The sequence below is a fragment of the Lepisma saccharinum genome, chromosome 5 (assembly GCF_977018435.1).
Source record: "Lepisma saccharinum chromosome 5, izLepSacc3.1, whole genome shotgun sequence".
In the NCBI taxonomy this organism is placed as follows: Eukaryota; Metazoa; Arthropoda; class Insecta; order Zygentoma; family Lepismatidae; genus Lepisma; species Lepisma saccharinum.
Window position 1 is genome coordinate 96,814,122 of NC_139233.1, and position 144,179 is coordinate 96,958,300.

The window sequence follows — 144,179 nt, forward strand, 5'->3', positions numbered from 1 at the left end:
ACACAATCAGTTCCGTGAGAGCGGTTGATGAGTACAGACGTCCTGTTGCAACGCTCTTCGTTTTGACTTTTTCTTTTTACGAAACGTATACAATACTTTTTGAAACTTGTTTTTAAGCAACATTCGACAATTATTTCAAATTTAAAGATGTTTCGAGAGGTTTTTCGTAGTGATTTCGATCAGATTGAATTTTGACTTGATCGGCCGTTACGTGTTGTCCCCGAAAAATTCTCTATGAATGACATACTTAAAAATTCCACTGTTGCTAACTTGACTTTGTATTGTCTTGTGATTTGTTTGATTCCTTTGAAAGCAAGTAGAGGATTAAAAAAATACGGCATCCACCAATCTAAATCGTAAAAATTATAAAACCAAATGCAACACTTGTAGAAGCTAATCTCAAGAAACTCTTTATCACTACATAGGAGGCATTGCGAAACAGGTTCAAGAATAAATCGCTTGTTACCTTCTAAACCCTGTTCTCAATGCGGAAAGATAATTAGCATTCGTAATCTAAATAGGCATCTGATAATTTGCAAACTATCGACCGGACAAGTAGCAAAACTTCTACTAAATAGGAAAATTGATAATCCAGGAACTGAAGCTTCTATTTCAAAACATATTAAGTTACCCAATAAGCATAAACCAATTAGGACGGCATTTAACGGCCAAAGGATTTCTCTTTCACATCGGAACCAGGCTGTGACATTCTTAGTTTTGTCAGTGAAATAAAAACATCTACAATAAATATTCAGAAAAAATGAACTACAGAAAATTATATTAAAATATTTGTTGATATACTTTTTGAATACGAGAAACCCGATGGCACAACGAATATTTTTTATCACAGAAGGAAAAAACAGGTTCTTCATTTGACAGACATAGATAATTTGGACGACTTCTATTTTAATTTTTCCAACGAACTGGTTAAGCAACACGACGATTTCGAGGCTAAGGGAGCAGGCTGGTCATTATGCAGAAGTCCTCACACATTAATAATTTATGTCAGCCAATTCTCAACTCTTCGTGCATCCAGCAATGTGCCTCTTCCAGTAGATATCCAGCGTGAGAAGGATGTGTTGAATTTTCAGAACACAGAAGACAAGTGCTTTCTTTGGTTTGTCTTTTCTGATCTGCAACCGGTTCATTGGTTAAATAATTCAGAGCAGGTTTATCATTACAAGTAGTATGAGGCTGACTTTGATTATGCTATGGCGGGTATAGAGTATCCAGTTAATCTTAAAGATATATCAAAATTAGAGTCGCGTGCACGAAACGGGGAAGGCAATCGCTTTGTCATAAACTTGTATTCCTATACATCAGATACACATGTCGTACATCCCGTCAGAATAAGCAATATTTATGACGACAATGCTTGTGCTATAAATCTTCTTCTCATTTCCAACGAAGATGTTCATCCCAACTGTCTTATTATTTCACTCTTTCGATTGGTCAGAAGTCAAACAACCAAGCATACAACCCACATCGAAGTTTGTCCAAGGTGCTTAACCACGTAGGATGATCAAAAACAACTCAACCACCGAAAATACACTGGTCGACATATTGCGTCAGAGAAACTTGTCGAACACAAAATCTATTGCGGCGACAACAGACCAGCTCGCATGTTGATGCCTAAATCGAAAAAGGTCGATGAATTCAAAATTCTCGGCCATAATCATTGCAGATTTCGAGACTTTTCTCAAACCGCTCTCGTATTTCGAGTCGGATCCTGAAAATTCCTCCACCACGCAGTATCAGCTTCTTGAACCAAATAGTTTTGGTTACGTTGTCGTGTGCCAGGATAGAATAGATGAATCATGCATATACAGCGTGCCAGATGCCATGGAACAGTTCCTTGAAAAAATGGACAAGGAGGTTACGGAAATTGGCAGCTTCTTGCAAATATCGAAACCAATTCTTCCGTTATCTACTAATGGAGTTCAAAATTACAATAACACTTATGTCTGTCCAGTGTGTGATCAACACTTCAGAGATGAGAACTGGAAATCATTTCACCATTCACATACAGACGGCCGCTTGATAAGTGGAATATGGAATACCTGTAATATTACGATTCAAAGGTTTTCGTTTGTCCCCATATTCTTTCATAATGGATCAAATTACGACTTCCATAATTTAATTAAGAATCTTGGATATGATACACAAATGATAGATGTACTTACTGAAAATGAAGAATATTACATCTCTATAAGTAAGAATGTTACGATTCCAGGAACAAAAAAGGTCATGGAAATAAGGTTTCTAGATTCATGCAGATATCTCTCTGCCAGCTTGGACGCTTAGCAAGTAAACTTTCAGACGATCAAGTGAAAATAACGAGAGCTAGTTTAACCAACATAGATATATAACTTATTAGACGTAAAGGCATTTATTTATCCATATGCATATATTACTGATAAATCTAAATTTAATGACAACACTTTCCCACCTGAAAGATAATTCTACAGTAGACTCAGAGAGGCAGGCATCATAAACGAAGAATACGAGCACGTGAAATGAATGTGGAATGAATTGAGATGGAATACTCTCGGGGATTATCACGAAACATACTTGAAAATAGACGTTACAATACTTGCAGATGCTTTTCAGGCATTCAGGAAAACGGCAGTGAATATTTATAAATTAGAACCTGTACACTTCTATAGCCTCCTTGGTTTAGCTTGGTCAGCCATGTTACTCCAGACCAAGTTAAAACTGGAACTTATTTTCGACGTGAACATCTTGATTTTTATAGAGAGGGGGATACGAAGTGGAATGTTGCAATGTTCGCAAAGGAATGCAAAGTCAAATAACATGCACATTACCATTAATGAACATAAACAAAATGAACCATCCAATTACATATTTTACATTGATGTAAATAATCTCTATGGACCTGCTATGATACAGAAACTTCCTTATGGAGGATTCGAATGGAAAGATCCCACCTCAATTGATATTGATAATTTCGACGATGATGAATTTGGTTTCTTCGCAGAGGTGCTCATTGAATTTCCAGACAATTGCATGGCACTTTTTCTGATTTACCTCCCTCTCTCGAACTGAAATGTTCATCTGATTCTAATCAACGTAAGCTTTTATTAACTCTGGAGAGAAAAGAGAGATACGATCTTCATTACAAAAGTCTATAGTATTTCAGTGCGAATGGAGTATAGGTAGTAAATTTGAGAAAATACTCAAGTTTAAACATTCTGAGTCGTTAAGACCATATATCGAAACGAGCACTCATCATAGAACACACGCCACGACAAAGATTTTTTTAAACTGATGAATAATGCAGTATATGGCAAGGCAATGGAGAATGTTAGAAGAGGCTGACAATAGATTGAAATCACGAAAAACTTACAATGAGAATCTTGCACTTTTTAATCTTGAAAAAAAAATCGAAAATTCAAAAAACCTATTTACGTGCGAGCGACATTTTTGGACTTAACGAAACTTCACATGATTGAATTTCATTATAATGTTATGAAACCCTTCTACAATGATAATATCATTCGTTTATATACAGACACCGACAGTTTTATTTATTCCATACAAACACCTGACATCTACGAAGACCTGAAACATCTTGACGTTTGATTATTTTGATACTTCTTTATACCCCTAAAGGAACAGATTTGGAATTCATTCCCTGCCCTGCGTTCAAAAATGTATGCGATGAGCACAGAGAATAGCGTCACGAAGAAAGCTAAGATGTGGTCAAAAATACAGTAAAAAGCAAGCTTTTATTTCCATATTATGTTGAATGCCTATACTCAAAGTCGACATTACTACGATTAGAAAAAAAATCATTCAAAGAATTGGCCATATCCTCTCCACAAACAAAGTTATAAAAGTTGGACTAGATCCTCGATATGACAAGAGATGCATCCTTTTTTGCAGTATTCACACATTGGCTTGGGGTCATTATTGTTTGAAAGGTGGCAATAAATGTCTCGAATGTCCATAATCAAACAAAAACAAAAAATAATCAATTACATCATACAGAATAAAACTCTTGACAGTCTCAATTTCCTACATTCAAAAATAAATAAATAATCATTCCTATAAACCTGTTTGGTTTCAGAAAGTAAATCATCATGGAAGAGCCTATTCAAACTGCACCACCAATTTCCGACCTCTTGCTTAAACTCAACGGTCTCTTAATTATTCACTTGAGCAGCATTTGGACAAAATACGATGACGAAGTTGGCAAAACCTTTTTTTTACGGTTTCAACAACTACCTCAATATTTACAAGATTCCGATCAGCGGGAAACTACAGATAACCGCCAATACGGAGAATGCTGGCGAAATTAAAATTTCGTCAGAGAGTAACATTTAACAAATCAAGCATGATAGAATGGAATCCGCTACCACGTACTACGTTTCCACCAAAGATTATCTGTACGTCGAACTTCTGGGAGAATACGACAAACTCATTTTTCTCTTCATAGAATTGAGAATAACGTATCCGATAATAAATAATAACCACAGAAATGAAAATGCCTAACGATATTTTTGGACACACGAAGAGCGTGGATCATGTTAGCGATATTCTTATGCTGGATGTCAGGGTTAAAAAGTTAAGAAGCGTTCTGATAGCTCTGCAAAATACTCTCAACACCAGTCTACAGTCGAAAATAGCAACGATTTATGAAATGAAATCGTTGTTAAAAATTATGTTGACGCATGTTGTCGGTTGACAACGTGCAAGATATACAGTTGAGCGTTGGTTCGCTTCACAACGACTTAGTCAAATAACAGCAGCTTCAAACGAAAAATAAAGAGAAAAAAATGAAACTTGAACTTGAAGAACAAACTTCTAACATAGAAAAAAATGTTCAACTTCAAAACTTGATAGGCGATATTAAAAACGATTTTGACGCTGAACAGTTGCATAACGCCATCTCCAGCTTACGTGAGGAACTTTCCACGATCGAAAGTGAAAAATTTATGTTGGATTCTATTAAAGAGAAGCTTCAATCAGGAGAAATTCAAAACACTAATGAAGAAATTAAGAGTAAATTGCAGATTTTGGAAGACACCAATCCAAATTTACATTCCTCTGACGAATTGCAAGTTATCGGTAAGAGACTAGCAAATATTTATCTTCAGTTAGAGGCGTACCAAGATTTTAAACACATTCAAACTAGGATTGCTACGCTCCAAGGGCCTTTGGAGTTGATTAATGACGAAATTATAAATATCCATACTCTCATAGAGAGCTTCCGAAACCAGATTATCAGTATTCAAGACACGTTAGCTACGGTTCAGCAGAAGATAGATTACTTAGAAAATTTGAACGGTGGATATAATCTTAACCATTTTCATCATGTTTAGGTACAACATACAGCATGATTTCGAAACCTTGCAGACGAGTGTTCCATCGAATGAAGATTAACAGAATTTGATAAGAGCGGTGTCAACATTGTCCAAATCTAGTGATGTGGTAAGTATCAACATTTTTCTGTCTACACTGGAAAACACAGTAGGTGGTCTTCCTACTTTGCAAGAACTTCACGCCGTTAAAAGAAATATTGCACGCATATTGAAACAGATAAAAAACAGAAGTGACAAATACGAACAGATTCGGGATGAAATTTCTTCGCTTCGTGTGATGGTGCCTACATTACAAACATAGCAGAGTGTAATCGATCTCCATACACAGTTTACCGAGATGAGCAACATAATAAACGATCTTTCTGTGAAAAGTTCCAAATTGAATCTATTAGAAAATCTTATGCAAATTGTCGTCATTTTCACAGAAAAGGTTTTGTGTTATCGAAACCAATGCTGCCTCATAGGAATCGACGATAGTCGCTTTCGGATCTAAGTTACACGAACTGAAAAAAAAAACCTACAAACAATTGAATGTTGAAATAAAAATGAAACAATCATTTTCGTCTATAACGGATTATATCAGGAGATAGTTCTATTACTCCGGCTGTTCTGTCATTGAGAGCACCAGTCCTGTCTAAATACTTAACCGAAATATCTTGGCTTGTGAACAACTCTGTTTCCAACACAATAGGTTATGTGATTTCCGAGTTATTCCTTAACAGGCCTGTGCCTAATGAAATTCTGGACCACTTCAACATGCCTTTCAACGAATCAGGTTCCCAAATATCAAATTGGTATAAGAAACTATTTAATGAAAGGACTAGGAAAAGCACCCAATGTAAAAAAAGAAGAAATAAGATGAAAAAAATGCGGGAGGAACAATGCAACCATTCGCGGAACATTACGAAAGAGCAACGTATATTTTCGCCTCCAGTCAGGCTAAGGCTTACTCATTTAGGATATGATTACAAATCAAAAAGTGCCAGCATTGGTGACTTTGATCGCATTGTCATGCCGGAATTATTCATAAACGCAGTTGCATACCGCGTTGAACGTGTGGAGGGGTGCCTTCGGTTCTTAGGGAAGTAGCCGAGCAGACGTCACGCCCTGGAAGCAAGGGAATTCGTTGAATGCGTTTCAGAATAATCAACGAGACCTTCTTTGGAACTTAAACGCGAAGGTGAGGACATGTGGATATCCGTCAAGCTGGATATCTTGAAACTGCAGCCAGACATTCAGAAATAATCAACAACATGGAAAACTCCCGTAGGAATTGCCTTTTGCTACATAATATTCTTGAGACGGCCAACGAGGACACAGACGAGAATATCCTCCAAACAATTCTCAAAACTATCTACCAGCAGAACATAACCCCATACCACATTGAGCTTTCTTATTGCATTGCCCCTTCTAGAAGAGAAGAGAGTTGAAAGAAATTAAAATTGGGACGTGAGCATTCATATTTCTCCAATGCAGCTACAGGACTAGACACGTCATCTGGAAATACGAACAGGCACTGAAGAGGATGAGATTCCAATTCACTGTAGCCTGGCAACAAGTGTTGCAGAAGGCTAAGGAAATGTACGGGCCCAGGGACCCTTGGACCCAGCATAGTCATAAGAAGCCAATATTCGTAAGATCTCCGTGACCACGTTGGAGGAACTGGATAACATGAAGTAAACGGGAGAGGAAAAGAGAACATATGGGGAAAGGAAGCAACTAGTCAGTATTTTATTTTCTATAGACAGGGTATTTCGTATCATTACGTAAGTAGTGTAGTTGGTGCTATAACCAGGACGAGAAAGTATGAACCCCCCTCAGGCAGATTTGGCTACACTTAAAACTTGCTCAACATTCCCATATGAGCTTTTTGCTCAAGTGTGGTACTCCGTCTAATCCAAGATTTTTGTAAAAATGCTCTCGGGAATTTCTTGAGAAAGTATGACCCCCTCAGATTGATTTGTCTACACTTACAAAAAGCATTTTTGTAAGATTGTTGTTTATAAGAGTAGTGTAATCAACCCGTTTCAACACCACCAATTGGGGTTCATATTTTCTCTCCATGTTCCCCATCTTATTTATTGCGCTGATGATGTTTCACAGCGAAGAAAACAGCACCAAAACCTCAAAAACTTATTTTGATGTATTGATTGATTTGTTGTATTGATGATATTACTGGGATGAGAAATGATGAACCACACTCAGGCAGATTTGCCTACACTTAAAACTTGCTCAACATGCCCATATGAGTTTTTTGCTCAAGTGTGGTACTCTGTCTAATCCAAGATTTTTGTAAAAAAAAATTCTTTTGGGAAGTTCCCGTGAAATGATAAGCCCCTCTCAGATTAATTTGGCTACACTTACAAAATCTACTTCTGTTAGATTGTTGTCCATAAGCTTGTTAAAAATATGCCTTTTTTGATATTTTTTTACCCACACCTAAAACTAAGCCAAATGTATTAACACACACACACACACCCACCCACATACACACCCACACACACCCCTCACACACACACACACACACACACACACAGCACACTGCTGAACCCAACTGATATTTTTATTAAGTATAGTGTTTTGATTTGAACCCCAAGAAATTTTATATAAACACCAAAGCCAAAAATATTAACACACATACACACACACACACACACACTAAGTATACAAAACACACTGCTGAACCCAACTGATATTTTTTATTAAGCATAGAATTTTGATTTGAATCCCAAGAAATATATATAATAAACCAATAATAAAAATGCCAAATCAAAAATATTGTAATCAATTCAATAAGAATATATCCAGCCCCAATTGGGCTAAGCATCAAAAGAATTGTAATCCAGACAAATGCAGAACTCCCTCAAAAATATGCCCTAAATGCCATAGAAAATATAGTCTGGAATATTTCACATATAAACATATGGCTACTTGTTCTGCACAGTTATCAACATTGCCCCCACAACCATCTACATCTGGTCTGAAAAGGAAGCATGAAACACCTGTTAATGCTGGACCAGTAAAGCAGCCACGCTATGCACCACCTATCCATAGCAGTTTTAATGGCCAACTTAGGGATCACCGGTTTGTATCAGAGCCAAAATTTGGTATTAAGAATTTTTTGAACAGTATAAATCCTGATGTGCAGGCAATTCTAAATGCAAAAAATGGCTCTTATAAGCTGTCCCTCAAATTGTTTACACAATATAAGAAACCAAATGGCAAAAAATTTACACAGCCCCACATAACAGAAACTATACCTATATATTCAAATGCAAATTTAGACAAAATAATAAGCAGTTTGATAGATCAATTGAATATTAAACACTCTGAATTTGCTGGAAAAGAGTCAGGATGGAGCCTATGCGGATCTCCACACAAGCTTTATGTTAATATTTCTGAATTCAGCCCATTACAAGGATCTACATATTTGCCATTACCTGCCAATATTAAAAACAAACAAGCCGTGGTTAATATAAAAAATAATGATGAGAAATGCTTTTTGTGGTGTATTTTAGCTGCTTTGTATCCTGTTTCAAGGCATCCTGAGCGAATAAGTTATTATAAACAATATGAACACAATTTTGATGAAGCAATGGAGGGTTTAGAATATCCAATGTATGTTCAGAATATTCATAAATTTGAAAAAAAGGCCCGGGATATCAATGGTAAACAATTATCTATTTATGTTTTTATTTGTTCTACTGGCCGTGGCAATTGCTTGATAGCACCTCTCAGAATCAGTACATTTGTTGATGATTCTGCTGTTCCGATTGATCTGCTCTTAATTGAAGGGGATGATACACACCATTATACTCTGATACAAAATCTTGAAGCTTTAGTCAGAACACAACTAGACAAATTTAATAGAACATTTAAGTTGTGCCGAAGATGTTTAACTGTATTTGATGGTAGAAAAATGGTGAATGGGGTTCGGGAAGTGAATACAAAAATTGCTAAAAACAAATTAATTGAGCATCTGAAATACTGTGGCAACCATAAACCTGTTCATATGGTGATGCCTAATCCAAGTGAAAATACCAAATTCAAAAAATTTGATGCCTTGTTGGAACACCCAGCATATATATTCTGTGATTTTGAATCAAATCTCAAACCCCTTGCATTCTGCAGCTCAGATCCTGATGAACCTTCATTTACACCATACCAGTTACATGAACCTTCTAGTTTTTATTATGTGATTGTACAGGATGGTGTTGTTAGTAAAGAAGATTTATACATGGGAGCAGATGCCATCAAAGAATTTGCAGATAGAATAGAAAATGAGTGCCATGACATAGCATCTAATGTCTTATTAAAATCAAAACCCATGTTGCCTTTAACAGAGAAACAGATTGAAGATTTCAACAATTCAGAAAAATGCCCGGTATGTGATTCTGAATTTTCAGATACAAATATCAAGGTGAAACACCATTCTCATACAGATGGTAAATTCTTAATGGCCCTGTGTAATAGCTGTAATATTAATATCCAGAGACCAAAATTTGTCCCTATATTTTGCCATTGTGCATCCAATTATGATTTTCATCATTTGACCAGCTACGAGGGGTTTGACAAGCAGAATTTAAATATTTTAGCTGAAAATAATGAGAAATATATTGCCATTAGCAAAATAATTAAAGTTAATGGTGTTCCTATTCACTTAAGATTTCTTGATTCATACAGAATTCTGTCTGCTAGCCTGGCTACACTGGCCACTCAATTATCTGATGATCAATTCAAAATCACATGTGCTTTGTTTCCAAATCAGGAGCTGAAATTAATTAGGCGGAAGGGTGTATGTCCATATGATTATGTTACAGATTTTTCTAAATTTGATGAGTGTTGTCTGCCACCACAAGAAGAGTTTTACAGCAAAATCAGAGCATCTGGAATCACAGATGAAAATTATCACCATGCCCAGTTGATGTGGAACAATTTAAAATGCCAGACATTTGGTGATTATCACAAGGCTTATTTAAAACTTGATGTCACTCTCTTAGCTGATATACTTCAGGCATTTAGAAAATCTTCCATGCAAAATTATAAACTGGATCCAATGTATTTTTACAGTGCTCCGGGCCTAGCATGGTCTGAAATGTTTTTAAACACTAAAATGCAATTGGATCTGATCCAGGATCAAGGTATGTATCTGTTTATGGAACAATGTATAAGAGGCGGCATGGTGCAATGTTCTCAGAGATATGCCAGAGCAAATAACAAATATATTCCTGATTATGATCCAGCACTGCCATCAAATTATATACTGTATGTAGATGCCAACAGCCTGTATGCTTATGCTATGATGGATAAATTGCCATATGCAGGGCTTGAGTGGGTTGAAGATTTCAATATTGAAGATCTTCAGGATTTGATGACAGTTACTACGGCCTGTTCTTAGAAGTTGATCTGACAATTCCTGATGATTTACACAACACATTTTCTGATCTGCCCCCAATTCCTGAGGTTGAGTGCTCATCTGGCTCTAAACAGAAGAAATTGATGATGACTCTAGAGCCGAAACAGGATTATGTCATATATTACAAAAACCTCCAGTTCCTGATGCATCATGGTGTTCAAGTGATCAAAGTTGGAAAAGTTTGAGGTTCAGGCACTCAAGATGGTTGAAACCATATATTTATACAAACACAGAGCTTTGAACATCTGCAATGTGCCAATTTGATAAGACCTTGTTTAAATTGATGGTCAATTCTGTGTATGGCAAAACATTAGAAAATGTCAGAAAACATATTGATGTTAAAATAATTACTGACCCCAGCCGAAGCAAAAAATTGATTGCAAAGCCCAACTTCAATTACAGATGAATTTATGATGAAAATATGGCACTTTTCAACATGAGAAAATCAAAGATTAAGTTTGATAAGCCTATTTATGTAGGGGCTGTGATATTGGAATTGGCCAAATTACACATGTTAAAATAGTATTATAATGTGTTGAAGCCTTTTTATAAGGATCGTGTAAAACTGATGTACATGGACACAGATAGTTTTGTTCTTGATATTCAAACAGAAGATGTTTATCAAGATATAGCACAGCCTGAATTGCTTGAATATTTTGATACCAGTGAACATACAAAGATTCAACCCCACAAAAAAAGGTGCCTGGCAAGTTAAAAGATGAGACACTTGGTGATGTTATTGTGGCATTTGCTGGGTTAAGGGCCAAGATGTACAGTTTTGAAACATGTAGTGGCGCTGTTGCCAAAAAGGCCAAGGGCATTGGCAGAGTGACTGTAGACAAAGAGCTTGAATTTGAAGATTACAAAAATTGCCTCAAATGATGCAGCACAATCAGAACATCAGAAAATAGAATTCAGAGTGTGGATCACTTGTTGACTACAAATATTGTAAGAAAAGTGGCTCTGGACCCACATGATGATAAGAGATGCATTTTATCATGTGGCATACATACTCTACCATGGGGTCATTGTGATTTGAAAAGTGGTAATCAATGCCCAATTACAGAGCATGATTTGAAATAAATAAACATGCCTATGAACTTATTTGGGTTCAAAAAACAGGCTATTATGGACCTGACAACACCACAACCCTCTTCTGATATAATATCTAAACTAAATGCTTTGTTAATTATTCATCTGAACAGCATACTTACAGATGTTGATGATGAAACAGGTAAAACATTGCACATATTTAACAATAATAATAAATCATTACCAATTACCGTAAGTTGGTCAATTGCAATTTATTACAACCCCTGAGGGTAATGTCAAGATTTCAGTAGGGAGAAATATTTATAGAATTAAGCACTCAAACATGATTTCTGGCACTGTATATACTGTTTCTGCTGGTGACTGCTTATACATTGAGGTCCCGGGATCCTATGACAAGCGTATACCTTTTTTTATAGAATTAAGCATTAGATATTCAATAATAAATAACCACTAAAACAAAAATGCCTAATGATATATTTGGCCATACAAGACATGAAGATCACAGTGATGAGATTCTGATGCTTGATGTCAGAGTCAAGAAATTAAGAAGTGATTTACAAGCTTTACAAACCACACTCAATGCCAGTCTTCAACTAGAAATTACAAATTTACAATCACAATGCATGGACCCTCTTCTTAAAATTGATTCTGAACTCAAATTGCTGCTTCAGAAATATACTGACTTGGCTACATTGGATAATTTTCAAAGTTTAGAAGAGGCTGTAGCAGCTCTTCAAGCCAAATTTAAGACCCAGGCCACCAACTCTGAGCAATTGAAACAACAATTGGAAGAGCAGATAAATAATGTCCAGACACAGCTCCAAACAATCGTCAAAAGCATAAAATCACAAGAAGATTTTGATCTAGTGATTTCCACTCTAAAAGAACAGATTCAATCACTCCAAATACCTAATCTGGACCCCTTGAACAATGCCATAGCCGAGGTTAAAGAAAAAATTGACACACTTGAAAATTTTATGAACAACTTGCCATCTTCTGATGCTTTGAGTGCAATAACTCGGAGTGTTGCCAATTTTAAGCTGCAACTTGAAACATATGAAGATTTTGGAAAAATTCAAATTACCATAACCCATCTTGAGGGTACAATAGCAGCAGTGCAAAGTGATTTGACAAATGTACAAGAATCTCTATAATCCCGCCTGCCTGGTATTGTAGACACTTGAATCTTTGCAAAATACTGTAACAAATCTGCCTACATCACAGGAACTTAAAAATATTAAGAGAGCAGTGATTCGCATATTGAAATCAGAAGATATCAAGAATATCTAGACAGAGATCAAACAACTTACTCAGACAGTGGCCACTCTACCAACTAATCAACATATTAATAAACTGCATGCCCTGTTTGAGGATATCAGAAGACAGGTCCATGATCTTACTGCTCAAAATTCAAAATTGGCAGTTATTGAAAATTTGCAACAAATTGTAGCTAATATCAAGCAACAGCTATGGACCATGGAATCCAATCAAGCAAATGCTCTGTCTGTTTTTGCCACCCAGCTTCAAGAGATTGTGCAACAATACAAGAAACTTGTTGTGGACATATAAATCAAGCCAGGCCATGATGATGTTGTTAGGACCATCAATGAGCACCTTGAATCTGTAACAAGCAGATTGCTTACAGCATAAAAAGAAATAACAGGCATAATCGAGAATCCTAAACATACAGTAATTCTTGAATTGTACAGCATCCCCAACAAAGAATATGATTCACCATTTACACCAGGTGGCAAAATATATATGCTGTCCCCTGCACAATTTTATTACCAGTTTTTTGTTGGGGGCACACTGAGACCAATCAAGATCAAATATTGGCTACAACCACAGGCACACCACTACCCCACCTTATCAATAACAAATGCTGACAACAAACCAAAAATCACCAGTGTAGAGTTAGAGGATTTTACAGATCACAATACATTAGAAACATCTTATGCTGAAGATGATGGCTCTCTGGAATTTCATATACAAATAGGAGACAAATTATATTTAGAAAATCCTGTAGTATCAGCTGCTGAACACCCCATAGTTGCAATATTCTTGTTTTCATATTATGTCTAGACAAATTATTGTTGATGAATTACACAGACAAGCCAGACATAATTATAAGAGACTGCCAGTAGTCACAAAAGGCATAGATGATTTATGGCAGAGCGACTTGATTAAGATTGCAAGTGGACAGCTGAAAAACTTAGACAAAATCAACAAGGGCTACAAGTATCTACTCACTGTAATAGACACATTTTCAAAATTTGCCTGGGCTGTGCCACTCAAATCCAAGACTGGAAAATGTGTTACAGAAGCCTTCAGGACAATCATCAATCAGAGTGGAAGATCACCGCGCTATTTGCAAACAGATAATGGCAAAGAATTTTATAATTCTGTGTTCCAACAATTTATTAAAAGCCAGGCAATACAACATTATTCGAGTTACAGTGATCTCAAGGCCTCAATTGTAGAGAGATTCAACAAAACCCTAAAACTTCTTATGTATAAACAATTTACACTTCAAGGTAATTATAAATGGCTTAATATTCTTCCAGAACTTCTACATAAATATAACAACTCGGTCCATTCCACAATCAACATGAAACCCTCTGAAGTAACTTCATCTGATGAGCAAAAATTGATCAGGACTGTTTATTATCCTAGATACCAGCCAACAACAAGAAAAGCCAAATACAAGGTGGGTGATCAAGTAAGAATCAGCAAATATAAGCACTTATTCAAAAGAGGCTTTACAAGAAACTGGAGCACTGAATTATTTACAGTGGTTCAAATTAAACCTGGGACCCTTAACACATATATAATAAAAGACCACCGAGAAGAAATTCTCAAAGGCCGGTTCTATGAAGAAGAACTCAACAAAACTAAACAGCCTGACACATATCTCATAGAAAAAATCATCCGCAGAAAAGGCAACAAGTTATTTGTCAAATGGCTAGGACTTCCAGAACACAGCTGGGTCGATGCAGACAAAGTGATAATATGAGCACCTGGGATGTTATAAAAAGGCTGCCAGAACCTGAACAGCAGATTAAGAGAAATGGCAAGTTGCTGCCTGATAATATTAGATGTCTTATTGTTGGGCCATCAGCTTGTGGTAAAACTACACTAATGATTGATAATTTTTTATTGGCACCCAACTGGTTAGACTGGAAAAACAGGCACTTGTATGTTTTCTCTAAGAGCTTGGAACAATTAAAATATCAGCAGCTGATGAAGCTATATGATGGACTGGATATTGCCACTTTTGAATCAGATGTTAAGCCACTCCATGAATGTCTTGATAATTCTGTTGTTGTGTTTGATGACATTATACTGGATAATCAAAACAAGGTTAGAAATTTCTTTACACCGGGCCGACACAAAAACATTGATTGCTTCTACCTGGCACAGACTTTTTCTAAAATACCGAAGCAGCTGATCCGAGACAACAGTAATTTTATATGTGTGTTTCATCAAGATCATACCAACCTCAAACACATACATGATGAATATGTAGGTGGGGACTTGAGCTACAATGATTTTTCCAAGTTTTGCAGTAGGTGCTGGAACCAGGACAGTTATGGGTTTGTCACAATTGATATGACAAGAAAACCCAATAGTGGCAAATACAGAATAAAATCAACAATTTTGTAGACATTGAAACATATATAAATAGCCATGAAAAGGCCAATCATTGATGATCTTAAATTAAGAGATTATCTTGTAAAAAGATTTAAGGGATGGAAATCACAGAACCGAGGAATTTATGAACAACACAAACAAACAGAACAGCCTATTATTGATGCTATTAGTGAATTAGGTAAAAATATCAAAACTGTTACAGAGCAAAATCAAAATTTGATCACAGAGCTTGTACCTGTAGCTGCAAAGAACATATTAGATTATCCAATCAGCCCACTTTCTAGTATTCATACACCTAGTCCTGTTGCTCCTCGAAGAATTGAAGCTACTCAGGATCCTATTGAATTGGGTCTTTTTGCTCAAAAATATTTAAGCACACCTAAAGACAACAAAGATGAGGTCTTCGGTTTATATGCTGACACAGAGCGTGATGGTATCTTCATACATAGAACTGGCAATTTCAGAGTAACATTTATGGGAGATGATCTCATTGTATATTCAGAATCTCATCTTGGAGAAAAGGGTGGTTTTGTTAAATATCCCGGCACACCTGGATAGTGGGAACTGATGACTAGGAAAAGGCCTGGCAGCTATACAGATCAAGATTATGAGCACTACAAAGAAATATTAATAATATCAGATGCCCTCTACCAGAACAATGATCCCACACAAAAAAGAGTCAAGTCTAGCAGTGGAGCAAAATACAACAATTTAATCAAGCCCATATGGTCACAAATTAAGACAGGCAGTGGAATCAAACAATACAACACCCTGCCTAAAGAATTTGTGTGGGTTGATGATGTCAGAAAACTTGTAGATAGGTTGCTGGTGATAGCTGGGGAGGAAAATGCTGGCAACCACAATTTTTGCAATGAAAAGGTTGGAATTATGGACATGATAAGCACAAAATTGTCTAATTTTATAGTGAATGACACTAAGGGGATTGGATATCTTAAAAAAATTATTAATTCTCTACCACCTAAATTTTGGAATATTTCTGAGGGTCGGGGGTTGGTTAATGACATTATAAACAAGCTGTCATTTGAACTACACATTCCAGGCTATCAGTATTGTGGTCCCGGTACAAAATTGGACCATAGATTAAACAGAGGGGACCCTGGTGTTAATCCCCTAGATGCTGCTTGTACAGACCATGACATAGCATACAACACACATTCTGATCTTGACAAGAGACATGTTGCAGACAAGAAATTAGAAGAGGCTGCATTTGGTAGATTTGTAAGCAAAGATGCTTCTTTGAGTGAGAGAATAGCAGCATTGGGGACCACCATAGCTATGAACACCAAACAAAAGCTGGGGTGGGGGCTGTGAATATATATATATAATAAACCTAGAATGAAGGCCAAGGGTGTTATGTATCAAACACCTTATGCAGGTCTTAAATCTCTTAAAACTATTGATAGTCTTTTAACAAAAAAGCAGCGCAAGAAAAAAAATTCTTGTATTGCCAAGGGCCATGGTATGAAATTGTTGCTTAGTACCCCCCAATTAAAAAAATTACAACAATCTAGAAAAAAATCACATGTGGGGGGTTTCATATTTACTATCCCGGCCATCTTAGCAGCACTTGGGGCTGTGGGGAGCTTGGCTGGGGGATCAGCTGCCATAGCAAAAACAGTAATAGATGCCAAAAAGAATAGGGCAGAATTAGATGAATTGAAGCGCCATAACCTGGCCATGGAGAAACAAGGCAAAGGTGTTAAGAGAGCCATGTATAAGTTTAAAAAAAACAAGAGCCGCTTACAAACCAAGATATTGAAGCTTTAATCAAGCCACTGGGCATCAAAAATTTTAGAGGTGTGTACATGTCTGATTCTTTACCAGAACAACCACTCAACAAAGAGTGTGGCATTGTTAATTTGGATAAGTACAAAAATCAGGGCACTCACTGGATTTGTTATCTTAAATATTTAAACAATGAGGCATTTGTGTTTGATTCATTTGGAGGTGTTCCAACTGAAAATTTAATAAAATATCTAAAATCAGCTAATCTTTATTACAATAATGCCCGTGTTCAAAACTTCAAAGATGTTAATTGTGGACATTTGTGTTTATCTGTTCTTACATATATGTATCAAATAAATAAACCATCAATTGAAAATTTCCAAAAGGCCCTGTGGTATTTAAAACATCATGGGGGTATTCCATCTCACCAGCCAAAATTCAATATTGAAACTTAGATTACATGAGGATATAGTATATCCCAAAACAATAGCTCTCAGAGCATTTTATGGCATGTACTTGATCCCTAATATTACACACCACAACAACAAAATTGCAGTTCGTGATCAAAAAATTGTCATCACTCCAGGGCAGTATAATCTGTCCACTCTTAATGCTCGATTACCCAGAGGTATAGTATTAACTCAAAATTCTGTCACTCACAGAGTAGAGATTGTATCTGCTACAGAAACTGTGGATCTGGGTACTATAGGAGAGTTGTTAGGCTTTGAGAACAACACAAAACTTGAACCAGCCATCAAACACACTGCTATTAATATACATAAATTCTTAGCCATAGAGACTCTGAATATTCACTGTAATGTGGCTGAGGGTATGATCACCAAATCAAATGGCATAGGCACTCACAAACAAACTGGCATCATTGCAACATTTAAACCTAATTCTGAATTTATGGAGCCCATCATCTACACTCCATCCCCAACATTATATTTTCCTGTGTGCCATAATAGAATAGATTACACTGAATTGATGGTCACTAATGAAAAAGAAGAATTAGTTGATTTTGCTGGAGCCACAACAACTGCAATCATAGAGATTAATATTTAAATAAAAATACATACAAAAAAATGGAAAATATTGAGAGTTATGAGCTATAATCATTCCCCCCAAACAGGAGGACCTTTGCAAATTTAAATCAACCCAACACAGAGATTGAGGTTGATCTTGATGTAGGGGATGGCTTTATACACCCCCACAGAGCAGATCTATACATCAAATTTGATGTTGTAAAGCTCGATGGTACAGATTATCCGGCAAATTCAAATATAAGATTGGTGGACAATTTTGTGCCACATCTGTTCTCTGAAATTGAGATCAGAAAACATGGTGTTGTTATAAACAGAGTAGATTATCCCGGCATTACCTCCACAGCTTTGGCCACACTAAAATTATCCAAAACCGAGGCTTCTTACTACAAAATAGGTGGATTTGAGGCTGGTGATAAAATTATATCTAAGAGCCACACAGTGCTGTTTTCTATGCGCCTGTTGCCATTATTCTTATCAGATTACAAAGATATTATGTGGAAGGGTGGTTTAAGAATCACATTTAGAAGAGCTGCCAATGATAATAATGCTTTGATGAGGTACATCACATTAAACTCTACAGGGGAAGCATAGAGATGTTGTACGACTTAAGAGAAATGCGATATTCAAGCACACGAGAGAAACAGGACATGGCATAGAGTGGGATTAGGCTAAGCAGATAGGAAGGGGGGAGAGAATACTTGTGAGAAAATGGAAGGAGACAAAGGAAATAGAGAATCAAGGTGAAGAAGACACAATTAACTTGAATGGGGAACTGAAGATAATTAAGAAATAAAGAAGGTTTTAGAACGAGTAGAAAGGAAAATGGAGAAGAGGAGAGAAGAAGGAAGAAGAATGAAGGTACAAGATCGTGAGATAAAGAGTTAAATCACATTCTAGATGTATGAAAATATGTTTAGCCTTTAGGTGAAAGTACAGTTGACAATGCAAAGCCACATGCTAGAATGTTCCAGAACAACTTTCCAATAGTCTGGAGGGGAGTAATGTTTGTGTATATATATAGTCCTGTTTTGTACATTTGTACTTGGTGATGACTCTGAAGAAGACCTTGCTAGAAGGTTGAAACCTAACGTTTAGTTTATGCTTTATAACGAAAAAATTATGCCTTGGTCAGCATATTGAGTTTTTCATATCATGAAAACAAGGCTTAATGGTGTTATAACTGTAGATGTAGTCATAAATGTAAAATGTTTTCTCTATTATTTCTTTGCTCTTTCCAAATGGGTGAAATTGATAATATGGTAGATATAAATCTGGCATCAACCCTTAACTGGTGTATTTGGAGAACTTGAAGACCTGCCCTCTTCTTCTACAGTGGTTAATGACCTCTCTCTTAACCCCTTCAGAGAGAAACCGTACATTCACTTTCAAACTCTTTCTCCGCCGACAATGTTCCGGCAACACCAATGTCAATATTTTGCAGTCAGTTACAAAATATCTCTATTTCTCCAACAAGTGACAAGCATTTTCGCTCGTCAGTGTCATAACTGGTAAGCAAATATACCTTTACTCAGGAAACTGAGCGTTATTTACATGAGCATTCTCGCTCATCTAGCAGAAAACCAAAACACTATCCAGATACACAAACACATGAATGCTCGTTTCACATTGAAAACGTGACTGCAAGGGAGCATCTCGAATGAGAAGGTGCATTTTCCACGTTTTAGTCTTTTGAGGACAGACAGGATTGAATAGAGACATTTCTTCCAAAATCTCTTGAGAGTTGCCTGGCGCCTACGACCTATCATCATAATGCCTAGTTAGGGACAACACAATGTCTCAACAGAGACCAAATTTCGCAGCATTATATCGACCACTTTGCTCTCGTCCTTAACCTCTTCATCACCAAACCCAATTTCCCAGGTGAGCTCCCCGTACAGAGCCAATTTTAAGCAAAAATCAGAGTTTCATTTAGATGACTGTAGAACGGAGGCTGATTGCCCTAGACAGACGAACGATATATCGTTATACGCGGAATGAACTATAGAATCGGACTATGTATAATGTATACACATTTAGTGTATATATGGATCTTCTGGGGGTAGACGAACCGGAAATTCCAAAATCTCTGATAAAGTGCCCCTCGACAACAATGTACAGAAAATTGTCAAAATACACATGGAAATGATCGAAGGCATATCTGTAACAAGAAAGTAGTTGCACTCTTATCATACGAGCAATAGAACACGACTTGTACCCCCAAAACGACATGACTAAGGGATACTGATTCAGTTTTCAAAGGAAGCCACCATTTTCCCACCATTTCCCCCTTTTTATGGAAGATGAAGACGTGCAAGAGTCTTTACGGTGCAGAATATATGTTAACTATCACATATATAAAAAAAATCGCAATTCCAGCAAATAATAGCAACATCATAACGTAAAAGCTACAAACATGTCAAAATATCTCAATCGATATATTTGGTACCCGATGTGTTACATGTAAATATCTCGATCGACATATTTGGTAAAGAAGAGGTTAATACCGAAATATTCGTGTAGAAATGTCTGCCTAACTTTAACGAAGTGTCGAGCTGTGAGCAGTCAAACCTTGTTTGACAGTTGACTTGGAGGACGAAAAGTATCTCGCTCTAATTAATTTTTACTGCTCACAGCTCGACACTTCGTTAAAGTTAGGCAGACAGTTCGTTAAATTTCGTTAAAGTTATGCGTTCTGTGACTGTCTAAACTTCACTGAGGCGAAGAGATATTTTCGGTCACGGTTGTAGTTCAAATTTTAATATCAGTCACATTGACAAGGAAATGTCCAAACTGTAGACTGGCTTTCAGAAATTATGTCGTCTGCTAGAGTATGTTATATGCTAAACCACTGATTCTAGCCCTGACCAGGACCTGACCGGTTGCGCACTACCTTGAGAACAGAGGGTCCTTGCTCAGGAAGAGGGCGAGAGTAACGTTGGGGATTTTAAAGTTTAAAATGCCTGAAGTTCCGTGATTAGCTACATCTCTAAATTTCAACCATCAAGCCTAACTTGAATTGATGGTGACGTAAGCCGGATATGGACTGGGTAGATACCAAAGTTTATTGCGGGAACACACTGGCTTCTTTCTCTCGAAGTAGATGTGGTGATATAATATATATGCAGCGCTCCATGGGAAAGAATGCTTCTTCGTTTGCGACGGCTGTCCTTTTCTCAGAGAGTAGAAAAATGAAATCTTGGGGGATGTGCGTAGAAAGACCGATAGTAATGGTAAATGGTAATTGGTACATCGGTCGTACATCCCCCTGTTCCTGAACAAAATTTGCTGAATGGTACTGAAGCAAATTTTTGAGCTTGCTGCTGTGATATCTCACGCAGGACTTCTGATGTTTCTTTCCTCATGATGTTGGCTTAGGTCAGAATGTAACCCTAGAACCTAACATTGGTTATGGTTTGTTACGGGATTTTATTCCGGTAACAACACAGCCATTTTAGAACCCCAGCCACAAGTCTGAAATTGCTATGTGATAGGTTGGATTTAAGTGAAAAGTTAAAAAATGTAAGGTTTATGATGTATAGCCAAATTGCATAACCTCTTCTTTGGAGCTACATAGGTTACATTCATAGTTCCCAAGACAATTCTACACGAATATTTCGGTATTAACCTCTTCTTTACCAAATATGTCGATCGAGATATTTACCTGTAACACATCGGGTACCAAATATATCGATTGAGATATTTTGACATGTTTGTAGTTTTTACGTTATGATGTTGCTATTATTTGCTGGAATTGCGATTTTTTTATATATATGATAGTTAACATGTATTCTGCAACGTAAAGACTCTTGCACGTCTTCATCTTCCATAAAAAGGGGGAAATGGTGGGAAAATGGTGGCTTCCTTTGAAAACTGAATCAGTATCCCATAGTCATGTCGTTTTGGGGGTACAAGTCGTGTTCTATTGCTCGTATGATAAGAGTGCAACTACTTTCTTGTTAGAGATATGCCTTCGATCATTTCCAAGTGTATTTTGACAATTTTCTGTACATTGTTGTCCAGGGGCACTTTTTCAGAGATTTTGGAATTTTCCGGTTCGTCTACCACCAGCCGCATCCATATACACACTAAATGTTTAAACATTATACATAATCGGATTCTATGGTTCATTCCGCGTATAACGATATATCGTTCGTGTGTCTAGGGCAATTAGCCTCCGTTCTACAGTCATCTAAATGAAACACTGATTTTTGCTTAAAATTGGCTCTGTACTGGGAGCTCACCTGGGAAATTGGGTTTGGTGATGAAGAGGTTAAGGACGAGAGCAAAGTGGTCGATATAATGCTGCGAAATTTGGTCTCTGTTGAGACATTGTGTTGTCCCTAACTAGGCATTATGATGATAGGTCGTAGGCGCCAGGCAACTCTCAAGGGATTTTGGAAGAAATATCTCTATTCAATCCTGTCTGTCCTCAAAAGACTAAAACTTGGAAAATGCACCTTCTCACTCGAGATGCTCCCTTGCAGTCACCTTTTCAATGTGAAACGAGCATTCATGTGTTTGTGTATGTGGATAGTGTTTTGGTTTTCTGCTAGATGAGCGAGAATGCTCATGTAAATAACGCTCAGTTTCCTGAGTAAAGGTATATTTGCTTACCAGTTATGACACTGACGAGCGAATATACTTGTTACTTGTTGGGGAAATACAGATATTTAGTAATTGACTGCAAAATATTGACATTGGTGTTGCCGGAACATTGTCGGCGGAGAAAGAGTTCGAAAGTGAATGTACGGTTTCTCTCTGAATGGGTTAAGAGAGAGGTCATTAACCACTGTAGAAGACGAGGGCAGGTTTTCAAGTTCTCCAAATACACCAGTTAAAGGTTGATGCCAGATTTATATCTACCATATTATCAATTTCACCCATTTGGAAAGAGCAAAGAAATAATAGAGAAAACAATTTACATTTATGACTACATCTACAGTTATAACACCATTAAGCCTTGTTTTCATGATATGAAAAACTCAATATGCTGACCAAGGCATAATTTTTTCGTTATAAAGCATAAACTAAACGTTAGGTTTCAACCTTCTAGCAAGGTCTTCTTCAGAGTCATCACCAAGTACAAATGTAACAAGGTACAAAACAGGACGACATATATACACAAACATTACTGCCCTCCAGACTATTGGAAAGTTGTTCTGGAACATTCTAGCATGTGGCTTTCCCTTGTCAACTGTACTTTCACCTAAAGGCTAAACATATTTTATTACATCTAGAATGTGATTGGACTCTTTATCTCACGATCTGGTACCTTCATTCTTCTTCCTTCTTCTCTCCTCTTTCTAAAACCTTCTTTATTCCTTAATTATCTTCAGTTCCCCATTCCAGTTAATTGTGTCTTCTTCACCTTGATTCTCTATTTCCTTTGTCTCCTTCCATTTTCTCACAAGTATTCTCTTCCCACTTCCTATCTGCTTAGCCTAATCCCACTCTATGTCATGTCCTGTTTCTCTCGTGTGCTTGAATATCGCATTTCTCTTAAATCGTACAACATCTCTATGTTGTTTCAACCTGTCTTTTAGCCTCTTCTTTGTTTCTCCTATGTACACACTCTGACAGTCTCTACATTTCACTTCGTATATAACATTCTACTCTTCCTCTTCCTCTTCTCTTTTTACCTCTTTCTTGTTTGCATTCTTCGCTATTATTAAGAAGATTCTGCCTTCCTTCCTGTACGTATGTATGCCTGCTTTCTTAAGCACTTTGCATATCTTTTCTGTGGTCTTCCCATACTCCTTATTCCAAACCTCCTCTCTTTTTCTTTCTCTTCCAATTCTCCCCTGCCACTTTTCTTCCTTCTTATGTTTATGTCCAGTCTATCCTCCTTCTCATAGCCATTTTTTCCATAGGCTATTTATTTTGCCTTTTTTTGTCATTCTTTCGTGCATTTCTTTTATAAAGAATATGGAGGACAGAATCAAGAAAATATGCACGATATGTTCTGTTTTGTACCTTGTTACATATGCATGTGGTGCGGAGTCTGAAGAAGACCTTGCTAGAAGGTTCAAACGTTACGTTTAGTTTATGTTTTATAATAAAATAAATATCTGCCTTGGTCAGCATATTGAGTTTTTGCATCTACAAACATACCTATTTGGATGTTTGATATCGACTTACGAATCTAGCATAAAAGTTGTATTTAGAACCTCCTGGACACCGAAACAAGAATTATATATGATTACTTAAACACTTGCAGACGCAACGCACACAGACACAAGCACAGCAATTAACAAACTAACATGAATATGAATAACTAACATAGCGCCATCACAAACATTAGTACATAAAAATAGCAAAGTTTATGAAATTATCGTGACATCAACGTAATGATACGAAATACCCTGTTCGTATTACCAGATGACGTGTCTGGTCCTGTAGCTGCATTGGAGAAATATGAATGCTCACGTCCCAATTTTAATTTCTTTCAACACTCTTCTCCTCTAGAAGGGTCAATGCAATAAGAAAGCTCAATGTGGTATGGGGTTATGTTCTGCTGGTAGATAGTTTTGGGAATTGTTTGGAGCATATTCTCGTCTGTGTCCTAGTTGGCCGTCTCAAGAATATTGTGTAGCAAAAGGCAATTCCTGCGGGAGTTTTCCATGTTGTTGATTATTTCTGAATGTCTGGCTGTAGATTCTTGCAGTTTCAAGATATCCAGCTTGACGGATATCCACATGTCCTCACCTTCGCGTTTAAGTTCCAAAGAAGGTCTCGTTGATTATTCTGAAACGCATTCAACGACTTCACTTGCTTCCAGGGCGTGACGTCTGCTCGGCTACTTCCCTAAGAACCGAAGGCACCCCTCCACACGTTCAACGCGGTATGCAACTGCGTTTATGAATAATTCCGGCATGACAATGCGATTAAAGTCACCAATGCTGGCACTTTTTGATTTGTAATCATATCCTAAATGAGTAAGCCTTAGCCTGACTGGAGGCGAAAATATACGTTGCTCTTTCGTAATGTTCCGCGAATGGTTGCATTGTTCCTCCCGCATTTTTTTCATCTTATTTCTTCTTTTTTTACATTGGGTGCTTTTCCTAGTCCTTTCATTAAATAGTTTCTTATACCAATTTGATATTTGGGAACCTGATTCGTTGAAGGGCATGTTGAAGTGGTCCAGAATTTCATTAGGCACAGGCCTGTTAAGGAATAACTCGGAAATCACATAACCTATTGTGTTGGAAACAGAGTTGTTCACAAGCCAAGATATTTCGGTTAAGTATTTAGACAGGACTGGTGCTCTCAATGACAGAACTGCCGGAGTAATAGAACTATCTCCTGATTTATCAGCTCTATTGTGTTGCTTGCTACTCGAATAGCAAGTGCTTTTGAAATAATACTTTATTGCCCTTTATTTCAGACAATCTTTCCACATGCGTGATGCGTACCTCTGTTTGAAAGGATTCTTCTTACTTTCGGAAAATTGGAACAATATATTCTGCTTTTACAAATCAGATCCACTCCAATGCAGTGCCATAAAATACTAAAGTTTTTCCTTAAAATTCTACATAGAATATGTTGGGAGAGCTTACATCACCCGTCTAGGTACTGTCGCAATGATTTCTAAGAGAGAGATGGTTGAACACTTTTGACAAGATCGGAGTATTTTCACATTTTTTTTAAGAAATAAAGGTTGTCATAGTGTTAGGCCTTCCCGTATCATCTTTGAAAAATATTTTCTTGAACCATCTTCATAACCAAATATTTTGATAACACAACTAACCACAACTTACATTTTTCGACGTTTTATTTTTAATTTTTCTTCACAGTTCACATTATTCTACATATAATTTATTTAGAAAATAATAAAGAATTTATATAATTAAAACGATACTAGAATATTTGTTACACAGAGGACGCCTAGGCAATCCAGAAGACTGAGTTAATGGCGAATTATGATTTTCTGCTTTGCTTCCTTCATAAGAGTAATCCGTTTGGTTCCTTAAACTAGCGACTCTCAAGGACAATGTGTTATGTTCCTAGAGTAGTCATTTTACTGTGAGATATATACTAATTGAAACCAGTGTACAGAGATTGGTTCTTCAACTGTGCTTGTCATTTATGTGCTATATTTACATCGATTAAAGTGTAAAGTGTTACTTTTATTATGTATACCCAACAGAAAAGGAAACAGATGGCCAAATGTCCATCACCATTTTCATTCGATCTGTATTATATGATGTAATGATAAGGAATTAAAATAAAGGAGTCAATAAACAACACAGGGAATACGTGCTTCGAACTCACATACTGCTATTCCTTAAAACAACACTGGATGTAATAATAATAATAGTGTCCGATGTTCTAGATAAATACTGCAGATTAAATTTATTGAATCAATAATTTCTTAAAGGTTTTCTGGCCAATGATGTATTTTGTAAATGTTATTTATTATTTATTAAGGTATCAAAGTGCTAAATACATATACTAAGTAAAGATGCTTACCACTGTCTACGAGTAAACAGAACATGTGTCTCAGTGCAAGATCTTAAGCAAGGGCAGTACAAACCATCGATATCTGGATTGTATGTAGAGATTTTGTAGAGATCATCTATTGGAGAGAAGAAATTAGTAATATTGAATCATAAGTAGCAAATGTCGGCTATAATTTCAAACAAGAGATATATCAAAAAGAAAAACACATGTGGAGCAATACGTTACATTCTCCATAGATAGTTATAATTGAATCGTCAGGTTTAAGAAGGAAATGAAGAACAAAAAAATGACAAAGTTACCTTTTGTATTCGACAGAATCGGAAAATGTCGCTCTACACGTGAATGTGAAGAAAGATATAAAAATCATCCTCTAGAGGAAGATACAGAACCCTGAAATCAACGTAAGGTGTAAGAAGGAAATGAATCCCGGATTTTATGTTTTTTTTTAAAAAAAAATACCATAAATTTATTTTTGGACATATTCCATTCTTAAACCTGCCGATTAAATTGTCTTCAAACTTTCATTAAGTTACGAACGGATGCACGAATATAATACATGCCATGTATTGACTAGATGATTAATTGAAGAGCTCGGGTGTGAAACATGGTAACTGACATATTGTTCATTTTTTAGTCACAACGTAAAATGTACCATCCTTCAATTTTCGAATGAAATTGCCATGTCACACAATTTGCATTGGGCTCAGTGAACACGAAAACATTTTATCTTCTGTATAGCTTCTAATAACCTTTCATCTTAATGAAGTCAGAAATAACCAAAATGTCATTAACCATATTTTTTACCCGAGGCCCTTCAATTTGGAACTTCATGGTTTAACAGCACAAATATTATTTCCTATAATGTTTTCCTGTTGGACCTATAGTAAGCTATGGTTCAGAATTATGGACACTTACCATAGAAAACAATCTTAATTTCCGAATTCTTGAAAGGAAGATAATTTGGGAAATATATGGTCTTGTTCAAGTAATCATTGAGTGGAGTATTCGAACAAATAAAGTAATCACTAACACAGTGGACGTACAAGACATTGTTAGATTTATGGAAACGAGAAGATGTCTTCAACGCATTGCAAAAATGGAGCATCATCGTTTATCAAAAAGGTTACTACAGAAGGGAATACGTATAGTTCCAAAAGAGAGGTAGACCCCAACAGAGATGGTTAGATGATGTCTTGAATGACCTGAAAATAATTAAGCTCCAAGGATTGAAGGAAGTAGGTGGAGACTGGTGGAAGCGAAAACTCACAAGAGGCTGTAGAGTTCAATGGTAAAGTAACGTATACTGTTCATCCTGAATATTACAAATGATTTAAATAATTAACAATAAATGTGAAAATTAGCAGGTTTTGCACAATAGGAATGCAAAATATATTACCTCACTCTTTATGAATCTTAATGATGTTTGTAATTATATCATCAGATGTATACGGATGTAGCTAATATTATCACAGATATCAGATATTTTTCTATCCGGATTCAAAATATGCGGATATGTGATATCAAAATTGTCGATATATCTAATATTTGGATTAGCTGAGTTGTACTGATATTCATATCCGTATATATTCTGAATCGTATGGCCGCCAAGCGCTAGAACAGGTTCAAATCATGTCCCGCTAACTAGTACATTTATAACCATATGTAGCAGCTATAGAATTTTATTTGGTGTATTACAAATAGTGTGAAGTGTTAAGTGCTGCGGCTCAAACTGAAAATTGTCAGGGAAGTGTCATCTTTTTGGTTCTTGTGGAATATTATTGAAGTGAAAACTCCAACAACTCCATAATTACTGGAACGCGCAGAGGCAGCAGCAGCACTCCGGGAGTCAAATCACCGTCTGGCAACACAGATAAGGCTGAACATATGCAAAAGATATGCGACGAGGTAAAGCGGGCAGTGCAAAAACCTGAAGTGTCGAAAGTATTTGTTGACGCGATAATTGAATAGCTAACGAAAATCATGGTGGAAAGACTTAAGGATTCGCTAAAATTCAACAGCGACATGTTCGAAGACCTACACTAGGAGCTCCATGGCAAAGATGATGAAATATGGGAGCTCCAAGAAAACATTCACGAGCTAGAACAATACGAGAGACGTAATAGCGTCCGAACCTTCGTTATCCCAGAGAAGAAAGACGAAACCACGAACAATATTTCGCTTTCGCTTTTTGAAGAACAGCTGGGACAAAAATTTAAGAAAGAAGAAATTTGTCGCTCGCATCGTGTTGGACAAAACGCCCGGAACAACAATTCCCATTATTGTGAAATTCTCGAGCTACAGATCACGGTCGGCAGTCTTCAGGAAGTAAGGCAAACTGAAGAACTCGGCATTGTAATCAAGGAGGACCTGTGATTGGCAAGACTGCAACTACTACGTCAAGACATCCAAAAGTTCGATACTAGGAATGCGTACATATAAGATGGAAAAATTGTGGAGTAGTGTAAAATATACTATTACTGGGACACAAAAGTATGATCCCCTCAGACTGGTTTTGGCTACACTTAAAACTATGTCAAGATGCTTATAATAGCTTATTGCCTATAGTGTGCTATTCCGTTGAATCCACGAATTTAGTAAAAAAGCCCTCGGGGATTTCCCGTGAAAGTATGACCCCCTCAGGTTGTTTTGGCTACACGTACAAAAGCTACATCTGTCAGATTGTTGTCCATAGGATCGTAAAAAATACGGCCCTCTTGGCATTCTTTTGACTACACTTAAAACTAGGCTAAGATGCTCATATGAGCCTATTGCCTTTAGTGTAATACTCTGTAAAGTGTAATCTTATTAGCTACATACACACACACACACACATATTCACAGACACACAAGTTTACTTCTGCTCTACTTCTGGTCTACTTCTGTTATTAGGCAATATTATGATGACCTACATCTAATGCGCTGTCTTCTGATTGGTTGCTGATGAACTACATCTAATGCGCTGTCTTCTGATTGGTTGCTTATGACGTAATGCGATGATGTGGTGTCTTCTGATTGGTTGGTTATGACGTAATGCGATGATGTGGTGTCTTCTGATTGGCTCACTGTTTCAGATGTTTTCAACGCGGTCCGCGCTTAGGCTATTTAAAGAGTTTTTGCATTACAGATCAGTTAGTATTGTGAGACTGGTTGAAGAGTATTGACGTGTTGTTGCAGTGCTCCTCATATTTTTTTTGTTAAAAAATAAGTATTAGTAATATAGAATATCCTATAACTAGAACACAAAAATATAACAGACTCGTATAGACTGGACTACAGGCCTGTTCGGTTTGATATACAGAAATTCTTATTATTCATATTAAATGTATTTCTGGTATACTGTACGAAAGGCTTATATTTTGTAAAAAATAGTCCGATATTTGACACATCCAGCTTGTTTGTTATAATCCAGGCAGATATACTAATTTATATCTGTCCCAGTTTGTTATACAAGATCAATACGGCTTCTACTACGTGACACGCATTTGCGATCATTGCCCCCTCTTATGTACACGACATGCATTTGCAGTAGGTCGTTGCTTCTGTAGATCAACGTAGTAGGTCATTAGCTTTACTACCTGTCATAGTTTGTCAGACACCAGCGGTTTTTTTTAAGTGTATAGTTTTATAAAGTATATAGTTTTTGATTTGAGCCACAAGAAATTATATATAAATACCAAAAACCAAAAATAGTAACACACTAAGTATACATACAAAGTATACACACTAAGTATACAAAGTACACTGCTGAAACCAAATGATATTTTTTATTAAGCATATAGGTTTGATTTGAACCCCAATAAATTGTATATAAATACATACGACAAAAATGCCAAATCAAAAATATTGTAATCAATGAAATAAGAATATATCTAGTCCTAATTGGGCTAACCACCAACGTAATTGCAATCCTGAGAAACGCAAAATGCCCACTAAAATATGCCCAAAATTGCATAGAAAATTTTTCAAGGCATACTTCAATAGGCATATAGGCTCTTGTTCCGCACAGGCATCAACATTGCCCCCACAGCCATCTACATCTGGTCTAAAAAGAAAGCTTGCTACATCCGATAATACTAGACCACACGTTAAAAAACATTGTTACGTTCAAAGAATAGCGGTGTTTCATTCTGTATTAACATGAACGTAGCCTTTCAGGAATGAGATTCTACAAATTAGTTCTTATAAACTAGAAAAAGCTGCCATTGTAGAGACTTGGATGTAATAGCAGTTTTCCAGAGAAAAGACGCCAGGATACTAAGTGAAGTTACTTCTCGTGGATCTGTATTGCGTGAGGGACATTTAAAGTTGTGCCCCGGCATGTCGCGTGAATGTAAATGTGTCGCGATCGTGTACAAGTGACTCAATCGGACGTAATATATATTAATAAATGATGATATCTACACTCCCGCCTATCTTATAGATGGCTCGTGGCCACCTTTATGGCAGTGATGTTCTGTTGCCGCGTTTACCTACGAAGGACCTTTCAGAGAAATGGACAATTATGCCTACTACTGTCCTTCTGTTTTGTCAACAAGCGGTAACCTTTGAAATACTGTTCCCCTTAGCAGCCATCAGGGAAACTTCATTTTGTCAAAGTAGCCTTTCTGTGCTGTGAATTGACACCGGTTCCTTCCACGGCGGAATTATAGTTGATTGGAGTAGTGAAACCTTCTGTTTGTACCGTGCACCCTGATGAGAATATAAGGTCATCAGAGGAGAGTTTATGTACCTAAGAAACAATTTCCTAAATAATTTTACATTTTTAGTTGACTGGATTGTGTATATTATTGACCCAAATATAATTTCAACTTCTTTCAAAGGATCATGTGTAAATTTATGTAAACTAAATATAACCTGAAATTCAAGCCGTTTCTTTAAACGAGGAAATGAGGCATCTCTCCCGAGAATTTAAGGTAATGTCTCATATATAAATATTGTTTAAAGTAGACCAAAATAATTTCATATAGCCTGTTATTGTGAAAACCATGTACATTATCTAGAGCAAGACTTCTGTTCAATGAAAAGTAAAATATTGTAAATTTACTTGATGACGTCAAACCTAAGAGAGCATATGAAAATATATCAACAAATTAGATTGTTGAATACAAAATTGTCATTGATGCGTCTACGAACATCTCTTTGCTCTTTTGAAGAAGCATGTCAGAGGACGCCGGTTTCACTCGGATGATGTTGTCAAGCGAGAAGTAAATGTTATGCTCTGACAGCAGGACCCCAAGTTCTATGAGACAGACATCATGAGCCTCGTGTAGCGCTGGGATAAATGCCTGAACCGGGGAGGGATTATGTTGAGAAATAGTGTATGAACTGTCCTTTCACGTGAGTCCGTTTGTATTCGTCAGTAGAGTATATTTTGTATTTATTTATTTTATCCCGATTTCAGCTAATTTTCCAAGAGGAAAATAACCAAAAAAATCCAAATTGTTACCATTTTGATAGCATAAAAATTAATTATGTTTTTTTTTATCAAAGTTCAATTACTCATTTCTATAGGGAAAAATTCCTCCACGAGCCTAAACCAGTATATTTTTAAGCATTCATTAAGAATTATCATATTTTTTAAGATAAATAGATGTGTCGATAGTGATTCGGAGTGCAGTGAAGTGCAGTATATATAATTATATCTCAAATATCTATTCTGACTAATTTATGTTTGAAATGTACATAGTAATTTAAGTTATTAGCTGTGCAGAGTATATCAATATTTCCCAAATATATATATTCTGATTAATTTACGTCTGAAATGTATATAATATTTTTAGAAGATAAGCTATATAAAAATATATATGTACGCACCTTGGTGAGTAGAATATTAATAACATATAAATTTATAATTAATTTTCATTAAGAATAAATTATTCTATCATTTTTTAAAAAAATTATATAAAACCTAACATTTAAAAGAATAAACCCTAAGAAATTTTATTTTGAAAAAATTAAATATAAAAAAAACTAACATTTTTTTAAAAAAATATATATTTATATATATACAAACAAATTATATAAAAATGAATAAAAAAATGTAATTAAACCACAAACAAAAATCTTATATACAAAAAAATATACCGCATCAGACATTAATGATGAATCCTCAGATACTCCAAATTTTCTAACTAAACTGAAACAAAGAATTAAAGATGCAATTCAAAATGAACTTAAAATATGCTCTCTCGAAATATATTTTAATCTATTCTCAAAATATATATAAATTCTCATTGTGAAAAAGAGCAATACATTCATCGTGTTAATCAATGTGTTAATTTTACACCAAAGTGATATTTTTTTCTTTGTATGATAGTTCTGATAAAATTTGTGAAGAACTTAAGTTAAAACAACAAGAGTTCGAAAGGATAGGATCAGAATGGCGATTGTGTGATACGAACCATAAACATGAATTAAAAATAGCAAAATATGAGCCTCTTGGTGGATCTATACGACGCACGCTTTTAGAAGCGATATCGGGTGGGGCCACGCAGAGGGTGTGCGTGGCGATCAGCAAATGGCAGGAGTTCAACGTTGTACAGTTAGGATACTGCGGCGCGGAAGTTAAACGCCGTGTTTTGTGTTTTTCTTGCGGGCAAGAAGTTTTCATAAAATTCGCCACATTAAGGTTCATCATAAAATGGGGAAATACATTTTGAACCTGACTGTCCAAGTCCCATGAATTTCCGTCGCCTACAGCTGGAGTTATCGTTTCTCAAAGAAAAAGGGAAACATCACCTTTCATTTCCTTCGGCCCAGTGACGTGCAGTGACGTCGACACTTGGGGTAAGTGGCGTGACCAGCGGGTCATAATCCCCCCCTTTATGGGGCCCAGTATTCCTAAAAGAAGAACGTCAAATACAGGAAAAATTGCAAAGTTAGGAATGACTACAAAAAATTGTACATATAACTTCCACGCACTTTCGAAAATCAAAAACGATTTGATTTCACTACTGAGCCAGAGAGATGGCGAGTTTGAATCGCGGCCGGCAATGGGTGATCTTTGTGTGTCCCTTGCCCTTCATCAATTTTAGCATATCCTCTTCGCGATTAGCCAAATATGGCGGAAAGCGAAGTAAAATAAACCAAGTCAAACAATTAATCAATGAATGATTTGATTTGATTCGCTTTTTTATACATTTGGTTAATCGCGAAGATGATAAGACAAAATTAACGAAGGGACAAACACAAAGAACACCCATGTCCAGGTAGGGGTTCGATCCAGGAACTCCTAGTGTTGTAGCGCACTGTTGTAACCACTCCCCCACGGTTGGTTGATTTGATGGTTGATTTGACGTTTTAAGTCCACTTTATACACAGAATGGCTAATCGGGACTAGACCTGTAGTTTAATGTGGGATCCGAACCACTATATGCTTCCATCGGGTACAGATCCGGGACCACTTGCACTCCCCCACAGAGGTCGGCCGACAACAAACATGTGAGGTAGGCGCTAACCATTCGGATACGTGGGTATCGGTAAAGCAAACTGCATTTTTCCTGAGTAGTAATTTTCAATTGAATTTTTGAGATACCATCTTTATATATGATTAATGTTTTTTTCAAAAAATTTGCATTGCTTGATTTCCCTAATTTCCCCATCTCACGATCTCGTTACTGAAGGATCCGGGCTCGAGCCCTGGCCTTTGCATGAGTGTTTCTTTGCAACCAATCTTCACTAGTTTAGTTTAATCAACGTTCATCGTCATGGCATAAATTAGGTAAAGCGATGGAAGAGAGAAGAAAATAATAATAATTTCCTCGCAGTGCATCTGCAGGGCACTGTGAAATCAGGAGCCTAAAATTCTCTGTTTATGATTGTCCCTCACGACTTTCCAAGCTCTTAGCTACTTCTTCCGATTAAATCTATACAGCTAGAAAAAGCGACAACTTTAAACAAACCATTTTTCTACTTTCTTCAATGATATTAATTTGGCTTTTTGAGTTCTGGGATACATTTTTCATTTCTAATTTTCTCATTATTCACTGCAGGCAGAGTACAACACATAAGAACAAGAATGCACGCTCATCACGAATCCCGGCCTGAATTGTTCTTTGTGAGGTCCCTTTATCAATTTCATTATATAATCACTCATCCTCTTTTTCGCCATAACCAAATGTGGCAGAAAAGCGAAGTAAGATAAACCAAACCAACAAGAAAAATTAGAACGCACGTTCACTTGGGCAAATAAATACATACGTATTTATGATTGTTTAGCTTAGCTATCCATTTTTTTATTGGAGGCCAAGAGATTAGTATATTTAAATAAAACACTACTAAAACGAGAGCAAGAGAGAGCGTGAGCAAATATTTGTTATTTAATCATTATATGTTCCATATTTTTTAAAAAAGCATAAAATTTTGTTTGCACATAAGACTTTCCAATTGCATAAATGATAAAAGCACATCCCATATTATACATACATATTGTACAACGTGTAAAAAGTACTGTAAATACAAAGGACAGAAGTACTGCAGAAAAATTTCCCCTTAGATCTTTAGAGGATTTACAAAGGAAGCGAAGGGAATCCAATCCCCTTTCTGTCTTATAGGAGATAGACTGGTGGACCTGAAAGCACGGGCTTCCAACCATGGGAGCGGGAGCGAGGGGGCAAAGGATTTAGAGGCAGGAATCTTCCCTTTCCCTTCGAAAACCCGTTTCTACCTGGAACTGTGAGGCGGATAAAGAGCGAGCTAGGCCGCTGAACGCACGGAGGGACGAGAAGCTCCTGAAAAAAAGTGTTGCATATTAACTGTGGCTTCAACAAAACAATAAATATTCTGATTTGAAAATAATTAGAGATTTGATATTGATTGATCTATCTCTGCTAAACTAGCTACTCCTCAGTGCACGTCACCGCTTCCGCCTGTTTTCTTCGTTGCCACCGTGTTGACGCAGCTGAGTTGTTGTGTCTAGGGAAAACTGTGAGTGTTAAATTCGCCTCGATATAAACAATGACCCTTCATTGTTCTGGGCGTTCTCGAACATTGAAAGTCTGGGTCAGTTTGAGTTCAGCGTTTTCGTGGCAAGGCCGGTGTAAAATTATTCGCTTATCGTTCACTCGTGCGCCACAAAGAACAGTTTGTAAAACGATTAAATACAGCCCTTTCGTGCAATATTGTGTGTTCCGTGTGTTCTTTTTATTTTAAATAATATCACTCTCGAAACCTAGCACCAGTAGTACAGGCACCAAGGGTGAAAAATCTAATCATAATCTCCAGGACTCGGAAATGAGGGAAATCACTGACACGGTGACCGATGGAGACAACGAGAGCGGTGATGAATAAATAGCTTCAAAATTCTTTCAGGGTATGGGATTCTCGTGTATGCTACAGTGATATGATATTATAATCCTGTGTAGAAATATTCTAAAAGCGTGCGCCGTATAGTTGTATTGAATTACCCGACCAGATAAAAAACAAGAATGTTGTAATAAAAATTCAAAATAATGACAATAACTGTTTTATGGTGTCTCATAGCCTATTTTCATCCAGTATCTGACCATAAACATCGTGTCTCTAATTATATTTATTCTGAATATATAGCAAAGTTTTTAAAAATCTATGTCAGGCATAACATATCCAGTAGATATCTCAGCTATCGATTAATTTGAAAAACAATATGAAGAATACTACAATCAACCAATAGCTGTGCATGTTTATGGTATTAATGAAAAAGATGAAATTTGTGTACTCAGACACCATCTACTAGCAGATGGTGCACACATTATTAAATTATTATATATTACAAAAGGAAACAAGAACACTATTGTCTCATACAGGATGTTACACGATTGGTGAGAAAACAAAAAAACATTACAAACAGCTAGAATAGCAATATGTGATAGATGCCTGCCTATATTTTATGGAAGGGGTAAAAATTATGCGAACAGCAATTAGAGGAACATATTAAAAATTGTTCTCTCTACCCTCGTGGGGTATAAAATTTAGTAATTATAAATCATTGGCACAACATCCATTGGTAATTTATGCAGTTTTCGAAACAATACAAGAACCAATATCAACATGTATCCCAGTTTCGAATGCATCAAGTACAACACATACAGCTAAGCATGATTACTGTAGCTTTGGATTAAAATTAGTAAATACTTATTGAACAAATAATCCACCTCTATATATTTATCGAGGAAAAGATGTAGCCCAAAAATATATTCAAACACTTCGAGAGTGGGTTGAAATTCTTGCTCAAATTTAACATAATACAGAATCAATGAACGATCTTACACCACAACTACGATGGGAACATAGTAATACCGTACGATGTAATTTCTGTAATAGATATTTTACTTCTGATAGTGAAAAAATAAACACCCCAACTATTTTAATGGAGAATATATTCATACAATTTGTAATTCATGTAACTTGAAAATACAGAAACCTAACTTCATTTCAGTATTCATTCACAATTTGCACAAACTTTGATGCACATTTATTTATCAAAGAATTAAGATATGATCCAGAGATTATCAATATTACACCACGCAGTAAAGATATATATATTGCTATAGAGAACACTATCAAATTAGAATATTGAAAACAAGTTGTTCTTAGATTCATATCAATTTATGTAGCAGTTTAGTTACTCTGGTGAGTCAAATAACTGATGATGAATTTATTCACACAAAATAATATTTCGGTGAGGATAAGATAGAATTGTTGAAATTAAGGGGTCTTCCCATGTGATTTCATAGATAATTTGAAAAAATTCAATGAGACACAGTTATTATCAAGAGATACATTTTATAACAAACTTCAGGATGAAAAATGTTGCGAGGAAGATTATCAATATGCACAGATAATCTGGAAAATACTAAATTGCAAAACCATTGGAGATTATCGTGAGAAGTACTTAATGCTAGATATTTTCCAGTTGGCTGATGTATTCGAAGTTTTTCGAGATCATTCTTTCAAGAAATATAATTTGGATCCTGTATTTATGTACACAACACCCGGTTTATCCTGGCAGGCTATGCCTTTAAATACAAAAGTTGAAATTGGTCTCATCAACGATATCGACCAGTTCATGTTCGTTGAATCTGCTAAACGTGGTGGTATAGTCCAGTGTCCTTTAAGATATGTAAAAGCAAACAATAAATATTTATCTGATTATAATGCTGATATATATATTCTATATATTGATATGAAAAACCTGTATGGGTATGTCATGACTCAATCACTGCCAATCGGTAATTAAGAATGGATGAGCAAAACAGAACTTGAAGACAGGGATTTCTTAAACTGATCTGAAGATCATCCAAAAGGTAGTCTATTGGAAGTTGATTTAGAATATCCATCAGATCTGCATGACGAACACCATGGATTAGCTATGGCACCAGTTTCTCAGAAGGTCCTAGGTACAGCGGAAACAAAATTGGTGTTATCTTTAGAAAACAAAAATAGTTATGTGTTTCATTATCGACTGTTACAATTTTATTTGAATCATGGTATGAAATTAATAAAAGTCCATAAGGGGTTAAAAAATAGTTAGCTCAATATTTTGAGAAAAATACAGAGAATCGAATGCAAACAAATTCTAAAGTTGAAACAAAATTTTATAAATTAATTTGTAACCCCATAAATGGAAAATGTTTAGAGAACAAATGAAATCGAGTAAGGTGTAATTTGGTGTCCTATCGACAAAAAACTCTAAAAACTAATTGTCGATCCCACATACATAGGTTTTACAAGAATTACTGATGATCTGACTCTTATTGAAAATCCAATACCAATGTAATGTGTGATTCACCGATAGCTGTGGGTGTTACCGTCCTAGAATTAGCTAAATTGGAAATTTATAAATATCATTATGATGTTATGAAACCCAGATACAAAAAAAATTGAAGTAGCTTATATAGATAATGATAGTTTTATATATGTGATAGAAAAACGTGACTTGTACAGTGCTTTGTTTGCTATGAAAAAAAAATTTTAGTAATGATCCAGAAAAAGATCTATTATACAGTCTTGAAAACCAGACGATTCCTGGTCTATATTAAAAAAAATTGCTGGTCTAAGACCAAAAATGTATTGTCTAAATATTGGTGGCGAAGAAGAAATTAAAAAAGCTAAGGGTGTAAGTCGAGCATGTACAAGAAAACTTACATTTTAACATTTTAAAAATTTTTATTTAAAAATGAAACAATATTGATGCCTGCATATAATCTGTCTAGCAAATTGGATGAGGGGTGTGCATACAATATGTAGAAACAAAATAGCTCTTGATTACAATGATAATACATTGCAAATATTAGATTGCAATTTCCATACTAGAAAATATGGACATTATAATACAAGTAAACAATGTGATAAATATTAATTGATAAAGTTATTAACATTATATTTTTTAACATTTTTCTTATTTATTGAAAAATCTATTAGCAGAGTTAGGTGGTGTAGAGTAGTCTAATACTAAATTTTGCTCTGAAGTAAATAAATAAAGATATATTCTATTCTATTAAAATTGTTCTATCACTCTTTCATTCTTTACAACATATATGTATGATTTCTCTACCATGAAAATTGCATTACATATGGTATTTTCAGATAAAGTTTCATGAAACTCACATATTAACTTAATATTTTTTCGATCATTAATAACTACCGATTTTCTTTGAGATGCATTTATTAGAAACATTGGTCTGTGAATTATGAACTCGTTTTTATTATAATACTTATCGATGTTTCCTTCACTTACCATCGTAAATGCACTAAATGCTTCATATAGTTTTAAATAATCTTGATCTGCAATGTTTAAGATGTAATTTTCAAGTGGGAATACCTCACTTCAACTATTCTTGAGATATACATTTTTAATTTTACAATTATCAAACTGGCTGCTATCTTTGTCCTGATTGTCATCTCTCCCTGTCTGAAACAATACAGCTACAAAACTCTGGCATATCGTATTGTAGAGATTGAAACTGATTAGTAATATCATATTCAAAAAATTTACCCTCCACTGGCCTCTGTATGCATTGATATGTTTAAAATTGTGTTTCAATTTGATAATTTTTCAAAATGTTGGCTTTGTATTTGAGAGCGTAATTTCTTTCATATTCAACTATAAGCATGTATAACTCCATACACTGAATCACATATTTTGCAGCTTTGGGTAAACTAGCATCATTGGCTGTTCCATCTGGATTCATACTTTTGCATATCATTACTGAATTATGATCATTGGGTGATCTGCGGAATATGATACTTAACCCACTTTTCCACATATTTTTTTTATAATCAGAGAAAAAGCCAAATAGCAATCTCATGGGGAACAGTAACGTGTGACTTTTTGCTTGAATTCTTGTTCCAACCTCGTACCCACCAACTTTTTAATATACACTCTCTGATTTGGATAATTTTAATGACCCCACTGTAGTGGATGTAATTCCAGGATAATAAATTATATCAATGAATGTACCATGCTTTCTGATTTAAATTTGAGAGAATAAAAATGAAACAAAATTATATATATGTTTTACATTAGCAGTAAGGGGATATTCTTCACCTTTATTTTTCTTGACAATATAAAATTTTATATACAGATCCGATATATGTGGATGAATAAAACCGTCCCTTATTGTAATGTAAAATTGATTATCCTTATTCGCTTCATTGATGTTAGCAAATGTTCTCCTGTTTGGAGGAAATGACTGCAACTCATAACTCTCGATATTTTCCATTGGTATTTATTTATTTATTTTAAATGTTAATTCCTATTATCGCCGTGGTATTAGCACCGGCAAAATCGATGATCTCATTTCTCTCATTTGTAATTGTTATCTCTATGTAATTAACTTTATCAAGAGAAACAGGGAAATAGACTGGTGGTATTGGGGAATATTTGAGAGGTTCCATAAATTCTGAATTTGGTTTAAATGTAGCAATAATACCTGTCTCCTTGTGGCTACGAACTGAATTTTCTTCAGCTTTGATAATCATTCCATTAGCAATGTTGCAAAAATTTTCAAGCTAGAAGTTCGCCCATAGTAGATAGGTATACTGTTTCTTTGGTATATATAATATCCACTCTGTGTGTTACAGAGTTTTGAGATAGCAATACAGTGTTAGGAAGTTCAGATTGTAAAGTAGATAAATTATATTGTCCAGCAGGAATAATAATTTTTTCATTACCTACAAATATAGAATAGTTGTAGGTAGTTACATATAAATTTTGGACAGATAATATCATCTTGAGAGATGTAGTTTCAAGACCGAAGTCTCGCTGGAGAGATGAAAAATTCCCATATTTAATATTCCACGCTGAATCTTGAAAATCTTGTAATTTGATGTTATGTATTTTATTTAATATTCTAAGCATCGGAATTAAAACATAACCACATATAATTTGATCGAAATCTTGAATACGTTCGTCGTTGTAACAAATCTTAACATGTTTTAAATAATGAATTAATTCTGTAGGCGTTACCCCTCCGAAAGAATCGAAAATAAAAGCATTGTTATTTTTGTTTATAATAGCATATCCATTGGGTACCAATATTTTAGGACATATCTAAATTAACCACACCGTAATTCTCGTGAGAAAGGGAAACTATCTTTAAAGAGAGAATCAGACAAAAAAAAACACTGAAATGTCGAATTTAAAATATTTTAATTAAAGATTCAATGTCTTGGTTTGTGAGAGCTTCTTCTTCTTTTTTAATTTTCTGAGTGCTCTGGACTTTACACCACTGCCTAATGTTCTTTCCATGGAAAGATTATGACGCTTCTGCTCTTCTAGTTCTGCCTAATTCTTTTTGAATCAATTATAGTTTTGACATTAGCCGAAATACCCCCCGCTAAGCTCCAGACTTCCCCTAAAGCCGCCAGGATGGTTGGAATGCTAATTATAAATCCTCCACCATGTGATTTTTTCTTGTATATTTCAAACGTTTTAATTCTGGTGTATCTGTAATAATTTCATTCCATTTCCCTTGGCTATACATTGTCTCTTCTTTTCCTGTTGTTTTTTTAATTAAACTCGAATTAATTTTGAAATTTTTAAGATCATGATATGGAATTTGGTATACAACTCCTTTTCGTTTCATGTTGTGTATACTATTATTATTATTTTTTCAGGGTATATATATATATATATATATATATATATATATATATACAGGGTGTTTCTAAAGGTCGTTTACAACGCTTGGGAGGTGATTCCTCACACGAAAACTAGCAAAAAGTCAAAGTTCCATTTTTACGACTGAGGCTTCGTTTCCGAGATAGGAGCCTCGCAAAAGGTGACAAAGTGAACGTCACACCTCACTGGGACGAATACTATCACAGATAGAGAGGCGGTTCCAAGGGAATCATAAAGGAATCGTATGTGCTCAGTCCGGAAGTCACTATGAAAAGTTCACTGCACGCATGCGCAATGGAGTCCTCAAAGGAATTGGGGATTTCCAGCAACAACAATGCATGGAAAAGGTATGTAACGCAGCAAGAAGGACCGTGACAATGAGAAATGCGTTCAAGACAACACATCCCGACCTCAAACATCAAAACATGACCACCGAACACAAAATCCGAAAAGTTGAGCACGGTTGCATACCCCAGTTACACGCGAGGAATGAACGAATCATGTCATGTGGCATACGAGAGACAGGAGGAGGGAAAGAAAAACACAATATCAGATGATTGCGACAACGTGTATTTTTACACGCGACAACTACGTAATATCCCCCCTCACACACACACACAACAAACAACAAATGCTACAATATCTTACGCACAGACAGTCCGTGTCACTGTACACCAACTGAAGATGTCACTTTCACCACACAAAGGGGGTGGGGAGCAATACCAAAAGTGTTCTCACTGGTATTTGCCGAGGGCAATAATCACAGACGGTTTTCAAAATGTCTGCCGTTTACTTCTACGCAGAGATGACAGCGACGAATCAAGGATTGTCGAGTACGAGCAAACAAGCCAGGTGTATCTGCTACCGTCGCGGCGGCGACGTTGATGCGAGCAACGAGGTCCTCAGCTGATGTGACAGGTGTGTCGTATACGAGGGTTTTCATTTCTCCCCAGAAGAAAAAATCGAGAGGGTTGAGATCTAGCGACCTCGGTGGCCAAGGCACAGGCTCATCCCTACCAATGAACCTATTGCGAAACACGTCATGCAGGAAATGTCGTACATTACGATCGAAAAGAGCTGGTGCCCCATCGTGTTGGTACCACATTTCTTGCCGCAGTGCCAAAGGTACGGTCTCCAACAGTTCAGGCAGAACCTCACTAAGAAATGCATGATACGTGCGACCATTCAGGCGAACAGGGAGAATGTATGGTCCAATTAAATGATCATGTACTATCCCGCACCACACATTCACTGAAAACTTGTGCTGGTGATGGGCCACAAAAAGTGCATGTGGGTTGTCAAAGTCCCATACATGACTGTTTCTACTATTGAAGACATCCATCCTGGTGAAAATGGCTTCATCTGTCCATAATACGTTTGCCCCGAAGTGAGGGTTTGTGTCCAGCTGATGCAACAACCATTGGCAAAACTCCATACGAGGGCGAAAGTCACGAGGTAACAGTTCTTGTACTTTCTGCAGTTTAAAAGGGTGCATTCCTTCATCTGACAACACTCGCCAAACATTCACATGAGACGTGTTTCGTGCCCGAGCGAGCACTCGCGTACTGGTGCCAGGATGTTCTGCGACCGCTGTTAACACATCTTCTGCAAACTGATGTGTGCGTACACTTCGGGGTCTTCCAACTTCTTGTCGCGGTGGTAACACTGACCCTGTTTCACGCAGTCGACTGTCCACTACCTGAAAGAAGGTGTGAGACGGTAAACGTCTATGTGGAAAGCGTTCTCCATAAAGACGCCTTGCCTCACGGCTATTACCACGTGCCTCCCCATACATGAGATGCATGTCTGCTAGCTGCTGGGTCGTATACGCAGCCATATGTGTAATAGGGAGCTGGAACTGCAAAGTATTGTTTTTGTTTAACACTGGCACACTGCACAAATTGGCCGTATCACCGTACGAACACCACAGACCAATTGTTGCGATACTTGACTTGCCCACTCCACCACGTCAACTTCTTTCAATGCAACATACTAGTACTCTTCAATGCGTATGACAACCTAGAGCGAACTGCTGATGATATCCCAGCACCTGCAACACGACTGGGACGACTGCCGGAGAGAACCAACCCTTCGAGCTCCTGTCGCGGGCACAGCAGTCATGAAGGTCAAACGTAGACTACGAGAGCCAGACTTGCCTGTGCAGCGCTACCAAAACTGGTCTCTTTTACGGCACAATGATCGCGTGCGAACACTTTTGGTATTGCTCCCCACCCCCTTTGTGTGGTGAAAGTGACATCTTCAGTTGGTGTACAGTGACACGGACTGTCTGTGCGTAAGATATTGTAGCATTTGTTGTTTGTTGTGTGTGTGTGTGGGGGGGATATTACGTAGTTGTCGCGTATAAAAATACACGTTGTCGCAATCATCTGATATTGTGTTTTTCTTTCCCTCCTCCTGTCTCTCGTATGCCACATGACATGATTCGTTCATTCCTCGCGTGTAACTGGGGTATGCAACCGTGCTCAACTTTTCGGATTTTGTGTTCGGTGGTCATGTTTTGATGTTTGAGGTCGGGATGTGTTGTCTTGAACGCATTTCTCATTTTCACGGTCCTTCTTGCTGCGTTACATACCTTTTCCATGCATTGTTGTTGCTGGAAATCCCCAATTCCTTTGAGGACTCCATTGCGCATGCGTGCAGTGAACTTTTCATAGTGACTTCCGGACTGAGCACATACGATTCCTTTATGATTCCCTTGGAACCGCCTCTCTATCTGTGATAGTATTCGTCCCAGTGAGGTGTGACGTTCACTTTGTCACCTTTTGCGAGGCTCCTATCTCGGAAACGAAGCCTCAGTCGTAAAAATGGAACTTTGACTTTTTGCTAGTTTTCGTGTGAGGAATCACCAAGCGTTGTAAACGACCTTTAGAAACACCCTGTGTATATATATATATATATATATATATATATATATATATATATATATATTATAGACCGCATCCTAATTTTTGATTTGTATTCATAAAAATGGTTGTAACCAATGCTGTTATTCGTTCACCCAAAGAAGCACCTATGCTGGCTGATCTTCCAAATGCAGTCTCTTCTAATTTTTGATCAGCCACATGACGAGCATCCAGATCTTTGTGTGTGTTGTATGGAATGTCATGTTCTTTACAAGCCGCATCGAGAGGATTAATCCACCTGTCCTCTCTTTTTAATCGTTTCTAAAGTTTTGTCCCAAGACCACAGTATTGGTAACCAGGTACATGTAACTCGAATGGGAGCTTATTAATAATATAATTTACCAAACCTCGACCCTCTAATACATTACTGAATGTAGGCGGTAGAGTATTAATAATTTTAATTAACTATCCTATACCTTTGGGATCATTTAAAATAAATTGAGTTAGTTTATTGCTAATCATGTCTACAATACCCATTTTCTCGTTTTAAAAGTTGTTGTTCCAGCATTTTCCTCCTCTGCTATTACCAACAATCTATCTATGAGTTTGCTCACATCATCTACCCACACAAATTCTTTGGGTAAAGTATTGTATTGTTTAATACCACTACCAGTTTTGAGTTGGTTCCAGATAGGTTTTAGAATATTCTTGTATTTGTTCCCACTGCTCGATTTAACACGATTTTGTCTGGCATCGTTATTTTTGATATAAGACATCAGAGTATATCAAGTTATCTGAGTAACTCTGATAATCTTCTTCTGTAAAATTCTTTAGTTGTTTCTTGGTGATGAGCTTCCATAATCCAGGAGTGACAGGATATCTAGACCAGCTATTTTTCCAACCTAAGTTGATTTTTATGTTGTCCCCTTCGAATGATACTCTAGATTTCCCATTTTTCCATACTACTCCTTCATTTGATTCCATGGTAGATACAATCCAAAGACTTCAACTTTTTCAAATTTTCCAGTACTTAGGTAATCCCTTGCCAAGTGACACAACTCAATTTTCTCTCGTTCACTTACAGCTTTAGTAGGTGGTTGTTGGAAGGTCAGATGTGTGTGGATACTATATAAATTCGTAGGTGGAAAATCTGCATAATTTTTAGCAGTAAGAGGTACCAATTCATTTATGAGATTTTTATTTTGTTCTGTGACACCCTTAATGTATTTACTGATACCACTGATTGCATAGATAATAGGTTGGTCTTGGCGTTTTTGTTGTTCATAGAATAGTCGATTCTCTGATTTCCTACCTTTGAAACGTTTGGTCAGGTAATAACGAAATTCCAAATTATCATCAATTTTATGTTTTGACATATTTATTTTTGATTAGAGGTTATTTTATATCATTTCAACGTTCAAAAACTCGTTGAATTTATTTCTAAATTTTCCAATTGTTAGGTTTTCTAGTCATGTCTATGGAAACAAATAAAAAATGATCACTGTTCAAACAAGATGAGCAGAATTTTGAAAATTGGTTATAATTTAAGTCACCCCCACGTAATCACCGTATGATGATCTTGACAAGAGAAACAAATTAATTTTGTATTATCTCGTAGTAATTGTTTAGAAATTTTGGAATAAGTTTGAGCTAAATAAAGCAGTCTATTTCTTTGTGACGACCCTGTGTAAAGAAATATCGGATTTTGTTTTGATTTTCTACAATGATATCAGAAACTACAACAGAATTTTTCAAACAATCATTGAGAGGTTTTACTTTTCATGCATATGTAGCTATGTTAAGTCCCTCCTACAGCTTCATGAATTGTTGATATTTCGGTTGTTCTAAACTTTTAGAGAATACATACAGGTCTCTATTTTCCCAATTTAGCCAATTAGGGCGAGCAGCAAATTATCTACCAGCAGAGTGGTTTATCCACAACCAAAGGGACCTACAATGAGGCATCTTATATTATCTACGCATTCTTTTTACTAGTTTCTACTAAACCTGGTAAACGCTGTACCACATTCTATGTTGCTGTCAAAGAATTATTTGGTTTGCTTTTACCCAACTTCTTTCTGGCAATCATAGCCATTTAACTTAAAATTTATTATTTTTCTTAAGTAATATTTTCTCAACTAAATATGTATTTCGATATTTTGTATTACTAAGTTCCTCTTCATAGAATCTCTCCTTCAATATTTTATTGCAATTATCTTTTATGATACATGTATTTCTATTCCCTGGTAAAACTTGAATTACAGTTATTTGTACTCCAATTTTTGGTGAATCCCTTTCCAAATAAATGTTAAAATTTACTGACTCTCACTTGTTCTTCTATTTTGTATTTTGGTTTCTAGGTAGTGTATTTATTTTTTGACAATAAACAGTAGCAATCAACCTAGACTCATCATACATGGTTACCTCAGCAGGTTTCATGTGAATAGTTCTGTGCAGTGAATTATTATAATTATGAACTATTTCGGGTAAAATTTGTACCTATTTATAGTTACCCTGTAGAGTAAATTGCCTAAACATGCGATTTTTTAATGTTCTGTTGAAGTGTTCTACAATACACACTTTGAAATCACTGTATGTAGAATAATGTTTAATGTTATATTGTTGCATTAACTTGGTAAATGTGGAATTGTAAAATTATTTTCCTCTATCTGTCTGGAAATATTGTGGTATCCTACCCTCACTAAACATTGAATTTAAAGCATCGGTAACACAAGTACCTCTCTTGGATTTTAGAGGAATAGCCCATGCATATTTACTGAATGTATCAATAATCTTGAACATATATTTGTAACCATGAATTATCTTACGTAAATGAGTTCCTGAACTCATTTCTATCAGATCACTTTGAGACAAATCATTAACACCTTTTGTTACTACACTCAATCGTTTGTAGTTGCGACCAGCTGGTCTGTGTAATTCATTAACTATATATTGCCTTGACATTGGGTTGTATAACAAAATTTGACATAAAATGGATAATTTGCAGGCTATAATTGTTTTACTTCAAATAATAATTGGTCACCAGTTACCACATGCAAACCAGATAATTGATCATCCTCATGTATTTTATATTTCTTTGCAGATTCATCTCAATATGCAATAAGTATCTGAAGTGCCCTATACACACTATCTTTTCTCTGTATGGTGAAAATTTGCACTTTCATTTGTTTTCCTTTCTTTACGTAGACAAATTTTAAAAACCTAATATTACCATCAAGAAAAAATTCATTAGGTTGACCGTAGGGCAATTTGTAAACATTACCTGCATTAACATAATTCCAGTGCCCTCGTACATTTGCTACACTCTCAAGTCTAAGTATCTAAACAGTAAAAATTCACGTAATTCAAGATCGTCTAATCTGCTTAATACTGATTCTTGATATTCTTTTATGGTGTGTACCACTTATCCGTAGCTGGGTTTGATTTTCACATCGACATTCAATTGTTTAAATTGTTCTTTGAGATCATGAAGTTGTGAGTTAAAACTTGATAAAGCAGATTCTTGACTTCTATCGAGAGTACTAATTTGTAGCTTAATGTTAAAAATAATCTCTTGTAAACTTTTCACAAGTTTCAATTTCGTACTCTGGCTTGCAAGATCGTGTACCTGACTTCTGATTTCTTCAAACAATGCATGAAGTTCGTTGACTATCTGGTTGGTAGGCCATGTAGTGATGTTGTCTTGAATTACAGCAATTTCAGCTTGAATGCTCTTGACGTCCAATGACTTGAGTATTCGATTAACTGATCTTTTTACAGATCTTAACTCCTGGGAAGTGGGTAAATTAGCTACAGTATTTTGAAGTGTGGTCAAAGTTTGTTTGACATCATTCAACTCCATAGCAGCTCCAACATTACTCAAAGCATTTTTAAGTTGTTTTATGTCAGCTTGTTTAGGTGTCGATTGTTGCAGTGTTTCTAATTTGTTCGGTATGTCATCAATCAGATGATGAAAATGCGAGAGTTCAGATTCAGTATTAAGGTTTTCTAACTTACTAATTTGTTCTTGAATTATGTTTAAACACTCGGTTATGCCTGGCAACTTAAATTCTAGAGTTCTCTGTACATTTGTCAATTCATTTCTCATGGTTGTCAAATATCTTCAATATGAATTATGGTACACTGTATCTTCCCGAAATGTTCATAAATCTCCAACTGTAATTTGATACAGGCAACACTGCGTGCGATGACATTTAATTCGAAAGATGAAAGTATATTATTGATAAAATTTTCCACCATTTGTAATGTAGCTTGAACTTCTCTTATGGCTCTCTGTAACTCTTCTGTTTGCAATTCAGTTTTAATATTTTCTAGTGTAGGAATTTCGAAAGATAGAAATTGCTCTCGAAATTCGAGAATACTACCACTGACCTGTTCGTATTGCTCTTGCGTTTTGATATTTTGAATAATAGATAGCATTTCGGTAAGAATAGTATTTGCTTCATTGTTTAATTTTTGTTTTAATTGCTCTGAAGTGCTTTGTTGAATTTGTCGAAATTTCTCAAAATCATTTTTCAACTTGGCTATGCTCTCTTCCAAGTTTTAATCATTATCAATTGAAGCTTTGTATATTTTGGAGTAGGGATTTTAGTTCGGCATCAATTTTTACTGTGGGATTAATTAATTCAGTTTGGAAATTGTAATCTCAGCTTGTATATTTAAATTTACTGAATTTTGTAAAATGAATAAATCAGGTTTTAGTTTCTTAAGACGCTCGTTAATTTTGGCAATATCGCTGGAATTATCTGTCGCCTTCTATTTCCACATATATCCATTATTTTATTTTTTATTTATTTTATTTTTTGTTTCGTATTTTATATAGTCTTGAGAGGATAGATTGTTCTTAATTCGATGAAGAGAGGAATTAATTTAATGTACTACCCAATTATTTCAGCGTAGAGGAAATCACCTTCTTCCACATCGTATGTTGTGTTGGGATCAATTGCATTGTGTTTAATTCTATAAAAAAATCGTCCTATGTGTACCACTGCCCCCTCCCCCTTCATGCAAGACTAAGGGAAAAACAGATACTTGAATTATCCCTGTGACGGAAATTTTATAAGACGATAAATTATTGTTGAACATGTAATTGTTTAACTTTATCCTTATGAACTTGATACCAGATACTATTTAGATGGATGATAACCACACCTCTTAGTTTACGATGAGTATCCCTAATGATATCCATGTTTACTGGAATTTTCTCTAGTTGTTGAATATGATTCTTAAAACCAAACACATTTATGTGCATTATTTCTTTTTCGTCATTTATTATCGAGTTTGGAATCAAATGATAGAGAACATCAAAACAAAATGAATGCATAAACCGCACCTTTCTACATTACTTGGTTCTCGAGATATAAGTGTTTTAATAATTTAAACGATCAAAAAAGAAAATTCGGCAATCCATCGCATATTGCTTCTCTTCATAGCATGCAAGAGCAGATAATAATGTTTTCATGTTACATATTCCTTATATTCCAAGTTAAACTTGTTTGCATTCATCACACACTACCATGTTCCGAGTTATCTTCACTCTCCTCGCATGTCACATAAAACAATGTACTATTCTCTTACTCCCAATTAGTGAGGAAAAAACGAAGGAATGAGTACTGTAATAACTATTGATTAATATGCAGTATTCGCTGCAGTTATTTTTTCCAGATTTACTGGCACGCCACAAAGTTGGTTAACCCCTACAAGTTCACCCCGTTAAGTATTGATTGCAATGCAAACTCTTTACGTCATTATTATAGACAAACTCAGAATGTTGGTTGACACCATAGGAGATAGACGCGTATTTCTCAGTAATGTTTTTTGACCTTCTTTCATGACATCATAAGCAGCCAACAGGGAGAGCTTTATCTAAACAAGTAAAAGCCCGTTGCTTTATTGAAAGCATAAAGGTATTCGCATGTGCTTATCTCGGTTATTTATTTGGTATGCACTCGTGAGCAGATATGCTTGCTATAACTGAAAAATGCATGTTTAAAAATTTTATATGCTAGAGACAGTTCGGAGCTTCAGCAACTTGCTCGATCAGAGCTAGTTAAATCTCCATCAGAGCTTTTGTCAGCATAGCATGAAGCTGTACCTCTTCAAGGTAGCTTTGATATATTACTGGCACTTAAATTTGATATTTTAAGGAGAAACAATTTTGACGCACTAATACTAATTGCTTCGCAATTTGCTTATTATTCAATACATACATATATATTTATAAAAATTAACTTCATCACTACACACAATTTTGAATGCTTTACATCCGAGATGCGTACATATATATTTTTATATAGCTTTCTTCTAAAAATATTATCTACATTTCAAACATAAATTAATCAGAATATACATTTGAGAAATAATTATGTATACTCCACTGCACTGCACTCAAATCACTATCAACACATCTATTTGTCTTTAAACAAATATGATAATTGTAAATGTATGCTTAAAAATATACAGATTTAGGCTCGTGGAGGAATCTTGCCCTATAGAAATGAATGATTGAACTTTGATAAAAAAAAAAACAAAATTATATTTTATGCTATAAAATTGGAAAAAAATTGGAATTTGGATATTTTCCCTTTGGAAATATAGCTAAAATCAGGGTAAAATGAATAAATACAAAATAAATGGTTTCAAACATACCCTATACTCTACTTTCGTCCAATAAATACCTACTGAAATATGTAAGCTTTGAATTCGATTTTCCCCTATTATCTCTATCATATATATCCATATAACATTCCAAGACTGTAAGACTTAGAACTTACAAGTTCAACTTATCTCTCCAATGTTTACTAAGATTATGGATCACCCAAGAGTGATTTTACAGATGGATGATCTTAGCTCACAAACATTCAGAACCTTTTGATTCTTGCTGATTCTTCACAATCTGATTTTTACTGTGTCCAGTTATAAACCATGAATGCATGATGGAAGCCATTTTGGTCAGCAAATCTGTAAACACATATTTATTCTGGACAACCAGATAGTATTAATTGAATCAGTAACCATCCCTACTGTTTTTGGACATCCATATAGCTAAAGAGTGTATATTGTTACTATTTTGCAAACACGGAAATGTGTAACGAACATGAAGTAAATTAAAGCATGGCCTTTCCGAAGTCATAAAATAATGAATAATTACCAAACAATTTATCCATATGCTCACTGCTACTACATGTCCATTGGTTACTCTTGTACCTAGATTCGATTTCAAGCTAAGAAAAGGGGGTGAAGTCCAAAACTTTGAGTAATGACACAACATGTGAACGGATCATGTGTTTAGCATTGACCTCATCATTTGCTATAAGCAATGGAATGTAGACGAATAGGAATGTTTACTTCCTTTCTTACCTTCAAAAGATTTAAGACATGCCTTTCCTCGATCGTCACAAACTGTTTGGTTTTCTGCAATGAAATAGTATATTTATAAGATTTTAATCTTCGCTAATTTTCCTTAGACACTACAAAAAATATTTTATCAATTTCACGATTTTTACTACTGTGCAGGTAAATAAATGGTTTATATATTTTTTTGTTTTGAATAGTTTATTTTAGCAAGAATAGTAATTATATTACTTTCAATAAATCAATGTATAATTTATTATTGGTGTTTCACCTGTATATTACGCTAGGGATTGCCTGGTAAGAAATGCCATAAATGTTCTTTATGCATGATTATCTCATTTCTTCTACGATGTAAGCTATTTGATGCGTATTTGCACGAGTCGATTTTTGTAAGTGTCAAAGCAAAAACTTTCACACAATGTAATGCTATGGGCCTCCCAGCTGGCGCAGTGGTAGTGTCGTCGCCTTATAATGAAAGGTCCCGAGTTCAATACCTAGTGGAAGCACATAGGGGTTCGGATACCACATTAAACTGTAGGTTCAGTCCCGATTAGCCTTACTGTGAATAAAGTTTAATTAAAAACACAAACTCAAAATGTAACGGTATGACATTCGATTCGTGTTTCTACACGTGATATCATGAAAGTCCGCCCTATAGACCAAAATGCACCAACTTGAGGTTTTAACATATAAATTGATAGGAGGTGAGGTGCTCAGTTGAAGTGGAATTATATTAGGTTTCCTACGTTATCCTACGTCATATCATATCATACCAACTTTTATATGTTGGAAAATGGTTTAATACTTAGATGCAACACTTTTAACACAACGCGACCTAGCAACAACAACAAACAATCATCACTGGTCCTGAACAAGAATAAATTGTTTTCATTGTTTACATTTGTGTGTATAGAGTGACCTCTTTAGATGACAATGAGATACCTTAGGTCAAATGCCATCTGTGGGACAAGACCTGCCAGAGTAACTTATTCATTGTATAACCCATGGTCATCCATCATCACTGTTTCATTTTCTGGCTTTCATGACCGGAATCCGCTAATTCTTCCTTCCATTATCCTCAAGGTGAACGTGCAACTTTTAGAAGAATTCAAAACGATACCGATTGAACAAAAGGGGAGAACGCTAACCTATTGGTTATGCGGTAGGCTATTGTCAGAAGAAAATAAACTCAAAATACAGCACATTTTCCTTAACTGCATGGTTTCATTTTTTAAGAAACACATATAGTCTGAACACCTGACTACTACAGTGCCTTTTACGGCCGAGGTGGCAATGGATCGGCAGCTAGCGCAGCGGGAAGTTCGATCGCATCTGTCGGCAAAAAATGCAATATCCCCTTAACTGGAATCGCTAGCTATGTTGTGGAAGAAGCTCGTACAATTACATTGAGAGTTACAATTAAAATGAGGGTACTATTATCGTATGAGGGAAACCCCTATATGGTACTATTATCGTAGGAGGTAAACACCTACGAATAATATATTTCGGACTTCTTTACATTGCTAACGTGTTATTTTCGGATGTGGAACATTTCCTAAAGTGAATAATGCATATCAATGTCTATTTCTTAGATTTACGAGTACTTACTGTTACTTGTTGTTTCGAATCTGTAATACATTATGACTGTTATAGCGTACCTGTTTTGGGGGTGTTCTGAGAGTGTTTTGCCTATTTATGCAGTGTTGCAATCTCTTTCACCGGAAAATATCTACTTTCATGCCCGGATTTGAAATTATGCTAATAACGTCGCAAACCATTGACGCTAGCCTCACAAACCATTGACGTTAGCTCCACAAACCATTGACGTTAGCCCAAAAAACCATTCACGTTAGCCCCAAAAACAATTTTCCGTAAGGTTAGGTTAGGTTAAGTTAGGTTAGGCAAGCATAGTTTAAAAAAAAAATACTCAACATGTCATGTTCTAGTGAAAACACGGCGAGGCTGAAACACTGGCTACGGGGTTGCATTATCTTAACACACGGAACATTGCACTCTCGTGCAGAAAGCAAATGACGGGAGCAGAAACAGCGTCTCGGACAGAGATTTTCGCAGAAAACAACACGCATTCACATTAAAATGGATCAAATCTACATTCAGGAACTTCCACAACGCTAAAGAAAATTATTTCCGTAAGTACTTTCTCCTGTAAATTTGAAGGAAATTAGAAGGAATCCGATTCCCTCATACGATAATGTTACCACAATGAGCACGTATCTTGTTACAATATTAGTTGGACATGATGTCCACACAATAACGGCATATTTACAGAATATTTTCCCTAATTCGTATCAGTTAATATTCCGAAATTGATTCGATTTTTCTCCTGATATATTCGTCCAAATCTAATATATGTCTTCAGGTTAAAATGATTTGTAGCTCGCCACACAGACGTCATAAAAATGTATGTTTCTTGTGCAAGGTGCCGGTTGATTATTTGAGGACTATGTTCCAATCGTGCTCCAAAGTCGTTTCTCCACAATAAGCACACGACATTTTACTCTGCGTTTGTTATCAAGAATAGACCACGATTTCCGAAATTTGTTTGCAACTATGCGATCACTGGTCTATGTGTGAAACAGGAAAATCTGCTTTAAAACGAATTATAACTTACCTACAATAGTTGTAATGACGTAAGAGTCGTAGTCGTACATACAAATTCGTATTTCCACATACGATACTGAAACTCTGACGTGTCCATTGCTAAAGTCAGCGTACAGCTGTGGGTATAAATACCGGCAGACGTACCCCAAATTTGCGGAGCGCTAGTGCCCACCTGTATAATCTTCCTATACAGAGTGTTTCCTGAGTTCGTTTACAACGCTTGGGAGGTGATTGTACGAGTGAAAATAAGTGGAAAGTTCCTGTAACGAAATTCCTGAAACGGCTTTCTTGCCGAGCTATTGACGTTTGTAAACTTGGGAAAATGATTTTCCGAAGTGAATAATGCAAAACGGGTGGAGAGAAGTCGTCGGTGTTGGGCGGTTCACTAAGAAATTGGGTACGCTCTTGTCAAAAAATTACGCGGCAATGTTGTGCAATGTCGGCGCAAGGGATTCCCCAAAGGACGCGAGTAGGGTAAATGCTTCGTTCTGGGCCACCCCCGAAATTTTGGTTTACTTTTATTGTGTACACCTATACAGTAATATACTCAAAATCGAACTTTGACTGTTACAAAAAGTGACACAATACAAGCGCAAAAAAAAGTCAAAGCTCAAATTCCAATTTTCATAGTGCAAAATTGCTAATTTTCGAAAATCCCTCTATAACTTTTGCTAAAATTTTATTTTTCAATAATTAAAGCGAAGTGCTAAGTTAAAAATAAGTGCTAAGTTACTTCCGGTCCACTTCCGGTTTACTTCCGGTCTACTTCCGGTCCACTTCCGGTCCACTTCCGGTCTACTTCCGGTTTACTTGACAGATACCTGTGGGTTACTGTGGTGTCTTCTGACTGGCTTACTGTTTCAGATGCGGTCTGCGCTTAGGCTACTTAAAGGGTTTTTGTATTACAAATCAGTTAATATTGTGAGAATAGTTGAAGAGTATAGAGGTGTTGTTCTAGTGTTTTTTAGTAGTCAGAGAAGGGGGTACGAGTAAATACCCTCCTCTCCCCAAAATCTAACAATTTCATAGTGAGCTCTCTTAGTGTAATTTAACTGAAAATCATGATTTTAGCTGATTTTACAAGTATAAAAACTGAAAATTTGTTTTACGCAAGAGTGTAAATTCTAATTTTGTTGAATAAGAATTCTTTTATAGTTGCAGAAGTTCAAAAAACACAGTTCTACTACACTTGCCTGGTGCTGGGATGCACCTGCACTCCACAATATGTCTAAAAGTGTATCGAACTAGACGGGTCTAATAATTTCTTAAATGCAATTATTTTTCCAAAGAAACTTCTGCAACACAGAAATGTTGGCAAGAATTCTCATCTAACCTAGTTGTTGACAAAATCAATAGTTTTGCATTCCAAACATTTCTCGAGTGTGCGTGCGTGTGTTTAGATGTGACGTCAACTTTTTAAGAATGTCACGTCAATAATACTAGCTTGGGAAGGTCGTGACATTTCTTTTTCTCTATAAAAAAGAGATAGAGGATCATGTAACTTGCTTGACGTAGACAGGATGTCAACAATGCATTCATAACTATGTCAAATGCTGAAACAGACAGAATTATTACACAACTTATTGCTTTGACTGAGGCACGAATTTTTTTTCTAACGTGACATGATATATAAATAAAATACTATTACTAAAAAGGAGATAAACGGATTAACTTTTGCAAGCAACCAAATCTTATGAAATATTGATAAAAGATATGCTTTCTATTAAAAATGTAATTACTTATAAACATGGAATGCGTGATATTCTCGAAAAATGTAACCTCTCTTTTCTCTCTTCAAGAAGTCGAATTATATTAAGACAAACAAAAAAAAATATCAACACGGACGACAAACACGCATCACATGAAATAACAAACAACTTATTTTGTTTAGTTAAAAAATTCTAAATTTAATATCTAATGAAAACACATGATAACAACTTATTTGAACTAGTTTTCAAATTCAAATATTTAGGAGTAATATTAATAAATGAAAATTATATTAAAGAGGAAATAAAATAAAAAGTAGATTTAATTCAGGAAATGCATGTTATTTCTCTCTAAGAAATTAAAAGTTAAAATATATAAAATAGTAATTCTGCTTGTAGTATTATATGGAAGTGAAATTTGGTCGAATATAAATTGAAAGTATTTGAAAATAAGTTTGTTAGAAAAATATTTGGATTTGAAAGGGATGAGAAGATAGGTTAGTGGAGAAGGTTACATAATTTAGAATTACATAATTTATATTTATGTCCAGATATTATTAGAATAATTAAATAAAAAAGATTTAAGTGGACAGGTTATGTGGTATCAAGCCCGAATGGAAGAGGAAAGATGAGTTTACAGGATTCTTGTTGGGAGACCTGATGGTAAGAGGAGGCCAAGACGAAGATGAAAGGATAATATTGAGATAGACCTAAAGGAAATTGCTAGAGATGGTTAAGAATATATAGATGGATAGATGGAAGGCATGTGTTGCTGCAGCTACGAACCTTTGGGTTTAAGAATACTAGAGAGTTAGTTAGTTATGAAATTACATGGCACTATAAAAAAATACAATCCCTGGCATAGAATGAACTTTTTAAAAAATGAAATTTATTTCTTCATAATGAACTTTAACCTATAGCATTGTACAAAAAAGAGATTACTTGAAAAGTAAAATTAATGCAATTGAAATAAAAGTATCAGAGGTGCAAATAAATTTAGAAAGGGGTGGCAACCTAAAATAAACTTGATGAAAAATGGCTGATTATTTTAAATAGATGGAAGAATTGCTTTAATGATTTTTTAAATGTTCATGTAGGAGATAAATCAGAAATAAATGAAGCAGAACTTATAGTCCCAGAAACTAACTTGATTGAATTTAAAGATGCTAAAAAGATAAATTATTTGAATTTAGAATACCTAAGAATCTTGTTAATATGTCTGACAAATGTACAATTTATGAAATGTTATAAAACAAAGATGCATCATATTTATTGCTTTTCAATTTTGTCTTAGAATATGCTGTTAGGAAGGTAAAAAAAGTAACGAAGTAATGTGTCTCAACTGTTTAGCATATGCAGATGATGTAAATACAATTAAGAAAAATGCTAAAATATTTTTTTAAAGCAAGTAAGAAAGTTAGTAAAGAGAAAAGTACAGGTCGAAACTAACTTGTTTAATCTAGTTTTTAAATTTAAGTAATACTTACAAATGAAAAATATATTAAAGAAGAAATGAAAAAAGAAAGCTTAATGCATGTTATTTTTCTCTGTTTTCTTGTTTAATATCTAAGAAACGAAAAGTTAAAGTATACAAAACAGTAATTTTGCCTGTGGATGCGAAAACTTGATTTCTTGAAGATAAATTGAGGTGTATTTGAAAATAAGATTCTTAGGAAGATATTTTAGCCTAAAAGGGACGAAGAAACAAGTGAATGGTGAAGGTTACATAATTTAGAAGTACATAATTTATGTTAGTTTCCAAGTATTATTAGATTGATTATTAAATCACGAATACTTAGGTGGGCACGAATGAGAAAAGAATAAAGGAGAGTTTACAATAGTTTTGTTGGGGAAACCTGATAGTAAGAGACCAAAACGAAGATACAGGCGGACCTTAAATGAAATCGGTAAAGATAGAATGGAATATATAAATCTTGCTCAGGATAAGGACAAATGGAAAACTGCAGCTATGAACTTTTGGATTTCAGATGGCTAGAGAGTTAGTTAGTTAATTGATATTCAATGTAATATAATTTAACATATTTCAGAAACTAAAAGGCAGCAACATGGTATTCATATTGACAAGGGAATTCCTACAAAACTTATTTTTTTTCCTCGTAAGTTTACCAATAGCACTTACTTACTAATTGTGAAGATGAGGATGACAATACGTTCTATCGTTCCTACATAAACGTTTCAACGTTTCGGTAAACATTTTGGTAACGTTTTAACGTTTCGATAAACGTTTTAGTAATATTACTAAAACGTTTATCGAAACGTTAAAACGTCAGTGATTAGCAATTTTGCACTATGAAAATTGGAATTTGACCTTTGACTTTTATTTTTGCGCTTGTATTGTGCCACTTTTTGTAACAGTCAAAGTTCGATTTTGAGTATATTACTGTATAGGTGTACACAATAAAAGTAAACCAAAATTTCGGGGGTGGCCCAGAACGAAGCATTTACCCTACTGACGCGAACGAAGATGTTGACGGGAGAGGGGTGGGTGTGCGTTCTGCGTGAGCTGGTATCGACGAAAAATGTCATGTATTGAATGGCACCAGAAAACAAAGACAATTTGCTGAGCCAAGGGCACCATGACGTAAAAACGAAAAAAAAACTGTCATAGTTTGCATACCTGAAGGGCACACAGTATGCTTAATGGAGATGTGAAGGGAACCTCATCACAGACGGTTTTCAAAGTGTCCACCATGTACTTCCAACAGAGGCGACAACGGCGAATCAAGGATTGTCTAGTGCGACACTACAACCTCGGCGTTTCTGCTATCGATGCTGCAGCTACATTGATACGGGCAACGAGGTCCTCGGCTGACATAACAGGTGTTTCGTAAACGAGGCGTTTCATATCTCTCCAGAGGAAGAAATCGAGGGGCGTAATATCAGGCGATCGAGGTGGCCATGGCACAGGCCCTCCCCTGACTATGCACTGATTGTGGAATACGTTATTGGTGAAATGGCGCACTTGCGATAGAAATATGGGTGTGCACCGTCATGTTGAAACCACAGTCTTTGTCTCAGTGATAAGGGCACGTCCTCCAGTACTTCAGGCAAAACCTCACTGAGAAATGCTTGATAAATGGGTCCACATAGGCGAACAGGGAGAATATACGGTCATGTAGTATCCCGCACCACACATTCACTGCAAATCTGTGCTGATGATGTGCCACTAGCAGTGCATGTGGATTTTCATGTTCCCACACATGACTGTTTTTACTATTGAACACACCAGTTATCGTGAAGATAGCCTCATCAGTCCCTAGAACCGTATTCTGATAATTCGGGATAGTTTCAATTAGATGAACAAACCATTGGCAAAAGTCCTCACGTGGGCCAAAGTCCCGAGGTAAATATTCTTGCACTTTCTTCAATTTGTACGGGTGCATCCTCTCTTCTGCCAGGACTCAACACACATTCACATGAGAGGTTTTTCTTCCGTGGGCTAGTGCGCGCGTACTGGTGGCTGGATGAACCATCACTGCAGTTAGCACATCTTCCACAAACCGTCGTGTTCGCACACTTCGAGGTCGTCCAACTTGTCGACGAGGTGGCAACACTGATTCTGTTCACGAAGTCGAGTATCTACAGTTCGAAATAAGGTGTGCGTTGGTAACACCCTATTTGGAAAACTTGTCCCGTACAGACTCCTTGCAGCACGGCTATTACCTCCAGACTCCCCACAAATCAGGTGCATATCCGCCAGCTCTTGGGACGTGTATGCAGCCATCCCTTACACCGGGCTACAAGTGTTTATGGCCGTTAACACTAATACACTTCACAGAACACGATGGGCTGTGGCTAAAAATTAACACGTACCACTGCTAGGTCAAATATTTGCCCAACACTACTGTCCAAGAACCTCACGTCCTTCCATTCAACCGTGAATGTGTAACAACCTGCTGCTGGCACAGCACCTGAAGCACGAATGGCACATACACGTGCGCTCCTTCATGAGGAAACCTACACTCTTGGCTCCCCTTGCGGGAAATGTGGTACTTAACGTCTGATCATACGGGCACCTATCTGCCCTTCAGGGTATGCAACCTCTGACAGTTCATTTTTTCCGTTTTTACGTCATGGTGCCTAGTAGAAACCTTGTAACCAAATGGTTCCGGGTTCGATACCCGGCTGAAGAAAATTTCACTGTGTTCGAATATAACATTAAAGAGGAAGTCTACTGATGCCTGAAGTTGTATAATTGGATGTCACGCAATTGATGTTTTAAATGTGGTGGATATAATCATATTTATGGGTATATTTGATATACTTTTCTTTACTTGATACATGTGGGTGAATTTCACTCTGTCCCAGTTATCCCTGGAGTAGGCGAACGAAAAAATATCTGCGCAAATAGTGGCGTGAGACGACTCTATCAATGAACACATTAGAGGGACGGGGTTACATGGAGGTAAGTAAGCGATTTCAGTTACCAGTCTTCGTAGCAGCGTTTACTGTTTTGCTCAGACCCCTTTTCTCAGCCTCTATGCCCGGCCTTGCTCCAGAGATTTTGGAAGAGGATGCAGTTGATTGGTTTCGCAAAATTATCTCTGTTAGACACGAATTTAATTCTTACTCGCATGAAACAAAAGATATGTTGTACATTTCCATTCAGGAGGTAGTTTCATAGTGTCAAACTGATTTGGTGTTCTTTGTGAGAGTCCCTTCACCATATTCATCTATTCATGTTTCATCCACATCCATGCAATTAGCCAAAAGTAAATAAGAAATACAAGAGGATGAAGAAAAATATGTTTTAAATAGTTGTCTATAATCAAGGAACCCTTCATTTTATTTTGTTTTTCATGGATCTGCTGCCAGTAATACAGTATACTGTAGTCCAAATAAGTATATTACATGTTACACGATGGAAAGAGTTCTTCTATCTGAATATTTATTCAATAAGCCTTTTTGTTTGTCAGGAATTATGACTTGAGCTATTGAATGTTAGCTAGTGATCACCTTCGCCGCCTATGAAGAAATCTATCATTCTTCAGATTCTATTAAAACATTTGGCCCTGGTCAGTTGAAGCTTGCTGGGTGTACAAGCCATACATGGGCGCACAGTGTTTTGCGATAAGAAGGGGCCTAGAATAGCGTGTCTCACGTTTCAACTATGAGAAAGCTACGTTTCTAAGCTTGCCTCTCTTGGAAAACTAAGTCATTTTGTTCACCGTTTCCGAATGCGATTGCTATCGTAGAAGAATATATTCTCTCAAAAGAGCAAGAAAGGAAATTTGATCTATGTTCTCCTGTCGTTTAAAACCAAATATTTTAATCAAATGTTCAGGATTGTTAATAACACGATGAATCTATCTGAGCATTAGGTAGTTGTAAATAATAAAATTTAATAGAAAGTTTATTCAAAATTTGAGGAACTTTCCCAAGCTTTCTTCCACTGTGCACGTTAACTAACTAACATTCTAGCCTTCTTAAACCCGAAGGATCATGGCTGCAGCAATACGGCCTTTCATCTGTCTCTATCTTTAGCAAGATCTATATACTCTTTTCCATCCCTACCGATTTCCTTTAGGTCTATCTCAACATTGTCCCTCCATCTTCGTCTTGGCCTTCCTACAGGTCTCTTACAATCGGGTTTCCCAATAAGAATACTGTAAACTCCTCTTTCGTCTCCCATTCGTGCCACATGGCATGCCCACCGAAGTCTTATTGATTTAATTATTCTAATATCTGGACAGGAATACAAATTATGTAGTTCTAAATTATGTAACATTCTCCACTCACCTGTCTCCTCAACCCTTTTAGGTCCAAATATTTTCCTAAGGATCTTATTTTCGTATACTCTTAATTTATGTTCCTCTTTCAATATAAGGGACAAAGTTTCACACCCATGTAATACTACAAGAAATTACTGTTTTGTATATTTTAACTTTTAGTTTCTTAGATATTAATCGAGAAGACAAAAGTTTATGAAGAGAGAAGTAACATGCTTTTCCTGAATTAAGCCTACTTTTTATTTCCTCTTTCATATAATTTTCATTTGTTAATATTACTCTTTAGTATTTGAATTTGGAAACTGGTTCAAACGAGTTGTTTTCAATAATTAGATTTTGATTATTACCTAACACTTGGTTTCGGCCTATAAGCATATCGTTATTTTCTCTTTGTTAACTTCCAAACCTATCACTTTAGCAGTTTTGAAAAATATTTTAGCATTATTCTTAATTGTATTTATATCATCTCCTAAAAAGTCTACATCATCTGCATATGCTAACAACTGAGTCACACCATTTAATTTTAGACCTTCGTTAGTTTCTGTTACCTTCCTAACAGCATATTCTAAGGCAAAATTAAAGAGCAATGGAGGTAATGCATCTCCTTGTCATAACTCATCATGAATTGTAAATTTGTCAGACACATTAATACCCACACGAATTTTACTTTCTGTTTTACTGGTGCATACTTTCATCATACTAACAAGCTTCTTAGGTATTAAAAACTTGACTAATATATCATATAATTTATCTCTTTTGACCGAATGATATGCTTTTTTGAAATCAATGAATAGCTGATGGGCATTTTGATTATATTCCCACTTTTTTCAGGTCTGTCTGATGTGAAAAATTTGATCTGTAGTTGATCTGTTACGTTTAAATCCACATTGATAATCACTTATAATTTCATTAGCATATGGGGTTAGTCTTGTTAAAAGAATGTTAGATAATATTTTATATGTTGTTGAGAGTAGAGAAATTCCACGGTAATTATTGCAGTTCATTTTATTACCTTTCTTAAACGCAGGAACAATTATGGATTATTCCCATTGTTGAGGATTTTTTCTTTATTCCATACTGAACAAATTAATTTATGAATTTGACATATTAACGAATTTCCACCATATTTAATTAACTCAGCTGGTATTAAATCAATGCCAGGTGCTTTGTTATTCTTTAGCCTTTTAATAGCATCTTTAACTACAGTCAAGTTAGGTTCTGAAACTAAAGGTTCTGCTGTGTGTACTTCATTTACTTCTGATTTATCTCCTACATGGACATTTAAAAGGTCATTAAAGTAGTTCTTCCATCTATTTAGAGTATCGCTTGGGTCAGTTAGAAAATCACCGTCTTTATCTTTTATCAAGTTTACTTTAGGTTGCCTCCCCTTTCTAACTTCATTTACACCTTTATATAAATCTCTGTTAATGACAGAAAAGCAAGCAATTTTTAACTCAATTTATAAATTTATAGAATGTTTCAGAGTTTAAAAGAAAAGAAGACTGTTGTTCTGCCTTAGAACTTGTTGTTTTCGAGGCAGCAAAATAAAATGGATTTAATCCACTACCCTAACACACTGTTCCACTATTCTTTCTTGGATAACACGGTCAAATGTAACGTGATTTTAAAAATACAATTTCGCATATCTGACAGTTTCCAAACGTTTTTGCATAGTCTGTAATTATGTTGAGTTAACTTACGCAACAGCAAATGCAATTCTATAAGACTGTTTTGGGCACGATGATACATTCGTCAGTACAAAAGCATTTCCTCGGTTACAGTATCACAGGAAGAGACTATCGCCAGTCAGTTTTTAGGCCTCTAGATTTTCCTTTAATAATGTCTAATCACAAAAATAAGTTTAAAGAAATAAATCACATATTTACGAGAATTACCAATATTCTCTTTTTTTTATCATTTCGAGAAATATTTCTCAAAGTTAGCTGTAATACTATAAGAAAGCAATTCAAAATTAAAGTAAAAGTTTAACTACGTGTATATCGAACGACATTACAATATTGAGGCGGCAAAATAGTTTAACATTGTCTTTCCAACGTTCCAGGTTCAATCCTCCTTATGAGATATTCTCTCTTGAATCCTGATTTAATTAAACAAGAGTATTGTAACATTATTTGGGATAGCAGTGTAAAGTGGCCACATTTTTCTGCATTTGTAATTTACTCATAAGAATAAACAAATTAATGAATTGTCACACGTTTGAATGGATATTCTCACATAGAAAATAAAGGTTACAAGGTCGTGAATTGTGATACTCAGACGATCATTGCATACGGATTCAAAGGCATTGACAAAATAAAAAAGTAAAATATTTATTTTTGTATTAAATCAATATGTCCTTCCTCCCACTCTAGTTAAATGCAAAGCTACCTGCTCAAATATGGAATTAACACTTTTACGTGCAAATTCCAATTAAGTGTATACGTCATTCCTTTTTGTTACAATCAAGTACAAGTATTCCTTGTAGATTTCATGGAGGAGGCGAGTTACATCTACATTTCATACTGATCAGCTCCTTCTTCTACAATTTTGTAAGTCTTATACATATCCCATTGTATTCATTGCTACGCCATGTGAAATGGAATGGTGATTCTGTTTTAAATTTACGATGGGGAAATATAAAAAATCTCCATTTCAACGAACTGATGTGTGGAGAAAATTAGAAAATTCTTATAATTTTGAAAATTACATTCTTGTTTTAAGTGGTATAATCTTGAGGCATTATAGAGAATCTGACATGGACGATTTTATCTTACTGTGAACTCAACCAAAAGGAATTTTGCACCGATCTAATACATTCCCTAATATATTTTAAAATGTTATTGAATATTTCATGTAGATAATTTTGATCAATGCATCAATTTCTGACGCTGAGACCATATTTTCTGAAAATAATTTATTCTCTCCTCTCGTCCGCAGTCTCCTCTGTTCCTCTCCTTTCCTTCTCCTTCTTCTCACCCCTCCTTGCCCTCTGCTTCTATCTCATATCACGTCCCCTCCTGTTCGCGACACTTATCCCCATCCCACTCCTCTTACCTACTCTCGTGTCTTCAACTTTCGACTCCACTGCACCCTTTTTCTTCGTTTTTCTCTTGTTGTATCTTTTACTCTACTCTTCACTCCCCTCGTATCGCCTCCTCTTCTCCATTCCAAACGCCTCTTCTCCTCTCACCTCGTTTACCTCCTCTCTTCTCCTCTTTGCTGCATTTTTCTCATCTCTCCTAGCAACTTTTCCTTTATCCTCACTACTTCTCCTATCCACTTCTATCCTCTCTTTTCTTACCATCTCTACTTGTCCTCTTGTATCGCTTTCTATTTTCTCCTCTCCTTTGTCCCCTTTCGTTTCCTCTCTCCTCTTATCCTTTGTGTACACTTACGAGCGATGAAATACTAGAAATACTATTTTATTTCAGAAATTTTATTTTCATTTGAGATATAACGCTGATGTTTTTATTATTTATATACAATAATACTCCTCTTGCGTATTTCATAAATATATATTTTGCATGTGGCAACTCTGAAATTGAGCCTAACTCTACACGCATCACACCAACGTCTTTTGTAATTTGGGTTCCTAGTTTAAAATGTTGGTGTCCTAAGACTCTTGAGAGGTGCTGCACATACATTGCTCGTCACACCATGTAGTAACCTACAACAAACCCACGGATACAAACAGACACAAACAAGTACCAATGCTATATTGCAAATCTAGTTGTTATTTTTTCAATTTACAATTTTGAAGCTAGAGGAATAAAATTATCTCGTGTTGTTTTCATTTGAGCAAAATAATGCTATTTTTCATCACCAGTAAGTGACACCAATTGTTCATAAATATACTATTAATACAAATTCTTATACATGTTTATGAATATAATATTAATACTAATTCTAAACAAGTCACTCTCGGCCATAAAATATTACAAGAACGATGGGTGTTCTTGGTACTGGCCACACGTCACCCCGTAACCGGTTGGATGAACACCCACCTCTGCAAGTGGGTGTGAGACAAGTTGGTAATTAGGCCTTGACCCTCATCGGCTGTCGAGCCACGGATTTAATCAAGTAATTTAACACTCAAAAATATTATTATCTGTCTACTAGACATGCATAGATAATATTGTTTCTTATTATCATTTTGCAAATGCACATACAATACAGGGTAGCTTTTCCACTAAAATTAATCTAGATGAATTGATTGTTTAGTTAATGCAAGCAGTTCTGCCCCAATGCCAAATATTGTGAACAAACGTTAAAAGATCAATATGCAAATGAAAGAAATATACTTCAACGCATCCATGTTTTTAGAGGAAAATTAACCTGTCATATTACTGTCGCTGAAATTTCCGGAGTAATTGAAATGATTTGTGTGTACCATTGTTAGAAAAGGTACGCATCTAACATACAAACCAATCCCACGAAGGAAGCCCCGGAGCCAAAAAATGACCGTTTACGACCCACTATGAAATCGTCCAAAAGGCCGAGTTAAGTAAAAATCGCTCAATTGGCCATTATTTAAGGATAAAAATGACTTTTTCATGTCCTTGCAACCCGTTTCCATGGCGCATTTTTTTGCAAACATTGTTTGATTATCTCTTCGTTGTCAAGCTACATTATTTCTCACATATCAGTGACACACAGATGAATCAACTCCTGGTTAGAAACGGTTTACTTCAAACAAGAGTGACATCTACATAAGAAGATGATTCAGTCCAGATAGAAAATTAGATATTGGTATACTCAATGCGAGAATATCTTCATCGTGCTTGTTTTAACTAAATGCTAAGAAGTAAAATAATAAACCATTATTTATAGCTTGCCATGTTACTTGTTGCCCATGGAAACGAACCTTGCTAAGGAACTTTTAAAAAGTTCATTTTCACCCCGAAAACTACGATAATTGAGTAATACAAGACGATTCGTACTTCAAAATGTGAGCATCAGAATTTATTACAGAAGCAAGGTAGGAATTTGAGCTGAATGACGGAAAACAAATATTATTAAATTACGTTTTACAAAAATGTGAAAATGACGAAAAACATAAATATAGCTATTGCTTTTCGAATTTAATTCAATGATGCTATTGAATTCGTTTACATAAAATATCTAACTATCTATCTTGAACCGGGTTTTTCTTACCAAATTGTTATTAAGTAAATAGACAATAATATTTTGAATATTTTTTTTTTATGAGCGAACCACATCGGTGAGCACACGAGACGTGGCCAAATGCTACTTCGAAAGTGCGCGTGTATACAAATATATAGTAAATAATGTAGCTTTCTACTTTCCTGTGTTGTGTCCCATCAGTGAAAAACTGCAGTTGCAGAGCTGAAGGTGCTTTTGCAGAACACACTGGGCTATGCAGGCAGAGTAGCTGTAGTGCTTGAAGACCCAGAGTCCTTCGTTCTCTTGAGGAAACTTGCATTTCCTAGACTCCACAGGAATACTCAGGACGTCGCTATCCGCCTCTTCTTGCATTACCAAAAATTCATTTTCAATCGTTTCTCGTGGATTTCCACTATCTCCATAAACTGTTCCAAAGAATTCTGATAGAGGTACCTCATACTCAGACAAAATGTAGAACTATAAAAAACGAAATTGTAACATAGACATAATAAATCTGAAAATCTTTGGAATATTGTTACTATAGAACAAATTTGAAAACTTCATTACTCACTACTTAACTGAAGGAGATTGAAAGATTCACATGCATTTGACACCATCATTTCTTACCTAGGGAAGAGTACAAATATTAACTTCCACAGACAAATTTACAAATTTCATACACCTACGTGTGTGTGTGTGTTTGTGTGAGAAGGGATATGTCAATGGGGCATTCTTGTTCTAAGCAATATACAACAATTCATCGCAACACTGCTTTTCTTTCAAAAGTACAAAACCTTTAAACAAACAAAAAAATACTGGTCAGAGTTATGGATTATATTTTAAACATTCGTATTTCTTGACTTTAAACGTACGTTAGGATTATCTCTTGCACTCCATTGTAAACATTTTATTTAATGATTGATTTATTTCGTTTATTTTACTTCGCATTTATGTCACTTTCGGCTAATCACGAAGATGAGGATGAGTGAATATATGATGAAATTGAAGAAAGGACTCACGAAGATCACTTATGCCCAGGCCAGGGTTCGAACCGGAGACCTTTGGCGTAGTAGTGCGGTGTGCTAACCTCTCTTCCACAGAGGCCGGCTGTAACATTTTTATGTCGTCTTTAAAAGGTTCTCAGGAGGACAGATCAACCGAGTTATCCAGCAGCACAATGGTAGAATCCTCTAGTCCCTTATTCAATTTAGTAAAAATACTTATGGATAGGAATCTGATGGAGATAAAATATTTCTTCTTGTTTACTACAACGGATGTATATATATGAACCTTTTTCTTCAAAATATTGTAGAAATGCTTGAGGATTTAATATGGACCATTGCACTCCATTCCCAAAAGTGTTGGTGTATAGTGTACCTCGGTAGCCTGCACTGCACTGTTGATACGTCATCACGCTATTCATATTTGAAGCAAACATTGGAAGTTATTAAAAAACTAAGGTCAGTTCCTTTAAGATCAAGCAGCTTTTAAGAGTACGAAGCTTGATTTTTTAAAGGTTGGCAGCATTCTGAACCTTGTCTTTTTCCTTTAAGAGTCCGCAGTTCATGGTCCTGTAAGAGGACGCACGTTCTTTTAGATAACTTTCATGTGTGCTCTTAGGGACAAATGCTGTAACAAACTCTTTGTAAACTTTTACTTTTAAAAGTAAAAGAGCTTGCATCAACTTGCAACTTTAAAAAAATATGTTGCTTTGGCTTTATCCATATGTAGCTACTTGTTTGCAGATTTTGGAAAATCTGTTGGTAACTTTTATCTCTCACAGGTAATAGACACTGAACTTACGACATGAGTTAAATTTATTGTGTTACTTCAATCTACTGTTTACAGATTTTTTATTGTTGTAATTTTTAATTTATGTAGTCAGTTAATTTTAATATAGCTTAGCTTATATTTTGATTTATCCTATTTAATGTTCTACATTGCTCTATCTCTCAATAGAAAAAGGTGATTTACTACAAAATAAAGCAGACAGGAAACTTGTTATTACAAAAGAAGTAATGCAAGACTGTTGTAGACGACAGATTGCTACTATTCTACGAATAAACGACACAACGCTCCGTAAGAGATCAAAAGCTGTAAATGAAATATTTTTCAAGTCTCGTAATATGAATCAGTATATTTGGCTTTTAATTGATACATTCAAATACCAAGTAATTGATCGAAGGTTGTAGAATGGTTGCTTTCTAAGATATTGGCTTGTAATTATTTCATAACATTAATTATTTATCCCCACATGAAGGTCCATATAATATCTAATGATTGATAAGGACGTAATAAGACAGTGTGCTTCAAATGCACGTCAGTTGCAGTTAGTGAACTAACTAATTTAAAGACTCAACATTCTAACCAAATGCATACATTGTTCGAATATCATAGAATCATCCACGTAATGTAGGTACGAATAAAGTAAGAGCATAGTGACCTGATAAATTAGCTACATTCTGGGAGAAGGATGCAAGAACAGTGAGGAATGTATTATGCTCACTAAATGCTGGATAACGTAATATTATTAATATGGCACGATCATTCTCCTGTTATGAAGACATGGGTATATTTGAATGTTACACCTGTTAATGCGTACATTTGAATAATTTTGTGCGCACTCTTCTGGGAACTGTCTTCTACTAGTGTGCAATTACATTTTAACATAAAAGTTTAAAAATTCTACAAGTTTATCATCACCTTGACCTTTGTTCATAATTTATGAAAAGTCAATGTATCTTTGTGTGTTTTAGTGCAAACTGGTTTTAGTTATAATTATCTCTCTAGCTTCAGTGAGGTTGCAACGTTAAGTGCGTAACCTTGCATGGATTTCCCTTTACTCAGAAATCGGCTGTGTAATGTTTACTCACATAAGATAATTTACTGGTTAAACATTGAAACATTTTTTTACATGTCAAATGTGCAAAAAGTAGATTTTGAACTTTGCAAGGACACATTTTAGTTAGAAGGAGCTTCTTGCTGGTACAGGGTGTAAAAAATTCAGAAGATATTTAATGTTATTACATTGTTGTAATTTCCGTCTTCTTCTATATAAACCAAAATGAAAGGGTCCAGGATTTATTTTTTCTTCTCTAGCACATTTATCCGGAAATCGAATTGAAGATGAGCACGATGTGTAGAGAGGACCATGCCTAAAGACAGAACTCAAGATTTAGAAAACTAAGAATTTTATGCACCCAAATTGTTATACACAGTCTGACAATTATATAATAAAGTTGAAGTTATGGAATGAAACTACATATATAAGGTCTGAGCACCCCCTCTATTTTAATCAGAGTATATCTCTTGTACATCGATACATCTGGAAAGACTGGAAGGACCTCAGCCCATCTTCTTGTGGTATAGCCTTAAGACCCGATGTCATAGCTCCCTGCATGTCTCTACATCTTCAAAGAACTTCCACGTCAATGCTAACTTCGGTTTGGGAAACAGAAGGCAATCATAAGAAACAAATCAAGAGAGTTTCACAGATAATTGAGCACGCACACTTATTATCGGGCCAAACTTTATGGCACAACAACTGCCCGGATAACCTGGTGCATTGTCATGAAAAATAACCCAACTTTCTGGTGCTGAGGACTTGAGTTGAACACGGTGACTGCCCATACGTGTTCTAGAATATTCTAGTAAAAAATATTTCCAGTGACAGTTTGTCAATCAGAGACAAATTTGAAGTGTTACCTTGCTGTCCTAGAAACACACAATACCCGTCGTCACTTCTGAGTTTCGAAGACGAACTTATCTTGGCCCTTGTTGATGCAGGTCGATGATTACATTCAACACTTCGGTGTTATATTCTGGGATCATACCGAAAGCTCCAAGTTACATCTTCTGCAGCAATCGTATTAAACATTTTTTTTAAATATTTACATTTGAATTTGTAATTATCTTCTACACACCGAACACGTTCGTGCCTCTGATCAACTGAAAATGAATCCTTGGAAGCAACCTTTCTCTTGTTCAAGTATTCCACTAAGATTTGACGAATCATCATTCACAATTCTCGCACTCATCTTATATTCGATTCTTCACTTTTCCAATGTATACTCATCGTTAAGAACGGAAACTGGGAGCCCCGGTATGGCTTTGCTGAGGGGAGGAGGGGAGAAGAAAACACTTATTCGATAAGCTGAGCCCTGCTTGGGAATGAACAAAGGCATTGAGAAATATTTTGTGCCTGCAAGTCCTCTCTGCAACCTTGAACCCCCCCTCCCCCGCGTGCGACTTGGATGTTAGCTAATTGCCAAAAAAATATTTTCGTGTGTCCATTTCCTTGCTAGAAGAGCCTATGCATATCCCAGAAATGAGAAAGTAGCGAAAAAAAAAGAAAAAAGAAGAACATGATATTCGGGGGCTGACCCCCCTTCCCCACATAACCAAAATCATATTTAACCTTGCTCATTATTCATCACTAGAGTGCGGTTCAATATGCACTAAAAAAGTGGAAATTATGCATGCATCTATGCACTAAAAACAATTAAAATATGCACTCAAATATGCAATAAAGGAAAAATATAGGCACAAAAAATTCCTCGAAATACATTTTTTTTAAAGTACTACACACACGTAGTGACCATTGAAGGTATAGACGAATTAACAACAGCTTCCATGTCAAGTACGGTTGCAAAATCTTGTATTGAATTGAATTTACTATTTCCAGTTGTTAAACACAATATAACGAAAATCGTTAAGTAGTTTTGAATTTATGTAAATTGCAGTGCACTACAACATATCTCTCTAAATTGGTTATAGTGATTTTTTTTCCGTTTATCAATTAATATATCCTTGTAAGAAGAAAAGGTGCGCTCCACACTACAACTTGTCACTGGACAATATTTCAATGCAGCTATGTCCTCTGGCGTGAGATCTTGTAATAGTTCTGTTAATTCACCTTGTAGCAGAACTTTCACTCTCCTATAATCCACTGTTTTAGTAATACAATCTTCGATGATTTTTCCTTCGGCATCTTCGCACAATGCAAATGCAACACTAATTCAACGGAGTAGAGACTGTTTACAAGCACAAATCTCTCCGTTGCCTTATATAGGCCATTGAAGAAGGCCGGGGGAGGAAATGCACGTGTTCTCTGTGTCATTTGCCAGGTATGCGAGGGGGGACCGTCTGCACTGCAGCGCACAACAGGGGTTTTCGAACACCTGTGCTTGAAAATTTTACTCTCAGAAACACTCCACAGACGTAACATTAACCAAGTAAACAAATATATTTAAAAAACTATCAATTTAATGATTTTTTCACGTAATATGCATTTATATGCGCTTACGCAGTAAATATGCACGAACACCTTAAATATGCATTTATATGCACTTTAAAAACCCCCTACTTCGGTTCGGAATGCTCTGAAAGAACTTTAGAACCCGATTGCATATTAATTAGAGGACCGGAATAAAATATGCAAATATGCAAAATCCGCACTCTATTCATCACATACCTCTAGTCTCATGCAGAACTAAAACATGTATATCCAAACATAATCAGAGTCACAGGGTGTTCAAAAAGTCAGATAGTACAGTCAAAAGCATCTTGTCACCTATAGGTGACATGCTGTCCTCTAAGGGTTAGAGTGGAATCCGGACAATTATGTGTCTCCAACCCGCGACCACTTGATTTCAAGGCGAAGACGCTACCACTGCGCCATCGGGGAGGCCATTTCTTGAACTGAGGTATATTACAGACTATAAATAGGAATTTTAGGTCTCCTTACTTCGTTATTCAAACAAATGTTCTCACTTACGTGAAATTTAGAAAATTTCGCACTTCCGCGTTGCACAGTTTAATGGTTAAACCCTATCAATTTCGAAGATCCACTGTCTTCATTCACAAAAGGGTACGGCGTTTGAAGCGGAGATGGTACCGAATCCCTGCATTGTTTGTTCCCGGACGGCGGTGGTTGCGATTTCTGCCATTCGGTGGCGGTGGCGTGCGCATCCTGGTTTGCGTCGTCTGCTTCCTGTTGTCAGGTGGTGTTGTCGGTTGGGGGTTGGAGGGCTGGGCCGTGCTATTGGTTGTCCAGCGAAAAGAATAGACTGTTGGGTATATGAGAACAGCGTTGCCGCTTGCCGCAGGGGCGAGTAACGGACCTGCTGGCGGTGAAAGTACAATACCAAACAAACGTGGGTGGCGCTTGAATCGCGGGTACGTACAAATTGAAGAAATAAGTTCACGGTGAGCTATTATTAAAAACAAGAAACAAATTCACAAAATTACATAAACTGAAAGAATAATTCTTACTGAACTTACTTTTCTCTCACATGTCACTCCAGGGGGTTAATTCCTTCCATTGCAGAATCATCACCAGAATCATTTTCTTCTGTCAGATCATCACTCTCGCTGGAATCTTCACCCAAGTGGATTATTATCTGATCACCGTCATCCTGCAATTCATCTGCATTCCACATTTCCTTCTCTATGTCCATGACATGTTTTACGTAATTTTACCAGTTTTCAACTGTTACTGTCTTAAATGATGCGGTGATTAAATTTTCAATGTCTTTAGTTTTGAATGTAGTGTTGTTACACCGCACATAATGCTTAACCTGTGACCACACAAGTTCAATCGGGTTCAGTTCGCAATGATATGGGGGCAAACGAAGCACCGTATGCCCCATCTGTTTTGCCATCTCATCGATCTTATACTTATCGTACTTAATTTTATGAATATTTGTAAGTTCCAGAAGATCTCTCCGTAACATGTCGTCATCATAACGTATGCCATGAGATTTCAACCATTCTCTTAAATCGTTCTTCTTCCACGAGGTTGTCGGCATTGGCTCTTGCTTGCGGCTATGATAAGAGACATTGTCAACAACAATAACAGATCCCGGAGGGAGATTGACGAGCAACTGTTCCCGAAAATACATCTCGTACGTTTCTCCATCCATTTCATCATGGGCATCTGCTGTATTCTTCTTGCACTGAAACACAAGTTGGGCGTTTTGCAGAAAACCGCGTTCGTTACCCGCATGCACTAAAGCGTATCGCGCTCCGCGAGATGTTGGATTTTTTAAACCAGTGGAAAGACCTGCCAGAGACGCTTGTTTTGCAGTTGTAATTGCCTTGTCTTTCCATTCATAATTGACTGAGGTTACGGTGTTCACCCAGGATTCATCAGTGTAAACAATATTTCTATTTTCACGCCTAAACTTCCTAATCTCTCTTAAATATTTATGGCGAAGAGAAATTAAATCTTCTCTTTTCATTAACATGGATTTGTTGCCCCTTTTCTCATACGAAAGGCCAAGTTCTTTGAGAAAGACATGAAACGTTGATCTTTTAAAATTCGGTAATGTGGAGTCAGAATTAACAGCAACAAGAACAGAATTAAGTGTTGGGGGTTTGTTTTTAAAAAAGAATTCGTAACTTTACGTCGCACAGCACTTCTGACAAAATCATTATATTTTACATTTCTGCTTGTAATTGGCGATCTTTTCCTGGGTCGTTTCTTACCTGGTGTTTCAAGAGGACCTTGAGAAACCTCGCCCCGAATTTTATACACAGTAGCCCGAGAAACTCCAGTTGCTTTCGCCGTCTCGCTGGCTAACCAACTTACACTGCGATCCGGTTTTTCTGTTTTAAATAAACAAAAATATTCATTACTATTTGCCTTTCTTTACTTTTGAGAACCTCACCACGCCTTCTCTTCTTTACACTACTTTCGCTCATATTTCAGTATTAAAACCAACGGTTTTTTACAGCACAACACATCACAACCCAAAGCACAAATCCGCCACAGTCATTCCTCGTCGAAACCAACGGTCAGTCACCCTCTCCTTCCGTGAAATTTTGTCTACCGCGGTACTGGCTGAGGGGGTGGGGTGGAAAGCAGTCGACAACGCTGGGCTTGCCGTTCCCCTCCGTTCACGTGCCCCTGCACAAATAAAATTAAAAACACGCGCTGCTGGAAGGAACTTTTGCTGGTCTGAAAGCTTAACCAGTTCCAGAGTAGCGTTTTGCATTCGAAAGAAAAGCAAATGTGCTCAGTAGTGAAAACAATATTTAGAAAGAGGGGGGATGTTGGGAAAGTAAAAGCCCATTTGAAGCAACAGTCTATTCTTTTCGCTGGACAATCTATACTCAGCAATGTGATGTTCCTGTTCCCGGAGTGGTTGGAGGGGGGTCGAGCATGTGTATCGCAACTACCGCCGCCCGGGAACAAACAATGCAGTGACGCGGTACCATCTCCGCTTCAAACGTCGTACCCTTTTGTGAATGAAGACAGTGGATCTCCGAAATTAATAGGATTTAACCATTAAACTGTGCAACGCGCAAGTGCGAAATTTTCTAAATTTCACGTAAGTTATTTTAAACCGTGTTTACGGCATCCATAATGAAGTGTTCTCAAGTTATCCATGTTACATGGAAGTTAGTGTCCAATGCTTCAGGCGCATAAATTGCTATCAGCATCAAAGAATTAAGACCATTCTAAGGTTAAATACATATATACATATACATATACATATACATATATACATACATATATACGTATATGATGGGGCGGTCATTAGACTATCTCTTATTATTTGCTCACTCTAGAGCCTGGGGTTCGATTTGAGTATGTCGTGCTTTTACAGAGGCGTTGTTTCCAGCCCTAACTGATCTGGAGTCCCTCTTTCTTGTTGAGATTCGTGCATTCCCGGAAAAAAAAACTATTGCTTTCTATACTCGTCTGTCCCAGTAACCTACCCGTTTGCCTATGATTTTGGTATCAAATAAAACTCTGAGATCCTTTATAATTCTGTGATCTGTTAGTATTGACGTTTCTGGTTGAAACAGTCTGCTGTCATTTTGGTGTTAAATTTATGAGACACATATGCGGGAAATTGAGCAGAATCCTTTCTAGGTCAAGATCATCCACAAACCACCACACAAGACCAAGAATCTACTCTGCTCAATCGAAGATGACCTTGAACTCTATATTCCTGGATTTAGAAGTAAAACTGTGAATGTGTGTGAGCATGTACAGGACGAAGAGGACGTACAATTTAATAGATAATATGTCCCACTCGACATTACCATACTTTTTGTTGGTAAACCAATATAAAATTTAAATGCCCAAGAACTTATGGCATGCTTACATTAACCCATAGATCATCATATTTACTCTGAACTGAAAATATAATACGACATAAATGAAATATTGTTTGATTTAAGGAGTTGTGGTATACGCCGTCAACGGTTAGGAAACACCAGAATCCTACAGGATGTCCTAACCTTTTGCATCAGTTTCGCATATTAGTAGACAAAAGTTTTAGATCTTACCATTATTTTTACATGGCGTAGTACGTAATTTATATCAGGCTTGGCCAGTTTCAAAAATCCTACAGAAAACTACTCAAGTATGAAATATCTATATACATGACTAGGAAAACTTAAAAACAACATCCGCAATTCATTTCAAAATATTTTGTGGCTATCGTTCTGACGACGCCACAATTACAATTAGCAGAAGAGAACCTGAACAGATTTTTAAAAGTGTCCTAACTATTCTGGTATATTCTCAGCTATGTCGCGTAGTATGATTAGAAGATTTAGAAAATCAGATAGTTCAACAACATTAAACGAGGGCTCCTATAGTAACTTTAGTCACATTTTTAAATCAGAAACTGTTGTCTTAGAAACACAAGATACTCTTACCAATTCATGTATTTCTCGTTGTAGGCAATATTTTGAGCAAGCTACACGAAGACAAATTCTGTGCAAAGTACACTTTTGGACGTTGTTGATTAAATAATAAAATGCGTGACTCAAACTTAAAAGTTAATGACTATATTCGAGAAACGGACACTTGAAATTGTCACTATTCAGGTATTTTAGAATTTACATTCCACAAATTATTTGATTCTATTCTTACCTGTATAAATTCTACAAAACCATAATTAAAACTAAATTTCAAAACGAAAGCTTCTGTACTGTCCTTTAGCGTAGGAATGGGCGAGGCCTTTCTGAAAAAGAGTTGATGGGTATGGTTTCAATACTTTTCTTAAAGTAAATAATTATTTGTGAATTAAAAATGTCATAATATTTAAGACGAAAAATGCACCATATTGCTCAAAATACACATAAACATATTATTTTTAATATATTCACGAATATTCTAACTTTTATCTATTTATCTATTTATATATATTCATGTGATCACTGGTTTCGATTACTTAAACTACGGGGATAGTTATTGTAAACGCTTTAGGGTTCAGATGGCAGAGCTAGGTTACGTTTATGGTCCCCATACAATCTCGCTGATAGGCTTCAGGCAGGGAGTGGAATGATTTCAAGGGATGTAGACGACGTACACGTTATCTCTCGGCCATGCTGTTGAGTGTGGACGTCAGGCGACAGAGCACGGAGTCCTGAGTTCGACGGCCCACGGTCTTCTTGCCCGTGGCTTGGAGACGAAGCACACTATGGTCTTGAAGTATCTGCGCCTGGACGATGGTCTGACCGACGGCTACAAGTTGTTGGCCGTGGTACTGAAAATAGTTAACTCGCGAATGTACTGCGGTTGCCTTAGGCGAAAGATACGTCTCGGTTTCCCGAGCCGGGCTGAGACCTGAAAGGTTTCGAGGTCTTTGCCTGGTAGCTGGTTTTCTTCTGAAGGTCCATTAATTCTGAGACTTGACTGAACCTCGAATTCTGGTGCTTAGCTCTTTTAAGCTGCTGCAAATACTTCCTAGCTGCTTGGACAGCACTTCCGTATTTGCCAGCCCATGACGGGCTTGAACCCGGTAGTGTCGAAGAATGCCCTGCCTCCTGACATCATGTGTTTCCGCTATTTGTGGAATGTTACCTTGTGTTTGTAAATTGTCGCTTGACCGAGCACTGACGTCTGGCGAGAGACTTTACCTTTTTTTACAGAGTTTCCCTTGAATCGTTCCACAATATATATAAAAATGGATTTATGTGTGTGTGTGTGTGTGTGAATGTATATTTGTTTTTCATAAGTCTCGAACGCCTGGAGCAATTTCAACCAAACTTGGTACACGTATCACTTGTAATCTGGAAGGAATACATTGGGGGTAAGACACCCCAGACACCTTTGGGGGTGGGGTGGAAAGGGTAACATGTAAAAATAATCGAAAATGACGGATATTGGATACCGCACAAACAGACTATGCAATCCCGCACAATGATAGTGTTTCTCGGGTTGTATAACATTCAGGCTGATATGACTTTGTGTTGTAAAAACGACCGATATTGGTGTGAAATCCATAGCTTTCGAAGTCGCTCCCAATGCCGTTCAACTCCAACTTCATTGGGTGGGGGTTAAGAAGTTAAAAAATAAAATGCCACAAATGAAATAGATTAATGTCGAATCCATAGTTTTTGGATTCGCTAAGATAATTAGTGAAATTCACGATTACATTTAAGTTTAAAATTATTTACATTTTATACTATAGTTAGAATTGATTATTTTCCTGTATAATGCACTATTGATGTAAATAAATACCTGGGCAACGCCAGGTAATCTGCTAGTATTATCCTATATAGTGATGTTATACCATTCAAATATCGAAACATATTATGGTAAGAAGGTCATTCCTCTTCTGCATGCGGTACATCTAGAGGAGAAGTGCCAGTATTACTCTAGAATTTCTATGTGCAATATTTTCAAAGTCCTATATTAGATCAAAGTGTAAGTCTTTGGTTTGTTGGTTGATTTGGTATTTCAAGTACACTTTGTGCACAGTACTTCTCATCGGATTTGAACCAATAGTAAAAAGTAGGATTAGGATGACTATGTACCTCCAAGGTATCGAACCGGGGCCCTTTGATTACAAGGCGACGAAGCTACCACTGCACCAACCAAGATGCGAAAAGTTCCAATCGTGTTCTGCTACTAGCATCATATGTTTCCATTACCTGCATTTCACGGAAGTTTCTAAGTAAAATATTGATATGTTCTAAGCTCAGTTTTGGAAAACGTAAAACCTGAAATATTAACAAACTGCAGGACATATTCCAAAAGTAAATCGAACCTCCCTCCACTATGCAGACTCTATCCTCAAGTTAATTTTGTAACAGGCAAATGATATACTCACGTTTATTAATTCTACTCCCCAATTTGCAGGTCATTAGGTATTTGACTAGTCGTAAGCGTCTACACTTTTTTGTCGAAAAGTATTGCAAATGTAATGAGGTTATAGATTTTGTAAATATAAAGTAATTTTCACTGGAAATTACATAAACATATTGCAATAATTCTGCGAGAAACATTATGTCTGCAATAATGCTGAACTTGTAGAAATCTGAGTTTCTCCGATAGCACAGTGGTAATCAAGAGGTTTCGTGTTTGATACCCAATGGAGACACAAAGGATTTGTATCCCATTTCAGACTGTAAGTCGTCCTGATTACTCTATCTATGCATAAAGTGGACATACGACAACAACTCAATTCAACTTTAAGAACTGTTCTGATACCTGCATTATGTTAGAATACACAAATGAATCCCTATGATAAATACATTGTGATAATGAAAATGTAACCTAATAATGAAACATTTAATTTCTCCTTAAAATTTTGATACTCTTAAAAGTATGGATGAGAATTATATGCTGAACCAGAGATCATTCCACACATATTATAATATTGTTGACAGTTGGTAGTGACAGATGGAGAGATATAGAGGAGGAAAGAGGGAGATCTATAATTCAAATATAAAAATGTGTGGGAATGAAGAATGAACAATAAACACTGTTCTATTGATAATCACAGAGGTACAGAAATATCTTCCATAAAATTCAGTTATTTTGTATAAATATCGTAAATTAAGGTGAATATAATTAAATGTATTGCGCCTTTTGTTTCAGTATTTACTCAGCACTTTGATTATAGATCCTGTCTACTCTTACGACGGGAGCTCTACATGCTGACAAGGGAAGTGGGGAGAGAGGGGGAATGCACAGGAGACCAACCAGCCTGCTGCATTTCTTATCGTTCTCTATTGGCCTCTTCTCCGCTCCCCACTTCCCTTGCCAGCATGTAGGACGGCCGCGGTAATACTGGAAAAGAGCTATAATACCAAAAATACTTACAGGAACCGCTCAACTTACATCGTTTGTTTTGATCCCATGATAAAGCACGGATCTATTTCTGAATGAATTCTTTGGAACATTTGGCAGCAATTGAAATCTCGTCCGTTGAGAGAACATTTTTTAAAAATCTCGGCACATGAGCTGAAAAATATTAAGATAATGTTATAATATGGAAGTACGAATGCAATGGAAGGTAACAAAATGTAAGAATGTATGTTCTCTATGGTAGAATATATTGCCAATAAAATTCCCATTCATTAACCCATACATGGTTTCACGCAACAGTTTTCATTTTACATATTTTGAAAATTTCGGGACTTCGCAAATAGTTACTCTTTTCATGGGTTACGTATCTCTTCTTTTGTATAATATAAAGACTTTACGAAACCCTTATTGTGTGTGTCATGATCGCACACACATTATTACATGGTCTAAAAATTAATTTTAGTAAACCATTTGTGATGACCTAGCTGATTTAAAGATATGTCTTTACTCGATTATTACTTAAATTATTCGCGCAATTTCTACAACACTATTTTCGCATGAATAGCGAAAGCAATTTTAGAAAATACCCCTAAGCAAATGGCAAGTCTGCATGTGTCCATTATGGGTGAGGGTACGTAGACGAGAATTTTGTGCAATTTCAATAATACCATATTTAGGACTAACATGTTTTATTCAGCAATAACATTGTAACAATTTGGATGCGCGACATACTTTTTCATCGAGCCTGAGAATATTAAAAAACAAATTGTCACACATTTTAAAAACATCATTGAAAGGGAAGAATGGTTTTGTTCCATATTTCACGTGCAGTAGAGGTCACATAATTTACACCGGGTGAGTTTTTAGCTTCACACAACGAAAAATTTCTAAACGTACGCATCAGATCAAATAAAAGTTCTCAATGAAATTTGTTCGTCTCGAAGGGGCTCATCCAATGACGCCAAACTCCACCCCCACCCCACCTCCTGGGAGTGGGAAGAGGGGCAACTTTCAAATCTCAAATGAGAACCCAGATTTTGTATTGCAGATTCGGTTATTCCAGACAAAAATACGTAGGATTTGTCTAAAGCTTTTTTTTTCGATTAGTGATAGATGGCGCTGTAATCGCAAAAATGAAATATTGCGGAAATGGTAAAAATGGACTTTTAATCGCAAAATGACGTGAGGCATGTTGAATTTTTATAAGAAACTGCATTTACCATAACCCAGGAAGAACGAAAAGGACGTAGCAGTATTTTGTTCCCATCGGGGTGCTTTTGTAAGGTGAGTCCGTCGCCTCTTACCATCAGGTTGTTTGTTTTAGGTGAGTCACCTACCCTCGCACCATGTGGGTGCTTGTTTTAGTTGAGTACCCTCGCCTCTCATCATCGGAGTGCTTGTTTGTAATAATAGTTTTACAATAAGTGCTCGAAAATGTCACCACCAACTTTGATACGCTGATTTATCCGCACTTGGAATGATTGGACACAACTGAGAAGCGTGCCCGGTGTAATCTTTCGACATGCATTGGTGATTCGCCCAATCATATTCTCATGCGTTGTTGGCAGTTCATGATAAACTTCACTCTTCACGTAGAGTCCCACTAACAAAATTCAGGAGAAGTAAGATAAGGCGATCTTTCAGGCCAAGACACTGGACCAGATCTTGTCGCACTTCTATGGGAAGGTCTGCAAGCAATACTGGAAGTTCCTTCTGCAAGAAGTTTCGATATTTCTCTCCATATAAGTTCCCATCCATAAAATATGGACCAGTAAGTTGATCGTCAATTATTCCACACCAATCATTTACATTCCAAGGGCGCTGATGTTCAACTTGGCGTAACCAATGCGGGTTTTCGACACTCCAATAATGCATGTTGTGTCGATTAATCGTACCGTGGTTTGTAAAAGTCGACTCATCAGAGAACAAAACTTGAGGAAAGAAATTAGGGTCTCCTTGTATTTGCTGAAGCGCCCATTGACAGAATGTCACTCGGTTCTGAAAATCATCGCCATGAAGTTCTTCATGCAACGAAACATGAAACGGATGATATTTTCTACGCTTCAGTATTTGGTACACAGTAGTCTGCAAAGTTCACGATTCACGACTTATTTGTCGAGTACTGACGTGGGGGTTATGAGCCACTGCAGCTAATACCGCAATTTCATTATATTATCCAGCAATTGTTCTTCGGCGATTCTTTTCTTTTGGTTGTAAAGTTTCCTCGGTGGAGAACTGTTGAAAAACTGTGCGAAAAGAAGCGTGCGGTCTGGAAAACGATGAGTTTAAAGAATCGCAGCATCATTGATATTCCTGCCACTTTCTCCATAAATGTACACCATTTCAATTTTATCTTGCACCGTTATAACCTGCATTATATCCACTAATGGAGTTAAGGAAGAAAAACAATACTTCCGTCCTCCTCTTCAAGCTTCGTGACAGATTATGCCGGGTATGTTTGACTAGGAAACAAGATCAAATGGCCTTTAGGAGAAAACATGCGGTCTTGAAACATGCTCTTCAATCTGTTCAAAACGTTGTTAACCACTTATAAAACTGTAAAACGTTGAAGATGTCAAAGCTCCGTAAAACTTTTCACCATGTGAAAATAAACAATCTCATTACCGCGGAACGGATAGTCGAGTTAGTCGTCTTCACAGCTTATGTTGTGCTGCTGATGCGCTGCTGATGTGCTGCCGATGGCTGATACTTGTCCCATCCACTTGCTTCCCCCTCCCCCTCCTTTTCCCCGCTACTCCTGAATTATTACGTCATCCCTCCGCCTTGAAACTGCTCTATCATCATGATTTCGTTACAATAAAGCTTATTTGTTTTTATCTTCTTCCATTTTGTTTAACATCTTTACCATCTTTCCACTACATTCCCTTTCGTCAACGATTTACATTTTATAATTGGTTAACCTCGTCTTTCACAGATGGTCCAGCATGTTTCAGGACCGCATGTTTTATCATACAAACCGTTACACCTTGTTTCCTGGGCAAACAGACACGGCATAATCTGCCACGAAACCTGACAAAGAGGACAGTGTATTTCTCTAGAATTGCGCATAATCTTACGTTTTGAGATGACAGCGTCATCTATCACGAATCCAACAAAAAGTTTCTGACAAAACCTACGTATTTTTTGTGTGGAGAATCCGAATGTGTAACACAAAATGGTGGTTCCGGTTTGAGATTTGAAAGTTGCCCTTTGCCCCGCCCCCAGGAGGTGGGGTGGAGGGTGGAATTTGGCATCGTTGGATGAGCCCGTTCGAGACGAACAAATTTCATTCAGAACTTTTTTTCTATAAGATGTGTGCTTTTCGAGATATTTCTTTGTGTCAAGCTAATAATACTCACACTATATATACACAGGGTGTTGCAAAATACCTGTTACAACGCTTGGGAGGAGATTCAACAAGCATAAAGAAGGAAAAAATGCTATGTAAAAATATGTCGAAATCGGGAACATTTTCGAGTGACAGGTGTAAGGAAGTTGCCTCACACCATTTTTAAAGCACAAAAACTCAAGAAGGAAGAAATATTTCAATGTCGGATTAAAATAATACAAGGAAAGTCGTACCTGACGAATACAATGATATAGCAATTGAGGTCCACTGTAAATTGCGCAAGGGGACTCTCAAACAACTTGGGTAATTCCCTGATGGAAAATACTGGACATTTACTACTATTTTCTACGTAATGTTTGAGATCGGAATGTAGCCACTACAAAAATAGAAATTTTATGTCCACATGTGTCGCAACTGCTGTGACACCGTCCCACACTTGGGAAATAGGAAAATAAATGCCAATCTCCTGTTGCGCACGGTTCACATTGCGGTACGAAGATGAAAATTAACCAATTGGCCGCATGTTCCACTACTGCTGGGACACAATCCCAAATGGAAAAATACGAGAATACCAGGAAAAAAGTTTTCAATCCCCTAATGTTGACATACTTCCTTGCAGTACGAAAAACAAAAGTTAAAGAATGACCACATGTCGTCAGGATGTGCATACTACAACAGAGCTCCTCAAAGGAAGTGGGTAATCCTCGAAGGAATGAACACGGAAAATGACTAAGAAAAGCACACAATGGCATGTAACATTTCCAGGCACAGCACATTTTGAAGGGATTTCTCTGAGAAGCACACAACCTCCGCACATGCTGATCGACGGTATGTACAAGTACAGCGATCTTCAGCATCTTCACTCGCACCTTTCACTAAAGGACACTATGCGGTGCTGATTGGGGCTGCTCACAAACACCGGTATACTCAGAGACGTTGTTGAAAATGCCCGCCATTGACTTCAAGACAAAGATGGCATCGGGGAAGCACTGATTGTCTAGTACGTGCAAATTCCTCTGGCACGTCACCAATTGTCTCACAAGTGGCACTAACACGAGCAACGAGGTCCTCAGCACTTTCCACAGGGGTTTCATACTCGGGACTTTTCATTTCTCCCCACACATAGAAATCCAGTGGTATGAGGTCGGGTGAGCGAGGTGGCCACGGTAAAGGTCCACCCCTGCCAATCCATCGATCGCCGAAAATATCGTTGAGTAAGGCCTTGGTTCCCAGGTTGAAATTCGCTGGGTCGCCGTCGTGTTGAAACCAGATATGTTGTCTACCTGCCAGTGGCGCGTTTTCCAAAAGATCAGGTAATACATCATGTAGAATCACCCGATAATTCCCACCACACAAAATGTAGGGTAAAATGTACGGTCCTATCAAGTGGTCACCACTACGCAACACCACACATTCACTGCGAACCTATTTTGATGATGGCGCACAGTGATTGCATGCGGATTGTCCATATCCCAGACGTGGCTGTTGTAGCTCTTGAAACATGCCGTCCCTAGTGAACATTGCCCCATCGGTCCACACAACTATTGTTGGGAAATCTGGAGTGGCAAGAGTTTGTTGCAAGTACCATTGGTAGAAATCCATGCGTAGGGGAAAGTCCGTGGCCAGTATGTGGTGCACCTCATGCCAGTTGTATGGGTGCAATCCCTACTCCTGAAGAACGCGGAATTCATTCCTATGGTGGGTTTGTCGCGTCCGAGCAATGACATGTATGCTGGTGCCAGGACGGTCTCGTATAGCGTTCAACTCATCCTCTTCAAATTGCACAGTGCAGGGTCTTCCAGAATCCCAACTGCAGGGTAGTAGAGATCCAGTTTCAAGGAGTCGAGAATCAAGTCTTTGAAAGAGTGAATGTGCTGGTAACCGCCTTTTGGGAAAACTTTCGTGATACGAACGCAGTGCTTCACGGCTGTTTCGGTTTGCATCTCCATAAACGAGATGCATATCAGCAAGCTCGTGGGTACAGTACTCCGTCACTGTCCTGTTCGAGAACTGACCAGCAAGGGGGGAAGGGGGCATTTTCCCTCCGACAACTACCGTGATTAGCACCCACGTAATGTCACACAGGTGTCCAGGCAGTTATTGCAAACCGAGAAAGAACACTGGAATACGTACTCTACGTACAATACTCCTTTCAGCAATTCAACCACACACACACACACACACACACACACACACACACACACACACACCAGACTAAATTCCATGCTGCGACACGCAGATCAGACAGGAAGAACAACGGCCGACTACACCCTACGTAGTATCCACCAACGCTAATACGTGACAGGTGAACTACACTCTTAGCGCCACTAGTGGGCTTTGTGTATCACTTAGCTGAAACCAATCTCAGCCTAATCTGACGGCTTAGATTCATTTTGTGGTGAATGTCCTATTTCCCGAGTGTGGGACGGTGACCCAGCAGTTGTGGGACATGTGGACATACGTCGTCATTTTTTACTGGCTACATTCCGATCTCAACATTATGTAGAAAATAGAAGTAAATTCCTTGTATTTTCCATCAGGGTATTCCCCACTACTTTGGGAGTCCCCTTGCGCAATCTACACTGGGCCTCAATTGCTGTACCATTGTATTCGTCAGGTACGACTTTCTTTGTATTCTCTTAATCCGACATTGATATATTTCTTCCTTCTTGAGATATTGTGCTCTTAATATGGTGTGAGGCGTTTTTCGCATGTCTGTCACATTCTAAAACGATGCCGATTTCGACATATTTTCACATGACATTTTTTCTTGTTTTTACTTGTCGAATCACCTCCCAAGCGTTGTAACAGGTATTTGGAACACCCTCCCTGTGTGTGTGTGTGTGTGTGTGTGTGTGTGTGTGTGTGTGTGTGTGTGTGTGTGTGTATGTATATATATATATATATATATAGAGAGAGAGAGAGAGAGAAAGAAGAAAAGGGTAAGACACAGTTGGCAACACTGCTCCACTATCACTTCTCCGAGTTAATAGCTAGCCGTGGATGTTAGTGAAGGCATTTTGGTAGTTTGTTGTGCTGATAGAGGTAAGTGAGACGAATGTCAAGGTGTTTACCAATTATTTGATACTAACTTTCCTTAGAATTTCTTCACTGTAAACGTAGAGAATTTTGCGATGATGATTCATAAAGGCTGCTGTGTTACTGCAGACTCCGTTTCATTCGTCCGGCCGCCTCTGTATTCGTCTTCATTGCATTGTTAAATGGCAGGTGAACAGATATTTTACAAAGCTGCAGTAAATATTGGAGAGATATAAATTACAACCATGCTTTGTATTTAATATGGATGAATCTGGTGTCAGCACAGTTTCTTCAAAACTTCCAAATGTAAGAGTGTGAAGAGGAAAGGATCTGCTAAGTAAGTTGTTAGTGGATAACATGAACAATCATCACTGCTGAATATCGTATGAGCAAGTCTGGAAGTTTCATTCCTCCCGGCGTCCTGCATTCATCTTTCGACGGAGGAGAAAATGAAAGCAGAGCTACTTGATGGGCTACCACCATCTGTTATTGGTATGATGATGATAACGAACATCCTTGCTGAACATCCATCTTCTATTCCTCTACGTCTCTTGTTTCCCCTTTAATACCAAAGAAGTGAGACGAGGATTGTCTTATCGGCGCAGTGGATGATCATATATTAGGTACTAATATGTTTTGTAATAAATATTGGGTTAACGAATATTAAGTTCCAATTGTATACTTTAAGTATCAAGCTGTCAACGTCAAAAGAAAGGGTAAAGTTGACCTGGTTGTAATGAGAAGTACAGTGAGCGTAAATATGCACATTGCAAGCCATAGATTCCTAAGATCGCTGTGGAGTTCGTTTTCAAACTGTCACTGACTCAGTGGTCCATCATTATTGAGGACTTGGTTATGTGTAATACACATATGTGTTCACTAGAGCAATATTTATCGTACAGTAAAAGACACAGAATGACCATTTTCTTGTATTTTAATTACACATTTGACTAAGTGTATACGCTACGCCCATTAGTGGAATTGAAAATCTCAATTACCTCATTTCTTTGTCGGAAGTTGTATTGATTGATAGTGTTATGAGTTGTCGAAAACAGCAACCCCACTTTGTTTGGTTTTGTTTCATGTGACACATGAGTTGTTTCCTTTTCTGACCGAAACAAACATAGATGTGCAAACGTGTTACTTACGTTAAAACTAACTCTTCGTCAGAACGAATACGCAGATCAAATTACCCAAATTAGCTTATCTACTGGACGACAATTCAACACAGTATCATTTCTTCCATAGATTACGGCTGATTGAAAGTACTGAGAGTGGCAAGAGTATCATGTGGGTAAAAAGAAACGGTCGAAAGATTTTTGTATTTAAGCGGCGTTAATTTGGCAAAGCCTTAGCTTTCTGGGATATTCTAGTAGAATGTTTCCAACTTCCTTTAACCTCCATTCATTTTCCTGCCAATGTTATCGGATTTCTTAATACACACACATGTAAACATGCTAAACTTACGGTATCTCACAATAATCGCAGAAATAGCAGATAGCAAAGGCTGGCATAGTGACATTGTGAAAGGGACCCTCCACAGTCTCCTCGTACACGAATGAACTGTAGTAGATTTTGTTCCAGAGGATGTAGTTTCCAAGAACAGCTCCGCAAAAGAATGCACACCAAACAACAAAACAGAAGAATCTGGAAAATAATCTGCAGTTAGTTAAACCTCAGAAGCACTACACCCCAATGGTCGTTGATGCAAATTACGTATATGGTTCCTTTGGCGCTGGGCCACCAAATGCCGGTTGTGTGTATTATTCCATACTCATACCCTTAACTTTGTGATACATTCCTTCGGCAGAAATATTAATCCACATTTTTCTTGGGTAATCAGGTGGATGGGTTGAATACCTTAATTCTGAATATTCGTGAACTACTCTGCAATCTTTTGCACTGGTTCCGTTAATGTCAGATTCATTAATGGTGCTCACGGAAACTGTTCACAATAGTTCTCACCGAGTTACCGAGATGTTGTGAATAAAAGTAAAAAACATTGTTGGTCATTTATTCTTTCTTCATTTCTGCTTTATACTAATACGGGTAAATACATGAAACGAAATATTACCACATAGCAATGTGTGTTAAAAATTTGTAATGATGAAATTCAAGAAACACGTTCGCATGTGTATGTTGCAATATTATATAGGTACGTACGGGATCGCTTCTGGAAGAGTCCAGTGTCTCGAAATGTCAATGCTTCTCTCGTTGTCGTTTTTATATATAAGTTCATTCTCGTTGTCTCTTTGGGATCAAATGGAAGCTCTTAATATCGTATGGATAAAATACATTCCGAAAGAAAGACCTTCATCAATAAATAACTTTTTTCACGTTGCTGTGTATTTTAACAGATCCATTAATTCATGCGTTAATAAAATGCATATAGCAAAGTATAGTTTTTATATATATGTTATTAATTACATTAAATATTTTACAACAAACATGTCAAACTCATTTATTGCCTGAGCATTATTAATAGAAAGTTAAACAGCAGAGAAACGAACATTTCGCATTACATATCCATATGGTTTCAATATTATAAAGAATATATAAATAGTAATTACGATGACTCGACAGATGTAAAACGAGCACGTGGGCCTGGGCATGGGCCATAAGGTAGCTAGTGTGTGGGCACAGGTAGCTTAAATTCCCCCAGAAATTCTACAAATATCTAGTTTAAATAAGATAAGTTGGTAATATTTTTACTTCCTTAGTGGGGCTAAATACCTTTATTCACATTGGTTCTCATTTTTCGGACGCACACAAACATCTAAGCCGGAGCAGGATTCTAACCCTGGACCCCTAGCGTTGCAGCACGATGAGCTAACCACTTTTTATATATATAAAGAATACCCGTATTCGGTGGTCTCCCCCGTTATTCACACACTTTTTCTTAACAATCGTACATATCAGTTTTTCCCTATATTCTCGGTTTTCTGATTTTACGTACAACACAAACATCCAAGTCCTAGCCGAGATTCGAACCCGGGACCCTTGGCTTCGTAGCGCGCAATGCTAACCACTTCGCCACGGAGGCCGACTCACTCGGCCACAGGGTTAGGAATACTAATTTGCCACCACAAGATACGTGAGTTATTAATCGAACATATAATTTCTATTGTTTTAAGGTTTGCACTAGGAATCGGAATATACGCCTTTAACAACTTACAATTGCTTTTCAGTTTAAAATATTGCCTTTGTGCGTTAATTTGTGTAAGGTGTATTACTAATTATGTAAAACTATTGCTCAAACATAAATTCAGATCATCTATAATGCTCAAGCGTGGCCTTTATTGCACATTAGATAGCTTGCATATCTATCTGAATATAACCAATTTCAATCCCCTTCAAGTGAAAACCTCTAAAGATTTTTAGTAATTACGAAACATAAATGAACTGTCACCTCAAGATATAATCATTCCTGTGCTCCATTTCAGCTTTTCTCTTTGTGCTCTTTCTTGATAAATCGGGCACTCCTACGTGTACTTTCGGGGGTTAGATTCACTGGATCCCACGATTCGTCATCAGATCGCATGCATTTCGAGTAAAGAAGCTTACGCCCCAACCTTATATAATTCTAATAACCTTGGTTATAACATTCAGTCGAACATCATTTCAATGTGACAATAACCGTAGAAACATAAAATGCCAGTCTAGGTAGTTTCAGCCCATAATCATCTATTTCATTTTCACATATCTCGGTAAGATACATTAAACTGCATTTTAGCATGTGCATGTTACTTATTTCATTTATTTTTCGATATCACTTTGTCTTTTACTTCAAGACCCATATTTGGTGGCCCACTACCACAGAAAAGTGACAGAAATACGTGTACTAATAGGGTTTCAGAGTTCGAGTGTATTTTGCTCGTTCAGTCAATTTTCGCTCGAGCGGAAAAACTAGCAATTCTGCATGCCACCTAGCGTTGCCCGTGCGACCTATTTGCCGCTCGAGCGATAAACGTTCATTCCAGCACTCCAGTAGCAACCGCTGCGTGATGAACTGCTGGAGCTGGTGAGCGCTATGCTAAATAGTGCGCTCGTAGAGTGAAGTCTTGATAAGTGCATTTCTCTGTGTGATGGTGCAAACGACAACTTAGAGCATGTGCTATTGGATCTGTAATGGAAGGATGTGTATATATGGAGTAGGAGAGGTATGTGTATATAAAAGTAAACATACAAGAAAACTGAGACGTTAATAATGCGTAACAATACTCACAATTATTCATTTGCATTTAGTAAATAGTACATCAAGAGAACTGAATCTTTTTACTTCCTGTCGTCATAGGACACACCTCTTATTGATTTTTGCGATGTGTTGGAGAGAAAAATTGCGTACAATGTTTAACACCGTAAAGTTACTTTGCCGACATTTCAATTAAAAGTATATTTATTGTATGTCGATGTAAACTGCGATATTTTTCTGATACGCTGTTTTGAAATCGGGTAAAATATTATAGCCATCAATTCAAATATATTGCGAAGATTAATATTATATAATATTTTCAACTTTTCCACTCACTAATTTTCGTACCGTTACCTTAATATTGCGTTTGGAGATTGTACAATATGCTTAAGGCCATCTATGGATGAGTATCTTAGATAATCAAAAGCAACTTTCTTTAAGGTCATTAGCCAACTGGAAGTTAGTGCCATCTTCTTATTTTGGCTTCTTCTCCTGAAAGAATTAAAGTAAATTAAAAAAGATGTGATTGATTGATTGATTGATTTGTTGTTTTTACTCCACTTCATGCACAGTAAGGGTAATAGGAACTGGACCTACAGATTAAAGTGCGATCCGAACTACTTTGTGTCTCCACCGGGTATCGAACCCGGGTCCCCTTGGTTACAAAACAACGACGGTACCAGTGCACCATCGGGGAGGTCAATATGTCATTGAGAAATAGTAGTATAATTGATGCTATAACCAGGACGAGAAAGTATGAACCCCCCTCAGGCAGATTTGCCTACACTTATAAAAGGCACTTCTGTGAGATTGTTGTCCATAAGCTTGTTAAAAATATGCTCCTCTTGATATTTTTTTTTGGCTACACTTAAAACTAGGCCAAACGTATTAACACCCCCCCCACACACACACACACACACACACACTCATATTTACTTCCGGTCCAGTTCCGGTTTAAGTTCAATTGGGCACCAGGCTCAACTTGCATATCTAGTACTAAAACAATGCATTGTGCAGAAATCTTCTAGAATTGCTCTGTGAGTCTCTCATTTCTTACATCATAAACATATGATTTTTCACCTATAAGAATAACACTACATATGGTGTCATCAGGGAGTGTTTCGTGGAATTCACAGATAATTTTAATGTTTGTCCTGTCATTTATCACAACTTGTTTCCTTTTTAAAGTGTTGATGACAAACATGGGTCTCTGTGTTTTGAATTCATCTGGTGTGTAATACATGTCAGTATTGCCAGTAGTGACCCTTTTGTATGCTGTAAATGCTTCATATAATTTAAGGAAATCATCCTTGGACATGTCTAAATTACAATTTTCTCTGGGGAACACCTCATTTCTGCCATTTTTAAGATATATGTTTTTGATGTTGCAGTTATCAAATTTACTTGAATTTTTTTCCTGATAATTGTGTCTTCCAGTCTGAAACAGTACCACCACAAAATCCGGCATGTCATATTGTATACTGGAGAATGAATTTGTAGCATCAAACTCATAATAAGTACCAGCGGCAGGTTTCTGTACACATTGATATGTATAAAATTGTAAAGGAATCTGTGGATTTTTTATTATATCTGCTTTGTATTTAAGAGCATAACTGGCCTCATATTCAACAACCGGGATTCTTAGCTCCATAGTCTGAATAATGCATTTGCCTTCATCAGGTAGGGTATTAGGCAGAGCTGCCCCGGTAGAGTTTATTGCACTGTACCTCATCAAAGCATTATTATCATTGACAGCTCTTCTAAATGTAATTCTTAAACCACCCTTCCACATAATATCTTTGTAATCTGAGAAGAATCCTGGCAACAGGCGCATAGGGAACAGCACTGTGTGGCTCTTAGATATAATTTTATCACCAGCCTCAAATCCACCTATTTTGTAGTAAGAAGCCTCGGTTTTGGATAATTTTAGTGTGGCCAAAGCTGTGGAGGTAATGCCGGGATAATCCACTCTGTTTATAACAACACCATGTTTTCTGATCTCAATTTCAGAGAACATATGCGGCACAAAATTGTCTACCAATCTTATATTTGAATTTGCCGGATAATCTGTACCATCGAGCTTTACAACATCAAATTTGATGTATAGATCTGCTCTGTGGGGGTGTATAAAGCCATCCCCTACATCAAGATCAACCTCAATTTCTGTGTTGGGTTGAATTAAATTTGCAAATGTCCTCCTGTTTGGGGGGAATGATTGTAGCTCATAACTCTCAATATTTTCATTTTTTTTGTATGTATTTTTATTTAAATATTAATCTCTATGATTGCAGTTGTTGTGGCTCCAGCAAAATCAACTAATTCTTCTTTTTCATTAGTGACCATCAACTCAATGTTATCTATTCTATTATGGCACACAGGAAAATATAATGTTGGGGATGGAGTGCAGATGATGGGCTCCATAAATTCAGAGTTAGGTTTGAATGTTGCAATGATGCCAGTTTGTTTGTGAGTGCCTATGCCATTTGCTTTAGTGATCATACCCTCAGCCACATTACAGTGAATATTCAGAGTCTCTATGGCTAAGAATTTAGGTATATTAATAGCAGTGTGTTTGATGGCTGGTGCAAGTTTTGTGTTGTTCTCAAAGCCTAACAGCTCTCCAATAGTACCCAGATCCACTGTTTCTGTAGCAGATACAATCTCTACTCTGTGAGTGACAGAATTTTGAGTTAATACTATACCTCTGGGTAATTGAGCATTTAGAGTGGACAGATTATATTGCCCTGGAGTGATGACAATTTTTTGATCCCCTACTGCAATTTTGTTGTTGTGGTGTGTAATATTAGGGATGAAGTACATGCCATAAAATGCTCTGAGAGCTATTGTTTTGGGATACACTATTGTAATAAAGATTAGCTGATTTGAGATATTTTACTAAATTTTCAGGTGGAACACCTCCAAATGAATCAAACACAAATGCCTCATTTTTTAAATATTTAAGATAACAAATCCAGTGAGTGCCCTGATTTTTGTACTTATCCAAATTAACAGTGCCACACTCTTTGTTGAGTGGTTGTTCTGGTAAAGAATCAGACATGTACACACCTCTAAAATTTTTGATGCACAGTGGCTTGATTAAAGCTTCAATATCTTGGTTTGTAAGGGGCTCTTGTTTTTTTAAACTTATTCATGGCTCTCTTAACACCTTTGTCTTGTTTCTCCATGGCCAGGTTATGGCGCTTCAATTCATCTAATTCTGCACTATTCTTCTTGGCATCTATTACTGTTCTTGCTATGGCAGCTAATCCCCCAGCCAAGCTCCCCACAGCCCCAAGTGCTGCTAAGATGGCCGGGATAGTAAATATAAATCCACCCACATGTGATTTTTTTCTAGATTGCTGTAATTTTTTTAATTGGGGGGTGCTAAGCAACAATTTCATACCATGGCCCTTGGCAATACAAGAATTTTTTTTCTTCCGCTGCTTTTTGGTTAAAAGACTATCAATAGTTTTAAGAGATTTAAGACCTGCATAAGGTATTTGATACATAACACCCTTGGCCTTCATTCTAGGTTTATTATATATATATATTCACAGCCCACACCCCAGTTTTTGTTTGGTGTTCATAGCTATGGTGGTCCCCAATGCTGCTATTCTCTCACCCAAAGAAGCATCTTACCTTACAAATCTACAAAATGCAGCCTCTTCTAATTTTTTGTCTGCAACATGTCTCTTGTCAAGATCAGAATGTGTGTTGTATGCTATGTCATGGTCTCTACAAGCAGCATCTAGGGGATTAACACCAGGATCACCCCTGTTTAATCTATGGTCCAATTTTGTGCCTGGACCACAATACTGATAGCCTGGAATGTGTAGTTCAAATGGCAGCGTGTTTATAATGTCATTAACCAACCCCCGACCCTCAGAAATATTCCAAAATTTAGGTGGTAGAGTATTAATAATTTTTATGAGATATCCAATCCCCTTAGTGTCATTCACTATAAAATTAGACATTTTTGTGTTATCATGTCCATAATTCCAACCTTTTCATTGTAAAAATTGTGGTTGCCAGCATTTTCCTCCCCAGCTATCACCAATAACCTATCTACAAGTTTCCTGACATCATCAACCCAGACAAATTCTTTAGGCAGGGTGTTGTATTGTTTGATTCCATTGCCAGTCTTGATCTGTGACCATATGGGCTTGATTAAGTTGTTGTATTTTGCTCCACTGCTAGACTTGACTCTTTTTTGTGTGGGATCATTGTTCTGGTATAGAGCATCTGATTTTATTAATATTTCTTTGTAATGCTCATAATCTTGATCTGTATAGCTGCCAGGCCTTTTCCTAGTCATCAGTTCCCACAATCCAGGTGTTCCAGGATATTTAACAAAAGCACCTCTTTCTCCAAGATGAGATTCTGAATATACAATGAGATCATCTCCCATAAATGTTACTCTGAAATTGCCAATTCTATGTACGATGCTACCATCACGCTCTGTGTCGGCATATAAGCCAAAAACCTCATCTTTGTTGTCTTTAGTTGTGCTTAAATATTTTTGAGCAAGAAGACCCAATTCAATAGGATCCTGACTAGCTTAAATTCTTCGAGGAGCAACAGGACTAAGTGTATGAATACTGGAAAGTGGGGTGATTGGATAATCTAATATGTTCCTTGCAGCTACAGGTACAAGCTCTGTGATCAAATTTTGATTTTGCTCTGTAACAGTTTTGATATTTTTACCTAATTCACTAATAGCATCAATAATAGGCTGTTCTGTTTGTTTGTGTTGTTCATAAATTCCTCGGTTCTGTGATTTCCATTCCTTAAATCTTTTTACAAGATAATCTCTTAATTTAAGATCATCAATGATTGGCCTTTTCATGGTTATTTATATATGTTTCAATGTCTAGAAAATTGTTAATTTTATTTCTATATTTACCACTATTGGGTTTTCTTGTCATATCAATTGTGACAAACCCATAACTGTCCTGGTTCCAGCACCTACTGCAAAACTTGGAAAAATCATTGTAGCTCAAGTCCCCACCTACATATTCATCATGTATGTGTTTGAGGTTGGTATGATCTTGATGAAACACACATATAAAATTGCTGTTGTCTCGGATCAGCTGCTTCGGTATTTTTGAAAAAGTCTGTGCCGGGTAGAAGCAATCAATGTTTTTGTGTCGGCCCTGTGTAAAGAAATTTCTAACCTTGTTTTGATTATCCAGTATAATGTCATCAAACATAACAACAGAATTATCGAGACATTCATGAAGTGGCTTAACATCTGGTTCAAAAGTGGCAATATCCAGTCCATCATATAGCTTCATCAGCTACTGATATTTTAATTGTTCCAAGCTCTTAGAGAAAACATACAAGTGCCTGTTTTTCCAGTCTAACCAGTTGGGTGCCAATAAAAAATTATCAATCATTAGTGTAGTTTTACCACAAGCTGATGGCCCAACATTAAGACATCTAATATTATCAGGCAGCAACTTGCCATTTCTCTTAATCTGCTGTTCAGGTTCTGCAGCCTTTTTATAACATCCCAGGTGCTCATATTCTCACTTTGTCTGCATCGATCCAGCTGTGTTCTGGAAGTCCTAGCCATTTGACAAATAACTTGTTGCCTTTTCTGCGGATGATTTTTTCTATGAGATATGTGTCAGGCTGTTTAGTTTTGTTGAGTTCTTCTTCATAGAACCGGCCTTTGAGAATTTCTTCTCGGTGGTCTTTTATTATATATGTGTTAAGGGTCCCAGGTTTAATTTGAACCACTGTAAATAATTCAGTGCTCCAGTTTCTTGTAAAGCCTCTTTTGAATAAGTGCTTATATTTGCTGATTCTTACTTGATCACCCACCTTGTATTTGGCTTTTCTTGTTGTTGGCTGGTATCTCGGATAATAAACAGTCCTGATCAATTTTTGCTCATCAGATGAAGTTACCTCAGAGGGTTTCATGTTGATTGTGGAATAGACAGAGTTGTTATATTTATGTAGAAGTTCTGGAAGAATATTAAGCCATTTATAATTACCTTGAAGTGTGAATTGTTTATACATAAGATTTTTTAGGGTTTTGTTGAATCTCTCTACAATTGAGGCCTTGAGATCACTGTAACTCGAATAATGTTGTATTGACTGGCTTTTAATAAATTGTTGGAACACAGAATTATAAAATTCTTTGCCATTATCTGTATTATTTGTTTTACCTGTTTCATCATCAACATCTGTAAGTATGCTGTTCAGATGAATAATTAACAAAGCACTTAGTTTAGATATTATATCAGAAGAGGGTTGTGGTGTTGGCAGGTCCATAATAGCCTGTTTTTTGAACCCAAATAAGTTCATAGGCATGTTTATTTATCTCAAATCATGCTCTGTAATTGGGCATTGATTACCACTTTTCAAATCACAATGACCCCATGGTAGAGTATGTATGCCACATGATAAAATGCATCTCTTATCATCATGTGGGTCCAGAGCCACTTTTCTTACAATATTTTAGCCAACAAGTGATCCACACTCTGAATTCTGGATTCTGATGTTCTGATTGTGCTACATGATTTGAGGCAATTTTTGTAATCTTCAAATTCAAGCTCTTTGTCTACAGTCACTCTGCCAATGCCCTTGGCCCTTGGCCATGTTTCAAAACTGTACATCTTGCCCCTTAACCCAGCAAATGCCACAATAACATCACCAAGTGTCTCATCTTTTAACTTGCCAGGCACCTTTTTGTTGTGGTGTTTAATTTTTGAATGTTCAGTGGTATCAAAATATTTAAACAATTCAGGATGTGCTATATCTTGATAAACATCTTCTGTTTGAATATCAAGAACAAAACTATCTGTGTCCATGTACATCAGTTTTACACGATCCTTATAAAAAGGCTTCAACACATCATAATACAATTTTAACATGTGTAATTTGGCCAATTCCAATATCACAGCCCCTACATAAATAGGCTTATCAAACTTAATCTTTGTTTTTTCATGCTGAAAAGTGCCATATTCTCATCATAAATTCTTCTGTAATTGAAGTTGGGCTTTGCAATCAATTTTTTGCTCCGGCTGGGGTCAGTAATTATTTTAACATCAATATGTTTTCTGACATTTTCTATTGTTTTGCCATACACAGAATTGACCATCAATTTAAACAAGGTCCTATCAAATTGGCTCATTGCAGATGTTTGTATCAATATATGGTTTCAACCATCTTGAGTGCCTGAACCTCAAAACTTTTCCAACTTTGGTCACTTGAACACCATGATTCATCAGGAACTGGAGGTTTTTGTAACATAAGACATAATCCTGTTTCGGCTCCAGAGTCATCATCAATTTCTTCTGTTTAGAGCCAGGTGCGCACTTAACCTCAGGAATTGGGGGCAGATCAGAAAATATGTTGTGTAAATTATCTGGAATTGTCAGATCAACTTCTAAGAACAGGCCATAGTTACTGTCATCAAAATCCTTAAGATCTTCAATATTGAAATCTTCAACCCACTCAAGCCCTGCATATGGCAATTTATCCATCATAGCATAACCATAGAGGCTGTTGGCGTCTACATACAGTATGTAATTTGATGGCAGTGCTGGATCATAATCAGGAATATATTTGTTATTTGCTCTGGCATATCTCTGAGAACATTGCACCATGCCTCCTCTTATACTTTGTTCCATAAACAGATACATATCTTGATCCTGGATCAGATCCAATTGCATTTTAGTGTTTAAAAACATTGCAGACCATGCTAGGCCCGGAGCACTGTAAAAATACATTGGATCCATTTTATAATTTTGCATGGAAGATTTTCTAAATGCCTGAAGTATATCAGCTAAGAAAGTGACATCAAGTTTTAAATATGCCTTGTGATAATCACCAAATGTCTGACATTTTAAATTGTTCCACATCAACTGGGCATGGTGATAATCATCATCAGTGATTCCAGATGCTCTGATTTTGCTATAAAACTCTTGTTGTGGTGGCAGAGAACACTCATCAAATTTAGAAAAATCTGTAACATAATCACATGGATATACACCCTTCCGCCTAATTAATTTCAGCTCCTGATTTGGAAACAAAGCACATGTGATTTTGAATTGATCATCAGATAATTGAGTGGCCAGTGTAGCCAGGCTAGCATACAGAATTCTGTATGAATCAAGAAATCTTAAGTGAATAGGAACACCATTAACTTTAATTATTTTGCTAATAGCAATATATTTCTCATTATTTTCAGCTAAAATATTTAAATTCTGCTTGTCAAACCCCTCGTACCTGATCAAATGATGAAAATCATAATTGGATGCACCATGGCAAAATATGGGGACAAATTTTGGTCTCTGGATCTTAATATTACAGCTATTACACAGGGCCATTAAGAATTTACCATCTGTATGAGAATGGTGATGAAAATTGATATTTGCATCTGAAAATTCAGAATCACATACCGGGCATTTTTCTGCATTGTTGAAATCTTCAATCTGTTTCTCTGTTAAAGGCAACATGGGTTTTGATTTTAATAAGACATTAGATGCTATGTCATGGCACTCATTTTCTATTCTATCTGCAAATTCTTTGATGGCATCTGCTCCCATGTATAAATATTCTTTACTAACAACACCATCCTGTACAATCACATAATAAAAACTAGAAGGTTCATGTAGCTGGTATGATGTACTTGAAGATTCATCAGGATCTGGGCTGCAGAATGCAAGGGGTTTGAGGTTTGATTCAAAATCACAGACTATATATGCTGGGTGTTCCAACAAGGCTTCAAATTTTTTGAATTTGGCATTTTCACTTGGATTAGGCATCACCATATGAACAGGTTTATGGTTGCCACAGTATTTCAGATGCTCTATTAACTTGTTTTTAGCAATTTCTGCATTTTTTCACAAACCCCATTTACCATTTTTCGACCATCAAATACAGTTAAACATCTTCGGCACAACTTAAATGTTCTATTAAATTTGTCTAGTTGTGTTGTGACTAAAGCTTCAAGATTTTGTATCAGAGTATAATGGTGTGTATCATCCTCTTCAATTAAGAGCAAATGAATCGGAACAGCAGAATCATCATCAAATGTACTGATTCTGAGAGGTGCTATCAAGCAATTGCCACGGCCAGTAGAACAAATAAATACATTAATAGATAATTGTTTACCATTGATATTCCTGGCCTTTTTTTTTTTCAAATTTATCAATATTCTGAACAGACATTGGATATTCTAAACCCTCCATTGCTTCATCAAAATCATTTTCATGTTGTTTATAATAACTTATTCGCTCAGGATACCTTGAAACTGGATACAAAGCAGCTAAAATACACCACAAAAAGCATTTCTCATCATTATTTTCTATGTTAACAACGGCTCTTTTGTTTTTAATATTGGCAGGTAATGGCAGATATGTAGATCCTTGTAATGGGCTGAATTCAGAAATATTAACATATAACTTGTGTGGAGATCCGCATAGGCTCCATCCTGACTCTTTTCCAGCAAATTCAGAGTGTTTAATATTCAATTGATCTATCAAACTGCTTATTATTTTGTCTGAATTTGCATTTGAATATACCGGTACAGTTTCTGTTATGTGGGGCTGTGTAAATTTTGTGCCATTTGGCTTCTTATATTGTGTAAACAATTTGAGGGACAGCTTATAAGAGCCATTTTGTGCATTTAGAATTGCCTGCACATCTGGATTTATACTGTTCAAAAAATTCTTAATGTCACATCTTGGCTCTGATACAAACCGGTGATCCCTTAATTGGCCAGCAAAACTGCTATGGATAGGTGGTACATAGCGTGGCTGCTTTGCTGCTCTAGCATTAACAGGTGCTTCATGCTTCCTTTTCAGACCAGATGTAGATGGTTGTGGGGGCAATGTTGATGACTGTGCAGAACAAGTATCTATATGTTTATATGTGAAATATTCCATGCTATATTTTCTATTTCATTTTGGGCATATTTTTGTGGGAGTTCTGCATTTGTCTGGATTACAATTCTTTTGATGCTTAGCCCAATTGGGGCTGGATATATTCTTTTTGCATTGATTACAATATTTTTGATTTGGCATTTTTATTATTGGTTTATTATATATATTTCTTGGGATTCAAATCAAAATTCTATACTTAATAAAAAATATCAGTTGGGTTCAGCAGTGTGCTTTGTATATTTTGTGTGTGTAAATGTGTATGTGTGTTAATATTTTTGACTTTGGTATTTATATAAAATTTCTTGGGGTTCAAATCAAAACTCTATACTTAATAAACCTATGACCGGTTGTCAAAAATTCTGTCTATTAAATCAAATAGATATGTAATTCAATTTTTATAAATATGCAATATTTTTGTGTTTAAAAAAATATGAGCAGCACTGCAACAACACACCCTTACTCTTCAACAACTCTCACAATACTGGCTGATATGCAATGCAAAATCTCTTTATATAGCCTAAGCACAGACCGCATTGAAAGCATCTGAAACAATAAGCCTATCAGAATATAACACATCATCACATTATGTCATAACCAACCAATCAGAAAACAACACATGTCTAATAATTTATTGCATAATATTGGATAATAATTTGTTGCAAAACATGATGCAATATAAATAAACCAGAAATTGGCCACAAGTGGACCGGAAGTGGACCGGAAGTGGGCCGGAAATAAATATGTGTGTGTGTGAGGGGTGTGTGTGTGTGTGTGAGGGGTGTGTGTGTGTGTGTGAGGGGTGTGTGTGTGTGTGTGAGGTGTGTGTGTGTGTGTGTGTGTGTGTGTGTGTGTGTGTGTGGGTGTGGGTGGGTGTGGGTGTGTTAATACGTTTGGCTTAGTTTTAAGTGTAGCCAAAAAAAATATCAAGAGGAGCATATTTTTAACAAGCTTATGGACAACAATCTCACAGAAGTGCCTTTTATAAATGTAGGCAAATCAATCTGAGGGGAGTCATACTTTCACAGAAAATTCCCGAGGGCATTTTTACAAAAATCTTGGATTAAACAGAGTTCCACACTTGAGCAAAAAGCTCATATAGGCATGTTGAGCTAGTTTTAAGTGTAGGCAAATCTGCCTGAGGGGGGTTCATACTTTCTCGTCCTGGTTATAGCATCAATTACACTACTAGAAATGTTCACAAAATTATGATTCTCTACAAGCACACAAGGATCAATTTCATGTTACATTTTTACGGACTTCGTTCATTTCAAAATATTTCTTGTGTGTGTATATACACAATTACATTAGTCTTAATTACGGTCTCGAAGCATCTATTTCATTATTGTTGCACCTAAAACTACTTGAAATGACTACAATTGCAATCACATAATGCATAATTAATTGACTAACGCCAAAGTAGCATAACGTTTATCTTCTTATGTCTAATACTTTATAAGTACTACAAAATAAAGCAGCCTTTTTTAAAAAAGATATATTTGGTTCTCAGAAATTGTATCGTTTTAATGGTGACCAGACAATAGGTATGACATAAAAATTGTTATCACTTCACAGTATAGATAATATATCTGAGTTTTCTTTTATGTACGCCTGATCATGGTAACATCCTACGTTTCTAGGATTAATTTAACATTCTACAGGGTGGCTCAATAAGTCACTTAACACCCTCAGTACAAGGCAACTGCAGTTCGCAACATGGAAGTGGTGATGACCAATCGTTATCTGGCCAAGGGGGAACCACATTGACGCCACCCACACGGTCGGCGGCCATCTTGATGTCCGCCATCTTGAATTCAACTTCAGAATTTTAAATTGGAAGGGGGTCGTGTGACATATCAAAATGAGCTAGAATTTCACGAGAAATGCAATGGTGAAGGTTTTTTCGACGTATATTTAACCAGTAAAAAGTTATGACTGAATTCTTGTACCAATTTGATCCTTTTCGAGGTGTTAGAAAAATGCCTTAAAATTTGTTTAGCGCTTCGGTAATGCATCGAGATCAAAGTGACGTCTATGGAGAGACGTTCGCATGCCATTGCACATTATTTTAATCGGATACATCCATGAAGAGCTGTGCATTATGAATGGTTGTCGCGAACAATTTACAGTGTGACGCTTCCATTGAATTAAAAGTCCTTCACAGTGACAAGGCTAATGTTTATGTTCATAAGGAAGTTCATAAACAGAATATTCGATGCTTTTTCTAATAACCCATTTTCGACAGATCAAAGCTGATTGGTTAGTGCTGGTAAGTTAATGATGTGGCGTGCTGTGTGGAACACGATTGGTTAGTCAATTTTCCATCAACGGAACCTTAAATGCTTAGGGCTACTTGGATTTGTTAAATAAACAGTTTTTTTCATCCTTGCTTATGGAAGAAGGTACTTTTTACAGAGTTTTTTCAATAGGGAAGAACACCAGAACACTTATGGGAACGTTATGAACCAGTTTTTGTCCAAAGTTAGTTATCAGATGACAAGGGTCACATATTCTGTTTATAAACTTCCTTATGAACATAAACATTAGCCTTGTCACTGTGAAGGACTTTTAATTCAATGGAAGCGTCACACTGTAAATTGTTCGCGACAACCATTCATAATGCACAGCTCTTCATGGATGTATCCGATTAAAATAATGTGCAATGGCATGCGAACGTCTCTCCATAGACGTCACTTTGATCTCGATGCATTACCGAAGCGCTAAACAAATTTTAAGGCATTTTTCTAACACCTCGAAAAGGATCAAATTGGTACAAGAATTCAGTCATAACTTTTTACTGGTTAAAGATACGTCGAAAAAACCTTCACCATTGCATTTCTCGTGAAATTCTAGCCCATTTTGATATGTCGCACGACCCCCTTCCCATTTAAAATTCTGAAGTTGATTTCAAGATGGCGGACATCAAGATGGCCACCGACCGTGTGGGTGGCGTCAATGTGGTTCCCCCTTGGCCAGATAACGATTGGTCATCGCCAATTTCAAATTCCATGCTGCAGTGGCCTTGTACTGAGGGTGTTAAGTGACTTATTGAGCCACCCTGTATAATAGATTTCTTCAACTTGCATAAGTTTAAAAGAAAATAAATCAGATAATTAATCAATCCATTTCTTTCTCAAATTCTTCTATATTCTCATTGCATTATGTCTGAGTAGTATGGCATATTTACTGTAACTCAGTTACGAGTAAAATTTTCATTTTTTTAGGAATTGTCACCGTAATTATAGCTCTTGACTGGTCTTCCTGCGGGTGCTCAACATGCTGGCAAGGGAAGTGGGGAGCGGGAAATACACCGCAGACCAACCAGACAACATCGATGGCGCCGAGAGTTACGACGTAACGCGCTTGGATCTGTGGCTTCCCTGCTCCCCAATTTCCTTGCCAGCATGTAGAGCGCCGACCGTAAGACTGCAGAATAGCTCTAAAAACTTTTAAACGTAAGTAACTGTAATTGTAACTTATTTACATTTTTATAACTAACCTAACGTTATCAAAACTTCCAGTTTATTACAGCACGTAAATTACTTAACTTCATAAATTTTAACATGGGGGATGCTAAGGCAAAATCATTTCACTGTATCACCTATTGCAAGGAATCTAGGCATTGTTGAATGCTAAATGTAGAACTTCCACGATGTATTGCAATTCGTCATTTGAAATTGACAACTGGGACTTCTGCGCTTTGGGTGTATTTTCTGAATTTTTGCGGAACGTGTTAATCGACATAGAGGGGACTAGCTCATTGTGGACCATGTTGAGCTTCAAATAAAGTAATCTTTAAGCATTGAAAGTAAAGTTCATTGTGTAATAAAAGTTAATTAATAATAGACTGATATTTCATGTTTACTAAGAGTTACTGATTGAGTAACATGCAGGTATAGCAAGAGTGAAATAAATTGAATTAACATTCACTAATCATTATTACTTATTTCATGTAATATTGTGAATATATGTAGATTCATATTTCATACTTTAATCAAAAAATATAAAAGTATTTGTTTCATTGCAGTTAATGATGATTGATTTCCTGTAGCCTAATTTGTTTGCAAGAAAGTATTAAGCAAAATGTAAATCTGAAAGTAATGTGCAGTTACTCTTCAAATGCGAGTAATTGTAAATGGGTTAGTTTTTAAAATGGGAAGCTGAGAATTAACTGAGTTTGGTTACTTCAAAAAGTAATTCTATATTCACTCTGAAAATCGTTCGTCTATTAAAAGGATAATTGTATTATTCTTTCCTTCAGTGCAACATACAGTAAAACCTGTCATACTAAATTGTCCCTACTAAGTAAAAAACTAAGATATAAGTTAAAAATTGCACTGATCACATTTTACAGCACACTTTATAAGAAAGTAATTTTAAAATCCATTAACAAATTGTGATGTAAATTAAAAGAATCAACAAAAATGGTTTTTAAAAAAAATAAAAATCATCATTTTTTCCAACCTCCTAATGTAAGACAAGAATCACTGATATATTTGGATTCTCTCTGTTATTTGCTTTAAAATTATCCACTTACAGTGGTGTACAAATGTCCTTTACAATCATTTTCATTAACGACACACGTGAGTTGTAAATAAAGTAGTGGCAAAACTGTCAGGAAAAGGTGTATGAACAAGGTTCAAATAAACACCATTTTGTGGACGCATTCAAACATGTTTACGAAGGTAGAACAGTGATTGTGAATCAAGATGCACGTTTGCACTTGGCAAAAATATAGAAATATGTGATCAATAACTGCATCGAGCGTTTAGCAATAATACCTAGCCGTAGCTGATGAGTAGACCTAGTGTGCGGTTTCAACGCCCTCTTGTGGTGAGCTGAAGTGGTGAGCAGTGTTGCCAGCTTCTTACTCGAAAAAATCACCAAGATTTTTTGTTTTTGGGTCTAACCTAACCTAAAGCAAGGAGCTGGCAATCTTGCTTGAGGTATTTTCTCGCAGTGTTGCCAACTTCTCACTCGAAAAAATCACCAAGGTTTTTGTTTTTGGGTCTAACCTAACCTAAAGCAAGGAGCTGGCAACTTTGCTTGAGGTTTGGTTGACAGTGCATAAAGCAAGGTTGCCAACCCACTGGTACTTTGCCATAGCTTTTTACAAGAAAAGAAAAAAGAAAGGGAAGAGTTAAACAACCGACGGCTTACCCACAGCTTTTTTGTCTAACCTAACCTAAAGCAAGGAGTTGGCAATTTTGCTTGTGCAATCAACCAGGTTGACCGCCCCTCAAGTAAAAATCAGCGTTGCCAACTCCTCACTCGAAAAAAAATCACCAAGGTTTTTGTTTTTGGGTCTAAACTAACCTAAAGCAAAGAGTTGGCAATTTTGCTTGTGCAATCAACCCGGTTGACCCCCCCCCTCAAGTAAAAATCAACGTTGCCAACTTCTCACTCGAAAATAAATTACCAAGATTTTTGTTTTTGGGTCTAAACTAACCTAAAGCAAGGAGCTGGCAATCTTGCTTGAGGTTTGGTTGACAGTGCATAAAGCAAGGTTGCCAACCCACTGGTACTTTGCCATAGCTTTTTACAAGAAAAGAAAAAAGAAAGGGAAGAGTTAAACAACCGACGGCTTACCCACAGCTTTTTTGTCTAACCTAACCTAAAGCAAGGAGTTGGCAATTTTGCTTGTGCAATCAACCAGGTTGACCGCCCCTCAAGTAAAAATCAGCGTTGCCAACTCCTCACTCGAAAAAAAAATCACCAAGATTTTTGTTTTTGGGTCTAAACTAACCTAAAGCAAGGAGCTGGCAATTTTGCTTGTGCAATCAACCTGGTTGACCGCCCTTCAAGTAAAAATCAGCGTTGCCAACTTCTCACTCGAAAATAAATTACCAAGATTTTTGTTTTTGGGTCTAACCTAACCTAAAGCAAGGAGGCGGCAACTTGCTCGAGGCTTGCGTTACAGCGCATAAAGCAATGTTGCCAACCTGCATATACTAAACAAGGAGAGCCGGCACTGCCGTAAAAGAGAGAGAGAGATGTGTGGATGGCAACGCAGTATGTGCGTGCGTGTGTGCGTATAATATGTAGCGTTATTAACTAGAGTGTGTTGGCAATTTACTTACAACTAAAAGAAAATAGAGATGCCAACGTTGGTGTAAGATGAAGAGAGAGAGAGAGAGAGACCCGTGGCTGGCAACGGTAATGAGCGAATGCGCCACATCGTAATTTTCCAACTCTGTATATCGCGACCTTTGTAAACCTCTCTCTCTCGGGGGAACGACGTGCCGCGCACACGCACGCACACACGCACGCACGCACACGCACACGCACGCACGCGCGCGCGCGGGGCCAAAATTTTTGAATTTACGGCTGGAAAAATGTTTTTCTATGACATGTTTTTGTTCGAGGCAAATTCGTAGGTAGATGTTGTTAAATAAATATTAATATTGTAAATATATATATACTTATTGTATTTAGTTTTTCGGTATCGAAAAGCGACTGTCATATTGTATTTGAAAAAATATTATGCTTTTGCCTGTGGATATCTAGAAAAACGACAATTTTCGTTCCCTCTCTCTGTATATGCTATCAACGTTGGCACAATGACACAAATTTAACAAATACGTAGTCAACCGTATATTTTTTTTTTCCTGACAATTTTGTTATCTGACTAGGGCGGAAATGGGTTTTTCGGTGACAGAAAATATGTTGCTCTATTTCTATACAAATAACTAGAAATCACCACATGCATTTCGCAACTATGCTTGGCGGCAGAGAAAAAATACAGTTCCGGTTTAAATTTAATTTCAATGAGCATCTATTGAAGATAGATTCAAAACAGTATTCAACCGGCGAAATGAAAACACGAAGTAGCGTCCGCTACATAACATAAATAATGCTTATGGTTTGATTTTAAAAATGGCGAGCGGAAAATAACTATGTTTTCTGAAATTATGATTTATACTTCATACGCCAAGAGGGTTGAGGGTTAGAAAAAAAAGATTGTTTGGTAGAATTATGCACACATAATATTTTTTTGTGTTTTCTATACACAAGCTTAATTATTTTTTTTCAATTATTTACAGGATTTATTAAGAAGCAAGAAGTAGCATAAATAACACACTCCCATCAAACCCAACACTATTGTGAATTATTGCACAGTATTTATTTTGTGGCACTCCACTATATATATATAATAACATACCCACAAATATTTTCAACAAGATGCAATCTGAGAAAAATTGCCCTGTGTGCAAGATAACCATATCAAGCGCACATTTTGCAAGACATTGTCGTACCTGTGCACCTGGTAAGCGTGTAACCGCTAAAAAATCATGTCCTAGGTGCGGTATACCTATTACTATTAATAATTTGAAGAGGCATATAACATCATGCAAAGTTGTCGTCGGAGCACCTGTTCCACAACCGTCGACCAGCTCGACCAAGAGGAAAGCGGAAGCCGACTCGCCACCATCCGCCAAACGCATCAAGCCTATGGCGAAAGCGAACCAGACTGCTTTCGAGCGGTTGTTAGAAGATTTTGTCATCACTTCGGAGGGCTCATGCGACGTGCGTAGCTTTTTGGAGGAGAAGCGAGCAGAGATAGTTTCCATCCTCGGCGATGCGCTTGCAACGCACTCTACCAAATTCTACGCATCGCTACGTTGCCAATACAAGAAGCCGTCTGATGAAATTTACAGCTTCTGCCACAACACCAAGGCGAAGACGTTGCATCTGGCGGATGTTGACAACCTCGAGGTCATCTACAACCAGTTTGCCGATGAGCTGGTGGCAAAACAAGAAGAACATCAAGCTAAAGGCTCGGGGGGTTCGCTGTGTGGCGAGCCTCACGAACTGTGCGTCAAACTTTGCAAGTTCATACCTCTCTCCGCCTCCAGCTACGTCCCCTTACCACCTACCATTGCGGCAAAAAGGGCCGTCCTGAACATTCAGAACAGTGACGCCAAGTGCTTCGTATGGTCGGTGCTTGCAGCATTACACCCTGTCCACTGAAAAAACCATCCACACCGGGTTAACCACTACCTACCCTACGAGCCAGAGCTGGAAGTTGCGATGGCTGGGATCGACTACCCGGTAGAGGTCCCGGATATTCGAAAGTTTGAGGCCCGTACACACAACCCTCGGTTGGCCATCAATGTTTACGGTCTCACTGACGAAAATGCGGTGTACCCCATCCGGGTGAGCGACGTAAAGGATGATGGTGCGCAGGAAATTCACCTTCTGCTCATTAAGGACGAGACCCATCACCACTACACCCTTATCCGTTCCCTCTCCCGGTTGGTGTCGAGCCAAAAAAGCAAGCATCGTGATAGCATAGAAGTTTGTCGAAGGTGCTTGTCAACTTTTGACAATCAAAAACAGAAGGACTACCAGCGCACCAGAGGCCCCAACATCGCTGCAGAGAAGCTTGCCAGCCACAAGATCTACTGCAATGCCAACGAGCCGGGTGTGGCAGTCTTGCCCAAACCTGGTACCGTGGAGCGTTTCCACATGCACGGTGCTATGGTGGAGCACCCCGCTATCATCATCGCGGATTTCGAGGCCTTCCTCAAACCCCTGTCCACTTGCGATCCTGACCCTGAAGTTTCTTCCACCACCCCTTACCAACTCCACGAGGCTTCGAGTTATGCATACGTTGTGGTGCGACGTGACCAGCACATTGCCCCCGAGCCCTACGTGTACCGTGGTCCCGACGCAGCCAAACACTTCCTCGAGAGGATGGTTGTGGAAGCCAGCGAGATAGGGAAGGTACTGTTGGCCCCCAAGTCTATGCTCCCACTGTCCCCCGACGATCAGCGTAGACACGACGAGTCCATCGCTTGCCCTGTCTGCGTCAAGGAGTACACCACCAACAACCGTAAAGTCCAACACCACGATCACTTTGACGGTAGGTATGTTGGTCCTTGGTGCAACGGATGCAACCTCATGGCCCGGGACCCGCGATTTATCCCTGTATTTTTTCATAATGGCTCGGGATACGACTTCCACCACCTCGTCAAGCATCTTGGGTACGACGACATGCGAATCAACATCCTGGCGCAGAAGGAGGAGCGTTACATCAGTGTGAGCAAGTGGGTGCCAATCCCAGGATCACGCTCTACCGTCGAGCTTCGCTTTCTCGACTCCCTGAGGTTCCTCCCGGCCAGCCTCGATGCTCTCGCGGGGAAGCTTAGCGACGAGCAAATGCTTATTACCTCCGGAAATTTTCCGAACTTGGACGCCGGTCTCTTCAAGCGTAAGGGGGTCTACCCCTACGAATACATCACAGACCCTTCCAAGTTCGCAGAGACGTCGCTACCTCCTCGAGCAAACTTCTACAGCAAGCTGCGAGGCTCGAACATCACCGACGAAGAATATCACCATGCCCAGTCCATGTGGCGCGAGCTGGGCTGTCGAACTCTCGGGGACTACCACGACGCCTACCTCAGACTTGATGTGACGCTCCTCGCCGACGTGTTCCAGACGTTCCGTGCGACGGCGAAGACCATCTACAAGCTGGACCCTGCATACTTCTACAGTCTCCCCGGACTGGCGTGGTCAGCCATGTTTCTGGTGACGAAGATCGAGCTGGAGCTTCTTTCGGACGTGGACATGATGCTGTTTGTGGAACGTGCCGTGCGGGGTGGAATGGTCCAGGTGTCGCAGCGACACTCGCGCGCCAACAATCACCACATGGCCACCGGTTACGACCCCTCACGACCGTCCAGCTACATCATGTACACGGACGTCAATAACCTCTACGGACACTCCATGATGCAGCCACTCCCCTTTAGAGGCTTCGAGTGGGCTGACCCCTCCAACTTCGACATCGAAAGCTTTGACGATTCAGAACATGGGTTCTTCGCCGAGGTGGACCTTGAGTTCTCCGAGAAGCTGCAGGATTTGTTCAGCGATCTTCCCCCTGCACCCGAGTTCAAGTGTCCACCCGATTCCAACCAGAAGAAGCTCGTCATGGATTTCGAGTCCAAAGAGCGTTATGTCCTGCACTACCAGAATCTCCGGTGGTTGATGAAGCAAGGGGTTACCGTCCACGCGGTTCACCAAATCCTCAAGTTCGAGCATTCTCCGTGGTTGAAGTCATACATCGAGCTCAACACCGAACATCGCACCGCAGCCACTTCTGATTTCGATCGCGATTTCTTCAAGCTTATGAACAATGCGGTGTTCGGGAAAACCATGGAGAATGTGCGGAATCGTGTAGATGTGAGGCTAATATCAAACAAAGCACAATGTCGCAGGCTCGTAGCAAACCCGTTATTCAAATCGAGGACGATTTATAACGAACAGCTTGCTCTGGTGCATATGAGGAAGAGCGAGGTGAAGCTCAACAAGCCAATTTATGTTGGTGCCTCAGTATTAGACCTGAGCAAGCTGCACATGTTCGAGACGTACTACGACATATTACGTCCACATTATAGCCACAACATCTCGCTTCTCTACACGGACACGGACAGCTTGGTGTACCACGTCCACTCAGCCGATGCATACGGGGATATAGTCACGGCACCAGCTTTGGTTAACCTCTTCGACACCTCGGGCTATCCCCAGCCGAACCAGTACGGCATCCTGCCCCGAAACAAAAAAGTGCCTGGCAAACTCAAAGACGAGAAGGACGGTGATGTAATTCTCGAGTTTGCGGGTCTTCGCGCCAAGGCCTATGCCATCAAAGCCGAGGGCAGCGTTACCAAGAAGGCCAAGGGTGTCGGCAGACAGGTGGTTCGGGAGCATCTCGCATTCGAGGATTTTGTCGATTGCCTCAAGACCAGGTCGTCGGTTCTAAGAGAAGAACAGCGCATCCAGAGCGTTGACCATATCATCACCACAAACAAAGTTAGAAAAATTGCCCTGGATCCCAACGACGACAAGAGGTGCGTCCTCGAGTGTGGTATTCACACATTGCCGTGGGGGCACTATCGCTTAGCAGAAAGCAAAACCTGCAACATATGTCCATCTTCAACAGAAGATTCATAAAACAAAAACAAAACAAAACAAAAAAAAAAAAAAACACTTTTACTGTCATTACAAAAAACTTTGACTGTATTCTTAAATAACCAGCATGCCTATGAATTTGTTCGGTTTCAAAAAACAGATCATTATGGAAACCATACCAGATCATGAAGTCTTACCTTCCGTGTTACCTAAACTCAACGGTCTGTTGATCATTCACCTCAACAGCATTTGGACGAAATTGGATGAAGACGTCGGCAAAACTTTTTATGTTTTTAATAACAATTTACATTTCTACGAAATTCCGATCGACGGGAAACTTCAAATCACCGTGAATCCGGAAAACGCAGGCGAAATCAAAATATCTAGCGGCAAGAATATTTTTCGAATCAAGCACGACAAGATGCTTTCTAACATTACGTACGATGTTTCTGCAGGAGATTACCTGTACGTGGAACTCCTCGGAGATTACGACAAACTTATTCCTCTCTTCGTAGAATTACGAATTGTCTATCCTATTATAAATAACCGTTAACAAAATGCCTAACGACATTTTCGGCAACACCAAGCGTGTAGACCACGCAGAAGAGATTCTCATGTTGGACATTCGAGTTAAGAAGTTGAGGACCGATTTGATTGCTTTGCAGGAGACCTTAAACAAAAGTTTAGAGTCGGAAATCGCTACGCTCCAAACGCAATGTCTCGACCCCATTCTGAAAATCGATTCCGAACTGAAAACGCTGATAAAAAATTATGTCGACGTACCTTCTTACGACAGCGTTCAAAATATACAGTTGAGCGTGGATTCGCTTCAAAATGATTTGGCCAAATTACAGCAATTTCAATCGAAAAATGAAGATTTGGAAAAATTGAAACTCGAAATCGAAGAACGAACTTCCGCAATAGAAAAGAATTTCTCCGAACTTCAAACCGTGGTGAACGATATAGACGCAGAACGCTTGCATGTCGTCGTTTCCAAATTACAAGAAGAATTCACCAGCACGTTGGAAGAAATTAAATCCAAGTTGCAGACTTTGGAAGATACAATGACGAACCTACCATCGTCGGACGAACTGCAGGTCATCGGTAAAAGCGTCGCGAACATAAAAATTCAATTGGAGGCCTATCAAGATTTCGAACACATTCAAACCACCATCGCTACGCTTCAGGCATCCTTGGAATTGATCAACGAAGAAATTAAAAATATTCACGCCGAAGCAAGAGCGTTGACGAGCATTCAAGACACGTTGAGCACGGTTCAGCAGAAGATCGAATATTTAGAAAATTTGAACGTCGAAACGAATCTCGCTCATTTTCATCACGTACTCGACAACATACAGGGTGACTTGGAATCGTTACGGACGAGTGTGCCTTCGAGCGAAGATTTGGAAAAATTGAAAACGGCGGTGACGGCACTATCCGATTCGAACGATATCAAAAGTTCGTTGAGCGATCTCGAGAGTAAATTGGCCAATCTCCCCACCTCCAAAGAATTACACGCTTTGAAAAGGAACATATCACGTATGCTGAAACGATTGGAAACGGAAACGGCGAACGTGGAACAGATTCGAGACGAACTTGCTTCGCTGGTGTCGACGCTGCCCACTTCGCAGAGCGTAGCCGACCTTCACACGCAGTTTATAGAGATGCGAAGCATCGTGAACGATCTTACCGAGAAGAGCTCGAAATTGAATCAAGTCGAGAACCTTCAGAACATCGTCGTCAACATCAGAGATCAAGTCGGAGTGCTGGAATCCACGCAGGAATCGACGCTGACCTCTTTCGGTGCCAAGTTGCAAGAACTCAACGAAAACTACAAGCAGTTGAACGTGGAAGTGAAAATCAAACCGTCGTTTTCTGCCGTAACGGATACCATAGTCGAGCATTTGCTGCCCATCGAAAATAAACTCGGACAAGTTCACAGTAATCTGCTCGGCGTCGACACTAAATTCGCTAAACTGCATTCTCTGCAAGCCATCGAAATCAACAGCGTACCCAATCAACAGAGAATCTCCACGTTCGTCGAAGGTAACAAACTGTACATGTTGCATCCTTATCATCCGTACTACAAGTTTCTCCTCGATGGCACGATTCAGATAAACGAATTTTCGTACTGGTCTCACGGTAGAAAAGCTAGCGTTCCCACCATGACTTTGATATCGAATCGTGGTGTCCAGAAAGCGGGAAACATTCCTCTGGCACGTTGGAACGAAACGCGCAACATATATGAAATACACGAAGACGAAGATCTCACTGTTTTCGACGTGAGTGCCGGCGATAAGCTGATCATTCAAAACACGAGCGAAGTGCCACCCTCTTTGAATCCCATCACGCTTGTGCTTCTCTTGAAACGTAATCTCTAAAAAAAAATGTCTAGGCAAGCCATCGTCGAAGAATTGCATAAACCTGCACGCCGTAACTACGAACGTTTGGCTGTGGTAACCAAGGGCATCGACGACCTCTGGCAAAGTGACCTCGTGGAGATGAGTAGCGGCAATTTGAAAAACGTGCATAAATTGAACAAGGGCAACAAGTACCTCCTCACCGTCATAGACACGTTTTCGAAATTCGCATGGGCTCTACCTTTGAAGGCGAAAACGGGAACGTGCGTCACGGAAGCATTCAAATTAATTTTTCGCGAAAGCGGTGGCAGACGACCACGGTTTCTGCAAACGGACAACGGTAAAGAATTTTACAACGCCGTATTCCAAAAGTTTATTCAAAAACACAAGATTCGACATTATTCGACCTTCAGTCACATCAAAGCCAGCATCGTGGAAAGATTCAATCGAACCTTGAAAACACACATGTGGAAACGATTCACGCTTCGGGGAAATTACAAATGGGTCGACATCCTGCCGGAACTCGTCGACATCTATAATGATACAGTACACAGAACAATAGGCATGAAGCCAGCCGACGTTACCAAGTCCGACGAGCAGCGTTTAATTTCTACCGTTTACTGTCCAAAGTACACACCCACGACAAAGAAAGCTAAATACAAAATTGGAGACCAGGTGAGGATAAGCAAATTCAAACGCACCTTCGAGAAGGGATTCCCAAAAAATTGGAGCACGGAACTCTTTACCGTGGTTCGAGTTTTACCCGGAAACCGACACACGTATATAATAAAAGATAGTAGCGGCGAGATTTTAAAAGGAAGATTTTACGAAGAGGAACTCTCTAAAACGAAACACCCCGACACGTACCTCATCGAGAAAGTATTGCGTAGGAAAGGTGACAAACTGTTTGTCAAATGGCTGGGACTTCCGGAAAAGAGTTGGATCGACGCGAACAAAGTGATCTTGTGAGTACGTGGAACGTGGTGAAGCGTCTACCGGATCCACAAAATCAAACGAAGAAAAAGAATGGCGAGTTGCTTCCCGACAGCATCCGCTGTCTGATCGTAGGTCCTTCGGGGTGTGGGAAAACAACACTGCTCGTGGACAATTTTCTCCTCGCACCGAATTGGTTAGATTGGAAGAACAGACACCTGTACGTGTTCTCGAAAAGTTTGGAGCAATCCAAATACCAGCAACTGATAAAACTGTACGATGGTCTGGACATTGCAACGTTCGCCTCGGAAATAAAACCACTCGACAATTGTCGTGAAAATTCAGTAGTTGTGTTCGATGACGCCATCCTGGAAAATCAAAATGAAATTCGCAACTTTTTCACGCAAGGTCGTCACAAAGGAATGGATTGTTTTTACCTAGCTCAAACGTTTTCCAAAATTCCAAAACAGTTAGTACGTGACAACGCTAATTTCATATGTTTGTTTCGTCAAGATCACACCAACCTCAAGCATGCGTACGATGACTACGTAGGCGGAGACATGAACTACAATCAATTTTCGGAACGCTGCTGCTCTACTTGCTGGAACGGTGACGATTTCGGATTCGCGACGATCGACATGACGAGGAAACCCAACGACGGAAAATACAGAAACAAAATCAACGACTTTCTAAACGTTGCAACGTTGTGAGAAACGACGTATATAAATAACGTCATGACGAAACGAAAAATCGAAGACGAAAATCTCAAGTTGCGAGAATACCTCGCGAAACGCTTCAAAGGTTGGAAATCCGAGAATCGCGGATTCTACGAAGAGAAGAAACGACAGGATCAACCCGTGATCGATGCCATCAGCAGTCTAGGTAAAGAAATTAAAAGTGTCACGGAACAAAATAAAAATTTGATTAATGAACTCGTACCGCTCGCAGCTAAAAGTTACGCCGTACCCACGCCCATTTCGAGCATTCCTTCGACGCCGTTCGAACTGAAGGATGCACCTGCACGACGTCGAGCCATTGGTAGCACGTCGTCGTCTTCGGATAAAATCGAGTTGGGGCCTTTGGCACGAGACTACCTGAGCACGGGGAAATTCGACAAGGATGAAGTGTTCGGATTGTATCCCAGCATGGAAACCAGCGAAGGCGGCGGTGTGGTGTGGAAGATTGGGAAATCGAAGGTGACCTTCGAAGGCAACGACATTAAAGTCAATTTAGGCGACAAGGATAGTTGGAACAGGTATCCAGGTACGGTGGGACTGTGGGAACTCGTCGCCAAAAAGCAACCGAAAGATTACACCGACGAAGATTACCAGAGTTACAAGGAAATTCTGATCATGACGGATGCCTTGTACCAGAACAACGACGCCTCGCAGAATCGGGTGAAATCGAGCAGCGGCGAGAAGTACAGGAATCTCATCAAACCGATTTGGAACCAGGTCAAAACGGGCAGCGGCGTCAAACGCTACAACACGTTACCCAAAGAATTCGTTTGGGTGGACGACGTTAGGAAACTCGTGGACCGATTGTTGGTGATAGCCGGCGAAGAGAATGCAGGCAACCGTAATTTCTACAACGAGAAGGTTGGCATCGTGGACATGATCAGCACGAAACTTTCCAACTTCATCGTGAACGACGACAAGGGCATAGGTTACCTGATCAAAATCATCAACACGCTGCCTCCGAAATTCTGGAACGTTGCCGAAGGAAAGGGACTCGTGAACGACATCATCAACAAGTTACCTTTCGAGATGCATCTACCTGGCTACCAGTACTGTGGACCGGGTACCAAACTCGAGAAAAGATTGGAGAGAGGAGACAAGGGTGTGAATCCGTTGGACGCCGCATGCAAAGATCACGACATCGCCTACAACGCCACGCAGACGGATCTGGATGCACGTCACGAAGCAGACAGAAAGTTAGAGCACGCAGCTTTCGAAAGGTTCGTGAGTAGAGACGCATCGCTGGGTGAACGGGTCGCCGCACTAGGCACCACCATCGCCATGAACACGAAACAAAAATTGGGGTGGGGTATATAAATAACATACAGTAAAAAAAAAAACATGGCTTGCATAACTGATTTGCCGCACGAACTACTATCTAAAATATTCAAAAAAGTAGTTAACGGAGATGTTAATAAACTTGAGATCATAGCAAGAACAACGCCGGAATTTCGCATCCCTTGTGAAATGGTTCTCAAGGACCATCTTCGGGAGATCAGCGGCCTGAGGTGCGATGATCTCAACATTCTGCTTTCGGCCGCAGGGGAGAAATTAAACGATAGGTTAGATGAATTGCACGAGGCAATGCAGGGAAGAAGACGGTATACTGATGATTGGTACAAGTCTATGCAGGAGACGGAAGATATCATTACGCACATCATCGCGTTTTCCGAAGCACGGACTTTCTTCCTTGTTAAAAAATAATAATATATATACGCGTCAAAAAAAAAAAAACTTGATATATAAATAAATAATCTTCGGTATATATAAATAACACACATCGTGAAAAACAATTAAATTTCTCTCTAACACTTTGAAATTTTTTTTGATATGACGACCGAAAAAATAAGTGATCTCCAAGCATTAAAACAAATGCTAAATTTGTCAGTCGAGTATGTAAAAATTCAGGAATTGGAAGTCGACAAACCTTACACGATAACTTCAGGTTCAATCGTTTCTACCCAGTATGGTCCCAAGGTACGCCTGTTGCTCAACGCACAATACAGTCTATTTTTACCAGATCGATACGCTAACATGTTATCCGACGAGAAGCTATCTATTTTAATCGAGAACAAAACTCGAATCGTGTACAAGGGGACAAAGGAACTTCTTGGCAAGAAAACAAAGCATGTAATAGAATTTGTGTAACGACTGCGAGGCCTTGAAAATATATAAATAACATACCGTAAAAAAACCACACAAGAAAAAATCTCAGAATATATATATAAATAACATACCGTGAAAATAACACATAGAGCATCAACATGAAGCCCAAGGGTGTCGTGTACCAGATACCATACTCCAATCTAAAAAATCTAGGTGCTCTCGATGGGTTACTCACCAAGAAACAACGCGAGAAGAAACGTTCTTGCTTGTCGAAAGGACACGGAATGAAATTGCTGCTCAGCACACCTCAATTGAAAAGATTGCAGCGTTCGCGGAAACAGCAAAAGATCGGAGGTTTCATATTCAGCATCCCGGCCATCCTGGCAGCATTGGGGGCCGTTGGAAGTTTGGCCGGCGGAAGTGCCGCCATCGCGAAAACCGTCATCGACTCGAAGAAGAACAAGGCCGAGTTGGAAGAACAGAAACGTCACAACCTGGCTATGGAGAAGAAGGGGAAAGGTATAACCAAAAAACAAAAAAGCAACCTCGATGCTTTGAAGAAATATAAAAAAAAGAAGAAGCCCTGTCCAACTTCGATATTGAATCTCTGATCGGACCGTTACAAATCAAACACTTCAGGGGTGTTTTCATGTCCGATTCTCTACCCTCTGCTGTGAAGAAAAAGGAGTATGGCGTGGTCAACCTGGACAGTTACAAAAATCCTGGTACACATTGGATATGCTACCTCAAAATTGACGATAACAATGCATTTGTTTTCGATTCGTTCGGTGGCACACCACCTGCCAGGTTGGTGAAGTATCTCAGTGTTGCCAACCTCTACTACAATGACAAACGCATCCAGGGTTTCACCGATGTTAACTGCGGCCACCTATGCCTTTCCGTTCTCGCATACATGTCTAAAATAAATAACCCCTCAGTGCAACATTTTCAGAAAGCATTGTGGAATCTAAAACACGATGGGCGTGTTCCATCTCACGAGCGAATCTTCGATCTTGAAACTCACGCTGCACGACGACATCGTCTATCCTAAATCTGTGGCTCTGCGTGCATTCTACAGCATGTACCTCATACCCAATGTTACGCAGCACAACAACAAAATTAGCGTCGGAAGCGAACACATCGTCGTCACGCCAGGACAATACAATCTTTCCACTTTGCAAGCTCAGTTACCCAAAGGCACATACCTTTCTCAAAATTCGGTCACGCACAGAGTGGAAATCCTATCCGCGACGGAGACCGTGGACCTGGGCACCATGGGAGAACTTTTAGGTTTCGAGAACGACACCAAACTCGAAGCTGGCATCAAGCACGTGGCAACCAACATTCCTAAATTCTTGGCCATAGAGACTCTGAACGTACACTGCAACGTGGCCGAAGGCATGATCACGAAATCTTCGGACGGATTGTTAGGAAGTCACAAGCAGACGGGAATCATAGCCACTTTCAAACCAAGTTCCGAGTTCATGGAACCGATCATCTACACGCCCTCTTCGCCGATCTATTTTCCAGTATGTCACAACCGCATAGACGACATAGAGTTGGTGGTGACGAACGAGAAAGGAGACGTGGTGGATTTCGCAGGTGCTACTACGACGGCCATCGTGGAGATCAACGTGTAATAAATAACCATACATGTAAAATGGAGCAAATCGAAAGTTACGAATTGCAATCTTTCCCTCCCAACCGTCGCACGTTCGCCAATCTGAACGAAGCGAACAGGGAGATCGAATACGACGTGGACGTAGGGGATGGGTTCATTCATCCTCACAGAGCAGACCTCTACCTTCAATTCGACGTGGTGAAGAAAGAAAGCGGAGATGCGTTTCCCGCAGCAGCAAACTTGATACTCGTGGACAACTTCGTGCCTCACCTGTTCTCGCAGGTGGAGGTGAGGAAACACAACACCGTCATCGACAGAATAGATTATCCAGGCATCACGTCGACGGCAGTGGGAACGTTGAAATTATCCAAAACAGACGCAGCGTACTATCAAGCGGGAGGATTCGAAGCCGGGACCAAAATATCGACGAGAAGTCACACGGTGCTCTTCCCCATGCGTCTGCTGCCTGGTTTCTTCTCGGACTACAAGGAGATCATGTGGAAGGGAGGACTGCGCGTTACGTTTCGAAGAGCGGCCAACGACAACGACGCACTGATGCGATACTCTACTTTGGGTCCGGACGGCACCACGCCGATAGCCAACACTTTACCCGAAGCAGCCAAGTGCGTCATCCGGAGCATGGAATTGAGAATGCCGGTGGTGGAATACGAAACGAACTACGCCCTCAAGTACAAAGCGGAGATCCTGAAAAGTCCGCAGGTGTTGATTCACTTTCACGGTTACCAGTGCGTGCAGAAGATGGCGTCGGGAAGTCACATGGAATTCGACGTGACGACGCAGTTCAACAACATACAGTTCGACATGCCAGATTTCGTCGTAGTGCTCTTTCAGACCGGGAGGGACAACAATCAGGAAAAAGATTCCAGCAAGTTCGACGACTGCAAGATCAAGAACGTTTATCTAAAGAATGGACGCAACGAAGTGTTCCCGCGCGAGAATTACAACCTCGACGTGATCAAAAACGATTACCTCAAACTTTACGAAGCGTTTTCGGCTTACAAACGCGTGACCGAGGGAAGCGTGGACATGTACTACACGCCCAGCGAGTTCAAAGCACGGAGACCCATGACCGTCATCAACACATCTAAAAGAAAAAAAGTTGTGGTCAACGATCGAACCAACATCAAGGTCGTCTGCGAGTTCCACGATGCCTTGCCCGAGGATACCCTATGCAGTGTCATCCTGATTGCAGAGAAGTCCTTCGCCTACGACGTGAAGAACGAGAGAGTCACAGAGCAGTTTTAACAAGTTTTTTAACATCTATTTTCTTGCACAAATAAGAAATTTTCTGCACTGGCACAATCAGTTACAATGGCACAATACGAATTTCACTAGTTCAGATCAGTTACAAATGTCAATTTCGTTAGTTATCAGTTACAATATCTTTTTTGCACTATAGCACGAGACAATCAGAAAATTTGCACAAAAAAATTTGTTGTTGTTTTTACACATAAAAATTAACAATAAAATTTCTTTTTTATCGTTTCAGATGCTGTCGAAACATCAAAAACACATACACACACACACTAGAAAAAAAACATGCAACTTTATTTGTAACAAATACACATACATTCTCCATCTTCATCAAAAAAATATTAATAATAAACATAATTATTTTTATCTATATCTCACAATAAAACTCTATATCCAAAAATATCACAACATCAAATAACACTAGAGTCGTTAGTACACGTTGCATGCATTACGGAGGTCCTCTGTAGGGTTTCATGGAAGTTTGGGGGAAAAAAAAAAAACACGTGAAACTCTACAGAGGTGCGGTAATCTATAACCGCAGCCGTTAGAAAACCTTTACATTTTTGGTTGGGCACCACGCACCCTGGCGAGGTTATAGGGGCCAGGCATCCTAAAAACAACAATTATTATTTTGTTTGTTTGTTTGCGTTACAATACACGCGCGCGCGCGCGTGCGTGCGTGTGCGTGTGCGTGCGTGCGTGTGCGTGTGCGTGCGTGCGTGTGCGCGGCACGTCGTTCCCCCGAGAGAGAGAGGTTTACAAAAGTCGCGATATACAGAGTTGGAAAATTACGATGTGGCGCATTCGCTCATTACCGTTGCCAGCCACGGGTCTCTCTCTCTCTCTCTCTTCATCTTACACCAACGTTGGCATCTCTATTTTCTTTTAGTTGTAAGTAAATTGCCAACACACTCTAGTTAATAACGCTACATATTATACGCACACACGCACGCACATACTGCGTTGCCATCCACACATCTCTCTCTCTCTTTTACGGCAGTGCCGGCTCTCCTTGTTTAGTATATGCAGGTTGGCAACATTGCTTTATGCGCTGTAACGCAAGCCTCGAGCAAGTTGCCGCCTCCTTGCTTTAGGTTAGGTTAGACCCAAAAACAAAAATCTTGGTAATTTATTTTCGAGTGAGAAGTTGGCAACGCTGATTTTTACTTGAAGGGCGGTCAACCAGGTTGATTGCACAAGCAAAATTGCCAGCTCCTTGCTTTAGGTTAGTTTAGACCCAAAAACAAAAATCTTGGTGATTTTTTTTTCGAGTGAGGAGTTGGCAACGCTGATTTTTACTTGAGGGGCGGTCAACCTGGTTGATTGCACAAGCAAAATTGCCAACTCCTTGCTTTAGGTTAGGTTAGACAAAAAAGCTGTGGGTAAGCCGTCGGTTGTTTAACTCTTCCCTTTCTTTTTTCTTTTCTTGTAAAAAGCTATGGCAAAGTACCAGTGGGTTGGCAACCTTGCTTTATGCACTGTCAACCAAACCTCAAGCAAGATTGCCAGCTCCTTGCTTTAGGTTAGGTTAGACCCAAAAACAAAAATCTTGGTAATTTATTTTCGAGTGAGAAGTTGGCAACGCTGATTTTTACTTGAAGGGCGGTCAACCGGGTTGATTGCACAAGCAAAATTGCCAACTCTTTGCTTTAGGTTAGTTTAGACCCAAAAACAAAAACCTTGGTGATTTTTTTTTCGAGTGAGGAGTTGGCAACGCTGATTTTTACTTGAGGGGCGGTCAACCTGGTTGATTGCACAAGCAAAATTGCCAGCTCCTTGCTTTAGGTTAGGTTAGACAAAAAAGCTGTGGGTAAGCCGTCGGTTGTTTAACTCTTCCCTTTCTTTTTTCTTTTCTTGTAAAAAGCTATGGCAAAATACCAGTGGGTTGGCAACCTTGCTTTCTGCACTGTCAACCAAACCTCAAGCAAAGTTGCCAGCTCCTTGCTTTAGGTTAGTTTAGACCCAAAAACAAAAATCTTGGTGATTTATTTTCGAGTGAGAAGTTGGCAACGTTGATTTTTACTTGAGGGGGGGTCAACCGGGTTGATTGCACAAGCAAAATTGCCAACTCTTTGCTTTAGGTTAGTTTAGACCCAAAAACAAAAACCTTGGTGATTTTTTTTTCGAGTGAGGAGTTGGCAACGCTGATTTTTACTTAAGGGGCGGTCAACCGGGTTGATTGCACAAGCAAAATTGCCAGCTCCTTGCTTTAGGTTAGGTTAGAGCAAAAAAAGCTGTGGGTAAGCTGTCGGTTGTTTAACTCTTCCCTTTCTCTTTTCTTTTCTTGTAAAAAGCTATGGCAAAATACCAGCGGGTTGGCAACCTTGCTTTATGCACTGTCAACCAAGCCTCACGCAAAGTTGCCAGCTCCTTGCTTTAGGTTAGGTTAGACCCAAAAACAAAAACCTTGGTGATTTTTTCGAGTGAGGAGTTGGCAACACTGCGAGAAAATACCTCAAGCAAGGTTGCCAGCTCCTTGCCTTAGGTTAGTTTAGACCCAAAAACAAAAACCTTGGTGATTTTTTCGAGTACAAAGCTGGCAACACTGCTCACCACTTCAGCTCACCACAAGAGGGCGTTGAAACCGCACACTAGGTCTACTCTGATGGTTGTACAATGTTGACAAAATCGAGAACACGGAATGATGCAATCCTGAAAAAGTACCCAATGTGTATAAACATATGAGGCGTTGCCGATACGAAGGGCGAACTCAACAAAAGTACATTTTGAGGACAATGTGTTTCAAGTTGTGAGGCACGGGGAAAACTCAACAAAAAAACTTCGGAAATCACGCAGGAAACTTTCCGATCTACTCTTAGCACGTTTTGGTGGAGTTCGCACTGTGTCTGACAACTTGAAACGCATTTCCCCCACAATGTACGGTTGTGAGTTAATCCTTCGTATCCTCAACACCTCATATAAGCAACACTCACTGTACCAACCTCTTTTGGTAGTCAACACATCGACATGGCCCCAGATAAGGTGGATATAAATCATGAATTATATTTTTAAAAACCATTCTTTTTGATTATTTTAATTTAAATCAGATTTTCTTACTTATGTCGATTTTTTATAACTCGTTTAAAATTGATTCTATTGTCTTGGCATCATGCATGTGTGTGTATATATATATATATATATATATATATATATATATATATATATATTAGAGAAAAGCTTTTTTTGTTAAACGGCAGTGTAAATAAATTTGAAAAGTTTGTTTAAGCAAATTAAATGAAATTGCATTCAAATATGCATTTTTCGGTTTATGATATGATATATTTTAACCTACTGAGGAAACGTTTGTTGAGTGTTTTAATTAAACTAATAATTTCAGTTGTTTATATTCCAGTGAAGTAAAACATGTGCTCTATTTTTTTTCAATTTATAATATGTTTTGTCTTTGTAGTTGAATTTTGGCAATCTTTTTAATAATAGTTTGCAAAATATCAGATGCCATTTTTATTTAAAAGTTAAATTTAATTTTGACATTATTTCCTGTTTAACATAATTAGTATTTTGAGTATTATTTTACTCAAACTGTTTGCTACTTTTGCCTATAAAAATTAATGAATTTTAAATGAAGATAAATTTAAGTGTGTTTACAGTTTCCATATTAAATTTCCTTCCACATGAGCTTCATTTCATCAGTACATATATATTTTCTTTCCTCTCTTTTCCTTTCTTACAGTCTAATAAACACCATTAAATAATAACGAAATTAATGTACTTTTAACAAATGTGATTATGATAACTACAAAATCCTTATGTACATTATTATATAATTTTCTCTTTAAAGTGAATTAAATCAGTGATCCCATTATGTACCAGCGTCCTGTAAATAAGACAGTTGATTTCTTAATTTTTATTATATGTAAAACTAAGTTTATGAACAAGGAATTGTTTTATTATTCAATAAAGCATATTAATAACTATGTTCATATAAAAATATAACAATTTGGGTTGAGAACAGCATAAGTAAAAGTACAGTTAATTAAAGCAATATTTAGTACTATGTCATGCTATCAGTTTCATTCATCTAGTTTGCAAACAATATGCAGTAGGCGTGTAAAATTGCTATACATAGCTTTGAAAGGGTCTCCATACGATTTGTATGAAAAATATCTCAAACCCATGAGGTTTTTGTCTTTGTGGAATGATAATGAAGTTTGCTGTCCTATTTATAGGACGCTGCAACTTAAAGGTATCAATATCATTTTTTTCCTCACAAATGTCTCTGGCTTCTTTGCAAGATAAGATAAACGAGTAGCTGCGAATACAAAGCCATTGTGATTTTTGCGTGTTAAGAGGTAACGGCTTGCATGTTGCAGTGTCCAGTATCCATCATCTTACCTTTGTCGACATTTTTAGGAAGGGGCTTACAACAAGTGAAATAAAGGATATTCTCCTTGATCCAGCCGTAGCTGACAACTCTCCAGAACTGAGTGGTGGTTCTGCCTCTTGATAATGACATCATCAGCGATGAAGATATTTTTGAAGATGATCAAATAAATGATGTGGAGTTTTCAGATGTTCTGGTGAGTTACTTTTGCAAATTTTACCAATGAAGTAAACATGGAGTCTTTGTCTTTGAATGTGGAAGAACCTGAAGAAATCCCTACACCTGGGGAAAACCAATTCGATTTGGATATAAGATGTGGGCTTTGTGTGGTGAAAGTGGATACTGCTTTAATTTTGACCTATATTGTGGCAAAGACATAGCACACAATGAAAGAGAAGACTTACTTTTGGGTTCCTGTGTTGTGCTCAATATGTTGGAACCAATTCAAGAGCCAAACAGGTACTGGGTATTTTTTGATAATTTATTTACCAGCAGAGACTTACTTGTGCACTTGCAAGACAAAGGCATTAGAGCTACAGGTACGTTGAGACAGAATCGCGTTAGTAAGTGTTCCTTGAAGGATTCAAAAGAATTGAGTAAAGATGCAAGGGGCACATTTGACTACTATTTTGGATTGGAAGGAGAGATACTATTTGTCAATTGGAACGATAATAAATGTGTTGCTATCGGTACCACCTTTGATACTATTGTGTCAAACTTCATGATGGAGCAGAACATCTAGAGCGAAAATTTCCATCCCTCAGCCACATATTGTAAAGACATATAATAAATACATGGGTGGCGTTGACCACCACGACTGGCTCGTAAGCAAATACAATGCTTCTGTTCAAGGTAAAAAATGGTATTGGTGTCTGTTTAAAAGAATGTTTGACATGGCAGTTGTAAATGCGTGGATTGTGTACAGAAAGGTATCACAATCAGGAATGGACTTGCTGGAATACAGAAGATCAATTGCTTTCGCATATTTGAAGGCAGGACAAGGACGCCATCTGCATTTGGAAAACCCGCGAAAACATCATTACAATCCACGTTTCAAGATGTAAGGTATGAAGGCATTGGACATTATGTTGTGCGAAGAGATAAACAAAGAAGGTGCCAAGGACTGAACTGCAAATCTAAACACTTAACATTTTGTGAGAAATGTCAAGTAACATTGTGCAAAGATTGTTTCACACGTTACCACACACAATAAGCAACCAGAGTTCCATATATGTATTGTTTCCTTTTCTTATTATTTGAAAATGTATGTGTATCGTGTGCATCAAATGTAATAATCAATAAACAGAGAAGTAGTAATACAACTTTTAACCAAGCTATGAAACTTCTTATATCGTCTTAGGTTCTGTCAGAAAGGTGCATATGTTGAGTATGATACCCTATTGTACCAGCGTCCTATTTTTAGGACAGTTATTTATATGAAACTGGTAACAGGTAAATTTTTATTGCTGCGTGGATCACTTTAAAACAACCCCCTTATCATATTCAATCAGAATTTCAGTCAATAAAATCAAAAGAAAATGTGTGGTACTTAAAGGGTTAATAAAAATCACCTGAATAAAATCACGATTTAAATCAACCTGATTTGAATCAATCCACTTTGACATAAACTGAAATTGCTCACGGCGTGATGCTACATACACGGTGTTATCAAATTTACCTGACAGTATTCACACAACTATATTTACAACACACGTATTAGCCTATTAAAACGTCTGCATAATGTCTCGAATATAAACGTTAAATATTCTACTTTTTAATTTGAATACTTTTTAAATTCATAAACTTACCTATTGTAAATTACTTTTCTCTTCGTGGTAATTTCATAACGTCTCTGAAATGCTCTAATGTCCCTTTGCCGTTGAATATTTTCAATGACCTTAATTTTCGTTGAAAAGTTTGGAACACATACTATTCTCATTTTTAACGTTTGAAAAAGAAACTGAAGTTGTTTCTTTGCAAGTTGAGCTGCAGCAAGTACAGCAAGGTAAATTAGCTCTAACACGGCCAGAAGGCTACCACCAAAGAACAGTGTTCCAATTCCAGCAAAGTTTACTACAAGAAAAGAAGATATGTAAATTGCAAACACTTTTCATATACCTTATGATACCACGTGCAGATTATGTTTGATACATTAATGACTGTTGTTCAATTTGGTTATAAACTATGAAATGTATTTGTTTTGCAATTTTATTATATGAAGTCATATTTCTGTTCATTTTGCCTAATCACGACGGTTGATTGTACACAATCAATATATTTAAGCTTTCATAGCATACAATTCTACATGCCGTATGTTATGACTTAAATCTTATTGATCAAAAAAGTGATAATTTGCAACTTACCCATCATTTCTAGTTGTCCAAATATTATGTCTCTCACATATCTGTATTTCGGAAAATATTGGCATTCATAAAACACTGATCCATCGCTAAAGATGTCATCCCTAGAAAAAATGAACTTTTTACGTAAAAATAATTATTCCTTAAAGCAACGTCACATATAACTTAATAATATCTGCAAAGATATTGTGTTATTTATTTATTTACTCAGAGTTTCAGATACAGTCTTATTTGGCCATTTTACACTGAAACAACATAAAGTAGAAACAAAAAATAACAAAATATAAAAACAATAACAAGATGGGATAGATTTACTTGTTCTTGGTGAGTAATATACAAAAATTTCGTTCTGAAAAAAAATATCTACATTCAGGGGTAGTTTGTTGTAGATTTCTGGGAGCCTGTAAAGCAAGGATCGTTGTAGAAGAGATAGGCTAGTAGTTGGGTTGTGGAAGAGTTGCAGGTTTCGTGTTTGCTTTTGGGGTACCCTAAGCTTGAATTCACTGATTAGGAGATCTGTTCTGAATTTTCCATTTATTATCTTGTATAAAAATTTCATGTCAGCTAGATCACGACGAAAGGATGGTGTGTGAATATTCAAAGCAGCCATGGTGTCTGATTTGGATACATATCGAAAGGAAGGTATTCTGTGGAGAACAATTGCAAGAAAGAAACTGAGAACAGAATCTATTCTGGTGAGATTGGTTTCTGAGGCCATTGCCCAAATTGAGGAACAGTATTCGAGGATGGGCGAGATGAAAGATTTATAGAATAAACCAAGAGATGATGGGTTTTGAATTTCGCCAAATATATTTGGCCAAATATATTGACGCGAACATATTGGTAATTGATAAGTTATTTCGGTAACCATGACAACTATAAACAACAGGTTTTGGTTTCATGGTGTAAATACAGTATTTACTTAAAATGTTAGGCATCGTATCGAAAAGTATTGAAATACGGTACAAACGAAGAAAACCTACTAACTGTAGATTTAATACTAAGTGGAATCTTTAGGCTGTAATCTTTGTAATGGTATTATACATTTTCTTGAATGGTTTCAACGAGAAAATCACGCTGTTTATTCATAGCTTTAGACAATTACATATATTATTGATATTATTTACTTCTATTGCATGAAATTCTATCTATCAAAATGAAATGTAAACGACGAGGAGTTCGTAAAGTAAAAAAAAAGCAGAGCGCTTTGCACAACGCCATGAAGGGCGTATGTAGTTAGGGCCCCACACTTTCTCGATAACGACCTAAAGTGGGGGTGATGTGAGCAGCACAAAGCCTCTGGCCTTCTTTACGCCCGGAGTCCTCCAGGTAGCCACTTTATACGACGCTGGGTGGGCGCCGGAGCAGCTTGAAAATGGGGGAAAATCACGGTCCTCCTCATATGGTAGTCAGACGCCTTAACGACTGAGCTACTGCGGCAGGTTTGTCTGCAAGGAAGAGGAAGCAGTACAGCGATTCCTAAAAAAATTGTTTTAAAGAATTTCAAATTATAATGATGATATATTTGGAAAGTGATAGTTTAAGAAATGTATCTAAATTCACTCATTGCAGTCATATATTTTGACTAACTTACGATCACAGGGTTATAACGATCGATGAAAGAATATTCGATCCTATCGCATTGTCAATGCTCGTGTTGGCAAACTGCATGGCATCAGTGGCGAAGGAGAACCTACACGGTTGAGACATGCACGACACTACTGGTGTTTGTAATTGTCTTTTGGCTGTATGAGCAGATTATCTTTTCTTCTGGTGTCCTTTTATTTATTTTGATATCTGTATGTTCATCAGTTTTTGAATCACAAATTACTTCTCAATCACTCTTCACTTCCTGTTTACCAAAATGTGAAGGCATTTCAGGTTCTTCTACAACAATGTCCAAGGATAATTCACAATCAGTATTTTCATTAGAATTTCCAAAATGATCTGATTTTTGGATAGGTCTCAAATTTGAAATTACATGACTTGCATTTTCAATAAATTTACAGTCTCTGCTTATGTAATGTCATATCTAGTAACCTATATCCTTTATATCCTTCATATCCAACTAAGACAAGTTTATTTCCTTTAACGTCCATTTTGTGTCGATGTCTTAGTATCATAGCATATCCAATACTGCCAAACACTAAACTTCTGTTTTTCCTTTCCTCAACGCCGTTCTGTTGTTGGGTATATGGTACTACACGTTGATGCTCGATTCCTTCCCTTTGGAAGAAATCATTCAATTTTAATGACATATACTGTCCTCCATTATCAGTTCTGATTACTTTAGGTTTTCTTTTAAATTTGTTTTTCACATACTGTACAAATTCATGTAACTTATCTTCAAGTTCATTTTTTCTTCATTAGATATACCATAGTAAACCTACTAAAATCATCTATAAATGTAGGTATACATTTGTTCCCACTAGGAGTTTCAACGTTCATCGACCACATAAATCTGAATGTACTATATCTAATAATTGCTTTGATTTTTCTGTTTTGAATACTGGAAATGATTTACGAGAAATTATACCTTGAATACATTCCTCACAAATTTAAGTTACATTACATGCATGAAAATCAACACCTTTAACTAAATTTCCTTCAACAATATTCTTAACAATTGTTGCATCTCTGTGTCGTAAGCTACGATGCCAAAGATGAATACGTTTCCTGTTATTTTCATGACTTACCTTGTGCAATTGATTTACATATTCTACATTTGACATAGCATTCAACTTATATAAATTATTTTTCAGATCTGCTAATGCAACAACTTTGCATCTTTACTAATGATCCATGTGTTATTCTGACATTCAACATTTATTCCTTTTTCAGTAAGACAGTTCACGGAAAGTAAACTACTATGCAATGCAGGTACATACAACACAGATTTTACTCTAATACATCATCTATACCTTTATCATGTATACATTGTATTACAACTTCACCCATTTCATGTGATTTCAAACTACTTCCATCTGCAAGATATATGTATTTGATTTGTTATACTTCGATTAAATGTGGCAAAAAATTCCGTGTCACTGGTCATATGACATGTGGCTACTGAATCAATGTACCATTTGTCTTTACCTGCACCTTTTTCACTTGCTTCAAAACACAGAAAATGAACATTATCGCAATGAGAACCACTTTCATCATCTCTTTTTTTACTTTCTTCAACCTTACTCACCTGGTTTGCTTTACAAACGATTTTCCTTTTATGTGCTTTGTACTTAAAACAATCACGTTTGAAGTGACCTGGATTTTTACAAAAATAACACGCAATTTGAACGTTATCGGATTTCACTTTAAGCGCACTTTCTGAATAAACACCACTGTCAGTTTTGACTTCCATTCTTCTCTCATATCCATGTTTGAGTTTCCGTTTCACCATTTCTAGAGTTAGGGCTACTTCCGGTCTCGTCTCCAATGCAGTAATTAGCGTCTCTTAGCTGTCCGGCAGGATAAACAACAACATTGCTACTTGCAAATGTTACGCTAAACTTTCACCAAAAGCTGTAAGTTGATCCACAATATCGAACATTGGATTAATGTGCTGCTCCATGTCGTCCTTTTCACTAAGCTGTAAGAGGCATAATTTCTTCAATAAATACACTTAAGTTGTGAGACTTGATTTTTCATGATACCGTTTCAAAGAATTCCAATATCCTTTTGCTGTTACATGCTTTCTTACAAAAACAAGTTGACCGTCTTCCAGCGAAAGTCCAATGGTGGGCCTAGTTTTTCCGTCTTTTTTCTTCCATTCCTCGTCCGGTTCTTTTGGTTGCACACCCGTCACTACATCCGACAATTCTTCCTTTAGAAGTAGTAACTCCAATTTGTGTTATACCTTTGATAGTTCTTGTTATCTAACTTCTGTATAGTCTATTTCACCGCCTCCATGTTCACAGTCAGTGCCCAAGCATGAACTGCTTCACTTCCTCGTTTTCCTTATTACAAATGCATTAGACGTGCTCTCAGTGTTCTTTGCACATAACCTATGTTAGGTTAATAAAAGAACGAAGAACATTCTACAAAAATGAACTTTCTATATCTTCCCTAGCAACGTCCGTTTCCATTGACAACAACAAGCACAACAAGCTCTAAAAATTCTTTGTTATCATGACTCTACACGTTTAGTTAAACCAAGCACGATGTAGATATTTTCGCATTGAGTATAACAATATATACATATTTGTATCTGGGCTGAATCTTCATCTTTAGTAGATGTCACCCTTGTTTGAGGGACCATTTCAAAGCAGGAGTTCATTCATCTGTGTGTGATCTGTGAGACATATAATGTTACTGGACATTTAAGAATTGAAGGAAACAATGTGTGCTGCAAAAAATGCAGCGGGTTAGCATGGTCATGAAAAAGGGCATTTTTTTATTTTGTCGGTATTTTGGGACAATTTCATTGGGGGACTTAATCGGTCATTTTTTGGCTCCGGAGCTTTCTTCATGTAGAACATTTATGTCAGTCAGTGAGTAAGAGTGAGTGAGTGAGTGGTGGGATTGGAGCTTAATATATATATTGGACTCGCGAACTTTCGACGTGAAAATATCTGGATGTTGTATTGGATGAAGGGTTACATGAATATAAGTTTACTAATTTGAAAAGTTTAGAAAATAACGTTATGTGTGTACTCTAATAGTATACAACTATCCAACACATTATTGTCTATTTTCTTAATAATAAACTGGATAAATATTGTCCGTTTCAAAAAAGTTAATATTCCATAGAAACGAATTGAATAGAGACGCTAAATTGAAAAAGGAGTATTTACGTCTTAGAATTTTCACATTTTAAAAATATTTTCATATTTAAAAATAATTGTTTTTCGTCATTACTTGCGCTCGCCGACGTGGTTCGCTTATTTGGAAAGTTTTGAACTTAACTTTGTGTGTATACGGGCTCTAATAAGGTATTTTGTTAATATAGTGAGTAAGCAATAACCTTTTCAAGGTTGTTCGTTATATTTCTTGTATGTACGAATTCAATAGCGACATTATATTGAAATAGCAATATTTACGTCATTTGTCATTTTCACATTTGTAAACGTAATTTGAAAATATTTGTTTTCCGTCATTCCCCTCAAATTTCTACCTTGCCTCTGTAATAAATTCTGACGCTGCAGCTGTGATACGGTTCTGCAGTTCTCCCAGAGTTTTTGGTAGAGGTATTACGTACACGGCTTGTTTGACATACCCCCACAGGAAAAAGTCACATAGTGTGAGACCAGGAGATCTCGGGGGCCACGGCAGAAGATCCAGGTCTTCATTTTCTATGCGACCTATCCATAGGTGAGGAAGGGCTTCATTCAGAAATCCTCGAACAGCAAGGTGCCAATGGGACGGAGCCCCTTCTTGTTGAAAAATGAAGTTTTGGGAATGTTGAGGAGCAATACAGTGTTTCAACATGTTGGAAGTCCGTAAATCTTTCTGTGCGATAAGGCCCAAAACTCTTTACCTTTGGTGAGTCTCTCTCATGTGGCAGTGTGGCACGGTGATTTTCCAAACCCCAAATACGAAGATTGTGCCTGTACACTCTTCCGTTAAGGTGAAACGTTGCTTCGTCAAAGAATACTACGCGTGGGAGAAATGTGTCATGCTCCCTTTTGTCTAGCATGTTCTCACAAAATTCAATACGCCTTTGTTTGTCACTCTCGAGAAGAGCCGTGTACAAGTTGTAAGCAGTATGGTTTGTACAGTAAACGGCGTCTCAAAATTCGCCATACAGTTGCTTGAGGTATTCCCAGTTCTCTGCTAGTTGGATTAGTTGACTTGCTGGGACTGCGCACAAAACTGCATTCATTTTGTCTCACATCCTCCTCTGATACACGTGGTTGGCCCGTGCTTTTTCCTTTGAAGACGCATCCAGTTTGTTGAAATTGGTTAAACCAACGGTATAAGCTCCTCCTAATTGGAGGTTCTATGCCGAATAGAAGACGGAATGCTCGCTGCACTGCTGTTGCCGATTCAGTTTTGCCGAACTCAAGAACGCATAAAACCTTGTGCTGTACGGTGGCCATCTTATTCGGAACTGAACTGAAGGGTCCTTGGTGACATAAGCATGCACACTCGAGTGGATTCTTACGCAACTGCGCTCTAGCGGTAGTATTCGAAACAATAGGCTTTCCACTCTCCCTTGCATGTATAGTATTCATATTCAATGTATATTCAAGGAAATATACATGAATAAAAGTGTATCCATTATTTTGAATAACCCTCGACAAGTAAAAATTGAAGGAAACAATATGTTCTGAAAAAATTCCCGTGACAACGGTTCCTAAGGTCTTGAAGAAAGGGCATTTTCACTCTTTAGGAAGGGCTAATTGTGCAATTTTGAAATTTTCTTGGTCTTTTGGAACGATTTCATGGGGCTTGTAATCGGGCATTTCTGTCGACCATCTTTCATGGAGAATATTTATGTCAGTGAGTCAGTCAGTCAGTGGGATTAGGGCTTTATATATATTGGACTCGCGTATTTCGACGTGGCCTTTGGCCACGTCTTGTACCCTCGCATGCGTTACCTTCGGTCACTTTATTCTTCTTCAATGCTCTAACTGCCTTTGAAAATATCTGAAAGTATCATTGGAGGAAGGGAAACGAGTAAGTGCCTTTGCTTCTTTGAAAAGTTTATCACATAACGTTATTTGTGTACGAACTCTAACGTTGTTTAAATATAATAATTATTTTTGTCTATTTTCTTAATAATAAAATGGTTAGGTAATATTCGTTTCAAAATAATTAGATGTTTTATATATAAGATTTTAGATAGCGACACTAAATTGGAAGAGCAACATTTGCTTCTGCTGACCTTTATAAACGTAATACAAGAACAATTGATTATTTTCCGTCATTTCCCTCGAATTCCTACCTCTCCTTTCTAATAAATTATGATGCTCATGTTTTGAAATTCGAATAGTCTAACAGAATTCCCTTACATTCGTTTTCGGGGTGAAAATAAACGTTCTTTAAGTTCCCTAGCAACATTATTTTCAATGGTTAACAAGAAGCACCGCAAACTCTCTAAAGTATTGTTTGTTATCGTGTCTCTAAACATTTCGTTGAAACAAGCACGATGTAGATATTCTTGCATTGAGTATAACAATATATATGTAATTGTATCTGGGCTGAATATTCTTCTTATGTAGATGTCACCCTTTTTTGAGGCACCTTTTGAAAACCACGAGTTCATTCATCTATGTGCTATTGAACTGTGAGAAATATAATGTATCTCGACAATTAAGAATTGAAGGAAACAATGTGTGCTGCAAAAATGCTCTGGCAACGGTTGCTAAGGACGTGAAAAAGGGCATTTTCACCCTTAAGGAAGGGCTAATTGAGCGATATTTTAATTTCCTCGATCTTTTGGGACGATTTTATTGGGGTGGTAATCGGGCATTTTTCGCCTCCGGGGCTTCCTTCGTGGAGAACATTTATGTCAGTGAGCGAGTCAGTCAGTGGTGGGATTGGGTTTTATATACAGGGTGATTGGTAATTCGACCTATTCCTGGAAAGGGGTAATAATAGAGCACATTTGCAAAACATTTGACCCTATGCACCAGGTGTTGGAAATCAATGGGTTTCGAGTTATTGAAGTTTGTAGATTTTCGTGACATATTCCGACTTGCGACCAAAAGCTACTAATCGTGAAAAATCTACTGCACCCTGGGCACTTAATCGACATGTTGCTAACAGCTGATCAATGGGTGACTACTGGGAAAAAAAATCATGCCCAAAATTCCCATACCCACAGAAAGAAAGCCCCGGAGCCAAAAAATGAAATGGACAATGGTAGTTTTGTACAATATGGTTGATGTGAGTGCAGTAAATGCCTACATTGTCTTATTATGACACCATTATACCTTTTTTCCTTGTTATGAAAAACTCAATATGCTGACCAAGGCAGAAATGTGTTTTATTATAAAACATAAACTAAACGTAACGTTTCAACCTTCTAGGAAGGTCTTATTCAGACTGTGCACCAATACAAATGTAACAAGGTACAATACAGGACGATATACCGCGTGAGCCACCTAAAAGTACCACCTGAAATAGCGAAGAAACCAGAAACAGTAGCGATGTGAGGTTGGCGGCAAACAATAATATCAAATGGGGCTCGTAAATCGGAGGTATGGGGTGGGTCGAAAAATATCGACAAATGGGGCATCTGGAGCAAAGTCATATTTTTTTAAATGGAATGATATACAATAACATGCATAATATAAAAGAGGTACTTTTAGGTGCCTCACGCGGTATATACACAAAAATTACTCCCCTCCAGACTATTAGAAAGTTGTTCTGGAACATTCTAGCAGGTGGCTTTCCCTTGTCAACTGTACGTTCACCTGAAAGGCTAAACATTTTATTTCATCTGGAATGTGGATTGACTCTTTATCTCATGCTATTTTCCTTCATTCTTCTTCATTCTTCTCTCCTCTTTCTCTCTTGTCCTTTCCACTCTTTCTAACACCTTCTTCCATTCCTTGTTTATCTTCAGTTCCACATTCCAGTTTATTGTGACTTCTTCACCTTTATTCTCTATTTCCTTGCCTCTTTCCATATTCTCACAAGTATTCTCTTCTCCCTTCCTATCTGCTTAGCCTCATCCCACTGTATGTCATGTCCAGTTTATCTCGTGTGTTTAAATATCGCACTTCGCTCTTTCTTAAGTCGTACATCATCCCTATGTTGTTTCGACCTTTCTTTCAGCTTCTTTTTCGTTTCTCCTATGTACACACTCTGCCATTCTTTAAATTTCACTACGTAGATAATCTCCTCCTCTTCCTCTTCTCTGTTTTCCTTTTTCTTGTTTGCATTCTTCACTATTCTTAAGATGCTTCTCCCTCTCTTCCTGTACGTTTTAATGCCCGCTTTCCTAAGCACTTTGAATATCTTTTCTGTGGTCTTCCCCATACTCCATAATCTAAACCTCTCCTCTTTTTTTATTTTCCAATTCTCCCCTACCACTTTTCTTCCTTCTTCTGTTTATGTCCAGTCTATCATCCTTCTCGTAGCTATTCTTTTCCAGCTATTTCCATAGGCTATTTGTTTTGCCTTCTTTTTCATATTCGTTCGTGCATAATTTCTTGATTATCTCCTCCATATTCTTTGTACAATTTACTTTTGTCACCTCACTTACATCACTTCTTTTGTAGCAGAATAACAATGCTGCACACTTCTTCTGATGCCAAGTGGTTTCAATTTCTTGTCCTCTCTACCTTTTCAACAATATATCTAGGTACGTTATCATGACTTCTTCTTCTATTTCGAGTTCCAACAATATCCCTATTTTTTATCTTATATTTTTTTTGGCTGCCTCTTCGTTCCCTTTCATGTGCCAAAAGAATATGGTCAGCATATTGAGTTTCTCTATATTGTCTTGTTGTCATTGGCAAACGAACACAGGAATAAAAAATGCAACGCCGAAATTTTTTGAGTTCCTTGCAAAGCAACTAACTAATATAAAATAATAAAATCCCCAAGAAAGCAACCACTCTACTGAAGGCGATCCACCTAGAAAGAAAGTTCGATGCAGTATCTGCCTGTGAAAGACCGCAAGGCAAAAACCACCTGCAGAAAATTTTAAATCCACATGTGTTTTGAGCACAATAATCTTGTTTCAGAAGTTTGTTGGTATGTAAACTGAAACGTGTTGCAATGTTGATTTCTAGTACTAAAGTATGTTTCGTAAATGGGAAGAGAGTACATTTTGTCCGAGAGAAACATTTTTGTTGCTATTTCGATGGGTACTGCAATTTATTTTTTTAACACGGGTTTAAAACACGCATAGTAGTGTGTAACATAGTGTTTTCTTGTGTGAATGAAAATATTGTCATTGTAATTTTAATGTTTTGTACTGAAACGTATTTCGAAGAAATAGAATATTAACTGAAAGAAAATAGTTGTACCGAAAGATTAAAACTTTCTACCATTTAATACTTTGCACGAAAACATACATGATAATATTTATCAAAGCCGTTTCCGACTGAAGAGAGAAAATCAAAGTAAATGTAATTTCTGGTACTCAGACAGTATTAATAAGTTGAAAAATATTGATAATTGTCAACAAAAAATATTATATTACCTATATGTGTAAAAACAAATCACCTGGGTCTAATGGACCCGGCTGGTACTAGAAGGGATGAAACTTTGATTGGAGTTAAAAGGTTAATATATAACTGCTTGGAGTTACAGGGTTAATCTATAACTGAAATACAGATAACAAAGGTATCCATAGTCGCGTAATAACTTAATATATTCTGCAGTGTTGTAGACGGTTTCAAAGTGGGCATTTCAACATAAAATAAAAGAAGATGACAAAGTATGAGATAAAATAAAATAATAGCAATGTATTAATTATTTATATTACACAAATTCTTCATTGACCATTCAAAAAAATTAATAATTCTATCAGTTAGATTGTAAAAATGTAATTCTCTCTTAATATAAGCGCTAAGGTTCACTACAATTCATTAGGTGAAATTGAATGTTTCAGCATGCTGAAAATCATGATTTAATATTTCGCATATCTATAATACTCACAAACAAATAGGAAACTGCAGCACGAAAAGAGTGTTCTCTCTTCATTCTGACACTGTAATACTCTAACAAAAAACTCCTTGTATGAATAGACTCATATTTGTCAATAATAAATATGTATTTGAATTTCTATGATGAATACTTTACAAACAAATAAATATTTTTGTCAGTATTCATATAACTTACTCTTGAGGATTATCCGAGAACGTGATGAAATTTGCATCTTCGCATAGCGGGTAGCATTTGCAAAATTCTGCAGATTGATTCGCTAGAAGATATAAGATAATTTACACTCTGTAGAAAATGTTCTAGAGACAAATTTTGTTAATATATCTATAATATTCATCAAACAATCAGCTTCCGGTTAATTCAACGAAAAACAGACTAAACACATGATATCATAACTCAAAATAAGTTATATTATAACGTCATGAATAAAGGTATTTTCCACTTCATATTTTTCTTAAAAATTCTTCATTATAATTACAGATATTTCCAGACCTTATGATTGGATAGGTTACTCTATCATGATTCAAACAATATATCTATGCAAAGTAAGGAATGTGTACGTATACATATATATTTAGATACATAGTGTCCGGAATGGAATGACAGTTGTTAAAAGTTTGTGGATTTAATATGGATATAAATAGATACAAGAAAAGCAAGCATTTTGAACATAAATGGTAGCAGTTACATCTCAGCACAACTCAGTAGAGCTCCACATGATATCCTTTTGTGATACGGATGATACCCAAACTGCATTCAATTTCTCTTCACATATTCTGTAGCATCAGAGGGCTGTCAATAGCAATCGCATTCTCAATGAGGTCCTGCAGTTCTTGTAGGTTTCGTACCTTTGAGCCAGAATACATAATGTCTTTCACATAACCCCTTAGAAAATTGTCCAGAGGGTTAACATTACGCGAGCGTGGTGGCCAGGAAATCGGCTAGGCTAATCAGGGCGTATCCAACGATGTGGAAATTCTCCACCAAGATACTCGCTCACTTGTAAGCTCCAATGTGGCGGTGCACCATCTAGTTGGAATATCACTGCAGGTTGTAAATGACGTATTTGGCGAATTGCAAAGTTTCCCAGCATTTCTGTTAACACATTTCGTGTTATTGTTTGCTCCACGAAAAAGAATAAGTCTATAACTTCATTATTCGTTAAAGCATACCAAACATTGAATTTGGGACTGTCTCGGACATGTTCCACATTCTCATTAAGATTCTGCAAACCCCCATATTGTGACATTGTGTTTGTTAACACAACCAGACAAGTGAACAGTTACTTCATTTCAGAAAAGAATGGTTGATAGCAAAGTCGGGTCATTATCAATCTTGAGCAAAACCAACATTTTGTATTTGTGGCTTGTCATTTGGCTATTGTTCTTGCAACAACTGCAACTTATACGCACGCAAACGTAATCGTTTATGTACCACATCGTGCACAGTTGACCTTGGAATTCTCAGCTGCCTTCTCCCTGCCCGTATTCACTTACTAGTACTACAGTACGTATGAAACATCCACAAAATTTTCGATTTTCATATATTTCATATATCTCGACAAACAGACTTGAGTCGTAAGCAAATAAATAAAAATCGCATGAGTAAATTTTTGTACTGGCATATTGTCCGAATTATTGGCATCATAAATCTCAGTTATTTGCACAGAATAAAATTAGTTATGATAATTAGAGTTTAAGACATGTGACTTCTTTTTAACTTTCATCAAAGCTATAGCCTACAATATCACAATTTTGTTAGTTTGCAATTAAAATAACTGTAGCAGAATAATAAAAATAATAATGCTAATAAATTACAAGCTCTCTACTATGAAGCACAAAACTGATTTAGTTTTTATCAGTTATTGAGTGTTCAAAAAATGACTACAACGATTAAAGCATCGTCAATGAAGCCATCAACCGGAAAACATTCACGATGTATCATTTGCATCATCTTGTATGTGGATTTCATGTCCCTTTGGAACGCTTATTTTGTGTTATTTTCTTTATAGTTGCAGTACTCTATACAAATCCTTTCTGTTGATATCCCACAGTACGAATTCAGTCACAGCAAATAACGTTAGTAGACATGGGAGCAGCCAGCAATGTTTTCAATAGGGAGCAAACTCAGGTAAAAGCACCACGTAAAACGTTGACGGTCTAGAACCGCAAATTTTCGTTTTTACTCTTGGGCAGGGATTGTCCTGGACTTTCTTTTTTTAAAAACTTTAGTTGCACCTGTGATTGGAGGGCGTTTAGCTACCTTTAAAAAATGATCATGACAGTTTTTAAAGTAGTAACGGCCATGATATAGTTGCCGCATGAATGTACTTTGAATGATTCAGTTTTACACAATTCATTTATGGTGTAAGCAAATGTAATTTATAACATGGTTGAGGAATAGGAGTTCAAATTCCCTTCGGAGTCAATTTATAAGTTAAGTTTCTCTTTGTAACCTTTCTGCATTGTTTGTAGCTGTCTTTTAGTATCAATAATACTACAGAATGTGACTACTATGCTTTCATTTCTTCTGTTCTCTTTCTTCCCTTCTTATTTTCCTCTTATTTTTATCTTCTTACTTCTGATTTCTGCCATGCGTTTCTTTCTATTTACCTGAAGTAAAAACAAATGGAACCATGCCAATAACTAGTATAGGCTCATATCTTGGTTCCAATAATTGGTATCCATCAAACCGAACTTCACGCTTCGTACAGAACCTCACCAAGTATGCCGATGTTAAAACAATGTTTTCGGTAGCAAATATATATGTATATATATATATATATATATATATATATATATATATATATTTATCAGAAATTACTTCTCTTTAAATGAAGCAATGTCCTTACCGGACTTTTAAGAAAGAGTGACAGAATTAAACACAATGCTAAAATTTTCACAGTATTTCATCTGGCAGCCTTCATCGGTGTAGACAAGTACTTCTACATACTTAATATCACTTAATGAATAAAATAATACCAATAAATGTAGAGGTGACAATAACTAGGTAACCTTCGTCTTGAAGAAAATAAGTAATGTGTAAAGAAACGAATTTTATCAGTTATGGATTTTAAAGTTTTTTTTAATAACACAAATCTTGTTCAAACACTAATAAGTGATAAATTGTACAATATAATATGTTTCATACCTTTCATGCGAGCAATGCAGCTTAATCCTTTAGCGTCACATGAAGGATGCGATCCTGTACAAACATATGGAAATGTTAACAGATTCATTTTTAATTCTACAGTTTCTACAGTGGTAAAATTTATATATATATATATATATATTGTAATATAATTAAGCCTTGTTTCCATATTGAAACCAATAAGTTGCTGACCAAGGCAGTTTATTAAGGTAAAAACACTTAACACGTAACGTTTCGACCCTGTATCAGGGTCTTCCTCAGACGAAGAACTAAACTAAAATGATGAAATAAACTACACACAGAAAGATTTCATACACATAGCAGGGTCACAAGCCACACAACAACAAATCAAATTGACAGTCCTTATCTAGGAAGATTTCTACAAAGGAATTAAACATATCACCTCCTGACAGTTGTTGACTAATGGGTCTACTACACTGACAGGTGATTGGCAGGTCAAGATCAGCAAGAGTCTAAGAACCACCTGCTCACCACTCCCCCACCCCTCCTGCCTTTCTGGTTATGGGTGAATACCTCCTCCTCTGGTCTTCTTCTTTTCTCTTCTTTCTTCCTTCTTCATACTTCTTTTTTCTTCATTCCTTTTCTTCATCCTTTCAACTTTCTCTAACACACTCTTCCATTCCTTGTTTATCTTGAGCCCTCCATTCCAATTCATGATGTCTTCTCCTTTCTTTTCTATTTCTTTGGCCTCCTTCCATTTTCTCACTAGTTCTCTCTTCTCTTTTCCTATTCGCCTAGCCGAATCCCATTCAACTTCATGTCCTGTTTCTCTAGTGTGTTTGAATTTGGCATTCCTGTCTCTCTTCAATCTCACATCATCCATGTGTTGCTTTAACCTGTCTTTAAGTCTCTTCTTCGTTTCCCCTATATATACACTTTCACATCCTCTGCACTTCACCTCGTAGATAACCCCTTCCTCTTCCTCCTCTCTCTTTTCTTCATTCTTCTTGCTGGCTATACTTAAAATAGTGCGTCCTCCCTTCCTGTAAGTTCTTATACCCACTTTCCTCAGCACTTTGCATATCTTCTCTGTGGCATCGCCCATACTTCTTATACCAAACCATCTCTCTTTTTCTTTTTCTTCCTTCTCTTCCAGTCCTCTCTCTTTTATCTCTTTCCTTCTTCTGTTGATGTTGTGTCTGTCTTTCTTTTCATAGCCATTCTCTTCTAGTTGTTCCCACAGGCTATTAATCTTGGTTTCTTCTTCCCCTTTCTCTGTGCATATCTTCTTTATTCGGTCTTCCATATTCCTTATAAAATTACGTTTAGTTCCATCACCCACATCACTTCTTTTGTGGCAGAACACTCCTGCCGAACACTTCTTTTGATACCATGTAGCCACTATCCCCATTCCTCTCTTCTTTTTCATCTCAATATCCAAGAAATTTAATGTTCCTTCCTGTTCCGTTTCGAGCTCAAGGAATATCCCTGCTTTCTCATCTTCTACATCTTTAACAAGCTTACTCAGCTGCCTTTTTGTTCCTTTCCATATCCCAAAACAATCATCCACATATCTACAAAATAGACTTAACTTATCTCCTCCTTTCACTATCACTTCCTTCTCCCATTCATTCATAACTAATTCCGCCAGCACAGGGCTCAAGCAAGAGCCTATATTTAGACCTTCACTAATCTTGATGATTTTACTCCCCACTCTGCTGTAGCTATTGTCCCAAATGGTTTCCAGCGCTTGTACCACTCTCTCACTATCCCATTCTCCTATAATGCTTTTCCCAACTTTTTTCCTCACTATATCCACTACGTGTCCCCTTTTGATGCTCGGGAACATGCTTCTCACGTCTAGGCTAAACATTGTGATTTTATCCCCAGACTCCTTCAGACCTTTTATAAGGTCCACCACCTGCTCACTGTTTTTCACGGCTCTGCTTTCTTGTTCTCTCACTAACACTTCAATTACCTTTTTTAACTTCTTCTCCAAAGGTTCCAAAATATTGTCCCTGCAATTCATCACTGGTCTCAACTTTATCTCTTCTTTATGTATTTTGGGAAAGCCTTTTAAACAGGGCAGTCTTCCTGCCTCCTTCGTGAGCTTTTTAAACCCCATCCTTCCACAATCTTTTATGATCTTTTCTCTAATATTGCGTTCCTCTTCCATTCCACAAATCTCCTCATACGTGTCCCCTTTCAGGTCTTCAAACTTCTTCTCGTACCATTCTTTTTCCATCACGACTGTGGCCCCTCCCTTATCTGAAAGAAAAAAGAAAGTATGAAGAAGGAAGAAAGAAGAGAAAAGAAGAAGACCAGAGGAGGAGGTATTCACCCATAACCAGAAAGGCAGGAGGGGTGGGGGAGTGGTGAGCAGGTGGTTCTTAGACTCTTGCTGATCTTGACCTGCCAATCACCTGTCAGTGTAGTAGACCCATTAGTCAACAACTGTCAGGAGGTGATATGTTTAATTCCTTTGTAGAAATCTTCCTAGATAAGGACTGTCAATTTGATTTGTTGTTGTGTGGCTTGTGACCCTGCTATGTGTATGAAATCTTTCTGTGTGTAGTTTATTTCATCATTTTAGTTTAGTTCTTCGTCTGAGGAAGACCCTGATACAGGGTCGAAACGTTACGTGTTAAGTGTTTTTACCTTAATAAACTGCCTTGGTCAGCAACTTATTGGTTTATATATATATATATATATATATATATATATATATATATCGATTTGTAATCCAGAATATTAAGCAAATTATTTTGTTATTATCAAAATTCAAATTAGTACAAAATTAACTTTGAACCCGGTTAGGTTGTTCCTTACGATTACTTTATATTAAATATTTATCATCATTGCCATCATTATTATTCTATGTCGAATATAATTACATATCTGCCATTCTTAATTGCGTTAAGGATTACGTGGATATGTTAGATATCAAGAAATGCAGGGGGAATATTCCACACTCCGTTATTAACGAGCGGAAGAAGAGGAAGCTGATATATCGGCGAATGGATTGTCAGTCAGTAGTTCTTCGATCAGGTGCCTAAACGCCGAGCGCATTCAGTGG